This window comes from Pseudonaja textilis, chromosome 7 (genome assembly GCF_049901715.1).
Source record: "Pseudonaja textilis isolate UNSWEBS1 chromosome 7, rPseTex1.2, whole genome shotgun sequence".
Lineage (NCBI taxonomy): Eukaryota > Metazoa > Chordata > Lepidosauria > Squamata > Elapidae > Pseudonaja > Pseudonaja textilis.
Genome location: NC_141996.1, coordinates 44,287,754 through 44,431,932, shown reverse-complemented (window position 1 = coordinate 44,431,932; position 144,179 = coordinate 44,287,754). Strand labels below are relative to the sequence as shown.

At 36.1% G+C, this 144,179-nt stretch overlaps 1 protein-coding gene across 5 annotated transcripts; it reads left to right on the top strand.

The window, feature by feature from the left end:
• The first annotated feature begins 37,811 nt into the window (after positions 1-37,811).
• SAMSN1 (SAM domain, SH3 domain and nuclear localization signals 1) lies at positions 37,812-141,634 on the top strand. 5 transcript variants are annotated; one of them, XM_087937516.1, is made up of 14 exons: positions 37,812-37,949; positions 45,965-46,054; positions 58,013-58,053; positions 61,699-61,736; positions 69,153-69,229; positions 72,897-73,020; positions 74,057-74,436; positions 117,982-118,053; positions 119,027-119,179; positions 121,214-121,346; positions 130,394-130,545; positions 132,826-133,032; positions 133,824-133,974; positions 140,601-141,634. In XM_087937516.1, the coding sequence occupies exons 1-14, from the start codon at positions 37,926-37,928 to the stop codon at positions 140,798-140,800; spliced, it is 1,842 nt and encodes a 613-aa protein (XP_087793642.1). In that variant the 5' UTR covers positions 37,812-37,925; the 3' UTR covers positions 140,801-141,634. The 5 variants fall into 5 exon arrangements, with proteins under 5 accessions (XP_087793642.1, XP_087793641.1, XP_087793643.1 ...); XM_087937515.1 differs by having other exon boundaries at positions 45,965-46,072; XM_087937517.1 differs by lacking the exon at positions 45,965-46,054 and having other exon boundaries at positions 37,813-37,949.
• Positions 141,635-144,179: the final 2,545 nt, after the last annotated feature.

The following is a 144,179-nucleotide window of genomic DNA, read 5'->3' as shown; positions in this document are numbered from 1 at the left end:
CTTTATTTTGCTTGCTAATCATATTTGAACATTATAAACATTACATATATGTCAATAGATATATGTCAATACATTTGTAAATATTTATTTGAACTTTCATAATGAATGTTCAAATGTTAAAAATGAAGTGAATGACCCAAGTGTGAGAAAAATATGGAACATCTAATCATGACATGCATTTTTTTTTTTTTTAGTGTATGGCACGTGTTAGCCAGGGATCACCAAGGTGGCTGCCTGCCTCTGTGAAAGGAATTTTTTTACAGGCAGTGTTATTTTTACACACAGGATGCCTGAATACTGGTAGGTAATTGGGGGAGGCTCCTTTCTTGTCCCTACACAGTTATTCACTCAAGGGAATCAAGTCACTGACCTCAGCAGTGTGCATGCCCAGCGTCTTACCACTTGAGTCACCGCAGCCCACCATGACATGCAATTTCTTGTAAAGATACAATAGTGAGTTAATAGAAATAACCCTTTTTACCTAAATTTTAATGTCTAGAAATTAGGGAAATTTGAGTTCAATTTTTCTAGAAAACAATAGACGGAGAAAGAGGGCCTTGTTTGTTCAGTGCTAAAAGAGAACATTTGGAACCTTTATGTTCATTACTTTTTTATGTTAACTTGAAAATTAACTAAATTGACTTCTCAAGGGAGTATAACACTGATACTACTTCTTTTTGTATCCTGCAAAAATGACAGTGAGTCATAATTAGCATATTGTCCATTTCCTATCCTATATATTGCAGAGCTATACAAGATTCAGAGTGCAAGCAAAAATGCTTTTTGACAAATAATTTGGAATATGGAAACACAAAATGGAACAAATTAAATCCTTGAAATAGTGAAGGAGTTTATAACATATTGATGATGAATTACTAATTATTCAACAACATTTATAAACTAAAAATCTGTTAATCTGATCAACAAAATTTATGCCAAAAGAAATTTATTTTCTAAGGTGCAATTTACTATTATTTTGTTATAGAATGCCAAATACAATGCCTCCATATTTGTGCAGAGATTTTTAAATTCTACATTAAACTTCGTATAAATGTAATTTACCTCAGTTAGCAAAATTTGTTTGAAGGAGATATGATTATATTTTATAAATTCATGAAGGATGCTCAAGAGGAATAAAGTATTTAAGATATAGAATAACATAGGTGCAGTGCTAGACATAGTACTGGACTCTGAACAAATTTAACACAGAAATTAGCTAAATATACTGAATTTCTAGTAGAGTCACAGAAGCACAGCTGATAAAATAAAAATCTTGTGAGACTATTGAGATTATTCCTATTAATTTAATATCACAGGGGATTATGTTAATTAGGTAACAACTTTCTCCAACAATAATTCCATTTGGAACACTTCCTTTAGAAAAGAGTCTAATGTGATCCCAGGATTAGCTCCTAGAAAAATCTAAGTAGAGTAAGCAGAGTAATATTTTCATCACCAATACTTTCACCTGAATTATTTCCTCCTCCCTTCCCACAGTTGCAACTAACTCAGAGGCCCAGTGGTCATCAGGTACATTGAGCATAAACAAATGACAACAGCATGGAGAACAACTCAGCTGTCAGCCAAAGCTACATCCTGGGGTGAGAAGGGAAGCCATTTTTTCCACAGTATCTCTACGAAGCCTCAGCATCAACTCCTTGCCAAGCTGCCATGACTGATTCGGAATTATATATCCCAATTTTAAATCTTTCTTAAAATCTGTGCATTCTCAGTTCTCTCTCTCTCTCTCAACTTCTTTCCTTCACTCTTGAATTAACATTTTTTGTATTAACTTTTTAAAAAATGATTTGCATGAATCATGCAAAACTGGCTGTATAATACCCTTGCTAGGAATAGATTCAAGTAGTATTTGCTTTTCTTTGTTAAGAGTGGCAAGTATTTTTCTGCCTCTTTTCTTGGGGATAATTTTTTAGGTAAGGAGACATATTTTTGTGAATTCTCCTTTAACATTTGATTTTTAAAAAATGTATCCATAGTATTTCTCTAGACAACAGAGTATAATTTAATTTGCAGCCATGCAATTACTACAGTGCAGAACAGCCATGCCAAATTTCAGACACGTATGACCAGAGAAGTTTTGTGCAAAAGGAATGATGATATTCTTGCATGAATGCAACAGAGTTAATCATTGGTAATCAGGCAGTTTATAAGAAATTAACTTACTGGTCTCATCCATAAAATAAATGTTTCACTTGATCAAGTCAGGTAGCTAATGCAGTCTGTGAAAAATGAAAACAAAAATCCACACAGCCAGTGTCATTAGAATGACCAGTGAAGTCTGGATTTGCAATTATAACTGTGAAATTGGTGAACTCTAGTATTCTTTTTTCTCTTTCATGATCCTTGCAACATTATATTTTTCATAAACAATGAAAGCCTCCTCCTCTTCTTGTTTTTTCCAATATAGCCACAGAAACACTACTAGAAGCATCTCAAAATCTAGATTAGGGGTGTCAAACTCGATTTTATTGAGGACAGCATCAGGGGTTGTGACCTTGGGGGAGCAGGATGGGCATGGCCAGTGTGGGTGTGGACAGCTTGATATCACTCTGCCAGTGAAAATGGACTCCCAAGCTCCTTTTTCAGCTGCTATGGCCTCCTGCAACTTCTGCCAGTGAAAAGTGGAGCTCCATTTTCACTGGCAGAAGCACTGCAGGCCAGTCATTCGCTGTTTCCAGGGTAGCCCACGGGTCAGATCAAAGCACCCTATGGGCTAGATCCGGTTCCCAGAGAAATAAATTATGACCAGAGCTTTGTTGATTCTCAGAATTAAAATTTTATCAGATTATCATTTTCAGCTTGTAGAGATGAATAAGTATTATGTGATATGGTAATGATTGGCATGATTGCTCATTTGAACTGTCTTTCTTTTATCTTACCAGAGAATTCAAAAATTGTTTTTTTTAAATATTTGTTTTTGTGTATCTTATGATGAAAGCACAACAAAAATATGGAACCATTTATATTGAAAATAACTTTTTAAGAGGAATACAAGATTCTCAAATGAGATTCAAATTAAAATTATGATTTATTTACATTACTGTTCAGATTACAGAAGCTGGGAAATGTCAAAGAATCAAACTAAGGATATTCAATTACTAGCTATCCTACCATGATATGTAGTAGCTTGTTGTTATGTAGTTTAAAAATAAATACAAAATGCAGCTTCTTGAAATGGACTAAGACAGATACTTAGAACTTTAGATCTTTTGAGGACCTGGTTTTTAAACTTCAGAAAAAATGTTAGCAGAAGATCCTTCTGACTATGAAGATATAGAAAGATTATGTTTGCTGACATATAAAGTAATAAATATCCAATTTTTTAAAATCTAAAAGAAAGAAATATTTTAATAACTACAACTAGATCAATCTTATAATGTGATGGTATATACATTTTTTTAAAAAATGTAATTACAATGGTACTATTGGAAGGGCTATTTAGGTCATCAAATTCTCTGCTTATTGAAGTATCAGCTTGAACATATTTAATGAAATAGAGTCCATCGTCTTCCTGGTAATTTGTTCATTGTTGAATTGCTTTTGCTGTTAGGAAGTGTTTTGACTTTCCAAAACAAACATAGACCTTAAATCCATTATTCCATATTCCTCCTGTTGTAATGATGAGGCAGTCAAGTTGTTTGATCATGAACAACTGAATCATGATGATCTTTATTGGAGTCCAGTCTTGCATTTATACACATTTTTAGTTATCCTCCATCATTGGTTAACGTTCGTTACTGCTTAACTTTCGTTACTGCTTAGCACAGTAATTAATACAATTAATTATCTCTAGTTAAAGTCTAACATATGTTTACTTCCTCTCTCTGATCTTCTTTTAGATTAGTGACTTTGTTTACCTGAGTTGTATTTGCTTGGAAGCATTCTTTATCTGAGGTTTGCCATCTGAGATTGTAACATTCCTGCAATTACAACTCTACATATCCTCGTTTTTTATTTTAAATGGAGGATTCAAAGATTTATGAATGTATCGCAATTGTAGAGGATTAAGAGAGGGGGAAGCAGGATGAAACAATGCGAATAAATTTGGAATACATTGAATAAAATAACAGGTTGCAATTAGTACAATAATAATAATTATAGCATAAAAGAAAAACTGTCTGAGCCAAGACCAATCAGGGAGCCAATTGGTTAGCCACTCAAAAGGTGACTAATGAGCATGGATATTATTTTGAATGTATGATTGTAAATTGGCAAGCTCATCCTCAATAGTTTTATTCAGAGAATGAAAATGTACAGCATATCCACGGCGTCCAACTAATGTACAGAACCCTCCCTGATGGGCTAAAAGATAGTCTATGGCAAAATGCTGCTGTAAGACATCTTGACATCTTCTATTTCATGCTGCAAATCACGAATAATAGCAGCGGTAGCATTGATGGATTTTTCAAGTCTGCAGATGAGACCAAGAATAGATTGTCTGTTTTCTTGAGCAATTATGCCAGGATAAGAGCCTAGAGTAAGGACTCCTGTAACAGCCCCTGGTAATGCACGGCCAAATGTAGAACCAGAAGACAATTGTGTGTCAATAATGACTTCATTACATGTAGGCCCCAGAGAAGAACGCCGCTGTCGAGTTGATGGGAGCGTACCTATTTGAACAGGTAGAGTAAAATAACCTATAGTTGCACATTGATAATTCTGAGGATGAACATTAGTGGCATATTTATAAAAAAAGAACCACATATTAGGATCCTTAAGCTGCCAACCAGCACATATCGATCCTGTATTAGATTGATCAAAGGCATTAAAAATAGGAAAATTGTCAGGATACATATCAGGAGCTATATTAATTCCATGCAAAGAAGAATTAAAGGTACCTGACAACCAATAGTAGTCAGCACAATAACTATAATTCCCTAGCTTTTTTAATATGTGCTGAGCAGCATCATAATCAGACCAATTATGAAGCCAAGTGTGTTTAGTGTGACAACAGAAACACAGACCCCTTGTAAATTGACTAACTTTCAAGTAATGCCAATGGACAGAATTCAATTGCATAGGGGGTTTAGAAAATAGCCAGGAGTGTGAAATAGATTGTAGTTGTGAGACAATAAATGTAGAAGACATGATCAAGTTAGGGGTAAAAGAAATTTGACCAAATGCCATTGAGGGCTCATAGTATAAAGTAATATTTGTGCCATGGATCATAAACATGTATTGGGCATGACAAACCCACAAATTAGGGTTAAGACGAATCACAGAAGTGTCATTTTGAGCAGAAACACCATTAACCATAAACAAGAAAATACAAAGTAAAATGGTAACAGAGTTAGCAGTAATAATAGCAAAAACAGCAGCAACAAGATTTTCAGGAGTCTGAGGTAATGAGGCTTGTTGCAGTTATTGTTGAGCTTGATATGTAGTAAATTTAACCTGGCCCCAAGTGATGGGTTGCGGGTGCTTTGACCTTGGAAGACGCACTTCTGTGTTTAGATGAAGATTGAAATCCGGAATCGGGTTGTGAAGGCCCTGGTGCCATGCCATGATATGGACAAACACAGCGCGCTAGAACCCACACTGCGTGTGGAGTAGAAGGATCTTCCACGGCAGGGTAACCGCAACCCTAAGTGATCAGTGGTGTAGGGCCTTTCCAGGTTGGATCTGGAGCTTGGTGATACTTTACCAAAGGCCTTGCTAAAGATTCAGTAGTTTGAAAATGCAAATTAACAGGTGAGTCTGCAAGAGAATCTAAAAAGGTTAAATAATTCCAAGAATATAATGCTACAGCAATGAGATTTTGAATCTTTCGCAGATGGTAAGGGCCAGACTCAGTTTGTAATTGTTTCTGAAGCAATGCCTTAAAAGTACAATGAGCTCGCTCAACTATAGCTTGACCCTGAGAGTTGTAAGGAATTCCGTGCACTAAAGTAATATTCCATTTCTGACAAAAGGTTTGAAATTCCTTATTAATATAAGTGGGGCCATTGTCAGTTTTAAACTGAGATGGCCAACCCATTACAGCAAAAGAGGATAGGCAATGAGAAATAACATCTGAAGTACGTTCATGTTTTGAAGCAGTAACCCAAAGGAAGTGTGAATGAGTGTCAATAGACGTATGAAGATAACAGTATGGCTTAAAGGTTGAAAATTGAGTTACATCCATTTGCCAAATTTGATTAGCTTGGGTTCCTCATGGGTTGACACCTACTGGAAAGGGAACTGCCAGTTGCTGACAAACTGGACAAGCACGGACAATATCCCGGGCTTGATAGAATGAAATTTTAAATTGCTTTGCAAGCGATTTGGCATTTTGATGAAAATAAGAACGACTGGCAACAGGATCAGCAAACAAAGATGCAACATCCTTTAAGGATTCATCTGCCTTCCGATTTCCTTCAGTCAAGGCATTAGTAAAGGGAGTATGACTTCGAATGTGTTCTACATACAAAGAATACAAGCAAGTTTCCAAGCTATTCTTTAAAGATAAAAACAAGGACAACAAATTCTTATCCAAAGAGAGAGCACAATAAGAAAAGAGAAGAGATTGCATAGCTAAATACACATATTGAGTATCAACGATCAAGTTAATAGGTTGGTCATTGAACAGTCGTAAAGCCAAAATCACAGCAGCCAGCTCAACACGTTGAGCTGAAGTCTGCATGGCAGTAAATTTAGAATACCATTGTTGTTGAATCTGCCAGACAACCACACCCCTTGTAGGTGATCCATCAGTAAAGACTGTAAGAGCTTTAGAAATAGGATTTCGCACAAAAATGGAAGAAAAGGCTGGATTTAAAGTAGTAGTAACCACTATTCTAGGATCCTTGGGTAAAGAATACAAGAAGTTTCCCACATATTGAGAAAAGGCTATCTGATATGATTCTGAAATCATATAACAAAAACAGGAGTATTCCAAAGACTAGTAGAAGGTTCTATATGACCAGCAGCCAATTGTTCTTGAACCAATTTTTGTAAAGCAGTGAGTTTTTCCCTTGATAATGGCCATTGTTCCACCCAAACCAGTGTAGAACAGAGCCATTTAAGAGGAAGAGCCATCATCAAGGATCAAATGGGCATTAAGAAGAGAAAGAATGTATGGTTGTAGGAAAAAAGGACTTACCAGCAGATGTTGTAACATTAATTTCTTGAACACTCTGCCAGGCAGCTGTAGAACCTCCTATTCCCTACAATGAAGAAACTGTCGTTTTTGGACACTGTACTGGCCACTGTAAAGAGGAGATGACAGTAACATTGGCTCCAGTATCCAATAACCCTTGAAATGGTTGTTTATTAAGGAAGAGCGTTAACAAAGGACGAGAGGAGTTCAGCTGATGAAGTAAGCCTACAGATAAAGAAGTTGATCCAAATCCTGCATCCCCATGATTACCTATACCAGGAGATGGATTTTCATATGGAAGAAGAAGCAATTGAGCAACAGAAGAATTACAAGGAAGAACTTGAGGAAGATTTACCCAAATCTGAATCATGAGGATACCAGTGTAATCTGAATCTATTACCCCAGGCACAACAAAACAGCCCTTTTTGTGTGCAAAAGAATGAGGCAAAATTAAGCCAACTAATCCCGAAGGAAGAGGACCTTTAAATTGAGATGGAACTATTTTAACTTCTATGGAAATTTAAACTCAATTTCCTCTTGAGTGATTAAATCAATCCCAGCGCTACCAGCTGTGGCTGGGGAGGAGTGAGAGAGACTGCTGGAGGAGTCAGGTAATATTTGCTTCCAGTCTTCAGGGATCATTGTATAACCATTTTTTATTCCTTCTACAAGTCCTCTTGTAAAATTACCACTAATCCCATAGTCTGTAATTGCCTTTTTTAACTCTCTTAAGATCTGATAAGGCAGACCCTCCCATTCTGCTACTTGCAGTCCAAGCTGTGGCCCCTGACCAGGATGATATTGTACTGGACAAACAGACAGTAATTCTGCAAGTTCTGTTCCTGAGACAGAGGCATCCCTTTTACAAGTTTCAACCATTTTCTGAAAAGAAGACTGAACAATAGAGTCAGGAGGCTTTTGCCCTATATCTGCAGGAGCTGAGGGAATTGAAGACATATATTCAGGTGAAGAAGGGGGACAAATGACAGCATTAGTATAACGTGAAGGTGGAGGTGTTAAAAGAGAAAGTTCATTGTGACCAAATTTTTCAATTGCATGCCTACATAAATGCCACACCTGCAAAACTTCTATTTTTGCTCAAGGTTCAGTATGCAATGTTTTCCCTATACATTCCCAATCAGTTAATTTTAAAGACCCCCTTTCTGGGTACCATAGGCACTGAGCTGCAATCTCCTGGACCAGCCTTAAGAGATTTCTCTGTGGTACCTCAGTATTATTTTTCTTCAACAAATAGCCTAATTCATCTACATGCTTCCTTTGTTCCTCAGAAAGCGAAGACCCCATACTTATAGAAACCAAAAGGTTGAAGAAACCACAAAGGGTTGAAGGTGCACCAAATCCTTGCTGGACGAAGTAAGAGGGTCCCTGTTCATGCGCCACTTGTTGTAATGACGAGGCAGTCAAGGACACTTCCGGTTGCAAGGCTTCGGTGGCGGCAGGAATCCGCTTCTCTGCGGGTCCCTGCTGCGCTCGCCGTCGAGGTACCCCCAATCCAACTGGATTTGGGGGTTGTTGCTGCCCTGAAGGGGCAGCGGAAGACAGAGGAGATCCGGGCAGGGGTCTGGGGATATCGCACCCCCCCTTCCCCAGCTGGCTAGACTCCTTTTTCCTGAGACGGTGGAGTGTCTGTCAGTATGGCAGCCACAAAGAAATCTTCAACTGGATAAGATTGTGCAGGAGGAAGAGCCAGAAGGAGAAGTTTTCTTGGCTGAACCAGGACATTATGTTACTTTTAAAACACCCTGGAAACCTGACTTTGGATTGATACATTTGTTTCCAAAAGAATTTGTTACATCGGCGAAAGTGCTGAAGGAAAGCTCACTCCCCCTCCTTACGGAGAAAGCAAAGGAGCACAGAAAAACCTGCTTTTTAAAGGTAAAAATAAGCTCTTTGTTATAAGTGGGAAGGAGAGGACTAAAAAATTTTTTAAAAAAACTTTGTTGGAGGAGATGCCTTGAAGATTACAAGACCATTAATTAATGGTAATACGGCTTTTAAAATACATTTGGGATTTTGCCTCTGGAGGAAAAACTGTAAAGAGAAAAAGAGGAAAATTTTTTTGTTGTTTGGATTGTTTGATAACTCTGACACTTGGAAATTACTTTAAGATTGAAAGCATCTGGGTTGTTTTTAAAAAACCTATAATGGTACCATCTATTGATGAACTGAAAATGGAATATGAAAAATTAAAAGAAAGACAACAAAGTGGCAAGGATTCCTTGGGAGCTGCCTTCCATTTTTTAGAAATGGCGGTTTCTATGTACCAGCAAATACTGGAGGAAGGAGAAGGAGAAGAAGAAGAAGAAGAAAAGGAAGAAGCCATTTTTAATGGACTAAAAAGTTTGACTAAGAAAGAAAATGGGAAGAGAGGAAGGAAAAATGAGAATTTAAGATTTAATAAAACAACCAAGAAAAAGAAAAATAGGGTGAAAAGAAGGTACAATGTTAGAAAGCAATTGAAAAGAGAATTACAACAGAGAGGGAAACTTAAAAGGGGGGAGAGGAGGGGGGGGCAAAAAGACCAGATTGGAGAAGAAAGGGAGGGAAAAAGAAAAAAAAAGCCACAGGCTAGAACAAGATTTTAAAAAGAAAGTTTTTTTTAGAGACGAAGGATGATGGATAGTCTATAATTAAAGAAGATTCTGCAAGAGTGCATAAGATAGTATTGTAGTATTTGCATTTGAAACAGTTTATTGGAATATTTAATAAAATATTAATGTTTAATAATGATAGATGTTGATATTTAATAAAATATTAGGAGAATGTGTTAAATGATTAATGCTTAGTTAAAGTTTAATTTGTTACTGTTTTAATGTTATTATAACCTTAGTATTTTATTTTTTTATTCTAAAACAATGTACTTATCAGAATTAGAATTAGAATAGAAATTATACATTTAACTATACTATAAGTTTACTATTCTTTTATTTTAAGATTTAATATGTAGAATGTACTAAGCAGAATCAGGATGGAAATTATGTATTATTTTAAGCTTTATTTTAGGACTTCAAAAGTGATTACAGGGGAAATTTTTTGTTAAAGAGAAGAGATAAATAGATGTTTGGTAAAGAACGGACAAAAGATATAAGTATAATAACTTTGAAATAAGATGAAATAAATAAAATATAATTAAGAGAGTGAAAAGATGGGAGAAGTTATATAGAAAATACAAAATGGTTAATAAGATTATGAAGGGTATATAAGGTGGGCATAAATTTGATTTAGGTCTGTCAAAAAAGATGTAACCTGGGGCCAAGTCACTTTTCAAAAGAAGTTTTATGTTTTATGTTTAGTGTGTGGATTATTTATGTTTGATTGTAAATTAATAAAATCTTGGAGAAATGAAATCAAAGGGAGAGAAATTGGGAAAAGATATGTATAAAAGATAACTAAGGAGGTTTTTTTTTTCCAATGTTTTGCTTTAGGTTATGTATTTTGTGTGCTTATGACTGATTGAGAATTACTAAAACTTTGATAGAAAGAAATATAATTGAATAAAAATGAAGGGAGAAATAATGAGAAATTTGGAAAAGATATATATGTGTAAATGGAAATGTGATAATGTGGAACTATGTTTTAAAAAAATAATGCTTTATTTGCCTTGTTAAAATTTAAAAGTAATTCTTAGAAAGGAGGTTTTATACTTTTATGTGTTATGTTTTGTTTGTCTTCAAAAATCAATAAAACTTGTTCTTAAAAAAAAATGACAAGGCAGTCAAGTTGTTTGATCATGAACAACTGAATCATGATGATCTTTATTGGAGTCTAGTCTTGCATTTATACACATTTTTAGTTATCCTCCATCATTGGTTAACTTTGGTTATTGCTTAACTTTCGTTACTGTTTAGGACAGTAATTAATACAATTAATTATCTCTAGTTAAAGTCTAACATATGTTTACTTCCTCTCTCTAATCCTCTTTTAGATTAGTGACTTTGTTTACCTGAGTTGTATTTGCTTGGAAACATTCTTTATCTGAGGTTTGCCATCCGAGATTGGAACATTCCTGCACTTACAACTCTACATCCTCCCATAGAATCTCCTTGAGCATGACATCCCTTTAGGTGATAGAAGAACACTATTAAGAACAAAGATCTTTGTTATTTTTTCCTGTGGGCTAAACCTATTCTTTCTGTAATATTCAGTTTCTAGTCTTTCTAAAATTTGGTAATATTGATTCAGACTAAAAAAATGAAAAATCCTTCTATATTGGGACTCATAATATTCTAGTATTTCTATAGTTTGCCACCTGCCCTCCCTTGTGAACCCTATGCATATCTCCCCATCCTTTTTTTAAATTCCTATGCAGTCAAAACTACTGTTACCAACCCTACGGCTATGCTGGTATGTAACATTGAATTCTATTTAAAAATGGAAATCTACATTGTATATTGAGAAAGCATTATGGTTAACCAATTATCCAGTTATTATAAACAGATTATAATTTGTAGAATTCCTCCTATGAGGAAAAAGATCTGGTTTTTTTAAGGATTTCTGATACAGAAATATACTTAGTGATAAGGGAAGACATGTGCATTATAATATCACACAGAGCACCCTATTGTAAAGAAATCTCTGTCAACATTCCCATTATCTTCACATTCTTTCTTTATCCCATAGCATTCTGCCCTTTCACAGGTGAAGATTTCTTTCTATTTTTAAAGTAGACTCATTTCCTTCCTTCCTTCCTTCCTTCCTTCCTTCCTTCCTTCCTTCCTTCCTTCCTTCCTCTCCCCTCCCTCCCCTCCCCTCCCTCCCTCCCTCCCTTCCTTCCTTCCTTCCTTCCTTCCAATATAATATGTATATCAGTTCACTCAGAAGCTTTGTGACAATCTTAGTTGAAATTATGCCTGGATTCCAAAGTCAGACCAGCCTGATATGTCAAAGACAAGCTGTATCTGCTGATGGATTTTTTTTAAAAAAATAAAACTATTTGTGAACTAATGAAAAAGAACATTTCATGCTGTTCATAACACCCACACTTGAACAGATGGATTATGCAGTGTTTCATGTATTCAATATATTTAATTTGTTAATATTAATAATAAATATTGGAATGGTAGGATTATTATAACTTCTTGACATTCCAAATTGTTTTATTGGAAAAAAAATTCTCAAAGCACTAGTGTGCAAAATACATATTGATACTTCTTACATAGTTCAGATAATACCCTACGAATCCTTAAATTCTCAGAGGAATGACATGTAAGCATGCAACTATTATATGCAACCTTTGAATTCCACCTCTGAATAATATATTCTTAGATTTTCCATATCCTGAAATACATGTATAGTTGTTTTACTATAAGTAGTCCTATAGTTATTAAAATGTGGTAACTCAGATAGTCACTTGGATATTAGTATCACTTGACTAGATTTTAATTCATAAAACACATTTTTAAGAAGGCATTTAAAGTTAAGGAAATAACATTTGCAAAACTAAGAAACTAGACTTTGAGGAATTATATAATCACTTTTTTGCCTCCATTCTCCTCAAATTTTAGATGACAGGTTAGGTATTAGGGGATTGGCCATGTGTGTATATGTATTTAGAAATACATTTACATGTATTTCTAAAGTACTCCTGAATAACTGGATAGTTACAGTACATAACCTTTCATTAATGGCTGGGAGACATTAAGGGAACCCTGCATGTATGGGAGGGTTTCTCTAATGATGCTTTTTTGGCTCATTTCCAGACTCTCCAGCCATCCTGCAAGCCTCTACAAGATCAGGGGATACAGCTACTACATATTCAAGCAAATGTTCAGCTATCAATCAGTAGGCAAAATCAGCCTAGGAATGTAGGAATAGCAGCTTCATAAATATATGACATTTTATAATTTGTGTCTAGTGAATGATTAATTGGCTTTATGAAAAATGGTAATATGATACTTACAATGAGGGTGAATAGAAATCAATGCATCATCCTATCCATGCTCTCTTCAGATTACTGTTTATCCATATATGAACTTTTTTACTTTAATATCCCTTATAACTATTAAGCATTTTTCTCATTCCTTTTACCTTCTATAGAAACAGGACTAGTTGTACTTGACTCTGTTTGCAAGTAAAAGGTTAATCAATTTGTATAATATTTTGATGAAGGTCACTATCTATATCACTGAACTTGCCACGGAACAATCAGCCATAAAGCTTCCATAAACATTAAAGATAGGTTGCATTTCCAGCTATGTGACAGGTCACAGCTAAGCTGAATCAAGCCCACTTAGTATTTGGATGGAAAGTTTTCAGGAAATCTTATAAAATATTCCAGAAGAAGAAAAATATTGTTTATGTTTCTCCATCATGGAATCCTCAATACATTTCAGTAAAAAACTGAAATCAGGGCAAAGAATTTTAAATCATTTCCTTCTTTCACTGCAATTTATGTGTTCTGGAACAGGCTTCTAACAGAATAACAGTACCACAGAGTTGGAAGGGACCCTGGAGGTTATCTAGTCCAACCCCCTGCTCAAGCAGGAGACCTCATACCATTTCAGACAAGTGGATGTCTGCAGTTTCAACTTCTAAGTCCTATGAAAAATATTTTCTGGGGAATATAGGTAACTGCATAGAAAGAAGCATGAGTTTTTGCAAATAAACGTGGTTAATATTAAAACATTACGATGTAAGTTCCATTCATTTGTATTGTTACAAGCTAGCAAGTATATAAGGAATGGACTTACGGTATATCATCACAATGCATGTTGCATTACTTGTCCCTTGTCTAACCTTCCATCTATTAGAAGGGAAATAATTAAAATAGTTTCTTCTACTTTTGTTAGAGGAGAAGCTATATGAGATAAGAAATATTCCTATTCATGTGAATGAAAACATGATCCAGTTTCATATGCAAAGTCTATCTCATGTATATACAGTATATAAAACATGCATGCTTAAAAACAGGACCATGCTATACAATTTACTCTTTTTGCAAAATCTTTCAGTGTGTTATACAATGGAAAAAGACATATTTAGGAGTAAATCATAAAATCAGGATTACAACACTTATTTTCTTTTTGAAGAATATTGTTTTATTTTTAATTCCAGTTATAACTACACATAATACCATTTATAACTACACATCATTAAAAATAATGACATTTGTTTTACCAACAAACTTACACACTTTGTCAGCATAATACATTTTTTCTTCTATTTGTCTTCCAAGCACATATACCAAGTCACAGTGACCCAATGAAATATTTGTATGCACCATTTTTTAGGAATGTTTTCAATAACAATTTAGAAGTTGAGACTTTGTTTAATAATATAATTAAATAAAATACCAAAAGTTTTATTTATATATAGATTTAAAGGATTAAGATAATAGCTTTGTGGCATAAAACACTTTTTGAAATATAGTTTTTAAATGAAAGGAGGAAGGCACACATCTGAGATCAGTGATTATTTTAATTGTTCAGTCCTAATTTACTTGTGAAATTTGAACAATGGTCTTCCAACAATTACTGAATTTGAGATTTAAATATGATTGTTTAATGGTACTTATTTGGAGCACATAACCGATGTCAGTTTCAATGAATATTGTACTGAGATTTCAAGTTTCTCAAGACTTACCATTTTTGTATGTTAATCTAAAATTGCTCTATAATTTATACAGCAGCCCACTGTACACCTATGGAGTAGGCCACCATAAGAATGTTATCAAAATATTGTTCTTCAAAATCTTTGCCATCAAATCTCATGCCATAAAAAAGCACAGATAAAACTTTGGTGTATCACTGCTTTTAATCCCCATTGTTTGCATTCAATCCCCATAGAAATACAAAAAACTCATTCTAAAATTCTAAATTGATCTGAAATAACAGCACAATGTTCCCTATATTTACTATATTTACAGAATAATAATTATCCTTTTATGTTCAAATGGTATGCTCTCAATTATAGATTGACTTCTAACTACTTTTGAGGAATTGGAAAATGGTATTGGAAGTGGAAGTTCTCTAAATATCTATAAATGTGTGGTTCTGTGTATGTGGGTATGTTTTTGTCAAAAAAATAACACAACCATGATCATGCTGTCCATTTGGATGGCACATGTTCAGAAGTTAAAATATAGAAAAAGAATCTATACGGGCTCAGTTATAACCTAGAAAAAATATGAAAATGATTTAAAAGCAGTTAAAGAAGATGAAATTGAGTGGTAAAGGTAATTGTTTAAATGATTAAAAAAAAGATTTGACTCTCATTTCAACCAGACCTGATCAGTACACATTTTTCAGACATCTAGAGCTTACAGAGATAATAACCTAAGATATAATTATGTTCTGTAAATAATAAAAAATCAGAATAATAGAATTGTAAAAAACATTGGAAGTTTTTAAGAAATGTACAGAATAACCCTTGAGTAACAAGGATATGCTCATGGAAACAGATTCCTAACATTCTCCCTTTTGGGTAGGTCAATATATAATACATTACATCTTTAAACCATAATTCTCACAATACTCTTTATGCTTAATTGCACCTTGAGCTTTCGTGAAATGATCTGCAATATTATGTTCAGTTATGCAGTATTCTGAATTAATTTATTTTGAACACACTGTCTAATGTTCAAATATCTCAAATCAGTATGTTTAGACCTTGTTTTAACAAGCTAAATTAGTAGCCATACTAATTGCAGATTGATTGTCTTCATAAACAAATGGATCACAAACAGTAATTCCAATATCCTTCAACAATTGTTTATAATATATCAATTCTGTACACAATAATGATAAACATGAGAATTCCGCTTCCCTAATGGATAAACTAATATATTGTTGCCTAATAGACTTCCATCCTATTAAAGCATTACCCAACATTACCACTATACCTGATGTTGACTTAGGAGTCATTATATCAGCAGCAAAACTTGCATCAGCATTTGCAGTTAACACTAATTCATTACTTGGTTGTAAATATAATGAATAATGGATTGTGTGTTTTAAAACGTAATTATTTGTTTAGCTGCTTGCCAATGCCTTTCATTTGATTCAGCGTTATACCTAGCCAATTGGTTTACACTATAAGATATACCTGGTCTAGACCAATTACTCAGATATGATAGACTACCGATTAAGGATTGATATATTTCCTTATCAAACATAGGACTTTTGATATCACTATGTGTAAATTCCTTACTCATTGGTGTCTTAGCAGATTTACAATGCTCCATGTTATAGCATTTTAATAATTGGCTAATCTTCTTGGCTTGTGAAATTTTAAAACCTTTATTCGTTTTCACTATATCAAGACCCAAATAATGCTTAATCTCCCCTAAATTTCTAATCCTGAACTTATTCTGTATAAACAATATCATTTGCTTCTTGTTCACTTTTAGTTATAATTGCTATGTCATCCATAAAGAACAGTAATAGAGAAATTAAACCATCTTTTTTTCTTCGGAACAAACAAGGATCAGCTATACCAGCTTCAAAACCTATTGAAGCTAATTCCTTTACACTACATTTATTCCATTCATAACCGGATTGCTTTAGACCATAAATACTTTTCTTTAATTTCCAATAATCATTTTTTCCATTATCCTTTAAACCTAATGGCTTTTTCAAATAGATAGTATGTTGTAAATGTGCATGTAGATATGCAGTTTCAACATCTACATGGTTTATTTTACATTAATTCTTAGCTGCCCAAACTAATGCTGCTCTCAACATATTTGCTTTCAGATTAGGTGCAAATACTTCATCATAGTCCTTATCTGACTGAGCAAATCCTTGAGCAACTAATCTTGCTTTATGGGTAATAGTCCCATCCACACCAGTCTTTATCTTATACACCCATTTGCAACCTATTGTATGCTCACCTGGTGGTAACTTTACATCCTCATACATCTCTAAATCCTTTAACAATTTTAACTCCCTATTCATAGCTTCCTGCCAAGCTACCTGATCCTTTGTAGGATACAGTTTTATTTCACTGAAGTTAGAAGGTTCTGTATTAACCTGACATACAATACTTGCTTGAAATCTGTCAGGTGGATGTCTCTCCCTAGTTGACCTCCTAGGCAACTCAGTACATGCTGTTGGCATGTCCTCTTCCTTTACCTCCCCTATCAAATCCTCATCTTCTACAGTCATAGAGCATTCTTCTATTGAGGATTCCTCCATTGAGGATTCCTCCACTATCTTATCATCAATATTATTATCATTAGGATTATTGGTAAACAATGGAGTCTCAATAACACCACTATCCTGTACCTTATTATATTCTTGCTCAAGCTTTTTTCAGCCAACATGCTCCAGAAATTTAGCACTTGCACTGCAATATACATTAGTAATACCTGGCTCCCAAAATCTAAATGATCTATGATTAGGTTCATAGCCTACAAAATATAATTGTCTCACTCTATATTGTCCATTTTGCCTTACTTGCATGGGAATATGAACCCTTGCTGGGGTTCCAAATGTATGTAAATAACTGAGATCTGGCTTTTTTCCATTCCAATGAGAAAATGGTAATTCACCAGTCGTTGAATTCACTATGTTATTCAAGACATGGTTAGCACACATTATTGCTTCACCCCAAAGGTTCTCTAATAAACCAGAATCCGAAATCATAGCCTGTAATGTTTGTCCTCTACGTTCAATATATGAATTATGTTGTGGTCTATAAGAAGCAAAATGTTTATGTTCAATGCCAGCTTTCTGTAACATGGCTTCAAATTTTCTATTGGTAAATTCAGTACCATTATCTGTTACTAAGCTAATAACTTTCTGTTTCTTTTTCCTGTCAGCAAATTTTAGCCAGTTTACAAAATGGTGGTATGTTTCCATATCTGGAAAAATGATCAATTAATATGTAACAGGTTCCACCTAAACTGGGTTTCTTAGGTCCAATAATATCAGCAAAAACAACCTCTAATGGTTCACTGGTTTTGAATCCATTTACCCTATTTGCAAGAGTTACCTTGCTTTTTTCTTGATTGCAAACATTGCAATTTAAATACTTTGTACAAGGTTTTAATTTTATACCATCAGATAACTCAATAGTTTTCTTTAGTATTTTGAAATTTATATGTCCCATACACCTATGGAGCAGATGAATACATTCATCATGAGGCTTTTTGTTCTCATAAACTAAGCTAGCATTAATTAATGGATTATCATGTTTAATAAACAAACCATTATCCAATCTTGCAGTAACGCTTTTACCCTGTTTTTCAATTAAACATTTATCTCCCTGAAAAGTTACAACAAATCCTGCTTTTACCATTGTTCTTACAGGTAGCAAGTTAAATATCATTCTAGGTACATATAACATTGGTAAATGTTCATGAATACATGAACAATATGCAGTACCTTCTCCAGATGCTCTCAATTTCCATCCATTAGCTCATGATACATGTTGTTTACTCTTTGTCATGTTAACAAACTTCTTTACTTTTAGTTATACACTGTGATGCTCCACTGTCAACTACCCATATATCATAGTTTACAGTTGTAGTTGTACTTGATATGGCTAAACTACCAACTTTATAAGCTCTCTGTATATTAATAGCATTCTGTTTCTTACCCTTTTTACAGTATCTGGCTATATGACCTTTAGCCCCACAAGAAAAACATTTCCTAACAATATAGGCAGTTGAAGACAGTTTTTCTTCCTGTGCTTGTCTTTCTCTCAGTTGATTTCTATCTTGCCTTCTTCTTGACTCTTCTAACAGTCTTCCAGTTATGCCAGTCAATTTAAGTTCAACTCTGCTTAAAACTTCTAGTGAAGACACATAATCATCATAAGTTTCATCCAAAGAAGAAAGAATGATGTAAACAAGATGCAACTCTGAGAAAATCAGCTCCTGTTCTTGTAGCTCTTGTAAAGTCCTTTTCATAAACTCCAAATGAGCTAACATATTGCCACCTTTTATAAGACAGGCTGTTAGGGATACACCCTAGCAGGATCTGCAGGGCAGTCAGGCAGGCAGGCAAAATATGTGAGATAAACGTTTTTGTAGCTTACACTCAGTAAAACAGATACACAGTGCTAATTAAATAGTTTGTTCCAGTTAGAGTTATAGCATAGTCAAAACAGTCCATATATCATTCACTAGTTCAGTCCATCCAGGGATTATTAAGTTGCAAATTCCAGTGTCGAAAAAGAGAGGTCAGTAAACTTACAAATGTCAGTCCGGTGATATATCTCCTTGCAGTAGAGATATGAAGAACTCAAAAACTCCTCTCTTCCTTCAGCAACTCAGCAGTAGAGGGAAACACGCAGCTAACAAACCATGCAATCCAGTAATTGTCAGTAATTGCCAGCGACTCGTCAGCAATCAATCAGGTTCTCTTGCTCCCTCTTATGGTGGTTTCACACCACACCCAAAATTACATGCTTTGCAGTTTTAAAGTGACACACACTTAAACATACAATCATAGTTTATATATATTATTTTACCCAAACTACGTTAGGTAGCCTATGTTATTCCTAACACAGGCTCTAAACAGTTTACATGTAAGGTGTATGTGTGCACCCACACTATCTCGAACACAAATCTTCAAAATGTCCCAACACCTAGCAGCAGATTCTTCACCATGAATATGGACTAACTGCTGATCACTCAGTGTCTGTCCAATTAGAGCCTTTTCATTATCCCAATTAAAGTCAGATATTTTCTTTTTATCTTCATCATTCAATGGGTCCCAGGCTGTTACATCTGGTGGACTATTAACTACAGTCCATAATCTGTCTTTACGCAGAAGTAGGCTGCACTTCATAGACCAGGAAACATAGTTTGTTCCATCCAACTGGGTTGTCTGGGATATACCGGTTGACTGTTCTTGTGCCATTGGTAGTTTAACAATAAACCGCAATCAGCTGTCTGAATATGAAACTGTATATTCACACTGATTTTCAATATCTCTCTGGGTCCATAACCAATGTTAAGATATGTACAGAGTAACCCTTGAGTAACAAGGATATGCACATGGAAACATTTATGAGAATAGTTATGAATAATTATCCAGCCATACACAGCTACACTAAATTGAGTTAAAGTTTACTTTAAGAAATAGCACAGTCCAATAAATGGTCCAGGTCATATATGTTTAACAGTCCAAAGAATATCCAATTGCAAAGTCTTCTTACTGGTTGCCTTTGTCATTTACAGTAAACCAAGATATCAAAGTATAGGCATAGCATAAATACAACAGAGAACCTTAGATAGCAACAAAATGTCAGAGAGATAGAATGTCAGAGAGAGCAAGCTATGATCTCTAGCTCCCTCTCATGGTAATTTACAATATAATCAACCAATCAGAATATAGTATAAATCAATACAGTGATTTTGTCTTAAAGCTACAAACGTATATTGTTGGTTTATATATTGCCAACCCAACTAATTGGTGGACAGATTCCTAACAGAAGTCTTCTAGTCCAACCCCCTGCTCAGGCAGGAACCTTTTAGACAAATGGTTGTCCAATCTCTTCTTAAAAACTTCTAGAGTTGGAGCATTCATAATATCTGGAGGCAAGTTGTTCCATTGATCAATCCTTCTAACTGGCAAGATCATTTAGTAAGAAAAACAGCTTTTCATAAAAAAACAACTTCACATTCATAGTTAGGATATTCATATAATATAATTTCTAAGAAAATAATATCCACGTGAACAGCATTTATTGCAGCAAAAATACCAGAGTTCTATGATGCTAATGAAAGCAAAAGATTTATACCATGAAGTTTTACAGGCTGCATCTGTTTCATTGGATGCATGAGTTAGGAGAACATGCATACCATGTTGTTGTGGGTGGTCATTAAACAGTGAAGAAACAGAGAAGACTGTTTGTATATGTTACCCAATTAATGTGCATTTGTTTTTAAATCCTCCAGAAAATGTATAGGGGAGTCCCCCAGTTTTATCCCTAAGCAGGTTAAATCTGGGAAGAGTGTTTGGCTGAAAGTTTAAGTGAGCATCACTATTGAATGGGAATTTGAATATGGGTTTTCCTGTTCCTATTTTAATACCTTAACCACTATACTATATTGGTTCTCATAAGTTATTTACAAGAAAATATCTGACAGATTTTTGAGCTCATTTTATTAACACTGATATGATTATAAATAATCACCAATTTTCATTAATTTAGCCAGAAATAAATTCAAACAAGCCTTCAATCCATCAGGTTTTAAACCTTGATAATCAATCTTTGCCAATCAAATGCATGAAATTTCTCAAAAAGTTGCCTTTAGATTTTGTATTTTTTAGCACAACTCTGAACCATCATTCTTAGAATCACTAAAAATCTCAAGATTTGAAGAAAGAGCATGGGAGAATCTGGCTGTTATTTTCCCAAACTGTGCTGCCAATTTTAGGTAACTAATTGTTAAAAATGCTAGGCATAATTTCAAATCTACTCAAAGTGAATGCCTCAGAAAGGAATGGGACCAAACAGACCATTGCTCACATAATTGTAATACTTTTCTGAAGCTTAGACCACCATTTTACAAAAGAAATTTCTCATGTTGCTGCAAGCTATGATGATAAATGAGTATGTTGCATAAAATAGCGTTTACGTTATCTTTGTACATAATGTTAGATATTATTCATGATCTATACCAGGGATGTCAAATTAAGGGTGCTTAGATCCAGCCCACAGTGCTGGCCTGGGAATAGCAAAGGGACAGTCCCTGGTGCATGTACTAGAAAAAACAGGGTGCGGGGGGGGGCATTTTTGGCCTGGGTGGCCTCCTGCAGCTCCCTGCCAGACAAAATAGGATGCAAGGGGCCACAGGAAGCCCCCCGCAACCTGTTTTGGCCAACAGAATGCTGCAGTAAGTTGTCCATGCTAAAAATTGGCTGTGTGTGGGCCACCTGCAGCCCCCCCCCATGCCCATTTTGGCTGGCAGGTGCTGCAGAAGGGCATCCATTCCATCTCCTCCCCTCTAGCCAGCCTGCAGAAGACAACTACAATGCTGATCCAGCCCTCCAAGAAATCCAGTTTGATACCCCTAATCCTTTCTTTATTTTAATGTAATAGAATGATGCAGATTGCACTGCATAACTACTTAATTAAAAAAAAGATGTATGTCCAAATGGTTTATTTTTCCAATCTGCACTTTCTGCCACCATTGGGTAATATTGGATAAATATTCTATGTAGTAGTGCTTCCAAGAAATAGGTATTTCCAATATAAAATATATTTGTTAGAAGATTGATGGAATAGTAAGTCAAATCTAGTGACTTAGAAATTATTTTGAATGTACTTTAGACTGCAGGTGGCGATAAGCTACATTGTATTGTGTTGCTTTATTACATGTTACCTTGTTACAAATTCTTATGACTCATACAAAGCATGAACATGTGGGGGAAAAAATTAAAAATTCAGAAAAAAAAACCAAAATAGGTTTTAGATTCCCTGATGATGCTAATATAGATTACATCTGTTCTTTTCCTAGAAATGAAAATTCTATTCAATTATTCCTTTAGGTATGAAAATGTCATATGTCACTGCATTGAACAATTAAGAGTCAATAATCAGAATTATATTTTTTACTCTCTCTCGTTCTTCCTCTCTCCCACACACATATACACTGCCTTTTCTGAAAAGCTCCTAAAAGTCTAGTTCTTAATTAAAATATAATGGAAAAGCAAATGGCGATTCACTTTGTTGACTAGTAAATCCAACATTCCTCAAACCAATATTCTCTTATGTGCTGGACTGCAATTCTCATAATTCTCATTTAATTTTTCCTATATCTATACAAATTGTATATTAAGTTAGGTATATGTAATACACTTTTAAAGTGCCATTACTCATCTATCATACCTGGGTAGTAATTATTTATAATAAAAAGAAATAAGATAAATTACAAAACACTGAGTTACATAGAACTAGTTGTGCACAATAGAATAATCAAAACAGACAAATGAACAATTTGGTTCCTATTTTATTTCAAAATGTAAACATTCTTCTTGGGTATAACTTGGCATATCTTACTCTGTCTCTATTGGCAATATATAGACAAACAGAAGGCTTGGAAAATATATATAAAATATATACAGTACTATTACACAATTTGAGAAGGTCTTATTATCTATGCATTTCTTCCTTTTTTGTGAGTCATGTAACACATTGTATTGTCATTTAGAATGAAAAGAAAATGAATATAAATATATACCCACATTTATTATGTAGCCCATGAAATCATTAGTCTTTGCTTTTCCATAATATAGGCAGTCCACAATTTATCCCAGTTCATTTAGTGACTATTCAAAGTTAAAACAGTACTGAAAAAAGTGCTTTATGACCATTGTTGATACTTACAACCATAATGGCATTCCCAAGGTCAAGTGATCAAAATTCAGATATTTGACAACTGACTCATATATATGACAGTTCAAGTGTACTGGGGCCACGTGATCACGTTTTGCAACCTTTAGACAAATAAAGTCAATGGTAAAGCCAAATTCACTTAACAACCGTGTTACTAACTTCTTTGCAAGAAAGGTTGTAAAATGGGGGATGTCCCATTTAGCAACAGAATTATATTACCAAATGTCTCATTTAGCAACAGAAATTTTGGGTTGAGTTGTAGTTATAAACTGAGGACTATCTGCAGACATATCAATGTTGAGGCATATACACTTTGGGATATAACTATCAAAACTGAAAGGATAATGGTAATTCTAATCTAGATACCTCTTAATCTAGATTTATCAGTTTTCTGTTTTAAAAATATATAGCAACTGCTGTTTTCTGACAAATAATAGCCTAAGTGTTGAGGATTATTTTATTGTTTAAATAAAATTTATCGACTATATCAAGCTATAACAGAGTGTATTAGGTTGCAATTTTGGAATTTAGATGGTTACTCCTCTCCCTTCAAATGCAATCTTAAATCAAGCTCTTTGGAGTACACAATAGAAAATTGGCAATGTACAAATTTATTAAACTTTACAAGAATATTAGAACACACATTTTGAATTCTTCTGAATAAAATTAATGAGATACTTTTGAGACAATGGAAATAAATTCAGGATATATATATATATATATATTTTTCTGAGGTTCTCACGGGTATTTGTATGTGGATTTTTGGTTGTTCGGGTTTTCTCCCGCGTAAGATTCAAAGTATCTAGGCAACGTTTCGATGAAGTCTCATTCATCATCTTCAGGCTTCTTTCTTCAGCTCTGTGCTTCTCAGAGTGATGTGAGATTGCAGCTGCTTCTTCCTTTTAACTGCTAGTGGGGGTGTGACTTGATTGGGTGGGGGCTTGGCTGTGTTCTGATTGGGTGGGGGTGTGTTCTCATTGGTAGGGGGTTTGGCTGTGTTCTGATTGGTTGGGGGTTGGCCGTGTTCTGATTGGCTGGAGGCATGTTCTGTTCAGGTGGGGGCTTGGTTGTGCTCAGGTTAGTCTTAGTTGCTGGGGGATTTGAGCTGGTGAGCTGTGATCCTGCTGTTTGGCTTCGAGTTCGTGGTCGTGCTGCACATATGGCCTGAAGATGATGAATGAGACTTCATCGAAACGTTGCCTAGATACTTCCAATCTTACCCGGGAGAAAACCCAAATAACCAAAGATCCACAGACGAACACAATACAGAAGCCTGATGATGGCAGATGAGATTCTGCCAAAACGTTGCTACAACTTTAAAAGCACAACTATAATGACGTGGGAAAATACCCGAGCAAAGTTGAATACCACACATGTAAGTATCTGCGAAAACTTAAGAATATATATATATATATATATATATATATACATACATACATACATATACATATACATATACATATACATATACATATACATATACATATATTGTTTCCTTAAGTTTTCACTGGTATTTATATGATGATATTCAGCTTTGTTCGGAGTATTTTCCCGTCATTATAGTTGTGCTTTAAAGTTAAGCAACGTTCCAGAATCTCATCTGCCATCATTACAGAAGCCTGATGATGGCAGATGAGATTCTGCCGAAACGTTGCTACAACTTTAAAAGCACAACTACAATGACGTGGGAAAATACCTGAACAAAGCTGAATACTACATATATATAGTATTTTAGGCTATACAAATCTAGAATATTTAAGAATTAAAAATAACTAGCTTATAATGACATGTTTTGACAATTCTGTTTCTCCCAATTAAAGGAGGAAACAAATGAGACATACATTTCCCAACAGGGTAGGTGGGATATATAAGGAAATAAAAAATATGGTGAAGGTCAACTGGGCTGGTTGAGCCAGGACAGCAAGGGACCTAAATGACACAGATGGAGCGGAGCTAGGCGATGAGTAAAGGTGCAGCACCTGTGCAATTGTAAGTTCAGGTGAGCTGCCAAGCACATTTATTTTGATCATGTGACTGCAGAGGTACTGCAACAGCTGTAACTTCAGGTATGTATCATAAGTCTCTTTCTTCAGCACTGTTTAACTTTGCACTGTTTCTGAACAAATCATTGCAATTCTAGAATTACCTGCATTAGCTTTATTCTTTTGCCTTGCAATCACATATTGTAAATGACATATTTATTAATCTATACATCTTTGCCAGTTTAATTTGGGAAAGTTTTCAATATAGCTATATTTCTGTCCCCCTCCTATAAATATTCATTCATCCACCCTTCCCAGACATACACTGCTCAAAAAAATAAAGGGAACACTTAAACAACACAAGGTAACTCCAAGTCAATCACACTTCTATGAAATTAAACTGTCCACTTAGGTAGCAACACTGATTGACAATCAATTTCACACGCTGTTGTGCAAATGGAATAGACAACAGGTGAAAAGCATAGGCAATTAGCAAGACATCCCCAATAAAGGAGTGGTTCTGCAGGTGGTGACCATAGACCACTTCTCAGTTCCTATGCTTTCTGGCTGATAGTTTGGTCACTTTTGAATGCTGGTGGTGCTTTCACTCTAGTGGTAGCATGAGACGGAGTCTACAATCCACACAAGTGGCTCAGGTAGTGCAGCTCATCCAGGATGGCACATCAATGCGAGTTGTGGCAAGAAGGTTTGCTGTAAGAAGGTTTGCTGTGTCTGTCAGAGTAGTGTCCAGAGCATGGAGGCACTACCAGGAGACAGGCCAATACATCAGGAGACGTGGAGGAGGCCATAGGAGGGCAACAACCCAGCATCAGGACCGCTACCTCCACCTTTGTGCAAGGAGAGACAGGAGGAGCACGGCCAGAGCCCTGCAAAATGACCTCCAGCGGGCCACAAATGTGCATGTGGCTGGTCAAATGGTCAGAAACAGACTCCATGAGGGTGGTATGAGGGCCCAATGTCCACAGGTGAGGGTTGGGCTTACAGCCCAACACTGTGCAGGACGTTTGGCATTCACCAGAGAACACCAATATTGGCAAATTTTCCACTGGTGCCCTGTGCTCTTCACAGATGAAAGCAGGTTCACACTGAGCACATGTGACAGATGTGACAGGGTCTGGAGATGCCGTGGAGAACATTCTGCTGCCTGCAACATCCTCCAGCGTGACCGGTTTGGCAGTGGGTCAGTAATGGTGTGGGGTGGCATTTCTTTATGGGGCTGCACAGCCCTCCATGTGCTTGCCAGAGGTAGCCTGACTGCCCTTAGGTACCGAGATGAGATCCTCAGACTCCTTGTGAGACCATATATTGGTGCAGTTGGCCCTGGGTTCCTCCTAATGCACAACAATGCTAGACCTCATGTGGCTAGAGTGTGTCATCAGTTCCTGCAAGATGAAGGCATTGATGCTATGGACTGGCCCGCCCATTCCCCAGACCTGAATCCAATTGAGCCCATCTGGGACATCGTGTCTCGCTCCATCCACCAATGCCACATTACATCACAGACTGTCCAGGAGTTGGAGGGTGCTTTAGTCCAGGTGTGAGAGGAGATCCCTCTGGAGACCATCCGCTACCTCATCAGGAGCATGCCCAGACGTTGTAGAGAGGTCATAAAGGTATGTGGAGGCCACACACACTACTGAGCCTCATTTTGACTTGTTTTAAGGACATTACATCAAAGTTGGATCAGCCTGTAGTGTTTTTTTCCACTTTAATTTTGAGTGTAACTCCAAAATCCAGACCTCCATGGGTTGCTAAATTTGATTTCCATTGATAATTTTTGTGTGAGTTTGTTGTCAGCACTTTCAACTATGTAATGAACAAAGTATTTAATAAGAATATCTCATTCATTCAGATCTAGGATGTCTTATTTTTGTGTTCCCTTTATTTTTTTTGAACAGTGTATATAAGAAGCATATTTAGCCTGATATGTCATGATAGACAGTAAAATCTCCAATCTGGATTAATTCAGGCTGAATTAATTCATTGATTATTGATTCCCTGTAATTAGTGTTTATTTCACTATTATTTTTCCTTATGATAGTATATGGACATTTCAACAAGCTTATTGCACATATTCCATTGCAGAGAAATCAAATTGACTTTGGCTCAGAGATTTCTTCAATGTATGAAGGCATTTTTTAAATATTAACCAATTTACATGATAATATAAAAACAAATGATCTTTTGTCCTTAGAGGAAGAAATGGGAGGGAGTATCATTGTTCTATTTTTAAAAAGTTATGAAAGGTAGTCCTGTTATTATAAGAAGGCACTTGTAGCTATTAAACTGAAGAAAGATAGAATATATTAAACCTGTATATTTTTCACCAAAGGAATCAATTTATAGGCATTTTGTATAGCAGATTAACCGAGTGCAATTTTCAAGCTCCTGGATACATTATGGTAATTTTTCACTTCACTTATTTATTCATCTGAGCTAATTGAGTAGGCTCTCTGGATATCTTTGAAATGCAATAATTCTCCAATTCACACTTCTGAATTAAATTGCTCAACTGTTAGGAACAGAAGACATGCTGCCTTTATCCATTGAAGGAATAAGTGCAATGAATGTATCCTACTTATTTAGCCTGTAATAAATTTAGCTTTTAATAGACATATCTATTGATCATATGTTTACTTTACAGAGCTTCCTGCATATTTAAAACTGACATCTTGGAACACTTCACAGAACTACATTCTTTGATTCTTTCATTTAGTAGGTCAGGTCATTGTTATATATCACTGGGATGCTGCATTTTAATTCATTTAACATTTTAATCTTTCATCAGTTTTTCATTTAAGAGGATTTCAGTGCACATGCTGGAATTTGTGCAGTAAATTTATTCTTCTAGCAGTTTTATATATTCATCAGAAATTCATTTAAATAGATTCCACAATATATCATATCTACTTCCACTGTTACTTTAGGTCAGGTTGTGATTGATGCAAAAGCAATGAGGTATTAAAAGACATGGGAAATATCTGAAATTAGAAAAAGTTCAAAATGTGTGTCATTGTAAGGGCATGATACTCCTTAGATATGCAAAAGGAGGGGAATTACTAAACCATTCTCCCCAAATCTGTGAACAGTATATTATTTTCAGTTCTTGCACTAGAAGTCAGAATTTACATTGATTAATTTTTTCCTTTAAGGCAAAAAAACTAGCATTGACACAGTACTACAGCTTCTAAAAATATACCACAACATTTGCTTATCAAAATAAGAGTAAAGGCCATTTAAATTAAACACCTTAGTAGAAGCTAAAATGAAATAAAATCAAATCGAAGTTCAATACCTCAAAATCTATAAAGTCAAGCAAGCTACAGCATCCTATCTTTCCCTGTAAATCTTGTGGCATGAATGTTTTCAAGCATTTCTAGAAGGCCTAAGAAATTGGCACTGGTAACTGAAAGTAGCACCTATAAGCCTCCATCCCCTACTTTGAAGAAATGGCCATGCATTCATAGCAGTTTCTCCTAGAATGCATGAATTACTATGACTGAAAACAGAACCCATAGATACTTCTGTTGTGCATTTTGCTCCATAGATAATTGCTAGCACTTTGTGTATCATTAAAATTTTATCAGTGTATGAACTAGAACCCAGATATTCTCATCATAGCAAAGTCAACTGATAATCAATGATGCTGCATTCTTGATTAACTGAAGTTTTTCAGTGATTTTCAAGATAAATCTAGGTAATTGCATTCATATCAGCATATAGTGATGAGAACATGAATTATTGTTGCAAGAGCCTTATATTCTACACTGGTACATCAACTGAAGCTGAACGAAGCCTCCTCCCTCCCTCTGGCTATTGTTTCCACAAAGCATAAGCTGCAAGCTTGGGAAGACTTAATTCAAGTATTTGATTCTTCAAGAGCAACACTACCTCTTCAAGAAACTGGATAGATCAGCATATTTTGGTGAATAAAGAGTATTTTGTTATGCTGGGATTCAGCTTCTTTTTTTCCAGTTGCTCCCAATATTTGATAAAATTATGCTTAACCATAAAAACATATTGAAAAGTAGTAAAGTATTTTTCCAATATTTTCCTTTGTTTCCTTGTCTAATTAATCTCCTAGAATTAATTGGTAGAATCCCACACAGGTCTTAACCAGGGTAACCTTGTTTAATTCCCAGGCCCAGCCTGCTGTGACTCATAGCTTGTACTTGCTTTTCATGAGCTGTGAAACACAAAATGAAAAGAAAATTATTGATAATACTTGAATATATGTTGTTTACAAAATCAGTAATAAGATATGTATACATTATTTCAAATGGTCTCTTAACTTTGGAATCCAAATCTAAGAGATTTTGGATCCAGTGGTATTTGTAACTATTACAGTCAAGATAATGAATTAGAATTTTTTTGGTCAAGTGTGGTTGGACACAGAAGGAATTTGTCTTGGTGCAAATGCGCTCGGTATACATAAAAGAAAAGATACATTCGTCGAGAGTCAAGAAATGATAGTAATGACAATTCTGCATTGCTGCCTATGTTGCTTGTCTTCCATGCTGCCACTAGCTGAATCTTAAGCAAACTTCAGAATTTCAAGCCCAGATTTCAATGAATTGGCAGTGGGCTGGACTGGAATTTAGTCCAGACTAGGTCATCAGAATTTCTGATTGTCTATCCACCTGCATCTTGCCTTTCGATCCCTTGCAAGGAAGGCAAGCATTTCTAGCTGACTTCTGTATGGAATAGTCTGTCAGTTCTCCTTTTCCAGCTAGGGTTGTTCACTCATTGCTAGTTTCTGCACAGAGAGACTTTCCCAGAACATTTGTACACATGAATGTCTTTATAACTCTTTTCACATATTTACTTGGAATTAATGCAGATCTTTTCTCTCTCTCTTTTTCCTTATGGTACCTTCCTTACTTTGATCCTACAGTAATACAATACCAAACATTAGGTAGCAGGTTGTGTTTTAATTTCCACATTCCTTTACAGGTCCATTGAAATATTGTACCAAGGAAGAACTGATATAGCATAGAATCCATTTCACAGAAACAAAGTAATACTATTTCAACATTGCCACTTAAAAACATTTTAAGAACAAAAAAGGGAAGCTTTGCAGAACTGTGCAAAATAACGGAAGCATGTTTTACCATCCTTGGCAGAAATGTAAGGAATGTAAGAGTTAAATGGAGCATGAGCTTCCTGATATGAGGATAGTTCATTGACTTACCAGCCCTCAGTAGAACAATTATAATTGTTAGAAAGTGTTTCTTTCCAATAGTGAACCTAGCATCCCAGCAATAAATGTCTGCCTAAGGCAACAACAAGCTGCTAGAAGAAAGTTGTGTTGGTCAGAAACTGGAACCAATCAGAGCTGGGGCTATGATTAGAAGAAAACAAAGCACTGGAAGCCATCTACTCTGAAGTTCTTAAGAAGCCTTGTGCATGCATAAACGCACCAATGTGCCTACCGCCCCTGTCCTATTGTTTTTTTTTCTCTTATATGGTATCCATTTCATGTATTCATAATTATGTTTATACTTATACCCAGGGGTGGGATTCTACAGGTTCACATCTATTCGCTAGAACTGGTTGTTAACATTCTAAGCAGTTCAGAGAACCATTTGTTAGAAAAAATTACTGGCCTAATCCTGTAAGGAAGGCAGGAAGGAAACATTCTGGTGTTGCTTACAGAAACTGCCTCTCCGTTAACCGTTATTACATTCTTGGCAGGACTAGACTTCCTGTCTCTGGAACTTCTCTCGAGTTGTTTTTCCTCCTTTGCTGGTACTTTGTTTGTGTGGAGTGACCATTCAAAGGTACAATGGCACTGAAAAAAGTAACTTATGACCATTTTTCACACTTACTACTGTTGCAGCATCCCCACAGTCATGAAAAGCCAGGCGAGGAGATGCGGGCCACGATGTGAGTGATGTTGAGTTGGCCATGCCCAGCTAGTCACATGACCACCAAGCCATGCCCACCAACTAAGCCACACCCACAGAACTAGTTGTTTAAAAATTTGAATCCCACCCCTGCTTATACCTGTTATCTTATAATTGCTTGACAAAATAAAATAAATAATTTTTTAAAAAACCCAGCCAAGTCTTCAAACAAAACTGTTAGAATAGCTTGGTAAAAGAGAAGATGAAAGCTTTGGGCAACAACAAGAACATATAAAAATGTACATGTACAACTACTTCAAGCAAGAACTAGACTATATGTATTAATACAGAATATTTTAATGCAGAAAAATGTAACATAGAAAGGAACATTTTGGAGGGAAACTGTCACTGAAATCAAAGTGAATAATGAATCATTCAAGTCCCTTTCATTGAAAACCAAGGTGTAACTTAGCTTAGATTCAATCCATTCTGTGAAAATAAATCAACATGAATCAGAATGGTATTTGAATCCATATTGTTAAGTTTATGTATGCAGCCCAAACTAACAAGGGAACTCACTCTTCACAGGATAACCATACACTGCCAATGTGTATGCCCTTTAAAAAAAACACTACTGTATATTTATCATCATTTTTGAAGTCACTGTTGCTGATCTCAGCCACTCTAAATTTCATTTGCAGAAAAAAAATTAATAGCAAGCATAAGAATATCAGATGATGCTATAAAAGGACCTTGACACTCCCTGGGGGCAAAGATGCCCTTTTACAGATCTATGATGTAACAGAAAGTGTAGTACAGGATTCACAGTAGGCTGAGACTATATTTAAAACATTCTATCATGAAGTCTGTATTCATAATTTATATTACTTCAGAAGATCTAATCCAAAAATGTCCTACAGTTATAGTATTATCACCAATTGTATCACTGAAGAAGTTTAAAAGTAATGAATAGTTATCTCTGATCTTGCAACCTTAGTTTTCTGAAAAGGAAGCTATTAGTTTCTCCTAGCCCGAATTCCAATCAATGTTTATGATGCCCTGTGTGCTTGAAAGTCTTAATTTATCTCTCAACTGCAACAGTTTTAGTTGCTTAGGCTTCTGTAGGATTCTCATTTTTTGCTACTGTATATATTAAGCCTATACTGTGGACTTAAATTATCTAGATTTCTTTTTTCTTTTTTAGTTTGTTAATGTTAAATGCACAAAATAGCATGCACAAAATAGCATTGAAGAATGTAGTAATTCAAGACGTTGGCTGAAAGCACAGATGGGAATGTGTACATAGAGGACTAAGCTGCTTTCCATATCCTAAGTGTTTTTAAGGATAAGGGAGAAAACTATGTTACTCATTATTGCCTTGGGGATTGTCAAAAGTTAACAATTTATCTTGCTGATGCATTATAAGAGATGGAATGTGTGAAGATACTATTTTTATTAGCCATAATAGACTGAAACTAAAATGAAAGTAAATAGCTACATTGCCAGAAATCTGCTAATACAAATCAACCAAATATTACTAATTAATCTATTGCAAGGGAAAATGTGTACTAAAGACTTTGGAATTAAAAAAAGGCATTTTATGTTCAATTATATTTCAAACCCTTGATTTATTTAAATATTTTATGCCAGTTTCACAGCTCAAAAATAAAGAATCCATAATTTCTTATCAACTCTGACTTTCACAGGTGTTATGTTTGGTTAGATTCAAGTTTGTAGTAGTTCATATGATGCTAACACTGCAAAACTGCTTCAAAATACAGGGGAAAAGTCACATGTATTTCTTGTTCTCTTCAATTCGATTATAATGCAGTCACTTAAATACTTGCTCACTCCCATTCTGATCCACAATCCAGTGATGTCAAAGGATGTGTAAAGAAGCTGATATAAACTTACCTCTCAAGAGTGCAGATATATATGGGTTATGTACAGTAAATAATGGTTCTTTCTGCGGCAGTTATTATATCATCTATTATTTTGTAAGCAAACCAGGAGTTCTCTCTATCCTTAAATCTATCCACGAATGTCTCAGCAGCATCTCTTTTCTATATACATAGGTGCATTGTCTGCTATCCCAATCCCATTTCTAGCAGTCCTGCCATTCCTGTGTTGGAATTCTATTATAGTATCAGTAATGCCCCACTGGAATGGAGCAACTCACTCCAGATGAATCACCCCCACTGATTTGCTGTAGGATAACTTGCTGTTGGACAAATTACCATGGGATACTTGCTGCAGCACAATTCAAGGTGGGATAACTCAAAAGAAGGACAAGTAGAATTATAGCTCACCCCATTCTTGAGAACTTTTAACCTGAGAAGGTTCAAAGCAAGATAGGCCCCACTATAATTCTTGTCCCTGACTTGAGTTAGCTTTCATTGAATTGTCCCATGGTGAATTGTCCCATGGTGAGATGACTATGGTGAGCTATCCCATGGCAAGTTGGCCAGGGAAAGTCAACCAGCATGAAATGTCAGGGATGAGTTAGCTGCAGAGAGTCAGCTGTGGCAAGTTGACCTAGACCCATTTCCATAAGTTGTAGAACAGAATGTTTTAATAGCTATTTACTTGAAAGTAAAACCACAAATAATATAAAATCATCATCATTATTATATACCTAATCAGGCCCAGTCCTTCAGTCAGAATGCTCATCTACCACTGCAAGGAAGAAGCATCAAAATAAAAGTTAATATTAATATTCTATACATTTCCTGTGTTTACACTTCTGATAAAATATTGTTAACATGGAAAATGTATATAATATTACTGAGATTTATTACAGTTCTCATTAATAAAATAATAAGGGTCCAAGCAATAAAGGCTTTGAAATTAAATTAAATTTAAATTTAGTTAAATTAAATTATATTCTAAAAGGTGACCTTTCTATTCTTCTGGATGATTGCCTGAAATATAAACTTTCAATGTTCCTGTGGCTGCACATATGTATCACAAATAGCTAGTGCATTTTGACTAATTCTAAAGAGTTATAAACATTCACAAAGCAATGCAGAATTAAAAATAAATCTAAAAATGTTCACTCAAGGTGATCATTATAATGTTGAGCCAGTGGAGCCACAATCAGGGTAGTAATCCATGTACCAATCCTCAAAAATTTATCCTTTCATTTTAAGGAAGTGATGATGTGGAAATCAGCATCTATATTCCATCCTGGCATGTTCCAGCCAAATGTTAAACTGCATATGTTTATAATTCTGCTTGTTAAATTATAGCTAGATTAACAAATGTAAAATACTTACCTGCATCCCACAACAAACTCATAATAGATTACAGATGTTAAAAAAGCCAAAATAATTTGAGCTGCAATAATAGCATGCATAATTTTAAAATTCGAGCAAGCAATAATTCTATTGCATTCAATCTTGGGTGCTCCATCTAACTCTGGGCACCATGTGTTAAGAAAGATTTTTAAAAATGAGAAAATGCAAAGTCTGAAGGCACTCGGTAATTTAAGCTTGGGGAAAGATTATGGAGGATTTTAATGGCATTCATCAAACACCTTAAAGAATACCACATGGAAGGAGTAAGATTTATTCAGACGTTTGTCTTTTAGGAAAGCAAATTTTCCCAACATAAGAACTATGTTCAACAATGTAATCAATTACCTCCAGTAATGATGGTGGCCAGGTGAACCATGTCAGTCATCTATGTGGAATGTTGTAATATGAATATCTTGCAAAAACAGAGAGCTGGAATCAGTGCAGTAAATTGCCTCCTTCCAAGTCCATGATTCTATGATAGCAGTAAGTTGCTATCATTTTATGTAGATAACTAACTTCCATAATACATAAGGAATGGTACTGCTGAACATTAGAAATTTTGTTTTCAACCTTTACTATACGCACACACTTTAAATCTTTAACTTGATTAGGTACACAAATAAGTGATAAAGCTTCCTTACACAGCAGATTATATATTTCCATACTTGTTTCAATTTTCTATTTTTTAAAATCTTTCTCACAGTTCCTTATTTGGTCTAGTGCTGCATTAAAAATGCAAGTACTTGTTATCTAGGTTCACTTCTTTGTAGATGTACATCAGTGACAATAGTTTTATTTCACAAATTGCATACTAAAAGCAAATGTGTCAATAGAAGTAATTGAAAACTTGAAAACTTGAAGGAAACAAATGACTTTCAACTATCTTTGCAAATTCAGGTCATAGATCTGAAGTTTGGCTGCCCAATATGCCACAGAAACAACTAAACTATGTGATTAAGAATGTTAAGAAGAGAAATTGGTTCCATTTAGTGAGGAAACCTATATCCTTGAGGCTGTTTTTTAAAGTGTGACAATCTTTCTATAAATGATCAGAATAACAGCATTTCACCAGAAAATTTACATTACTAAGATTAGATATCTTGTTTTGAAGATGCTCCTGGAGGATAGTGGCTGCAATACCCACAATTCATTATAGACATCAGTTTTGTCAGGTCATATATAAATAAGCCCCAAAATAGAACCTAACAATTTCTATTCAGGTTAAAATCCTAACTTGTAATAGAGTTACCTCATCAGAGTGTTTGTTTATAAGTTATTTGGTACTCTATTACCACTTAATATAACCTGCATATATTAATGCCTCTTAGAGAAATATTCTTTTTTCTTGTTAAAGTTTTAAGGTATTTGGAAATGCTACAAAACCTTGAAATGTGAGTTGACTTACTGTGCTATTTTTAGAGAAACAAGACCACTGTCTAAAGGCCTTTTGCTTCCTATTCCATATGCAGGCATGAATGTTCATTTTGGACAGCCACACTTCAGTGCAACACTGCATTTGCCTATAAATTGGCAAATGAGTGAACAACCTACTGCTGAGAGTGGGTGAGGTGATTATTCCCTTTTACAGGAAATTATATTTCTGTGTAAACTACAATTCCTTAATTAGAAATGAATGTTTTATGAAAGATTAATTTTTCCATTATCACAATTTCCAGATATTGTGAGGGTATTCTCAAGATATCCTGCTATAAGAGCTTTAATAAATAAAACAAAAGGCAGGAACTTCACTATGTCATTCACATGCATTGCATTCCTTCCTAAATGGAATCTATTTATCAATCTGTCTATCAATTTATTTTCTACAGTTGCCTATGTCAACTAGTAAATTGGAGAAGGATACCTCATAGAAAAAACAGGTAAAACAATATAGAATAATTATGTACAGTTCTCTGAGTAAACTATTTCCATAGATGTCAATAGAGCCGATATAGTCATTACACACTCAGGGTCACAGTCTTGGGCACACAACTAGGTCTTCATGTCCTTACAAAAGGTCAGCAGGTCAGGGTTTTAATTTATTATGGCAAACGAAGCAATTTCCATATGCAGCAAATTTTGGAGGTTGAAATGGCAGCTTTCTCTAGAAAGACAATTGTATGTACATTTCTGTTTTTCTCAAGTACTACAACCTATTCCATTCAGAACTTTGGTGGAGGATACTATCATGAGCCTGTTTCCGACTATAAAGTTGCATGTAATTCCAGTCTGGTAGTTGCATTCTTCTAATTTAGAACAGATTAGAACTCCAAACCCATTGACCTTTTATTGTCATTACCAGCCGAATGGTTTACAGAAATTGGTGTTCATAAATGCAAGAGACACTATGACCAGGTTTAGCTCTTGTAGGCAAAAAATATCAGGTTTTCCCAGTTATATTAACACTAGCAAAATTGTCATGTCTTCAAAACCTGTTACTAAATATAAAGTTTGTATTTGTTAGTAATCTGCATTAGTACTTATTTTATTATTGAATAATTAAAAAATAGAATTATTATTTTACCTTGTTTAAATCCTATCCTAGAATCAATGGTACATGACAGGGCTGTCCACTTTCTCTTTTGCTATTCAATTTTATTCTTGAATCTTTGACCACTATGAAAAAGTGATAGAAACATGGTAAGGCAGTCTAACTAATTACTATTTTATCATCGGAGGCACTGAGCTAATAGAAACTCCCTAAAATTTATGATATAATATGCCTGTTCCACTGAATCTCAACAAATAACACAATCTATTCTAGGCAATATTTACATTCACTTTGCATTTCTGTGCCTTTTTTCTGAAAGGTACATGATAATTTAAATTGAAAAGATGCAAACTTCTCCATAGGAGTCTGCAACTGGATAAGCCATTAAATACATTACTTTGTAAAGTTTAGCCAGATGATATTATCCTGTATTGCAGTTCCAATTTAAAGGTTTCCAGCCGTCATCAGTCAAGTTGCCTAGGAATATTGGGAGTTATTTCAACTCTTTTGAAGAGTTTTAATAAAGGCATATTTGATAATGGATAAATGAAGTCATTTACTGTTTTTGACATAAAATCCATTTTAAGTCAATGAAAATTCAAGCTTCAGCATCATTTCCCCCTTTCTTTAATGTCCAGATTTGTTGATAAACACTGTTGATTAATTTAGGGAACTGCTTGGGCTGAGCCAGGCAAGCTTGCGTCTCATTTGATAATGGTCTGGAAATCCAGTGGATTATTGCAAGGATTTTATCCTGCTCTAATCTCTAGAGAGAAATGTTTAACAGCTGGGAAGGACAAGAAGCAGCAGCATTGTGTGGCAAGGATTATTTGAAATAGTATAACATTTCTAAATGTTGAATACCTTTGTCATTGTTCCAAAATGAATTTTTTCTGCTTTTCACTGGTAAGTCTTTCTTTTTCTTCCTGATTTGATTACTGAGTTTAAAAACATAAGGTTGAATCAGATGAGAGAGATTAAAAGTATTAAAAAGACAATGTGTAATTTCTGTAATAAAATAAGTCTTCAAAGCAGCAAAGAAAAAGACTAGTTTAAAAAGAAATCAATGGTATGATTTGCAGATATTTTGTGAGGTAATTTTGAAATTAACTTTCATTTGTTGATTATGGTGGAAATATTTTTTTTGCTCATAAATATAAATCAATTTATTCTGAAGCATGAATTAAAGTTGAAATTTCATTTCTTACAAAATATGTTGGAAAATTTTTGAAATACACAGTTTTATCATGCTTACTAGAGAACATTTCTAAAACTCACAGTCTCAGTGTCATAAACTTTTAAAATGTTGATTGGGTATTTATATTGTGAGTACTTCTGTAAAATGATATTATGTGTATAAAAACCAGTTGTGGTCTTTTTTATGCCTTAAAGATCAGATCAGATCTATATTTTGGTAGCAATACTTATTTTTTAAAAAAAGTTTTTCTTATTTCTTTATGACAAATTCTATTTATATCTTACATTCTGTATTTATTTATTAGAGATAAATACAGAACAGTTATGATATTTTCACTTAGTTCACTATATGAAAATATTCATTTCCATTATTCTTTTATAATAAAGTATTAAGAGGACAAATTATTTTACACAATAAAATATCTAAACTTAGTAATTTATAATTATGAGTGGTTGAAACAAACCAATAAAAATACCAAAAGCTAAATTAGAAAATACATCTAAGTACTAATAGACACCATTGTAGCTCTTAATGGTCCAAACTCTCAAAATGATGTTCAGTATCTAAAAACAAATATGGGGATATTTCCCACAAAGGAATATTACAAAAAATGCTAGAAGTAGTGTAGAAGTAGAGAATATAATTTTAGTACAGAAAAATCAAATATAATTGCAATATTAGAGATAGTCACCTGCAAGTATCTACATATTTTACATCAACCAGAAAGATATATAAGCAAGGCTCTTCTGGCTTTCTCTAATGCATTCTCCTTCTGATATAACTTCATAATATTTCAAAAAATATATGTCATATTTCATGAAATAAGGACATTTGGCTTGTTTAGAATTTAGCTTAATATTGTCTCAGATAAATTAACTACCAATTTTTAAACACTGTATATTTAATAAGGCACTGTTGTCCCAACTTGGATTATATTTTATCCTCTGTCATTGTCTATTGTAGAGCATGCCCAGCTGCAACTTAATATTTGCAAATTAATTCCACTTGCTCTGGTAATCCAAGACTGACAATTCATCATCAGAAATACTTGCTGCATATTTCTAGGATCATGTGCTGATTCACTGGCAGTTATACAGTACAGCAGGTTTCATTTGGAATGCATTTGTCATTTTTGCAAGCTGTCTTATAAAACATCATATTTCAGTAGGGACTCATAATTCTGTTGTTAAAATGGTATCATATGAAAATTGTATAAAACAATGAGTATCTGATCTTACACTGTTAGCCTTGCTTACTGACTCCTTAAGCTTATGTAGGAGTTTTAAGGTCATTGAAAATCACTGAAAATCAAGCAACTACCTAGTCTCCGTATCAACCAGTCTTATGCAGAATAGTTTTCATTTTGCAAGTCATAATAGATAACAGATAATCAGAGTTGGAAGAGACCTTATAGGTCAGTGGTGGCTAACATTTTTGGTTTCCTGTGCCAAAAATTGTGCATGTGCTGGCTCGCTTGCGCTTGCATGCCAATACCCAGAAAGCAATGTGTGCCTCCCCCATGCCCCCAACGCATGTGTGCACAATCCCCACCCTTCCAGCCCCGCCACCCCCTTACCTGCACTGTGCCTCCCACCTGAATTTCAGCCAGTTTGAGGCCTTTTTCGGCCTCCCAGTGGCTTGAGGAAGGCTTCTGCAGGTTTTGCAGGCCAAAAACTAGCCCTGTTTCATCACTTCCTGTATTCTCAGAAAAACAGGAAGTGAAAAAGCGGGCCTATTTTTTGGCCTGCAAATCCTGCAGAGGCTTTCCTCAAGCCTTTTGGAGGCTGAAAAAGGCCTCCAACTGGTCGAAAATCAGCTGGGAGGCACATGCACGCATAGTGAGGTAAGTTGCCTGCAGCTCACATGCCGGCATGAATGGCTCCGCGTTAGGGGTAGGATTCAAATTTTTAACAACGGGTTCTGTGGGCGTGGCTTAGTTGGTGGGCATGGCTTGGTGTTCATGTGACTGGCTGGGCCAACTCAACATCATTCACATTGAGGCACGCATCTCCTCGCCTGGCCTCTCATGACTGTGGGGATGCTGCAACAGTCATAAGTGTGAAGAATGGTCAAAAGTCATTTTTTTCAGTGCCACTGTAACTTTGAATGATCATCGATACAAGCGAAGTACCAGCAAAGGAGGAAAAAAAACTCCAGAGAAGTTCCAGAGACAGGAAGTCTAGTCCTGCCAAGAATATAATAAGGGTTAACAGAGAGGCAGATTCTGTAAGCAACACCAGAATGTTTCCTTCCTGCCTTCCTTACAGGATTAGGCCAGAAATTTCTTCTAACAACTGGTTCTCCAAACTGCTTAGAATGTTAACAACTGGTTCTAGAGAATAGGTGTGAATCTATAGAATCCCACCCCTCTGCATGCCACCTGTGGCATGCGTGCCATAGGTTCACCATCATGGTTATAAGTCATCTAGTGCAAACCCCCCAGCCAAGCAGGAGACCCTACACCATTTTTGACAAATGGCAGTCCAGTCTCTTCTTGAAAGTCTCAAGTGATGGAGCTCCCACAACTTCCAAGGACAAGCTGTTCCATTGGTTGATTGCTCTCACTGTCAGAAAGTTTCTCCTTATTTCCAGGTTAAATCTCTCCTTGTTCAGTTTCCATCCATTATTCTTTGTCTGGCCTACAGGTGCTTTTGAAAATAGCTTGACCCCTTCCTTTCTGTGGCAGCCCCGCAAATATTGGAAAACTGCTATCACGTCTCCCCTGGTCCTACTCTTCACTAGACTAGCCATGTCCAGTTCCTGTAACCGTTCTTCATATGTTTTAGTCTCCAGTCCCCTAATCCTGGTTTATCTTCTCTGTATTTTTCCTAGAGCCTCAACATCTTTTTTTAATGTAATGACCAAAACTGGATGCAATACTCTAGGCTTTATAGAGTGGTATTAGTACCTCACATGATCTCAATTGTATCCCTCTGTTAATGCAATTTAGGATTGCGTTAGCTTTTTTGGCTGCTGCTGCACATTGCTGGCTTATATTTAGCTGATTGTCCACTAAGACTCCAAGATCCCTCTCACAGTTACTGCTATTGAGCCTGGTTTCACCTAGTCTTTATGTGTACTTTTGGTTTTTCTTGCCTAAGTGTAGGACTTTATTTTTTCTACATTGAATTTCATTGTGTTAGATATGGCCCAATGTTCTAGTCTGTCAAGATCCATCTGGATTTTGAGCCTATCTTCTTGGGTATTTGCTATTCCTGCTATCTTAGTATCATCTGCAAATTTGGTAAGTTCCCCTTCTATTCCCTCATCTAAGTTGTTAATGAAGACATTGAAGAGTACTGGGCCTAAGACCTTGTGGCAACCCACTGTTTACTTCCCTCCATGTAGACTTAAACCCATTAAGGACTACTCATTGAGTACAGTTTGTCAGCCAGTTGCAAGTCCATTTAGTGGTGGTGCTATCTATTCCACTTTCTTCTAGCAGTAGGTTGTGATCTACTTTGTCAAATACCTTGCTGAAATCTAAATATATTATGTCCACAGTATTTCGCTGGTCTACTAATTTAGTCACTATGTTGAAGAATGAAATAAGATTGTTTTGGCATGATCTGTTTTTAACAAATCCATGCTGACTGCTAGTTATTACTTTACTTGTTTCTAGATGTTGGTAGATCTGTTTTTTTATTATTTTTTCCAGTATTGATGTTAGGCTGATTGGTCTATAGTTTCCTGGGTCTGGTTTTTTTTTTTCCCTTTTTTGAAGATGGGAACCACATCAGCTCTTTTCCAGTCCTCTGGTAGTTCCCCAGTGCTCCAGGATTTTTTAAAGATATGGTGCAGTGGTTCTGAGATGACCTCTGCCAGCTCCTTTAAAACTCTGGGGTATAATCTATCAGACCCCAGTGATTTGTGTTCATCAAGATCAAACAGGTATTCTCTTACTATTTTTTTTTTGCTTATTTTAACTTTTATTTCTGGTCTGTCTTTTACAGTTATGTTTTTGGTTGAGTTATAGTTTCTTTTTGCATGAAGACCAATGCAAAGAATGAGTTAAGCAGTTCTGTTTTTTCTCTGTTGTCTGTTACTTCCTTGCCATCTTCTCTCTTTTGTGAACCGACTGTTTCCTTGATTTTTTTCTTGTAATTTATATGTTGGAAGAACCTTTTTTTATTATTATTATCTTTGACTTTTGTTGCAAGTCTTTATTCGTTCTGAGCCTTTGCTTTCCTGACTTCATCTTTGCAGATTCCGACTATCTGCTGATATTCTGCCTTAGCTGTATGTCCCTCTTTCCATTTTTTTAGTGCTTGTCCTTTTTTTTTTTCAATTTGCCAGAGAGAACTTTGCGCAGCCATGCTGGTTTCTTATTGGATTTCTTGTTTTTCTTTCTCAGTAGTATTGTGCTGGTCTGGGCTTCTATGATCGTACTTTTCAGAGTTTTCCAAGATTCTTGAGTTGTTTTCCCCTTTAGGATTTTCATCCATGGAATCTTTCCCAAGTTCTCTCTGGGTTTATTGAAATCAGCTCTTTTAAAATCCAAGACTCTGGTGTCATTATGTTCTATTGCTTGTGTTTGTGTTACATTGAATTCTAGTATTACATGGTCACTCTCACCCAAGGTTCCTGCAGTTTCAACACCCTCTATCACTTCTCTGTAAGAATTAAGTCCAGTATGGCTGTCCCTCTAGTTCCATCCTCTACTTTTTGCACAACAAAGTTGTCGGCTAGGTTGGTTAGGAACTTTGATTTCTCACTTGATGCAGAATTAGTTTTCCAATTGATATCAGGATAATTGAAATCCCCCATTACTATTGTTGTGTATATGTTTGTTAATTGGTTGGCAAAAAGGACATTTTTTTCTGCTTGATTGGGTGGCCTATAATATACACTATGGCCATGTCATTCTTTTTTCTTTTATATTGACCCATATGCATTCTAGGAGGTTTTCATCTTTGGTTTCATGCATTTCTGTAGCAATATAGTGGTTCTTTACATACAGTGCAACTTCACCTCCTCTTTTATGGTGTCTGGTTTTTTTGAACAGTTTGTATCCTTCTACCAGTATGTTCCAATCATGGGTTTCATCCCACCAAGTTTCTGTTATTCCAACTATATAATATCTACCTTCATGTAATCGTAGTTCGAGTTCACCCTGTTTGTTCCCCAGGCTTTGTGCATTTGTATATAGGCACTTGAGATCTTTATGTCTGACGCTCTGTTTACTGTCAACATAACCTGTGTTGTGCCTGCCTGCCCCAACTTTCTTTCCACCTGTTTGATTAATGCACATGGTTTGGCACTCACTATTAAATGCTTAAAAGATCAACTCTCCACTTCTCAACTATTCCAACAATTTCAAGTTGTTCTTCTTCTGGGATGTTTTTTCTAATCTTAAACCTTTCACTCTCTTTCCCCCCTTTCCTTCCCCCCCACTTAAGATTATTTGATCGTTAAAGATGGCTTCATCTTTGTCCCAATCTTCTTGTTCTGCAAGCATTTCTTGTTGCTTCTCCTAGTTCCAGATCCCATTTCTAAGAATTGAAACACAAAGCCAAAAGAACTTCTCCCTTCTTGTGCATCTTCTTTCCATTTTTAAAGTTCCGTTTTCAGTTCTTCTAAGAGTGATACCATTTTAAAAACTTTTAAACAACCACCCAGTTAATTTTAGTCATCTAGATGCAAAAACCAAAAATCACCAAATAATCCAAATAATCCAAGGCTGTTTCTACTTGCTTCTTTTTTCCACTTTCTCTTCCTGGGGTTCTATTATTTTGTTACCAAGTTTCCATTAAAATGTATCTTTGAGGAATCTTGTTAAAATTTCACTGTAAGTTCCTTTTAATTACAGTTCCATTCCTTAATTCCAGGCAGTCTCCTCCATTTTTTCAGATCCTGCCCTTCTATTCTTTTTTTCTCTCCTTTCCAGCTTTTAAAACTTTTAAATGTCCAGAAATCTTTATTATCCCTTTGACTTTTATTTTCAGGTTAGATGCCTATCAATGTCAAAGTGGATTTTTTTTTCAGTTTCTTGCTTAAGTCTCTTAGCTGTCAGTATAAGAAAGGGAAGAAAAAAAACCCCAATCCTTTCCCTTCTCTCTCTCCTTCGCAGCTTCAAAATCTTCTTTGGGAACAATGTTGTTAAGTTTAAATTCCAGGATACCTTATTTGTTGCTTTTGCTGTTTGACCCGGTCAACCAAAACTTTCTCTTCTTATCTTCCTCCTGCACATTCTTTTCCGGTCGAGTTCTTCTTTGTGGTGGCCATTTCTGACTACCGCTACAACTGCCTTCGGGAAAGGCGGTAATGGCCAGCTGGGGAGGAGAGATGTGGCTCTCCTCAACCCTGCAGGCAGTCTCCCCCCTCTTCACCACCTCTATGGAGTGGCTTAGCCCCGAAACCAGCCGGCTCAGAGTGCTCCAGTGGTGAGCATAGATTGAAGCCTCGGAGAGACGAGGGTTTGGTCTGTCACCGAAGAAGCTCAAACTGAAAGATAAGTATAATATTAGAAAGCAACAGAAAAGGGGATTACAGATGAGAGAGTTAAAAGTAGAGAGACAAGGGGGTAAAAAGGGGAGGGAGAAGAAGAGGGGGAAGAAGGCAAGGAAAAGAAGTTGTAAAAGTTCAATCTAAGATTGAACTCTACATTCTGAATGGGAGGTGAGTGTCTTCACCTCTAGGCCACTGTGCTGCTCTTAATTTCCTTCAGGGTAGCATAAATACCAAAGTATTCCAAAGACGCTTACATATACCAAGAGGAAAACAACATGAAATAAGCAAAAGAGTTTCTTACAAAGCTAGAAAATGAAATATCTTCCTTCTTGGAAAAATCATAGTCAGCACTGACTTTCCTCATCCCACCAGTTTTCCTTATGACCATTATACTTATATTGTTGTTCACAATTATGTACTATAATCCTCCATATTGACTTGAAGATTTCTAATGTGATCACAGAAACAGCCATGCATTACATATTTTTTCATATGTTCTTGGCATGAGTCTTTTCACTGTCTTTTTTATTCCTTTTCATCTCTGACAATCATGACTATTCAATAACTCACCTCTAATATTGGTCCTATTCCTTGAATTTTTTTTCTCTGAATTTTTTTTAACTTTTCAAACAGTATGTTATATGTTGGCTTCTTTTTAACTGGAATCAGTTAAAAAGCTGCTTTGCTGCTTCTTACAAATTTCTATTCCACGACTCAGTTCCATTTTAGTCTGATTGGATTAAAGAAAAATGTCAGATATATTTTACCTGTATCATTTCCTAGTATTATGCTTAGTTTGGGGATGTGACAGCAATCCACAAATACATATTTTAATATTATTTAACAGACTTGCTATTAAATATGAAGGATTTTGATAGGTCTTTACAAAGGTAGTTAAAACTTTATTATTTTTCCACACCTTTGGGTGAAGTTAATTGGAGTATCAACTGGATAAGTTGACGTATATTTTAGTATGGCTGCCATTGTATTGAGTTTAGTTGGTTTTAATATATTTTATTGTTTTCCATTGATTGATTGCCACAGTGTTTGTGTTGGACAGCCAGATTAATTTTATCAATCAATCAACAGCACTTCAAGATCTTTAAATATTTTGGTACCATAGTTCTTATCTTGGAAATTTTACAAATAATTTGTAATATTATCATTATTTTTGTACCCTATTCTCATGAAATAGAAATTAGATGACATTAATGAATAAATTAGAAATAAAAATGGATACAAGTATGATACACATGATATATTTGCCTTTCAGGAGGGTTCTATGGACAGTTTGTATGAACCAGTTAAAGAAAATCAAGAAGTACAAGAAGATACTTGCATAAGCAGCAGAGCTAATACACCAGTAAGTGCTTGGGTCAAGGTAGATTGACAGAAAGATTTCATTCTTTCATAAGTGACTTATATAATGCAAAGATGAACATATTGAAACTAAAAAAGAAGAGAATATTGATATAAGAATATTATTGTGTTAGACTAATTTTGTTTACCCACTGTTAATTGTAATGGTGTGATATCACCAGATGAACTGGTGATATGACACCATTACAATTAACATTTCTTCATCCATTCATTTTATTTTAGCTGTTTTTATAGTATTTAATCATTTAATATTTGTTAATAGTTATTTTTTAAGGTTTTTTTCATCCAGAATTGCTTGTGAGATGCACAGCTATATATATATATATATATATATATATATACACACACACATACATACATACATACACACACATATTTTCTGAGGTTTTCGTGGATATTTGTATGTGGATCTTTGGTTATTCAGGTTTTCTCCCACGTAAAATTGGAAGTATCTTGGCAACGTTTCGTCGAATTTTACTGTGTTGTCATTTCTTGATTGGTTGATGGAGTTGATATTTGCAGATTGGCTGGCTTTTTCGTTAGAACATGTGTGGCTGAGGTATTGGCTGTGTGTCTATCAGCCTCCTGTGTTGCAACGACCTGGCTATGTGATGACCTTCTGAGTTCTATTGTTTCGACATCCTGGTCTTGTGCTGTGATCTCCTGGGTTGTAATGACTGTTCAACAACACATGACGCCACCACCAATCTCCCTCACCAGACTCAAACCCAAACCCACCTCATAGATGAAAGTCAACCACCATCCAGAAACCAGGCCATGGCTGCCTCACCAGCTGCCACACATCCCAACCCCCAAACCAAGCAAACTGACACATGCCATGAACACATAGCCAGGCTTCAAACTCAGAGCCAAACCAAAACCTGGAACATCACATAACAGACACCCACTCAGGATATCACATCACGGAACTCAGGAGCTTACACCAAAAAACCTCAGGATGTTACAACACAGCCAACGACCCAGGAGATTACAACACATGTCCCAGGATGTCACAACAATAGAACTCAGAAGGTCATCAAACAGCCCATGACCCAGGTCATTACAACCCAGGAAATTACAGCACAAGACCCAGGATGTCAAAACAATAGAACTCAGAAGGTCATCACACAGCCCATTACCCAGGTCATTACAACACAGGAGGCTGATAGACACACAGCCAATACCTCAGCCACACATGTTCTTACAAAAAAGCCAGCCAATCTGCAAACATCAACTCCATCAACTAATCAAGAAATGACAACACAGCCAACCTCCCCACCAGTATTTATAGAGAGACAGCAGCTCCAATCATGTCTTGCACAAGCATGAAGCCGAAAGCACCAGCCTGAAAATGGTGAGTGGGACCTCGTCAAAATGTCACCAAGATACTCTCAATCTTACATGGGAAAAGACCCGAACATGCCAAGACCTGCATACCTGTACCCATGAAAATCTACGAATATCTATATCTATCTATATCTATATCTATATATCTCTATCTCTATCTCTATCTCTATCTCTATCTCTATCTATCTATCTATCTATCTATCTATCTATCTATCTATCTATCTATCTATCTATCTATCTATCTCTATATATCTATATATCTATCTCTATCTCTATCTATCTATCTATTCCTCTTTCTTTTCAATAGACATGTAGGGGTGTGTGTGTGTGTGCATACCCTACATGTCTATTGAAGAGAAAGAAGAAAATCAGACACAAGATGGTAAGGATATGTTAAGATATATTGGGACTGGGAGACAAACTCCAGGCATTAAGGTTTGGCTATATTTATCATTATAATTGTTTCTCTGAATTCTGAATTCATGTTCAGTTGTTTCTCATTTATTTATTTGCAGCAATGTAAATGCCATTCATCAAATAGCTTACAGATACTTAAAAAAATGCATAAACAATAAAAATGGTAGCTCAAAAATTATAGCAGCAGTAACAGCAACATCTTTCCATTCATCTTTGAATGGAGAAATAATAGTAATGTCTTTTTGCATGATGGGGAATTAAACATGCTACCAGTCTATAAATGCTTTCTCAAAATAGCCAGATCTTGGCAGCTTTCCTAAATGCCATTGGGATTGGGGCTGTTTTGACCTCAAGTATTCCAAGGGAGGAGAAGGAACAGGGATGTCCTATACTTTCACCAAGGAATTCAAAAATTGTCCTTTTGAGCTATTTTGAATTATAGTGAATGGCATTACCTGAAAATAGAAGGTAGTCCCACAGATAAAGTGTTCTAATGCATAGCCCTTCTAACCTATCTAATTGCAATTGTCCAATCAAGATACAACCAAGGATGAATGGTTGTGAGCAGAATCATTCCTGATTCTTCTTGTCCCTATGGAAAAAAACTGGTCGGATATTCCAACGGCATCTGCTTCTCTAAGTTTTTGTAACCTCATGCTTGGGCTATCAGAGATAATAACAAGATAGGCTGCCCAGAATAGATTTAGCTTTGCCACAGATTTCTGAATGAACATTTCATATTTGCTTTGACAAGCAAAACAACTTAGAAAGAAGTATTAAAAGAAAGGATAAAACAGGGACAATTGTGCAAGAGAAGATTGTTGTGTTAATCAGTTTAATAAACCAAGATGAACAATATTTGATTCGATTTATGCTCAGATTCCCAAATTAGTCCAAAACAGAATCTTTATAAATCAACTCTTACTTCATGCTTTTTAAAATCTTTACATATAACAAAAAAAGATCAAAGGAATAATTGGTAGAGATTTCTACTATACCTCTGAAGATCATGATGGTAAATTTGGATATATATATTACATACACACACACATTTCATATGGTTAGCAGCAAAAGTTTAGACTGTGGAGACAGAACAAAACATCAGGACCTTCCTTTCACCTTGATGAGAGAAAAGCTATGTTTCTTTCTGCTCAACTATCAGCTACTAACAGCCATCAGGCCACCTGACATATTTTGACTGGCTAAAAGTGGAATATAAATACATTAAGTAAACAAATCTGTTATAGTTTTGTTTTGGGTGCCTATTATTCTTTCTCACTTGTACTATTCAAAATTATCTCCTCTATCTAACGTAAATACCTTGTTCTGGTGACAACACTTACATTCCAGTATTCTTCTATTATGATAAAGTAAGTACAGATTAGAAAATTAAATATATATTCCGAACAGCTCCTCTTCAGACTCTATAGCGCCTCAATTTCACACTAGCCACACCTATGCCCAGATTATAAAAGGGTGGAAAAGTCCCAGTATGTCACGTAATGCTGTGACCACATGAGTTTGACATTCCTGTTGTAGGGGGTTGTAATGAGAAGCAACAATATTAATCTAGGAATCTGGTTACAATATTATAATATATAATATATACTATAGATCTATAAGTAGAAAGTCAGTGGCAGAGTATCAAGCATTCTTAGATATTAAAACAAATAGGAACAATAAAGAAGTCACCAGAAAAAGATAAGGAGCTTTGTGGTACACAGTGTAGAATCCACTAATAAATCAAAAGTATGGAGCTTCCCCAAAAAGGGAGAAATTGTTCTGAAAAAGTAGAAACAAATATAGGGTTTGGGGAAAGTATAGCTGTGAATGTAAAGTATTTGATCAGGTCATGATATGCAGAAGGGGGGAAAAGGGGAGAAATTCATTTGGAAATAATAGGTTACCATAGCATATGGGGGAAAATGGTTTAAACAAGTCAAAATATCAGATATGACCATATATTCAGAACCTTGTTCCTTTTTTACATGCATTGCATATTTAAAAGATGAGGGTTTGGGTATGTATCTGCCACCTGATCAGACATGCCCACCCTTGGATGGCCTTGAAAGAGGAGTCAGAGTTTTAGAGAAAAAGTAGGAGTCCTGAATAAGAGGCAGCATAAGAAGGTAAATAAAGATAAGTCATGTCTTAAAGCAAGGGAGAGATTTCATAAGACGTGAAGGGCAAAGACCTTTAAAGATTGGCTAATGTGGAGATGAAGAGATGACTATTGTAGTTCACCTGTAAAAGAGTGCTCAGTACTTGCTAGCAGAGGAAGGATTAAGGACCACCAAAAAAGGAACATATGAAATTTGTAATGGCTAGCAAGGACAGATTTTGAAAAGGTTCAAATAACCAGAATAAAGAGTGTGACAGAATGCTCCATGATAAGTTTGCAAGACAACTGTGGTTTTAAAGGAAGAATGTGTGAATATCTATTGTGTCTTAAATTTATACTGATTTTTCAGCTGTTGAACATGTGAGAAAGAAAGATTGCTATCTCTAAGTCAGATTCTCAAGAATGAGGAATTTCTTTCCATTCATTCAGTATTTACTGTGGCTTGAAGATATCTGTGTAATGCTGTCCATTGATATGTGTAGATATTGGATCTGCAAGTAACAGTTATTACTGTTCCTAACCTAGAGCAATGGTAACAGGCTCACAGTCCAGATGCATCATGTGTAGGACATGCCCACCCCCAGTTTAGCGAAGTGGGAAAAAACTCATGATACATCACATGACAATAATGAGATGCTACGAGTTTGACACCCTGACCTAGTGTATTCTTTTTATTGGATGCCTCAGGAGAGAGGAAAATTTCTTACAGATACCCTTACTAAGAGAAGATATGTCTGGGAGAATCAAGATGAATTGATATAATAATAATAATAATAATAATAATAATAATAACAACAACAACAACAACAACAACAACAACAACAACAACAACAACAACAACATGCCCTTCATCCTCTCAACGACATTGATAGACTCTACCTACCAAGGCAAATAGGTGGGGGTGGAATGTTGCAAGTCCATTAAATAGTTGAAGAAAAAAAGGGGGGCTTTGGAAGAATATCAGAAGGACAATGAAAAAGATGCACTGAAGTTAATATGCCAGGAAGGCTTGCTGACTACCAGAGAGACCAAACTGGCCTACAAGAAAGATCAAATGAAGAACAGAACAGAGGCATAGGAAGACAAAGCACTACATGGCCAGTACATTAAAAAAAAAAATAGCAGGGAAAGCAGATAATAACAACATCTGGCAATGGTTAAGAGAGAAAAGTTAAAGAAAGGGACCTAGGGATTAATTCTGGCTGCATAAGACAAAGCTTTAAGGACAAATGTATACAAAGCTGGAATTGAGAAGATAGGAACAGACAACAAGTGTCTCCTATGCAAAGAAGCTGAAGAAACAGTGGACCACCTGGTAAACTGTTGCAAGAAGATTGCACAGACTACAAATTCAACTGTTCAGCAGCGACATCAAAATGAACTTTGGACTTGAAAAATGTGCTATATTATCCATGCAGCAAGGAATAATGGAAATAATAGAAGGAATAGAACTGGGAAAGGGAAGCTTAGTGAAAGCATTACCAAAGGATGAACCTTACAATTACCTGGGTATATTGGAAGCAGATAACATCTTGAATGGAAAAGTCAAAGAGTCAATGCAAAAGGAATACATCAGGAGGATTCGCAAAATATTAAAATGAAAGCTTAATACTAGAAACATAATTAAAGCCATTAATGTATGGGCAGTTCCAGTAATACACTACCCAGCTGGAATCATCAACTGAACTTTGGCTGAACTGGAAAACTTGGACCAGAAAATGTGCAAACTTTTGAATATGTACCACGCTTTACAGCCACAAAGTGACATCGACAGGTTGTACCTGCCAAGAAGAATAGGGGGCTATTGCAAATCCAACAGAGGGCTATTGCAAATCCATCAAACTGTAGAAGAAGAAAAATGAAGTTTGAATGACTATCTGAATCACAGTACAGAAAAATTGCTGTAGGCTGTGAAAACAGAGAATATTATAAAAACAATGGAAAAAAGGCAAAATATAAGGAAAAACAGCTGGATGACAGATTAAATGGATAAAAAAACCAAAGCTTTGCATGGGCAGCACCTGAAAAACATTGAGGAAAAATGTGATAACAACTTGATATGAGCATGGCTTAAGATGGGAACCATCAAGAAAGAAACTGAAGGTTTAATACTTGCTGCTCAAGAAGAAGCACTATAAACTAATGCCATGAAAGCAAAGATACAAAAAATCCACTGACAATCCAAACTGCCAACTTTGCAATGACAAAGTCAAAACTGTTTCACATTTAATATGGGAGTACAGCAAAATTGCGCAAACTGATTACAAAGCTAGACATGACCAAGTTGCTATATTAATCCACTTGTCATGATGTAAAAAATATGACTTACCTGTAGCTAAAAAGTCATGGGAACATAAAGTGGAAAAAGTTGTTGAAAATGAGAAGGTGAAGATCTTGTGGGACTTTTGAATACAGACAGATGGTCATTTGGAATACAACACGCCAGATATCACAGTTGTCGCAAACCAAAACGTACAATTCATTGATATCGCTGTACCAGGAGACGTCAGAGTAAAAGAAAAAGAACTGGAAAAAATAATGAAATATTGCAACCTGGCCATCGAAACTATGTGATTATGGATGAAACATGTAACAGTGATACCCATTGTCATCGAGGCACTTTGTACCATGTCCAAGAATTTTATAAAATACATCAAGAAATTTCAGCTTCCGACAATAACACCAGCAGAACTGCAAATAGTAGTGCTACTTGGAACATCGTACATCTTAAGAAAATACGTGGTTGATATCTAGGATGCTAGCAGCAACCCATATCAACTATTAGCGCCAGTCAATTATATTTGTGATACATTTTTAAACGTTCAGTTGACTGAGTTTCATGTTTAATGAATAAAAGATATAACAACAACAACAACAACAACAATAATAGTAGTAGTAGTAGTATTCTGGAAGTACAGTTACTACAGTATATAATCCTGTATTCTAATAAGAGTGTATCTTCTTAATATGCCAAGGTTGTTGAGAGTCAAAGTTTTCTATACTTGTTAATTACCATTATAACAATCACATCTAGCAGTCTTTATTTTTATGATAGGAGCACATATCTTCCATGTTTCTTACCTGTCCAATCAGAGGTGGTATTCAGCAGCTTCTGACCAGTTCTGGAGAACCTATAGTGGAGATTTTGAGTAGTTCAGAGAACTGGCAAATGTCACCTCTGACTGGCCCCGCCCCATCTATTCTCTGCCTCTCAAGTCCCAGCTGATTAGCTGGGTCTTCTTTTGTTGCCCTGCACAGGAGAACGGAGCTGGAAAGCAGATTAGTGAGGTGGGGAGGGAATTGAGATTTTACAGTATCCTTCCCCTGCCATGCCCACCAAACCACACCCACCCACCAAGCCACACCACAGAACCAGTAGTAAAAAAAATTGAATCCTACCACTGTTTTCCAAGGATGAAAAATGTGAAAGTTGGATTACAGCAAGGTCTGTATAATCCTATTTTGTTAATTCTGCTCTATATTGTACTTAAAGAATATGGTCCAGTTGTGCTGAGATATTCAGTGTAATGAAAGAATTGAAAAGAAAACATATAGTACCAATAGTTTTTTTTAAATGAAACCAGTGCTGACATTTATATTTTAAAATTGGTATTATTATATACTTTGATTTTTCAGTAAATATAAAAATCCACCTGTTAAACACCAGGAGGTATTTTCATCACCCTGTCCAATCACAAACTCATTTGACAAGTGCCAACAAGATGGTAATAAATAGGTGACACTGAGAACAAAATATGAATATGCTTAGGGGGGAAAAATCAAGTTGGTGGATATAAACAAAAATTCAGAAAATAAACCTCAAGGAAGAAAACACATTTTCATAAAACCTAGTAAATATTAAATGTGCTCAGTGCTGACAGAAAGTTGAAATAGGAACAAAAGTTGGTGGTGGGGGGAGAGAACAAAAGGACTGGTTTTTCATTTGTCAAAAAGTGAGGTACAGTATTGACTCATTTTTATATGCTTTTGTATTTTGTGCCCAAACATTTGCTTAAATGTATTCTTTATGAATAATTTTTGGGACAGAGCTGTGCCTGCTTTGAAAATATTTTGGAAAAAATATTTCAGAACTCATAGTGAGTACATTACCTCTACTATTTATTAAAACTGCCTCTCCCTCTCTTCCAATTTGCACAAAGCTGAAAAATATATATAAATATAAATGTTTTAATGGGCAAAGACATTAAATCAGCCATATAATATAATACTTAAAACATCTGCATCTTTTGATTCCAGCCTCCTGCAGAAGCCTGAAAAAAGAGGCAGCTCTTTTAATGAGAAGTTCTATACTTTCACACATGTGGTGAGCAGTGGTTGCCAAACAGGGGGCTGGGGACCAATGGTGGTCTGCAAGAAAATTTTGGTGGTCCGCAGATAAATTTCACCCCCAAAACACCCCTCCAAAAAAACAATTAATCCAGGCTGCACGGGAACACAAGGCTCTGCTGCCCACATGGCCCGTGGGAACACAAGGCTTATGTTGCTTGCATTGGGAACAACATGAGGTTGTGAGGAGAGTGGGGGAAAGGTGGAGGGAGGAGACTTGCCCCACACACCCCACACACCTCGCCTGGCTACTGGCCTGCTTCTTTCCACTTCTTTCTTCTTCTGCTTTTGTCTGCATGCAAGGAAAGCAGCAGAAGTCTTTTTTTTTCCTCTCTCCTAAACTCTGAGTGTTTTTGGGACCGTGCAATGCATCCTGCTCCAAGAGGCTGTGCCATTCTGGTGGAGTTGGGCAGAGAGAGAGAAAGACTTCTGCTGCTTCTGCTGCTTTTCTTGCATGAAGCCAAAAGTCTCTCTCTCTCTCTCCTTGAGAACAGAGCTGGAGACAGTATCCTGCAATCTCAAATAAAGAATGGGGTGGGGAATTTTCCTGCAGACTTTTTGGGGGATTTTCCCAGGGTTTCTGGTCCATGGGATTTAAAATTATAAGTTTGGTGGTCCCTGAAGTCCAAAAGATTGGTGACCCCTGTTCTAAAGCACTTCATAATATTGTTGGATTGTGTGTAGCTGTAATGAGTAATGGTTCTGAGACTTCCTTTTCTTCTTGTTTGATGGGATAAATCCAGCCTTCTCAATACCAGTTTTCTTTGTAAATCATTCTGTAGATGATTGGATTCAAGCTGTTGTTTCAATATCAGTGCCAAGAAGTAATTGTTCTATAATATATGTACTGCAATTTTGTCATTTGCATTTTTCTGGTTTTGAACAATGAATTTTTTGTTACAGGAATTCAAATATACATACAGTTCAAAATCAACCCTAAATGTTTATCTAAATATGATACAAAACTTGTGAGAGCAGCTTCAATCACAACAGCAAAGCATTACAGATTGATTTATGTATTATTGTATTATTTATGTATTAAATAATCTATGTATTATTTCCACATTTTGTGCCTGTAAAACAATCAGAATACTTTAGGAGTTCTTGCTTATAAGCAGAGAGCAACTCTACTATGTGAAGAATCCAGAAAAAGTGTTGAAGGGTTAAATCTAAATGAAAATGGATAATAAACATATTATCATAATATTTTGCATCCTTGCCACGGTCAATCGTGTTTTCACTTTATTAGAATAGAATAGAATTCTTTATTGGCCAATGTGATTGGACACACAATGAATTTATCTTGGTGCAAATGCTCTCAGTGTACATAAAAGAAAAGATACATTCATCAAGAGTCCAGAATCATAAGGTACAACACTTACTAGTCATAGGGTACAATAAGCAATCAAATCATACTAGGAAACAGTCAATATAAATCGTAAGGATACAAGCAACAAAGTTACAGTCATACAATCACAAGTGAGAGGGGATGGGTGATAAGGAGTGATGAGAAGATTAATAGTAATAGTAGTGCAGTCTTTGTAAATAGTTGGATAGTGTTGAGGGAATTGTTTAGCAGACTGATGGCATTCGAGAAAAAACTGTCCTTGTGTCTCGTTGTTCCGGTGTGCAGTGCTTTATAGCATCGTTGTGAGGGTAGGAGCTGAAACAGTTTTTGTCCGGGATGTAAGGGGTCTGTAAATATTTTCACAGCCCTCTTTTTGACTTGTGCAGTATACAGGTCCTCGAATGAAAGCAGGTTGGTTGTAACTGTTTTTTCTGCAGTCCTAATTACTCTCTGGAGTCTGTGTCTGTCTTGTTGGGTTACAGAACCAAACCAGACAGTTATAGAGGTGCAGATGAATTTCAATTTATTATGGGATAAGCTTTCATTGCTGCTTTTTCTTTAAAAGATTAATACTGCTCTCCCTCTCAACATTAGTTGATAAAGATATAGAAACAGATACTAATTTTTCAAAAGCCGATTTGTAATAATACCTTCAAGTAGTTATTGTGCTTCAAATATATTTTCTTATAGTAACTTGGAAAAATCAATGCTATGTGAATAAACAACTCACCAATTTCCAAGCTTGTATATAGTCTTACTGCAGAATAATAAATATATTTTAAAGAAGTATTGCGCTCCAATACTTTTCCTGCTCTGGTATTTTTTTTTTTTTTGCTTTGTTACATGTTCACCAGAGATGTGAAAAAGTTCCTTCTTTACATTTACATTTCCAACTTACATTTGAAATATCTTTTATATATTGGAGTAGGATTCACATCTAAATATGGAAGATTGTTAAAGTGAATATAAAGATAAAACCAGTGACTTTTCTTTTAGGTATAATGGATAAAGAACTTGGGGGGTGGAATTTTATTGTTAGATATACTCACAGCAGCAAAAATGCTCTATGCACAAAAAAGGAAAGATACTTTAATTTTTGCAATGGATGACTGGCTGGAAAAACTGATGGAATTAGCAGAGATGTTTTAACTGACTACCCTAATCAAAGAAAATAATACATCTTTATTTCTACTTAAAAACCACTTCTAGATTTTGTGCCTGAGTTGGGGAAAAAATGAAACTTTGACTTTGGGTTTTGCTGATTAGATAGATTTGTTGTTATAGAATTGACTAATATATATTACTAGCTTGATACCCATTCTTCACTACGAAACTATGTGGTTGGGCTTAGTTTTTGGGGAGGAAAATAAGTGGAGGAAATTATTCCTCTGCCTACCAGCATGCATCAGTATTCATCTGGCTAGCATCCTGTCTGTGTGTGAGAGTTGAGGGCTGTTTGGAAACTGAAACAGTATTTGCTGTGTGAGCAAGGAGAGGAGCCTGGGCATGGCTTAGCTCAACTGTTCTGTAATAAAGCTGCTTGGTGCTGTGAAACTAAAACTGAAACTAAAACTCCTGTCCTCTGCTTGTGTTTTGCATTTGGAACTGATTTCTTTTCAGGTGGGGAGGGGGAGTAGAAGTCCTTAGCATCAGAGCATGTTAATAATAATATACAAAATACGAATGCTCTGATAGTCATTTTGAAAAATCCTTTCTTGGTGAGCACCTAGAGGCCAAGAGGAACATATGTGCCATATTTAAACTTTGTAGGCGTTACGGTTCTGGAGATTTTGTGATGATGCATGAGCGGTATTTCACTTTTATATATATAATGTAAAAGTAAAAAGTTGCGACTGTATATTATTAGCTTTTTCTACTGGGCTAAAAAGATTTGGAAGTCAATGCTTTTTTTCCTTTGTACCCTTTTGCCGTAGACCTTTTCCTCTTCCCTATTTCCTCTCCTACCTTTGCAGTATTTTAATTTTTCTTTGTATTTTATATTTTGATAAACTAATTAAAATATTAGGAACAAAAATGGATTCTGTTAAAGAAGTGCTTTATAAACAAATTTTATTTATTGAGCTGTGTTGGTACTGTAGTTAGAATGCAGTACTGCAGGCTACTTCAGCTTCCTGCAATTTGGCAGTTCAAATCTCACCAGGCTCAAGGTTGACTTAGCCTTCCATCCATCTGAGGTTGGTAAGAGGAAGACCCAGATTGTTGGGGGCAATATGCTGACTTTGTAAACTGCTTAGAGATGGCTGTAAAGCACTGTGAAGGGGTATATAAGTCTAAGTACTATAAGTGCTATTCCTTCAAATAACTTGAAGGTAACCTTTTTTCTTCTCTTTTTCTCAAAGGAATGCACTAATGCTGAAAACACAGCAATAAAAGAAAAAAAGTAAGTGGAGATCGTTTGCACTGGATTGTTCCATTTGGTATCTTAAACTTATTCACTTACCTAGCCTCTGTTCTTTTTATGGAATGTGTAGACATCCTCTGGACAAGTGAATTTTGAAAACTAAAATAATTGCTCAGTTCATTGTCAGCTTTCTACCATTTTGTTTGCAATTATTTTGGCAGGATTACATATTGCAATGACTTGTATTTATTACAATTATTTTGTACACTTCAATGAAGGGGCTGAAATAGTGTTTCAAATAGTTAATATTAATCTGATTTTGGTTTACCCAAGTCCGGCTACCATGTCTAGTTTGCAAAACCTGGCTAAACGCTAGACGTAATAAGATGTAGACCTTTTTGTATCTTTATGCTACTGGTTGTTCACATTGTAGGGCCCGTTATTTTGTTCCAGAAGATTACATAATGATAATTTTTTTCTCAGAAAACTTCTACCACAATATCAATAAATTGATAATCTTCTGATAAATTTTCCCATCACTTTTCAACCAAACACAAATCAGTTTGCAAAATGAACTGAGATTAACTGTTAAGCCATTTTATTTTATTAAATAGTGACTTTGGACAAAGTGGTTGTTAAGTCTTAATAAATGGCCTTCTGAAAGTATTGAAGCTTGCAATGGTATTTTTCAAATAGGTGTCATCTATTCCCACTAAAATCTTATCTCCTACATGGTTACAAATAGATTCATTCTAAACAGCAGAAGGTGCTTCAGGCCTTCCATTGTGGGTGAAAAAAAGAAACTCTGGCTTGGGCATATATATCAGTTGGGGAGGGGGATCTTAATACATCTGTGGAATTATTCAGTTAGTGTAGAAGTTCCCATAAATTCCCAGCATGGAAGAGTTGTATCCATAGCTTTAGAGGAAAGTTTTATAGCATTGCATCTATTTTGTATGCTGTAGGTTGTATTACAAGACTTAATCTAATATAATGGTTAAAGACACTGGGCTAGAAACTGTGCATTCTAGGTCTGCCTTAAACACAAGGCAGGTCCCAGCAGTCAAGACTAACCTGAAGGCATGTTCCACTGTAGCCTTAGTAAGACCACTTCTAAAATACTATATCCAGTTTTGTCATCACACTATAAAAAGATATTGAGACTCTAGAAAAAGTGCAGAGAAGAGAAACCAGGATGATTAGGAGACTGGAGACTAAAACATATGAAGAACAGTTACAGGAACTGGGCATAGCTAGTCTAGTGAAGAGAAGGACCAGGGGAAACATGATAGCAGTGTTCCAATATCTGAGGGGCTGCCACAGAGAGAAAGGGTCAAGCTATTTTTCAAGGCACGCAAAGGCCAGACAAGGAATAATGGATGGAAACTGATCAAGGAGAGATTCAACCTAGAAATAAGGAGAAATTTTCTGACAATGAGAACAATCTACCAATGGAACAGCTTGCCTTCGGAAGTTGTGGAAGCTTCATCACTGGAGGCTTTCAAGAAGAGATTGGACTGCCATTTGTCAGAAATGGTATAGGGTCTCCTGCTTGGGCAGAAGGTTGGACTAGATGACTTACAAGGTCCCTTCCAACTCTGTTAATCTGTATCTGTGATTCTTCCAGCAAAAGTGAGGAAAATCATGTATCTAAAATCTTAGAATTATATTGAGTTAGAAAGAGAAAGGCTTAGAAAGGCTTGATTTAGATTAAAGCAGTCTCCTGTGTTATTTAACATTATAACTAAATGAAAACTCAAAAACACTGAAGTTAAATAGTAGAGGTAATTTGAATGTATAGCATTTTGAAAAATACATCTTCATAATGAGATGTTAAAATATTCTTTTCTGTTTATTACATATAAACAGATTATCTGCTCTTTTGTATCTAATTACTTTGTAGACAGCATAATCTGAGGTGAAACAATTGGTTTATCTGTCAGCTGTTTAGCAGTCAGAGAATGATCTGACCATGATTAGAGACAGATATTAATATCCATTGGTCTCAGAACATATCACTTCCAGTCTGAGACAAAAGTGAGGTGTAACATTTGGCCACCCACATGAGTCAGGGCTATGATGATTTGGAATAAACCAATGGTTGCCATGGTATCTATGAATACATGATATAATTTCTGAATTTCTGATTCAGTGTCAGAAGAAAAGCCTGGTACTTGTATTATCTGTAGTGTACTGCTTCTAGTCACATGCAAAGCCTCCAAAAAGAAGACAAAAGCCACTTCCTCTTCTTTCCTTTGGGCTCCTGTCTGATGCCAAATCTAAAACCCAGATGAGGAATCCCCTCCCCTTTTGTCCTCATGGGTCTTGACTGGTGCAAGCCAGAATTAAATTCTCACCCAGGATTTGATAACAGGCAGACTTGCCATTAAGTAATAGGAGTCATAGCACAAGGAAACAGATTCCTGATAAACTGCCTCTTTGAATGATAACAGCGAACTGAAAGCTCAGCATCTTGCCTTATTGGTCTCTGCACATCACTGTCTCAACCTACATTGTTTGTTCAAAACAGGATCCTTGGCAGTAACAATTCCAATTATCTACCCCCATCCTTTCCCCATCTCCTAAGGGGTTGCATTTACCAAAGCACAAGGCAACACATCTAAACACATACATTCCCAATAATCCAGCAATACAATCTATTCCATTCATCCCCAAGTTGGAGAGTTTCGGTTGGATCCTTACCACTGCAATAATCTCTCTTCTATCCTTCTCGTCTGCACTTCACTTCTACTTTTGCTCTCTGCTTCAACATAGTAAATAGGATAGCACCCTTCACCACACTTAGAACATCAAGAAATATAGACAGTGTATTTCCAAGTAACGTAGCATGCATAGTTCTGCAATTCAACAGAACTATGTGTGCTGCCCAACATGTACTGCCTCACTCTGTCTAATCATAGGATTGCCCTATCCTAGTCTGCTGCTGGAAGCTCACCGTGCTCTGCATGCTAAGTAAGAAATTGATCATAGGAAGTGGAGAATAGTCTCTACGGGGGTCCATAAGCATTAAAATGATTACTTGGATTGTTGGCAAATGGGAGAAGATAGATTTTGCTGCTGTAGGATTTTGAGGCCCTTGTATAAATATTCCAACCCAATTGCTGGTGACACAAATTTGTAGTCCTGGGAGGGAGGAAGCTTTAATACATATTAAGCTACTGAGCAGAAAACTATGACCAATCTGCTGCAAGTATCTAAAACTATGTAGTTAATTTATTTTTGTGTTACAGTCAATGAACTCTTCTCACAGCATACATTGCATATTATAAGTGAACTATATTTATGAAGGCTGAAGTGGGACTCAAATAAATTAGCTTCTTCCTAATTATTTGACAATTTTTTGTCAATTTATAATAGAGGAATAGAAAAATAATTTACTCATCCAAAGCTTTATAATAAATAATACAGTCCTTTCACAAATTTTCTAGGATATGCATTTTGTAGCTATGCATTTAATCCAAAAGGTCATGGTGTTTAAACTGTACAATGTAATATCAAGATAACATAGTGATTCTCTTCTTTAAATTTCAGAATAATTAAGTGAATGTTATTATAGCTGGTTGAACAGTTAGCCAGATGTTTAAATTGGATTTGGAAGTTTTAATCTACCTATCGAATTCTTCCAAAATATTATTATAATCATTTTATTTTCCATTCCTTTAGGTTCATCCAGGATCCCATGTCAGAAAATGAGGTATTTGGTCAGTAATTCATTTTTTGTTCCATTTTAGATGTTGTGTTGCTGGTGTTGTTTTTTTTGACATACCATTAAATAAGCATTCCAAACCCTTTGAAAAAGTGGATGCTAATTCAGAAGTTGATTGATTCAAAATTATATCACATTTAAGTTTTAATGACGTTATGCTTCCCAGAGACACAAGCCTGTATCTTGGGGATGGAGTGGGGACATCTTTGATTCATGGCTGTTGCTGAAAGAACAAGTAGGAGCTTTGGCCAGTTTAAATTAATACACCAGTTGTAGCCCTAAATGGAACAGGAGGTACTGAGTATAGTCATTCAAGCCTTTGGTAACCCACAAATGAATTATTGCAATTTGTTCCACATAAGGCCATGTAAGGCTGCTTTGAAAATCATCCAGAAAAAAACAAGTTACCTGTGAGTTACCAAATGCAATTAAGTTAGTAGTCACTACCAATAAAACCTTTTGTGGATTGTGGGCTCATAAAGAAAGCTTCTGCTTGCCAAATCTAGAGAACGACTTGCCTCAGAAATTGTGGTTTTTAAGAAGACATTGGACAACCATTTGTATGAAATGGTATAGGGCCATGATGGCAAACCTATGGCATGCATTCCACAGATGGCACACAGAGCCATTTGTGATGGCACAAATGACAAACTTACCTCACTGCACATGTGTGTGCCTCACAGCTGATTTTCAGCCAGTTGGAGACCTTTTTCGGCCTCCCAAAGGCTTGAAGAAGGCTTCTGCAGGCTTCAGCAAGCTTTGTAGACTGAAAACTAGCCCCATTTCATCACTTCTGATTTTTTCGCATTGCGCGCACATGCATACGAGACAGGGGTACGCATTGCCTTCTGGGTGCTGGCACACGAGTGCGAACATGCAAGCGTGCGCACAATTTTTGGCACAGGAGCCCAAAAAGGTTAGCCACCACAGGTATAGGGTTTCCTGCTTGAGCAGGAGGTTGAACTAGAAGACCTTCAAGATCCCTTCCAACTCTGTTATTTTGTTATTCAGAAGCAAATACTGTCTGCTGAAGATCTTATGTGTTATTTATTTACTTTGTATAATGACTCTGAGTAGCTAAAAATGAAAACAAGATAAAAGCAGAGTAAAAACACAACCAGCAATTAAAAACATAAATAACATAACACAGCATAAAATAGCAGCTAAGAACAAATGCAACACTTCACAATCGTTATAAGCAAATAGATTTTCTCAAAATATCAGGGCCCCAAATGTAACAGCAAAGACAGGGTTTTTAATGTCTTGAGAAAATGTAGCAAGTCTCATCTGGTGTGTGTGTGTGTGTGTGTGTATGAGAGAGAGAGAGACAGAGACAGAGACAGAGACAGAGAGGGCAAGGGGGAGGGGGTGTGTGTGGTGGCCGGACAGAAAAAACCTTCATTATGGATCTTGGTACTCTCACCAGATATAACGGAACAGTTTAAACACCATTGGAAAGTGACATTCCCATAAATAACCCAACCTTAAGACATGATGATCTTTGAAGGAACCAATAGCACCTTGAATTTTACCTGGAACAGTACTAGCAGCCACACAGCTTACAGTGCAGAGATGTCACATATGCCAAGCAATCAGCACCCATTACTTATCAAGCTACCACATTTTGCACCAACTGAAACTTCTAAATACTCTTCAAAGGCAGCCCTCAAAAGCATATTGTAGTAATCCAATTGGGAGATGATTAATGTGGATTGACAATAAACAGGGCTTCCTGGTTCAAGAATGAATGCAATTGACACACAATATGAAGATGGCTCAAAGACCTTTTCTTTGAGCAGGAGCCACAAATGCAGCTGAGTCCCCAAATTGAGCATAGGATCTGCCTGAGTAATTCAACCTCATTCAGAACAAGAGGTGGAAGGTCCTAAAGACTAAAGAGAGTCCTAAAACTCAAAGACACTTGGTCTTATAAGGGTTCCGTTGAAGCACGTTGTTCCCATAAAGAAATGTATATGCTACAGTGATCTAAGCTATGCCCCTATGGCATCACTCAGACAGTTTGGCATGGAGATATATAACTGGTTATCATCTGCATATTATTGATATCTTGTCCCAAACTGACAGATGACCTTACTCAGTTGCTTCGTATTGATATTAAGCAGGAGAAGAGAAAGCACTGAGTCCTGTGACACCTAAATAGCAGGGCTGCAGGTTTGAGCTCTTATCTCCTATCAACACCCACTGGCCCTGGAGGAAGGAAGAGAAACAGCACAATAAGTTCCACTCTCAACCCCTAAAGCCAATCCAGAACCATATCATGATCAATGGTATTGAAAACTGCTGAGAAGTAAAATAGAGCAAGGATAAATACAGCACTCAATTCCCATCTCACCAGACGGTATCCAGTAATATCTTAGTCTGACCTGGGCCTGAATCATTATAGTCCAGATAATTTAGAATCCTTTGAAACTACTGCACAACCACTTTCCCCATAACCTTTCGCCCCCAGGAAAAATATGGATCTAACATCAAGGTAGCTGAGCTACATCTGTCAAAACCCTATCCATCTCATCACATCCAATTAGCAACAAATTCTACCCAGATAACTAAGCCAGATAACTAACTCTTCCATGGGACCTGCTACCAAGCTAGAGTCTAACATATGTGATTCTGAGGAACTTTATCCATAAGATTCCTTGCAAATTCTTTGCTGCAATCCTATAGGTGAATCACTAAACCATGCACACCCACAAGGGTCTGAGTTACCCTAAACTAGACTGTCAGGCAGAAAAATATTGACATTCAGTACCGTTACCAGCATAACATATGCCTTAATAGCCATCATGGAATGGTGGGAGGGAGATCAGCAGTAGTCATCTTGTTTCACACAACTTGTCCCTAAGGCTAAGGCAACCATTTTCTCATGGTTTTTTTTAAAGGCAAATGAAGACTGGATAGTTTGGAAGGTCTTTGAAAGATGAATATGCACTATGCTCAGTACCATAATGGTTGACTGTATTATTTTAATATTACTACTAATAGTAATAGATTATCATGATGGGGATCATGACATGATGATTCCCCATTTTGTTGTGTTTAATCATGTACATTGGCTGGAAGGGGGCATGATGGTTCAGTGGTTAAAGTCGCTGAGTTTGTCCAAGATCTGAGTGCTACATGACAAGGTGAGCTCCCATTATTGCCCCAGCTCCTTGAAAGTGTGCAAATGCAAGTAGATAAATAGGTACCACCTCATTAGGAAGGTGCCAGTGTTCTATGTGCCTTGGTATGTATGTGTATAGTCATGTTGGACAGATGGAAGTTTCTTTGGATAACCTGGTCTCCTTCAGCCAAGAAATGGAGATCAGCACCATCCCCTAGAATCAGACAATACACTGTCCATATATTTTTGCTTGTCAGCCCAAACAACAAACATTAGTTTTGCACTTCTGGTGTAATTTCTGGAATTCTTGAGGAAGGACATTTAAATTATGATGTTCAAAAACATTTCATTTTTTGACAGCTTACTTTTACAAACTGATAATTTTCTACTCATTCCAAGCCATGTGGCTGAATTATTCATAAATTCTAAAATACAGGTTTTTGCTGAACACAGTTATATAATCCATAGCAATCCATCATGAAAAGCCTATTGAACGCTAGATTTTGCAGTTCAGCAGGATTTGCATTCTTTCAAATTCTCCTAAATAGGTGACAGTGAGTGGATAGTATTCACTCTAATGGTCCTTTCTAATAGTATAATTATACATTTTTGTACACAAAACTGGCATATTTCATGACAGCATTGTGGTAAAAACTATAAATATAGTTATCATATCACGCAAACATTTGGTTCCTTTATACTGCAACTAATTTGCCTGCTGGATAAACATCACCTTCCTTTTTTGCTAGGGAAGAATGTCATGGATATTGGAACTGTCCTAGCATAACCTAATTATGGGAAAGAACTCTCTGAAAAGCTACTGGGTCATGTTAAACTATCATTCTGCATTCACTACAAAATTTTCCTCTTATTTGCAAATTTGCAGAATTATTCATAACTAAGTTACATCTGAATGGCATCAAAATATTATAAAGTTTCTATTCTCAAAAGGCAAATGTATATTAACATAATAATAAAGGAACAGGTTACACTCAGTTAATTTACTTGTGGGAAAGTTTAGAGTTATACATATTAATGTAATACCTTACAATTTGGGTTTTAATTCCCCATTTTATGGGGTGGGGGGAAATAAATATATTGCATGACATCTATATATTTAATGACCAAAAAAACCACAATTCATGGAAAAAAGTCATGAATGTGACCAAACATGAGTATGAATATAGATTAAAGTCTAAATAATGGCTGTAAAGGTAGTGCAGTGGTAATAATTTTCTGTACTCCTTGGGTTTGCAGCGTGGTATGAAGTGGTCTTTTTAAACCCCTTTTTCCTTTGTTTCTCTATTTTTCTTGTCCCCTTTTTCCAAATTCAACTAATATAAGAATTAATGCTTGAACTCATTGGATGCTAGAATCTGATCAATAAAATCTTATAAACTCTAATATGGTTTATTCATAATAGATATAAAATAGTTCTATCATAACAGTTCTCTTATCCATGATTATAATAGCTGCTAAAGAAGTCTGACCTGCCAAGCACTCCAAAAGAACTCTGAAGGAAGCAGATTGTGTGGGCTTCAGGGTTGGTTATAATAATGAGATGGTTTTAATTACATTTGTAGGTGACCTCTTGTGGGATCATTTCATTCTGGCATTCTTTGATCTCTCAAAGGCAACCAATTATGGTATCAGTATGGTCTTTCTTTCTCTGAGGCCAATTCTGCTTGGCATTGATAATGGGAGAAAGATCTAGTCCTAAGCTTCAGCTTTTGAGGGTATGCAGGCCTCAAACTCTTTCCCTACCCTATTTAACTTCTACATGAAATCACGAGGTAGGATCATTTGTCAGCAGAAGATCACATATCATGTGATATCTAATGATATCTCTGGGCCCCAAGCATCCAAACGATGTTCCTCAGGTGCTATTCCAGTGTCTGGAAGCTGTGCAGATCTGGAAGAAGTTTCAGCTCAACCCTAATAAGACTGAGTAACTTTGGGTTTTATGACCCTTGGTATCCAGTAAACTTCTATCACTAATTCTGGGTTTGGTGACATTCCCCAGCAGAATTGGTATACCATCTAGAAATCCTTCTGGACTTACAGCTCCTGTTTAGACTAGAATAGAATGGAATGGAATGGAATGGAATGGATTGGAAGGGAAGGGAAGGGAAGGGAAGGGAAGGGAAGGGAAGAGAAGAGAAGAGAAGAGAAGAGAAGAGAAGAGAAGAGAAGAGAAGAGAAGAGAAGAGAAGAGAAGAGAAGAGAAGAGAAGAGAAGAGAAGAGAAGAGTTGAGTTGAGTTGGAAGGGACCTTGGAGATCTTCTGGTCCAACCCCTGCCTAGGCAGGAAACCCTACACCACTTCAGACAAATGGTTATTCAACATCTTTTTAAAAACTTCCAGTGTTGGGGCATTCACAACTTCTGGAGGCAAGTTGTTCCACTGATTAATTGTTCTAACTGTCAGGAAATATCTCCTTAGTTCTAAGTTGCTTCTCTCCTTGATTAGTTTCCACCCATCGCTTCTTGTCCTGCCATCAGGTGCTTTGGAGAATAGCTTGATTCCCTCTTCTTTGTGGCAGCCCCTGAGATTTTGGAATATTGGAATTGCTTGAGGAGCAATTGGCAGCTATGGCGAGAAAAGTCTCCGCATAAATATATCTTGTACACCAATTGTATCTCTTCCTAGATCAGGAGACACTGCTTATTATCATTCATACCCTAGTCACCTCTGATTGAGCTATTGCAAAACAGAACATTCAAAAACTTCAGATGATTCAGAATGCAGTGGCATGTGCAATATTGTGTACCCCATGGTACATTGATGTAAACACCACTGTTACATGAGCTGCACTGGTGCAATTCAAAGTGAGACTGATGAGATAACTGTAGTAACACACCTATTATTTTTGCTAACAATAGAACATGTTTAGATAGGTTTGACAATTGAGGGCTATGGGTGCAACTCTGCCTCCTAATCTTTGGATGTCTGCAGAAGACTGTGATAATGTCAGAAAAGTTGGGGAGAGGATTTCAATAGTTGAAAAAAGAATGTGAGGTGTTGCATGTGAGATGTCACATGAGGCAAAATACTTTCATTCCCATTTTGCAAAATCTCCACAAATGTAAAGAATGATCCAAATCATGATACTGATTTTCTGTCCAGAATAATATGTATGAAAGCAGCTTGTAAGGGTTTTTGAAGAGTTAAAAAAGAGAGAATGGAAGCAGTTTGCCTCCTAGTGGCTAGGTCTCAATTTCCTTTCTCCATCCTTAATTCTGAAATAATAAATATGTTTAAATCTGGACATGTTGTCATGAAATTTCAGTACAAAGATTTTTTGTGGATGCAAAAATGCTGGTGGCCCCATTGAGGACATGGATTGTGCAGCTTTGCAGGATTTAGATCAGAGCCAGTTCTATCACTGCTTAGTAAAGGCATTATTTTAAGAAAAAAAATCTGGATTACTTAAACCCCAACAGATAATAAACCAAGAATCTTACTTTAAAATATTATTAAAATCACACAGATGACAATCTCCAGAAATAGACTGAAGAATTTCTCATATTAAGAGTTTATTGTACTCAAGGAATGTACACTACTGAGCAGTAGAAATTAAAGGCCAAGGATAAAAGGAAATAAAATTAAATATGGTTTACCTCAATACCATTTACTATACCTTTGTATTTCTTTTTCTTTAATTTCATTAATTTATGATTGTTATATTTACTCCCCTTGTATTCCAAGTCACAATTTTTTCTATACTATGCTCATGATTTTAGTCAATTGCCACTTTCATATATTTTTAGTAAGAAGAAGGTGCAGATTAACTTACCAACTCATAGCAACACAACCTGCAGCATTCGCTACTAATGCTAAAGCACAATTCCAATCAGTTTTGATGCATTTTGGCCTGTAAAGACAAGTTTTACCAAAGCATTTGGCTAATCTATGCAGTTTTCAAATCCAAAACTACCTTACAAGTGAATGTTCTATTGCCCCATCTCATCCACAGAGCAGGTAGATGCAATAGATACACTTAGAATATATTATCATCACAGCATTTTAAGTGTGGACAACAAACCAAAATAAAATGAAGCTATGCTTGCAAAAATTGATCATATGAACATAATAATTCAAGAAGAAGCAGGAAAATAAGACTAAAGCTACTTAATAAAATCTTCTCCATTATCTTTTGTTTATTGTTTCAGTTTTTCTTTGTTAACAGTTTTATAAAATGAATATTTTAATAGAAAATATCAAATATTTCATAGATAATATATTTCCTCACAATAACCATTTGTAAATGTCATCCCTCATGGACAGAAAAAAATGAAGATTTTCTTATAGGAGAAAAGTCTTATCTGCTACAAGAACCAAGGAAAGAAGAAATCGCATGCCATGTAAGTCCTTTGTCTTAATTAGGTCCTTTCTCTTAAATCTTATCCTTAAGATTTAAGTAAGTCCTTTGTCTTAAATCTTATCCTTAAGATTTTTTTCTGTCTTTGAGAAAATTGGGACTTTCTGCAATGTATTAATTTTCTGCAATGTGGAACAATACTGTATTTAGTAATGGGGTTGTGTGACTGATGTGCAATCAAAGTTTGGATGTGAAATGAAACTCACAAATGTACAGCCTTTTTTAAATTACCTGCTCCAATTTTAAAAGAATACTTTCCTGGTTATATGCCTTGCAGTATTCAAAACAGGTAGACGTGATGAAAATGCAATTAGGGTGTTGGATCTGCCTATTGCTATTAGTTGCTTTAAACTGCTGTAGCCATGCCCCCTTTCTGTAATTCTTCAATATTGCTTCCTAGGGCCATTCTATGTTTGGCAGTAGAATTGTATGGTTCTTCCAAATAAGCTCTTCACTAGTTTACTTCATTAAATTAGCCCAACTTTTTTTTTTTTTTTTTTTTTTTTTGTAAGCCAGGGGGAAAAAATGTCACTGCTTTTAGGAATCCTTTTGTGTAAAGTAAGGCTTTATGAGCAGAAGGTTGCTGTGCAGATGTTATTTCTGAAGCACCTTTTCTTAATTATTTTGAAAAGCTACAGACCACTAGCCATAGATCAAGATACTGGCAGGTTTCTTGATTACATTGGGTGCATATGTTGGTTTTTAGTAAGATTGTAAATAAACTTAGAAATGAGTTTTTGGACAAAACAGTCATCTCTTTGCAGGCCACAAAGTAAGGAGGCAGGACAACAAATAAGGCAGAAAGCATTAGAATCAACCCTCTTATCACATTTGACTACTGTGCTGCTGCTGCTTTCCGAGCTGGAATCACAGGCTGTAAGGCAACATGCCAAGTGTAATTTGGAAGATGATCAGACTGGAAGTGGACATCAATTGAAGCAGGAAAGCAAATGGATTAGGTTGGGACAGCATTGGCTTGTGGGTGGTGATTGCCAAGGTGTGGCAAGCATTAATCTTATTTAGTGAGATCCTTTCTTTTTATGTGGATTTCTTGCATGCAGCCTTTTATATAAACCATGGTAGCATTAAATCAGTGTGCTGGAATTTCAATCTGGCAAGCTTGGAGTTGATATATATATGTCCAAAATGTTTTTCAACACTTATAAACAGTGTTGTTTATACGCTGTGTCTCTAGACACTCTACACTAATTAATCCATTGGTATGAGAAATTAAAGAACCCTGACCCTAGAGTCTCTGTATAATAATAAAGAAGTAATTAACAATTCATCAGTTTCAGAACATTAAGGAACAAAGTGGCACAAAACAAACAGGTATTGTTACTGATGACAGGACTATTAATAATTCAGAAATGTGGAGTATGAGGAAAAGATACTGGGGGTTCATTTCCTTACCATTTTTCTTCCTGACCTATTTGGTGAATTATTATTTAGATGTTTACAATAACAGAAGTAACAAAAATATAACTAGAGAAATCTGACATTGCCTGCTGTAGATTTGGGAGGTATCTGGACATATTCTCAGTAGGTTTTAATCTGCTATAGGCCTACTGTAACTTTACATTATTGTCATCACTAATTAATGGAAAAGTGAAATATAAGTAAAACTAATTAATACTGTTCACATGATTTCTGCAAAATTATACAACTTCAAATAACAGCTTTATATTATGATGATTATGGCACAGCAAAATGTTTAATGATTGGCTTAATTCATTGTAATAGCCTTTCTCAATGACAATTTCCTGAAATTGAAATAATTCCTTGTTTCCCAATAAGGAAAAAAAAATAGCATAACATTTCACAAATATCTTAATAGACCAAGAAGAAAACATTTCCAGAGAAATGGGAAATTACCACACATCTTTTAAGAAACATTAATTTATTATTCTGAAAGTGCTGTTTCAAAGAAAATTTTAAACATTGCTTTGATATGTAAAAGTAGAGTATATACGAATGTATATAATTTAGGGGCTTAGGTTACTACTGGATATCCTACAGTGAATTTAAATCTGTTGACAAATGGCTTCTGTTAAGATGCAATATTCTTGAGAGATATTAATATGAAAGTACTGCTTTTATTTGGAGCTAATTAATAGTAGTTCTTTTATTACAACAATATTTAAGTGGTACATAAGTTATTTTTTCTCCAAATGAGTGAGGCATATAAACTAGAGCAAGTAATAATACACTGTATTGGGTATTACTGGAGTAAGAAGCGGGTATAAGTAAATAAATAAGTGGATAGCAAGATGGGTGGCATATAAATTTAATTGATAAATAAATACAAATAAGCTATCCCTTTTTCTGGAAATTTAGTAACTAAATAAATAAAATTGTTAAATAATATACTTCAGGTATAAACTCCAGTCTTAGTTTCGTGTAATTTTGTTTTTAATTTCCATAATTCTTGCCTTGAATCCTGGATGGATCAACAAATTTTCCTTTGTTTTCTTTTCCTTTGCCTCTATTTTTACATGATGGCTGTTTCTAAAAGGAATATTCTTCATCCATTGGTATAATTTTGAGTTAAAATGCAAGCCCAAACTTCTGGACTACAAAATTCCAGATGACCAAGTATTTAGCAGCAAAATATATAGGATATTCTTGTAGTCTATTTGTCATCTCTATTTTTTCAGTTGGATTCAGTAGGTTTTAATTTTATTGATCATATTTGTGAAGCTGCCCATCTCACATAGTGATTCTCGGAAGCACACAGAATAAAGCAAAATGCATATAAGCAAAATACACAGAAAACCAATAAAATCACAATTTAAATTATAAACAAAAACAAGGTAAAAAATTAAAATGATGGCCATTATACAATGAGTGCATCAGTTAACAATCATCTAACCATCCAGCAGGCTTCATTCTACCATGGGATTACCAAGCTCATTGACAAAATCGTGTTTTGAAGCCCTTACAGAAGGCCACAGCATTGGGACTAACCGTAGGAGGAATGATGTTGGACAGGGTGAGGGCTATGGCAGAAAATGATTTCCTCTTAGAACTCACCAGATAAAACTTCCTGTGACAGGATTCACAATATGCATCTCCTGCCAGATCTGATGGGACAGGTAGAGGTCAGTGGGGAGAGGCTGCCCCTTAACCTGTTTCCATGCCGTGTGGGACTTTAAAGATCATAATCAGCACCTTAAATAACCAATTCAGCTCATGTAACAGAAGTTTAGTACGTGCCATTCTTGAAGCATGTGATGTTTTGGGAGCATACATTATTTACCTGTGCCGCTGTATTTTGCACCAGCTAAAGCTTCCAGATACTTTTCATGTGATCCCATGTAGCATGCATTACAGTAGTCCATCTGGGAGGTGATTAGGACCTGAGTGAATGGAAGTAGAGCTACCAATTTATGAATGCCTTTATTGGTCATTTCACAGCAGAACTTGCTCTGACATTTGGAAAATTATATTAATCCACATAGAAATAAAATTCATGGGACTCCATATGTTTTCTACAAAGGTGTTTTTAGATTGCCTTTTTGCAATTAGTTTCAGGCAATCCTGGGTTTAGCGCAGTAGTGAGCAAGCTGGATTAATTATATGTAGGAAATCTTTCTTTCTTAAAATCTTGGAAGAAAAAAAATCACTTAAATATGAATTTATTACTTTAGGTTACAGATTCGGATGAAAATCAAGCTGAAACAATGGGAACATTGAAACGGTTGCAGAAGTTAGTTCGAAATAAAAAGGACAGTATACACAGTTTAGATGACATCAAGCATATATTATCATCCAGTGAGTAAAATGATTTAATTTCAATCTATGTGAAATTAAATGTATTCATAAAATTCATTTCAATATTCAAATTTAGAATATAGCTTCCAACCTATGGACACAGCTCAAATAAAACATTAAGCAACCAATGAGATTTATACGTTTTAGAAAAATAAAAATAAAGAAAATGCATCCAACTCCCAACAACAAAATGCAAGCATTCTCATCACAGATTTACAAACTAAGTATACTATGCAAGTAAATTACTGTTTAGGAATAAATAAACATTATTTATTTTACAGGATTTATAGGTTGGTCCTGTCAAAAGTGATTCTGAGCTGAGTACCCTCTCAATAACTCTGATTAAAATACTGAATTTAATCAGCAAATCAAAACCATAGCATCAGAACATAAGATTTTGTGAGTAATTGAAATCAATCATCAACCACCAATTAAAACTTTAAAACACTGTGTTGAGTAGCACCAAGCAAACTCAAAATATTGTATATGCAGACAATACGTTTTTCAACAGAACAATAAGTGTGAGTTATTGTAGAAAATTTCTGCACTGATATTTTCAGTTTAGTTTTGTGGAACTGACATATCTTTTCACTTTCATGATCATCAGTCATCCATGTAAAGATTTTTATGTAATAGATATGCAAGCTGAAATAATTTAGTTAGTCTTCTGGTTGAACCCTTTCAACATTGTTTGTATCTCTAGTAATGATTTAATTATATTTTACTGTTTAACATGGTACAATGATATTTTAAAATATATAATTGATATTTATATTTTTATCCAAGTTTTTGTATATTACCTTGATAACACCTGAGAATAGACAAGATATAACTATTATCAATCAATTAATGATAATGTCTGAAATTACCAGGTTTTTATTATTTTATTCTTTATGTGTTTTTTTAGTTTATTATTTTTAAAATGTATCTGTTCTTGCAGAAGACAAGAGTATTAAATAAATTAGCTAAGTATGTGAAAATAAATAAATAAACCAAGCATTATTTCAATTTTTTTAAAAAAAATATTCTTTTCAAGATATATCATCACAAGATCCTGGATTTTCTGAAGGTGAAGATGAAGCTTCAATTTCATGTATGAAATTAACAAAATACCAGGAAAAAAAAATATTGAAAGAGAGCACAAGATTAAAGGCAGAAATTGAGCCTAAAACAGATCTTCTCTCAGCATTGCTGGATACAACTTACATTTCTGGAATTAACAACCTAGGAAATAATGATACTTGTTCTGAAATGGAATTTCAGCTCTGGAGTGACTGGAAACCTTTCCCAGATACTCAACTGGCTCCCTATGATTTCTTCACCACAAGGATAGAAGAGTGGGGGAAATGTACTTGTTGTTCACATCAGCCACAACTTACAAGCTCTGTCACAGATATAGATCTCCCAAATTCATGGGTAAGTTTTCTTACAAACATGTAGATCATTTCCTTTTTCACTGTTTATTAGCATAGATGTCCCTTAAATCAGAGAAATATTAGCATATATACATACATGTATACATACATACATGTTCTGTCTCACTTGTAGCCACAAGTGAGAGTCCAAATGTCCCAAAGAAATAAACACGAACAAATAATACCAGAAACCACAGAGTTAACTTTTCTCTGTAATCGTCGTTGGCAGCTTTCCCAGAAACTGTCTTCAAGCTGAGATAACGAGCCGCAGAGGGCTTCTTCAAAGCTACGCAGTAAATAACGAAGTTTGATCCAGACAAGGATCGTTAATTAACACGCCTCCTTATATTCCTTGAAGGGGCGTGTCAGTCTCTCTAATTAGTCTCTGACTTGACATTTCTTTTCAAATTGTGCTTGACGTCTCAACCTGTGTCTAGTCCTTGCATCAACCCAACATTCATCATCACTCAAGGACTCTGGTATGTTCTGTGGATCAGCTGCTGACACCTGAGGCATGATTGAAGTGGAAGGTTCTGGAGAGGATGGTGCCTCCGACACTCCCTCATCCTCCTGGCTCACATCTGCATCTCTCATTAGAGCAGGCTCCAATTCCAATGCCAAACCTTCCTCATCACTCAAACCTGTGTCTTCTGATACATCAGACTCAAAGCTCACAGCAGGCTCAAACCTTCCAGTCACAACACATACATATATATGTTTTCGTGGGTATTTATATGTATGGTATTTAGCTTTGTTCGGGTATTTTCCCACGTCATCATAGTTGTGCTTTTACAGCTGTCCTGCCCTACATAAGAGGTACTACAGACAAAATCAGTAAGATACTACACAGGCATCACATCAAGACTGCCTTCAAAACAGACAGAAAAATAGCAGCCATCCTAAGAAACCCCAAAGATAAAATTGACCTGGAAAACCAAGGCAAATATGAAGTTCCCTGTGCATCATGCCCTGCCACATACATTGGACAGACCAACAGAAGAATAAGTACCCGCCTAGATGAACACAAAAATGCAGTAAAAAAGCTGGAACACACTTCCTCACTAGTCCAACACATGAAAGCAACAGGTCATAGCACCAATGATACCAAAACCCTAGCCACTATAGAAAACCTCAGCTACAGAATTACCAGAGAAGCCATAGAGATTTAAAAAAAGACCTGAAAGCATGAATAGAAGAGATGACTCCACCAGACTGTCTATTATCTGGAAGCCTGGACTCTCAAACAAAACAATCTCCACACCACAAGCCAGCCAAACACCTGGGCACAAACAGATCCCCCTTGATACCTCCAGCTCAAACACACCCCAACCAGGCACCCAGATGAAACCTAGCTTCCTAACAAATGATAGCCGTCCATTTACTTGGAGCCAAGCCGCACTAAAATCCTCCAATACAGGAAACACAATGTTGCCAGCCAATCAAGACAAAAAAAGCTACAAAATAGACAGAAGATATTAGAAACACCAATCAAGCAGAACACAGCAAACTCCAAGACCAATAAACACAGACCAAGAATCCCAACCAATCAGGATGAAGAAAAAACCATTCTGGCACAGCAGTAGGCTAGCACCAAATTTAAAACTGAAATGGCTGTGAAAGCCTGACTCACAGACGAACACAATGCAGAGGCCTGATGATGGCAGATGAGATTCTGCCGAAACATTGCTACAACTTTAAAAGCTCAACTATGATGATGTGGGAAAATACCCAAACAAAACTGAATAACACACACACACACACACACACACACACACACACATAATGTTGCAATATGAATACAATTAATAACAGTAAGTATTACCGTTAAAATCTTCAGGCTTAGAAAATTGTTTGATATGCTTCCCATACATCACTAGGAACATTATCCCAATTACCTGCACTCTATGCTACTTGTATATAAAACCTGTTAGGACTTGCACTTAAATAGAAATGTCTATGGAGATTATCTGTCATCCAGGTCATGGTTATCCCAAAAATGCTTTTTCAAGAGGCAATTGGACTTTCTGATTCTTCTTTGAAGACGCTTCACTTCTCATCCAAAAAGCTACTTCAGCTCCATTCCCCAGCATCCAGTCAGAGCTGAAGAAGCATCTTGGATGAGAAGTGAAATGTCTTCAAAGAAAAACCAGAAAGTCCAGTTGCCTCTTGAAAAAGCACCTTTGGACACTTAAATAGAAAGCTCAAAATAAGCACCTTTTCTTCCATTTTCCCCAGCAACATGGGATAGTTTTGAATTTGGATCTTCACCATTTTAGCTTGAATATTTCAGTCACCACATTACATGCATATCAACCTGAGCAGACTTTTTAATATAACCATTCAAATGTTCATTATCAGATGGTATCCAGTGAAAATACTGGAGTTTTATGTGCCTTCAGCCTACATTGTAGCACTAAAAATTCAAATGTCTTTCTTTCTCAAGGAATATTTGTCAGATAAATATACCAAGGCTAAGAGCATATTTTTGAATTGAAATAGATACCAAGAACCACCATTGCCACATCAAAGGAATACCTATAGCTGGCTTTAGCAAGATAGAAGAAACAATTAAGAGAAGTAATAATAATAAATTGGGAGATAATATATATAAGTCTTATCTCTCATTCTCCAGTTTCACTGTTATTTTTCCCTTGTTTACTTATATTGTAGATCAAGTAAAAATAGCATGTTCTATTGTTCCTTCTATTTCCATCATGCAAACACATATCTGGGGATAATTCGTGCAGATTCTCAGTATGAAAAGAGAAGTTGTACTAGGCCAGTAAAGGAATAAGCTGGTCACAAACAGAGAACTCATAATCATAGTTTATATTATATAATATAAAACTGTATTAACTAAGCAATTAAATGTTTATTTTGAAAGAATGATTGCAAAGATTTCCACAATTTACTTCCAGCCTTAAAAATAATATGCTCTTGATGTGTCCTAAGCAGAGGTGGTATTCAGCAGGTTCTGACCAGTTCTGGAGAACCGGTAGTGGAAATTTTGAGTAGTTTGGAGAACTAGCAAATACCACCTCTGGCTGGAGATTTTACAGAATCCTTCCCCTGCCATGCCCACCAAACCACGCCCACCAAGCCACACCCACTGGTAGTAAAAAAAATTTGAATCCCACCCCTGAAGGTTGGCTTTTTTGTTTGCTTTTAAGTCTAGCAACAGAATATTCACAATATTAAAATAATTTCAAATTTAAACCATTATTAGACAATTACATCTGTTTTCCTAGTTATTTTGGCTTATTATATAGTCAGAAATTAACTGCATTGTTCCATCAGGAGGTAAACAAACAGTAAAAATTGTCAATGAACTGGTACCTAAAGGAACCTGTAGCTTTTCTTATTGTCATTAGTGAGATAGGAGGCAATGAAATGTAATAAATAAATAAAAGTAACAATATTTTAATGATTAAAATAGCCTTTTGAAAGTAATACAAACCTTTGAATTATTTATATATTTATATTAAATTTGTATGCTGCCTAGTTCCCAATAACTGTGGAAGGTTCAGAACAATCAAAATGAAGCAATAGCAATAAAGCCAATAACAAAGACAGAAAAAATGATAAAGCATGGTAAGAATGATGGATTGCATATAAATAAACCATAGTGTTTCAATCAACCCACGAAAGCCTAGGTGATGAGTCAGATCTTCATGGCCCTTCTAAGCAACAGTAGAGTGGATTTTACAATGGTAGAGTGGATCTGGATTTTGGAGAACTCTAATTCCAAAGGCATTTGTTAATTTCATTTAGTTGAAAACAATATTTTGATGTCACATCATACTTTTTTTGGTGTTCATAGAACAGATCTGATAGACAGGATCAAGATTTTGTTGAGAGCTAGTTATGAGAAATATTCCTTTGTCTGATGTTAAAATGTGTTAAGTCTACTTTATTCCATGATAATCTTATTTCTGGCAGCACTGGATTTCTTATGGGCCAGAAGTATTAGTTACAGAGCATTTGAGACAGCTGTGGAGGAAGGCAGAAGGAAGAACGAACAAACTTGTTTCATTACCACTAAAATATAATACTCTCATATGATTATATATACAGTATATATATGCATACCATTGTGAGAGAGATATCAACTGAAACTTAGTTTATCACAATGAAGTATTAATGTTATGACAATTGAGCACTTTGATATTCTGATATTAGAAAAAACTAATTCAGTTTGAACTGTTTACTATAGAAAATGGTTCCGGAAAAAAGGAAAAGATTGCTAACAACAGATCCAGTTTTTCTATTAAGCAGAATATGTATTCGTTCATCTCAATTCTAGACTGAGATGGGTAATGTCACATTCATGGCTCTAATTTCTCGACTATAACAAATTTATCATGTCTTACCCTATGAGTGCTTTACATAATTCATTTATAAAGTTGAAAATACTCCATTTTCTTGGCTCCTCTAGGGAAAACTTTTGTTTTCAACTTTATGAGGTTTTTTATTATCTTATGTATAATTATAAGTCATATAAACCATTTAATGTATTTTTAAAAGTCAGTAATAGAAAAAATCAGATTATGTTTATGAAATGATAAATCCATTGTAGATGTACAATGTATTTTGCTAAGACTTATTATATGACAGTGCTCTGATTTCCAAATGTACAATCAAATTTAGAATTGTGGGCAAGGTCTTCTCCAATATCTAAGAAGGACAAGAAGCACCTCCTTCAGGACAAGACAGTCCTGAAAAAAAATGTTCAACCAGCATCCTTAGTCCAATATTGTAAAAATCGGTAAGAAGCATGACAGTTCCTGACACTGTTATTATCTTTTTTATTTCCAGTATATCTGGGCTGACATCTGTTTTGGTCTGGGGCCCAGCAACAGGGAGGTAAAGCACATTACAGTGGTGAGAGTACTGTGCTGACTCAACAAGCATTTTATTTTACAAACTTGTTTAACAGTAAAGCTGAAAAATCATGAGAATTGGGTCCTTAAGTTGTTGAGTGATAGAAAACACATTTGTATAATGTTGCAGGAGGTCTAGGGTGTGTTTAATTTAGCTTTCTTTTTTTTAAGTATTTAGCAAAGATCCTTTTTGAAAGAGGGATAAGTATGAACTATGGATGTGCTTATTTACTTCCATACAGTTTTCATCAGTCACTGAAAATCCTGAAGCTGTGAAACACATCAACCAGTAGCTGCAAAATGTCACCAGTTGAACATTTTGGAGAATACACTTATTCATTTTTCATCATTTTCATCATTTTTGCTTATTATTAGCAAAAGGCAACATGGGTTTGTCAAAAACAGATCATGCCAGACTGATCTTGTTGCATTATTTGACAAAGTGACAAAATTAGTATACAAGGGGAATGCTGTCAACATAATTTACTCAAATAATTCTCTGCCCTAATGACCAGCTGGGTAGGCATGGCTGGGTGGTCATGTGACTGCATGGGCATGGCCACTCAACATCATTCACGTCGAAGGGTGCTTTGCCTCTTCCGGCCTCTCATGACCATGGGGATGCTGCAATGGTCATATGTGTGAAAAAAAGTCATAAGTCACTTTTTTCTGTGCCACTGTAACTTTGAATGGTCACTAAATGAACTGTTGTAAGTCAAGGATTACCTGTAGAAAAATACAAAAAGCTTCTTTGCTTGCAAAAAACTGCCCTAAATACCAATCATTAGATTAGAAATATCTGCAAACTGGAGTTACAAATCAGGTAGGGTGACAGAGCACCTTGAGGAATTAAAATAGTTAAAATGCAAGGATAACTATCAGCAGCCAACTCTTGCTCATAAAGTGAAACCTTTAGCAGAGATGTCATTTAAGCTCTCCAGAAAGAGCACGCCCAGGAGAAAAATCCTTAGATCCATTTGCACCACTTAAAGATACCAGCTGTTCCATTTGCACCACTTAAAGATACCAGCTGTTCTCACTCACCTCACAAGATATCCTAAGGAAATCATCCAGATTTAAGGAAAGATCACATGCCCCCAGAAAGGCAGCAAAAAAATCAGTGCCAAGCCTGCCTCCTGTCTCTTGGAAGTACACCCCAAAAGGACAGTGTCAGGAACCACTAAAGCAGTTAAAGGAAGACCCCTCCCCAGATGAAAAGAAACCATGAGGCAAGAAAAAATTCGAGCACAATACAAATAATTACATCACAACAGTTTAAATCCTTTTAAAACTAAAACACAAAGCTTGTCTGACTCATTGCCAGAACTCACACCCCAGGCAAGCTCAAGTGTAGACACTTGAGATAAGTTTAACTACAAAGAAAGCAATTAGTGGGAGAATATAGCAAAAGAGCAAACATGGTAGCCATTGCTTGTTAAACCAATTACCAGAACAAATAGTCTTATGAACGAGCCAGATTTCTGAATCCTGCTTCTTTTCAGAAACAGAGATTAACATTTTTTCCTTCCAAACAAAGCTGAATAGGGGAAATTATCCCATCAATAATTTTCAATAATCAAGCATAGAATTTAAAATTCACCAAAAACAGTTTCAGACCAAACTCAGAAATGGTATGTAAACTCATGTTTGAATGTCATTCTTTCTAGCTAGCCAAGAAGGCTTGTTGAATGTCACTCATCTTGGTTCCTTGTCATTTAAAAGCTCTGCTTCAATTATTTCTTCAAAGTGCTGATAGTTGCATCCCGGCTGAAAGAACTCAACAGGGCAGTATTTCCTCCCAAAAGCAGTGTAAAAAGCTTAAAACAACCCTTCCCCTTTAAGAAAGTCAAGCCCCAGCAAAGTACCAGCAAAGTAAAAAAAAACTCCAGAGCTCAGGCGACAGTAAGTACTGCCAAGTAGCTTTAGCTGTTATAAGGGTTAACTGAAAGGCAGTTTTGATAATAAGGACAATAAAGATTAGGCTAGAAACAACATGAAATTTGCAGACAACACCAAGCTAGTGGGAATAGCCAACACTCCAGAAGATAGGCTTAAGATACAGTAGGATCTTGACAGACTTGAATATTGGGTGCTATCTAACAAAATGAAATTCAATGGTTAAAAAAAGTAAGGTTCTACATTTAGGCAAGAAAAACAAAATGCACAGGTACAGTATATGTGGTATCTTGGTCAATAGTAATAACTGTGAGAGAGATCTTGGAGTCCTAGTGGACAATCATTTAAACATGAGCCAGCAGTGTTGTAGCTGCCAAAAAAGCCAACACAGTTCTAGGCTGCATAAACAGAGGGATAGAATCAAGATAATGTAAAATGTTAATACCACTTTATAATGCCTTGACAAGACCACACTTGGAATACTCCATCCAGTTTTGGTCACCACGATGTAAAAAAGATGTGAAGATCTACAAGAGTGCAGAAAAGAGCTCAAAGATGATCAGGGGACTGGGGGCTAAAACATACAAAGAACGGTTGCCAGAATTGGGTATGTCTAGTTTGATGAAAAGGACTGGGGTGACATGATAGCAGTGTTCCAATATCTCAGGGGCTGCCACCAAGAAGAGGGAGTCAAGCTATTCTCCAAAGTACCTGAGGGCAAGACAAAAGCAATGGATGGAAACTAATCAAGGAGAGAAGCAACCTAGAACTAAGGAGATATTTCCTAACAGTTAGAACAATTAATCAGTGAACAACTTGTCTCCAGAAGTTGTGAATGCTCCAACACTGGAAGTTTTTAAGAAAAGATTGGACAACCATTTGTCTGAAATGGTATAGTGTTTCCTGCCTGAGCAATGGGTTGGACTAGAAGACCTCCAACGTCCCTTCCAACTCTGTTATTCTATTCTATGATTCCTAAAAAAACAGTGCCAATTGCCAGTGTGTGATGCAAATAATTGTGGCATGTGGATAATTGAAAGCAATCCTGGCATCCAAAATACATTAAAAATTTAACTTGTCATGGGCTCAAAGGTAATAAGGAATCAGTGCTAGAGAGCCAGGAGAAGGAGGAGGAATATGAAAGGGCAAAGACTGGTGTTGGGACACCTTTTCAGGAATCTAAAGACTACATATGTTTGATTTTTTTAAAAAATTAACACTGCTGTTAAGCAATTCTAAGTTATTTATTTACACTAGCCGTAGATATTTAAAAACTACTGCTATCACATTTGGAGGTAGCTTATGAAGCTTATGATACGTTAGTCACTTATGAATAGCCAAAAACCTCTAGTGGCAGTTGTCTCTTATTCTAACTTTCAGTGCATCTACTTTAGTCAACTACAGAAAGTAGAAGGAAATTGTTTCAATTTGAGTAGCTACACTGAACTAAAAGTTTAATTTTTCTAACATCAGTCACTGTGTTTACCATTTGTATGTGATAGTATTCAGGGAAAAAAAATCCATGTAGCCTTATCAGAGGTGTCAATGCTATTTTCATTATAGAAGGTGTAAGGATTAAAAAATAAATAAAGCAGACAATTTTATACATATGCTATATGCATATGAATAGGATAAAGAATAAAAAACCAATCTATGTATGTAGCTGACATTCTCTGAATAAATCCATAATATTACTTAAACTTTCAGCTCTCCCACTCAACCTTTCAATCAATATTTTACATTCCTTTCTTCTTTTAAAAAACAATTTGAAAATTAAAAATATAGTTTCTGATCTATCAGAAGCAAATTATTTTCTAAATTATTAGAATTCATTCAGACTTCCTGTTTAAGCAAATTGTACTTGTGTTTTTGTCAGTATTAGTAATTTAACTCTGGAATTTTCTACAACTAGTGCAGAGGTTAATCTTTCAAGGACAAAGAGATAATCAGGTTAGCCTTCAAACTGCTATAATTTTTCTGATGCATGAAGAAATAGAATAGATATGGATGGGTACTATATCTCCTGAAATGGCCTCTTTCTTTCTATTTAACAATAAATAATCTGGTGGAAGGAGCTCATGTATAAGTCTACATACAAATGTCATTTTTGTTAATCATTCAGATATTAATGGTGCACAGAAAAAAAAGTAATCTTTGAATGATCAGAGATTCTTTCCTGTTTAAATCCTGGAACATGGAATGTACATTTAGATTTGGAGTTCTTAATGTCTTTAAACTCAGAATGTGTATTTTCAAATTGTACAATAAATGTGTACAAGTTGGATAGTCTTGTTTTTGAATTTATTCTGATTATTTTGTTGTTAGGTTTCTACACAGGCATTTCAGCTGACTATTCTTGTGTATGGGAATGAGTTATTTTGTTTTTTCTAAGAATTTCATTTGCGACTCATTTCAAAAATACAGGATATATTTTTTACCTCTGATTTAAATACAAGTGAAACCATTTAAAATCTTAGGAAAAGTTTGGTTAAAGAATGAAGCCTGAATGCACATTTCTGCTCATCCTAACTAATAATTATCATTGGTTTATAAATTTTGGGTAATAATTTCTGTCTAGTTGTACATATAACCTGTTTTAAGATTATGCAGAGGTGTTAATTAATAATTACGTGACATATTTTTGTATAGATTTTCAGATCTGTATAGGGAGAAAATGAGGTGGGAAAATTGTCTTTGATTTGACAATTGACTTAAGTTTTTTTTAATGTATATAAATCTATATACACTCAAAGTTTTGTGCATAAATTCTAATTGTGCATGATAGTACCTTAAAAAAATACATTTTATTTATTTACTAAATTTATATGTCATTTATCTCCCCAGTAAGGTGATTCTACAGCTATCCCAACAGTGAAGTTCAACTACACATTTTTTTAAAAAAAATATCTGAAGTCAGTATAGCCTGAAAATATATATTGTAAATATATATTCATTGTACCAATGAATTTCATGGGTGGAGACAAGAACAGTTCTTATTAGTGGGGCACTATAAACAAATAATAGTAAAATTTGACTGAAATGTAGAAGAAGGTATTCCAAAAAAAGTTTAACATCTTCTCATTATTTTTCATGGTTTGAAAAATATTTGCTTAAGAAAAATCTCCTCTCAGACAAAAATGAATATTTTTAGCTTTTTGCATGGTTTATTAATACATTTGCACATAGTTATGAATTTCTGTGCAGGACTTCAGTATGAAGATTTAAATAAATATAGGGGAAAAAAACCTGTACATTCTGAATACTCCATCATCCTATCTTTCACCATGTCAAATTAAGGAAGTCAAGTACAAAGCAAATTCTTGTTTCTTTTTAATAACCGAGACTAAAATATAAATAAAAATGGAATTTAAATAGATTAGTTATAATCTTGAAAATAAATTTGCAGATTGTAGATTGCTGATCTACATGAATGATAAAGTTGTTAAAATGGACCTCTGATTTCTCAACTAATCACTTTTTCATTAAAAGCTGCCTGTACAGATGCAGCCAACTGTTGTTAAAGTTATCCTAAAACAAATGTTGCAGTGCAAGTGTTGAAGTTGAAAGGTTAGTGTTGATAAAGTACCCTAAGCCGCTATTTCTTCACCCAATTCTTTTTTTACTTCTCCTTTTGTCTTCCTTTCTGTCTTAATATATCAACTGAAGATCTGACAGAGCTGAGCCACATCCTAAATAGAATAAGGAAGCTTTATTTAGCTGGTTGACCTATTTGTATATCATTTAGTAGTGTTTTGCGTGTGAGTAAAAACAAGCAGCACTTGCCTTGTAACATTTGAATAAGTCTGAATTTTAAGATGTTGAAGAGAAAACCTTCCAATGTTTCAGATAAGGAGAAATCACAAAAAACAAAGGTAAGAAATGTTGCATTTGAAGGCTGAATGTCAGATTGGAGATCAGTCCTAAGATATTTGAGATAGCATAGGCTATATAGTTTTACAATTACAGGCATCAAAAGCTTTGCACATTTTATTAATTCATGAAGACTGGATACTACAAATACTACAGATAGGTTCACTGTGTTGATTTTCATGGACTACTGCTCAGATTAAAATAGGTGACAAACATCATTGTGTGTTGATAATGTCCTTAAATGTATTACTTCATTCTCAAATCTCAAGAGAACAAAAATTGCTAGAAATTATTTTTAGTTTTTTCTGATAAAAGATCGATAAAGTCTAGAAAACATATTATTGTTTTAATTCAGAGAGATGTGTGTCTTTTGTTTACAAATACTAAACTATCATTCAAATGAATACCTTTCTCAAAACTAGTTTTGTGTGGTTGAGTATATATATGGTTTTCATACAGTCTCTGGAATTAGAAAATATTCATTCTTAGTCCAGCACAGAGATAAAAAGAAATCTTTACCAAAAGCAGTCTTAATACAAAATTTATTTGATTTAAAACTATTACATATGAAATAAATACAAATCAAAGCTCTCAATATATTACATATAATAAGCTGATTAATGCAAGAATCTTGGAGTCATACCAACAACTTTTTGTTGTTAGCCATAATCTATACTGTAGATACATATTCTATAGATAATAACTTCAACCTCCCCTTACTCTCACCCATGATCTATACACTTTTATAGGCTAATGTTCTGTGATGCAAATTATCTTATGCAGCAATTTAAGAGCATCAGATTTTCCCCCCTACCTTTTTAACTCTTACATAGGTAGTTCTTTGTTATTAAACATTACATTACATTACAAAAAGAATAATAAAACATTGATTTCCAGTCCTATTACTGAAAGGGAGCTTACTTTTCCTATTATTATCTGGTATGATGCATTCAACTCCATTACTCTATTGAAAAACTTAAATTTTCAGTCTTGCATTAAGTCACCAGGAAATAAATCACACTTTAGGGGGTGAATTAGAGGGACATTCTCTCTCTCTTTCTCTCTCTCTCCTTCTCTTTCTGTCTCTCTCTCTGTCTCTGTCTCTGTCCCCCTCTCTCTATGGAAGAAAGACGATGTAGATTTAGATATAGAGATAATATACATATAGATTTATAAGGTTGGCAACTATTCAGAAATTATTGTGTTACAAAATATTAGGCAAATTATTAGTGATATAAATGGAAATGCCATGAGCTCATTACTAAACCAGAGTTAGCTAATATATGCAAACCAGTATATTTATGTTTGTCTTATTTAGTTTAATGTTGCTTAACAAGAGAGAAGTAGAACTATTATAGTTAGCAAATGAAGTTATATGATGGTAAAATGATTTTGTTTTAAAATTTAAAATATGTGGATAATAACTGTCTTTAATTTACCACTGCAGTGATAATTTATTTTCTGGAACATTTTTAGTAACCTGACTCTGCCTTAAAGAAGTATCATTATTTTAATCATCATGAAATAAATTAACATAATTTAAGTTTGTTAATCTGAACAGTAGAATTATATATCTCCTTCAAATTAGTACATTTTAAATGTGATTATGGTATGCTTGTGCCTCCAACTTTGAGTATTACTTAAGGAAGAGAGGGAAGGTATGTTGTTGTTGTTGTTGTTGTTGTTGTTGTTGTTGTTAATCATCACACCATCGGCCAGATGTTCAGACTGGGTTTGGCATTTTTATCTACCTATCGAGTCTTTACCAAGAACATGGGATAAGCAAATCTGGATGTTTGATGGTGTTACAAATATTGTCGCAGGATGGAAGCCACTTTCTGATGGCAAATTTGTCAATGCCTATGATGTTCAAGAAGGGACGCGGTAACTTAGTGGCTAAGATGCTGAGTTTGTTGATCAGAAAGGTCAGCAGTTCGGCAGTTCAAATCCCTAGCACCGCGTAACAGAATGAGCTCCTGTTACTTGTTCCAGCTTCTTCTTGAAAGCATGTAAAAATGTTCTTTCTCTTCTATTCTGCTGTCTCCAGGCACTGCCACATTCACTATCCAAACTTTTTTTGTCTTTCTTATCAACAATTGTTAAGCCTGAGATGTTATCTGACAGGTGCCTGTCTGTTTGAATTCTAAAATCCCAGAGCAAATGTAGCTTCCTCGTTTTCTATGACTTTCTCTATTTTATGGTCCAACTGGTTCTTGCTTGCAGGCAAATGATATTTCTTGCAGATCTTCTAACGCACCATTTCTGCTACTTTGTCAGGCTGCTGCTTGTAATCAGTCTGTGCAATCTTCTTGCAGCAGCTTACCAGGTGGTCCACTGTTTCTTCAACTTCTTTGCATAGGCAGCACTTACTGCCTGTTGCTTTCTTCTCAGTTTTGACTTTGTATCAGGGGTGGGATGCTGCCAGTTTGGCCTGGTTCTATAGAACCTTTAGCTGTAAGAGCAGCTGACACTGAACTGTTTGGTGTTTGGCCCACCCGCCTGCCCAGGCTCTAGGCTATCCTTTATTACGCGGCACAGCGGAGGTTGAAAAAGAAGGAAACAAGAGGATTTTCAAATGCTGCGAACCCTTGTCAGCTGTCCAGGTGGCACAGCTGATGTGCAAACACTACACACACGATTGTCTGCAGTTCAGAGAACCGGCTAATCGCTCCACTGGCTGGCCCCTCCCCTCCCCATCCACTCACTCCTTACCTGGCATGCGAGCCATCTAACTTGCCTGGTTTGGTAAGTTGCTATTTTTCCTTTTATTCCCCCCCCCCCGACCATCAGCTGTTCTGCTCTGCCGGGAGATTTAGATTACCTAGAAAGCAGGAAATTTCTAGCTAATCTAAAAGCAGAGGCGAACCTTCCTTAGGACAGAAACTTTTCAGTGCAGACTCAGGTAGCTGATTGCAGATAGATAGATCTCTAAGTGAATCTGTGATACTGTGAGCAACTCAATCCTGCCTGCTTTGCCTGCTGTTGTGTAAAAGTTGCTATTTTTTATAAAAAAAATCAATATTTACATAAATATTTATAATATTTACATACTAGCCATGCCCACCCAATCACATGACCACAAGCCATGCCCAGTCAGCAAGCCATGCCAACCCAGTCACATGACCACCAAACCACACCCACAGAACTGGTTGTTAAGAAATTTGAATCCCACCCCTGCTTTGTATGCATTTGTCCTCAAGGCTTGGTCTTATGGAGTCAGAATTAGTCTCTTTCTTTAACTTTCCGGCTCTTAGCCATTGACAGGTCTTGTTGTTATCTGCTTTCCCTGCTATTTTTTAAATGTACTGGCCATGTAGTACTTTGTCTTACCATGCCTTCATTCTGTTCTTCATTTGGTCTTTCTTGTAGGCCAGTTTGGTCTCTCCAGTAGTCAGCAAGCCTTCCTGGATACTAATGTCAGAGCATCTTCTTCATTGTCCTTGAGATATTCTCCCAAAGCCCTTTTTTCTTTTTCAGCCATCTGATGTACTTGCAACATTCCATGCCCACCTATTTGTCAATGTCACTGTGAGGATGAAGGGCATGATTCATTGTCATTATTTTTTTTGGTCTTCCTATCCATTGCTTTCAGTTCTGCTTGAGTCCAGTCCACTATTCCTGCTGTGTATCTAATGACTGGAATTGCCCAGGTGTTGATTGCCTTGATAGTATATCCTCCATTTAGTTTCAAGATCTTCTTCACTCTCTTGATGTATTCACCTCTAATATTTTTTTCTTGACTTCAGTGGGCTTGATGTTGTCAGCTTGAAGGATACCCAGGTATTTATAATAATCATCTTCATCCAGACTCTTAATGTTATTTTCATGGGGCATCTTGATTCCTTTAGTTTTCACTATTTTTCTTTATTTGATAGTGAGTGAGGCACATTTGTCCAATCCAAACTCCACTGCAATAACTTGGCTCTATATTCAAACAGTGTTGAATAGCAATTCTATTTCAGGTGATGTTTTTCCGTACAGCTTTATATTGTCCATGTGGAGTAGTCTGGCAGACGTTTTTGATGTTTGATAGTTATGGCCTGAGTTATTCAGTATTGTTGACAGAGGAAACAGTGTAATGATAAATAGTAGTGGTGATAATGAATCTCCTTGAAATATTCCTCTCTTGATATTACGTTCTCTCAGTCTCTCACCATTGACCTGCAACTGTGTCTTCCATTGTGCCATTGATCTTTGCACAAAGCTTCTGATGTCTCTATTGACTCCTGTTATTTCTAGGTGTGTGATTATTCAGTCATGTAGCAGAGAATTGAATGCCTTTTTGTAGTCAATCCATCATCATCATCATCATCATTATTATTATTATTATTATTATTATTATTATTATTATTATTATTATTATTATTATCTTTTATTCATTAAACATGAAACTCAGTCAACTGAACATTTAAAAATGTTATTTCAATTTTTTAAAATAAAAATTATTATTATTATGTAGACTTTCCCTACCTTCTCATTTTCGACAACTTTTTCCACTTTATTTTCCCATGACTTTTCAGATATATTATTATTATCTCTTGTATTCATTAAACATAAAACTCAGTCAACTGAACATTTAAAAATGTGTCACAGATACCAGTGACTGGTGCTTATGGTTGATATGGGTTGCCCTAGGTATCTACCAAGTATCTTCTATGATGTTCCAAGTAGCACAGTTTTTTGCAGTCCCGCTGGTGCTATTGCAGGAAGCTGCAATTTCTTGATGTGTTTTGTAAAATTATTGGACATGGTACCAAGTGCCCCGATGACAATGGGTATAACAGTTACATGTTTTATCCATAACCATTTGGTTGTGATGGCCAGGTTGCAATATTTCATGATTTTTTTTCCAGTTCTTTTTCTTGACTGGTATTTCCTGGTATAGCGATATCAATAAATTGTACACTTTGGCCCTCAACAACCGTAATATCTGACATGTTGGGTTCCAAATGGTGATCCATCTAAATTCAAAAGTCCCACAAGATCTTCACCATCTCATTTTTGACAACCTTTTCCACTTTATGTTCCCATGATTTTTTGGATACAGGTAGGGTGTATTTTTTACATAATCACAAGTGAATTAATTTAGCAAATCGATCATGTCTAGCTTTGTAGTCAGTTTGTGCAATATTGTTGCACTCACATATTAAGTGTGAAACAGTTTCAACTTTGTCATTGCAAAGTTGGCAGTTTGGATTGTCAGTGGATTTTTGTATCTTTGCTTTCATGGCACTAGTTTGTAGTGCTTGTTCTTGAGCAGCAAGTATTAAACCTTCAATTTCTTTCTTGAGATTATTTCTTGATATTTTTCTATTATTATTATTATTATTATTATTATTATTATTATTATTATTATTATTATTATTATTATTATTATTATTATTATTATTATTTTCTGATTTGTCTTTACCACTTTTATGTCACTTTTTCCATTACTAAAAGAATAATTTTCTTTTAAAGATGATCTTGTCTGTTCTGAAATTGATCTTGTCTATTCTGAATAGTCCACTGATAGTGGACTATCAGTCACTATGACTGATAGGCCACTATTAAAACAGACCTTAAGTGTTGTCAGAAATAATTAATTTAATGGTGCAAAAAAGTTTAGACTTCAGATACTTTGTATTCACATAACAAATCATGGATCTGGATCACTTGATGCTTCAGTACAGGTGTTACATTTTATAAGGAAATATGTCCTTATCTCCAATACATCTGGATTATACTATGTGCCTTTTGCCATACATATTGCTGCTAGTCATCCTCTTCTTTTCTTTTACCTTTTTAAATAAAATTTAAAATAACATTTTATTGTTTTTTATATACAACATAGCATTCAATTTCAATTGTTCTTTTCTTTTACCTTTGTCAGACTAGTAGCCTTTTCTAGAGAGCTGGGTCTTTGCATAATGTTCCTAAATAGGATAATATGAGCCTCATCATTTGTGCCTCAAGAGAGAACTCTAGGTTGATTTGTTCAATGATCTGTTTGGTTTTTTTCCTTGACTCTCCACAATATTCTTGAGAGTCTCTCCAATACTAACATTTAAAGGTGTCAATACTCTTCATACCCTGCTTCTCTAAATGTAAAACTTCATTTCTGCAGAATGTCACATGACTTGCACAATCTTTGACATCCCTGTGCGTACTGTTTGTACAAATACATCACAACATTTGCATATCTTTTCCAAGGCCTTCATCTGCCACAGAGAGCTAGTCTGTTCTTTTACTATTGCTGGTTAATCCTAAAGGCAGAAGCTACTATATATTTGTTATCTAGTAGAGCAAATATATAGATAATACAAATCTTAAATCGTGCATAACATGTATCTTAGTTTCTTTAACTTATGGAAAGTTTTTAATCTTATATAAATAATAATGAAAAACAAGTTCAAATTCTAGACTGTGTAGAATTCAAAAGGGTTGCTTCTTAACATATGGGGATGCAAATAAAAGACTTTCCTTTGAATTAATGAAGAAGTAACTTTTGCAACTGTTGTGTGATTATTTTAATTATTTGAAACGTCTACATTTGTGCTAGTATATGTCACGAAGCATCTCTTTAAAATTCCTTCTCTTTAAAACTCTTTAGAATTCCATTTACCACAGCACATAATCTGATTTTGAATTAACATGTGACTATTAATTAGCCACCACAAGGTAAATATTACTTTAGTAAACACAAGGCTGGCTATCTACCAGTAGTATTTCTCTTCTCCATTTTCTTTGCAATATGTTAGTTTGTTTAAAATCCAAATAAAGAGAAAGATTTTATATACCCAATATATGTTTATTTCTTGTGTTATATTAAATATATGAAAACTTTTCAAACAAAATTAATGTTATAAAGTGATCTTCATTATATTACTAGTTTCTTATCATTTTGTGCTGATTTTCCTCACTGTATAAAACATACTCCAGTAAATGGAGTACTGACTGTTTGAGAGGAAAATTCCTCTATTTGTCAAATTGAATTTTGCAATTTTTCTTCTTCTGACAATATTATTACAAGCAAACCATAAAATTGGGAAATATTTAAGTACATGTCTATAGTCATAAAAAGAGTAGGAGAATTTCACAACATACTTCCTTTTGAATTTTCCCAGCTGGTCAGGGTTTGCAATGTAAATGTTTTGGTACAATCAGCAATTAATTTTTAAAAAAAAATTAAAATTTTTTTTGGAATATATGGTTACAATAACTGTTCTTTTATTATCCTTCTCTTGGTTTCTCTCCAATAAATATTGGTTGTTAACTTGCTTTCCTACTTAATACTTTGAATGTTTTCTCAAAAAGTCCCTCTTTGTTCAGTGAGATGTACTTCTAGTTTACTATGCATAGCATAGACACTTAGTGCTTTATTTTTGTGTGTTAATTTACTGCACACAAAATGACGAAACTTTAGATCAGAAAGTCAATTCAAAAGCTGATATTTTATACTACAACACAATAAATATAATACATAAGCATATGCACATTAGAGCAAACAAGTATGGGAATAGTTGTGAAACAGTTTTATGAAACATTCATGTTAAGTATGAGCAATGAGAGGCTGAACCAGAGCATGAGTGCAACAGTACTTTATTATAACAATAAAGGGCTGACCGTGCTTGCCACGCCTGGAACTGGCTTGCAGCAATCAGCGACTGGTTGGACCCCGCAGCCTGCTTTTATAGCTGGCTGCTGGGGAGAACCAGCCAATGAGGAAAGGGGAAGAACGCCCACTCAAAGTGAGTGGACCTGAGTGAGAACTCCTAGAGTCCTCAGGACATAACACCCCTTCCCCCAGATGCGAACATGCATAGTCCTTGAGGTAGACGGGGGGTTTGTGTTGGCGCCCGGAACGGCGCAGCTCGGGAGCATTGTCTGTCTGTTCAGAATCAGTCTGTGACGGTTGAGCCGGCAGTGTGTCGCCAACACGCTCACCGGATTGGGCATCCTCGGGACTCACAGGGTTGGATACTGGGGGCGAGTTCCCGTGGGCTGGATCAGGCTGGTCAACTCTCGGGGCGCTGTTGTCTGAGTTCGGGCTGACCGGAACGGCTGTTGGTGCGGACTGGACGTTGGGTGCGATGAGGCTGAGAGGCGGATGAGGCGGTTCCCCTTCGTCTGGTGATTCTGGATTTCTGCTGGCAAGGGTGCTGTGGCGCCTCCGCAGTTGGTCTATGTGCCTCCTCCAGACGCGACCATCCTCCAGCCTGACCCTATACGATCTTGGCCCGGTGATGGCGATGACCACGCCTGGCATCCATAGTGGGTCCCCGGCGAAATTCCTCGCGAATACAGGCTCCTGTAACATAAAATGTCTAACCCCCGAAGTGGAAGCAAGGGGAGAGTCAGGGCAGTAATGTGGGTGAAGTCTGTCCAATACAGTCCTCAGGCGCCGGCCCATCAGGAACTCCGCTGGGGACTTATTGGTGACTGAACAGGGGGTTGAGTGCTGGCTCATCAGGAACCGTGAGAGTTTGTGGTGCCAGCCATCCCTGCTGAACCTGGCGAGGGCTTCTTTGGTGGTCCTGGCGGCTCTTTCCGCCAACCCATTACTGGCAGGGTGAAATGGGGCTGTGAAAATGTGGCGGATGCCCAGGTTGGCAGCAAAACGGCTGAACTCTATAGATGCGAACTGTGGGCCATTATCGGAGACGATGGAGTCGGGTAGCCCGTGCGTAACAAACAGGCACGTTAACACGTTGGTGATTGCTAGTGTGGTGGTCGTGGATAGCTGTGCTACATCAATCCATTTGGAATAAGCATCCACGACCACTAGGAACATCTTCCCATGCAAGGGGCCGGCCAGATCGATATGGATTCTAGACCAAGGGCCGCTGGCGCTCTCCCATCTGGTAGGGGTGGCAATGGGGGGAGCAGGACGGGATTCCTGACAGATGTTGCAGGAACTTACCCAATTGACAATGTCCTCGTCTAGACCCGGCCACCACACGTAGCTGCGTGCTAATGCTTTCATTCTCACGATGCCAGGGTGTCCTTCGTGCAACGCCTCCAGGACTCGGGTACGCAGCGAGGTCGGAATGACCACTCGAGTGCCCCATAGTAGACAACCCTGCAAACTTGACAGCTCCTGCATGCGAGTCTTAAATGGAGTTAATTTGTTATCAACGATGCCACCTGGCCACCCCCTCCTCACCCAGTCGAGCACCTGGGCGAGCGTTTGGTCTGCCTTGGTTTTGGCGGCGATGTCAAGGGCGGTGATGGGCAGGTCCAACTGGGTGATCTCGAAAATGGCGTTGACAGGAGCGGGGTCTTCAGCCGGAGCGGGTAAGGGGCAGCAACTGAGAGCGTCGGCATGGGACAGTGTTTTGCCTGGGCGGTGAATAAGTTTGTAGGAGTAGGCCGCTAGGAAGAGTGTCCACCTTGTCATCCGAGGGGAGAGGACTTGAGGTGTCTGTTTGTCGCCGGCCAGTAGGCCCAGGAGGGGCTTATGGTCCGTAACCAGTTCGAAAGAATGGCCAAAAGGAATTCGTGAAACTTTTTCACGGCCGCAACAGCTGCTAGGGCTTCCTTGTCGATCTGGCTGTAATTGCGTTCCGTGGCCGAGAGCGTCCTTGAGAAAAAGGCGATGGGAGCCTCGGCGCCATTGGGAAGTCTGTGACTAAGGACCGCCCCAATTCCAAAAGGGGATGCGTCTGCTGCCAGTACTAAAGGAAGGTTAGGGTCGAATGGATAAGCACCGCCTCTGACGTGAGTAGTGATTTGACGGCGTTAAACGCCTGGTCTTCTTTGTGCCCCCAGTGCCATGGTGACTGTTTGTCCAATAATCTGTGAAGGGGTTCGGCTACTGAGGCTTTGTGGGGCAAGAAGGATGCGTAAAAGTTCAGCAGCCCCAAGAAGGCTTGCAGCTCCGTTTTGGAGGTTGGAGTGGGAGCCTCGTGGATTGCCCTGACCTTGGACTCCAGGGGGTGAATGCCAGAGGCGTCAATTTTATAACCCAGAAAGTCCACCTGTCTAGTGGCAATGGCGCATTTTCTTTTTTTAACTTGAGGCCATGCTGTCTGAACCTCTCTAACACTGCTCGCACTCTCTGGAAAAGTTGGGGTCTGTCCCTGGCGAGACCAAGATGTCGTCAAGTAGGGTACTACACCAGGGAGGCCCTGTAAAATCCGTTCCATGAGGGACTGAAAAATCCCTGGGGCAACACTTACGCCAAATTGGAGACGCTTGCATCGGAAGGCACCCCTGTGAGTGACGATGGTCTGGAGTTCCGCTGTTTGGTTATCAACAGGGAACTGCTGATACGCTTGAGACATGTCCAATTTAGCGAAAATACTGCCCGGCTCGAATGTGTGCAATAAGTGCTGAATGACGGGCACAGGGTAGGCGCTAACTTGTAAATATTTATTGATTGTTGTCTTGTAGTCCGAGCAAATTCTCAGGCTACCATCTTTTTTGAGGGGTGTGACGATGGGCGTCTCCCACTTGGCGAAATCTGTTGGCTCAATGACCCCTTGTTTTAATAGTTTATCTAATTCAGCGTCTAGTTTTGGTCGAATAGCAAATGGAACTCTACGCGGTTTTAGTCTGATTGGGACTGCCTGGGGATCAACTGTGAATGAGATGGGGGTTCCGTTATAACACCCCAGCTCTTCGCTGAACACATCTGCGAAATCAGCGAATAAGGAGTCAGTGTCTAAGGTTGAGACAGCATGGACTCCTGTTAGCCCTAGGCCGAGGTGGGGAAACCAATCGAGCCCCAATAAGGTGGGTAAATTGCCGTTAACTACCACTAGAGGTAGGTGACCTTTAAAAGTTCTAAAACTGACAAAAAACTTGCCTCTGCCGATCACAGGAATGGTCTTCCCCTGGTAGTCCTTCAGGCCGAACTCGCATCTTTGAAGCCGAGTGGTAGATAGGCTGGGGTGGAGTCTCTTGAGGGTGTTCCACGAAATTATTGAGAGCGCTGACCCTGTGTCAACCTCCATGTGGCACGGTTTACCTTCTAGGGAAACGGAGAGAGAAATTTTACTAACAGTGTGGCAAGTACGCTTGGCAAGGCGGTGCGTGCGACAGTTTAATACTTGCCTCTGAAGTCCCGAGTGCGAGGGAGGGAGTCTGTGTGCAGCGCTTTGGGGGGTTTGGCAGACTCTCGCGATGTGCCCCCTTTTATGGCAGTTGTTACAGGTGGCTCCTTTAAACTTGCAGGTGGCCCTTTGATGCGATCCCCCACAGGCTAGGCACAGTGTGATGTGCTTGGGTGGACCGGTGTTTTCTTGTTTGGCCCCTACCTGCGGCCGTTTGTCGTAGGCGAGGCGGTGGACATCGTTTTCGTCGTTGAGGTTTTTCTCTGCTACCACCTCCTCGGAATGGACTGGGAACGATGCCAGCTTGGCGCTTGGGCCCTGTATTTTGGTGGCTGAGTTCGTTGCCAGCTCGGCTGCCAGGGCCTCCTCGACCGCTTGTGCGAGGTTGAGGTCTTTTTTTGCTAGAAGGCGCCTCTGTAGGTTGAGGTCCTTGACCCCACAAACTAATTGATCGAGGACCATGTCCTCCAGGTATGTTCCAAACCCGCAGTGCAGAGCTGCTGTTCTGAGGGCGGCCATATATTGATTGATGGTCTCCTTACTCAATTGCTTCCTCATACGAAAAGTGAACCTCCTGGCGATCTGTGAAGGCCTGGGAGCGTAGTGGTTAGTGAGGATCTCAAGCAACTTGGACCACGGGACGTTTTCAACTCTCTAGGAGCTACGAGTGCTGCGGCAGTATCGTAAACGGTGGCTCCGCAGTAGATTAGGAAATAGGATTTTTCCGATGCTCTCCCGCATCTGCCAGGCCGACCGCATCGATGTAATGGTTGAAGCGGTTCTTATACGATTCCCACTTCTCTTCGTCTGGCTTGAACACCGGGAATACTGGGTTGGAACTCATGGTGCTGGGAGCGGCTGGGCTACCTGCGGGAAAAAATCTCTCTGGGGACAACGGGCGCTCGTGGGTTGCAAGTGAAATCAGCTCTGGAGAGGGTTTTTTTGCTATCCTCTCTTTCTCTCTGGGTTAACCACGTTGGCTGTTAGCCGTTGGAGGTGTCTAGATTCGCGCCAGCGTGGGCGTTAGTGACTTACTACAGCACTGTGCTGTGTCCCTCTTGGTTTGAAATTCAAATGACACCCGTTTGAATTTCGCGCCTAATACTGAGCGACTGCGGCTCACAGCGCTTCGCTTTACCCGTAGCTGGGCTAACAAGCGGCTACAGACGCTTCTAACTTTTGAACCAGACCGCTCTCTCTGGCTGCGGATCAACGTTCGCTCTTTTTGTCGGCTGGCAGCGTTTCTCTTGTAGTCGGCCGATCGCTCTCTCTGGGTTGCGGATCGGTGACTAGTGACTCAGCGGTTGCATGGTGCTTCTGGTAGCCATCCCATCCTCGTTGCCAGTGTTAAGTATGAGCAATGAGAGGCTGAACCAGAGCATGAGTGCAACAGTACTTTATTATAACAATAAAGGGCTGACCGTGCTTGCCATGCCTGGAACTGGCTCGCAGCAATCAGCGACTGGTTGGACCCCGCAGCCTGCTTTTATAGCTGGCTGCTGGGGGGAATCAACCAATGAGGAAAAGGGTAATAACGCCCACACAAAGTGAGTGGACCTGAGTGAGAACTCCTAGAGTCCTCAGGACATAACAATTCAGTACTTATGCAAAAGGAAAAAGGGAAATTTGTATTATTTAATGACATTTGAAAGACTATTTGCTTTAACATCAGTTGAAAAGAGAGGCACTTTTTGTTCTGCATATATCAGGAATACATATATGATAAATATATCAGAGAAGCATTTATTAGTGGCTAATCTTTAATTAAGGAGAATTAAAGAGAATTCAGGAGAAACTTCCAAACAATGAGAACACTTAACCAGTGGAACAGCTTGCCTTCAGAAGTTGTAGGTGCTTCATCCCTGGAGATCTAGAAGAAAAGACTGGACAGTCATCTTTCTGAAATGGTATAGGGTCTCCTGCTCAAGCAGGGAATGGACTAGAAGACTTCCAAGATCCCTTTCCAGGTCTATTTTGATTAACTGATTGATCTAGAGAACTCTACTGTGTTCAGGCTAGTCCCACTTTCAGCCACTAGGCAAATTTCTTCTCCATTTAGTTCTCAGCATTGGCTTTTGATCTGACTTTTGCTTCTTCCATATTCTTATTGCATAATACAATATTGCTTTTAGCTGTCTTCCCTATATTAATTCATGGCAGAGGTGTATTTTATTTATTATATTGTGCATCGATCATAGACTACAAGTTGAAGGAAAAATGAGAAATACTAATAATTAAAATAAATTAATTACGATTATCAAACATTGTATATCTTCTGTCTGTATTGTAGTTTTTTTTTGTCTTGATTTGTCTTGTCTTGATAGAATAAGACACCAAGTCACTAATATCCTATGCACAAGCAAACCACCCAAAAGCAACTTGTACAAAGAGGAACTAAAAGCACGGCAAGCCTTAAGGAATGACAGCAACATAATCATACTTCGAGCAGATAAAGGTAATGCCACAGTAGTAATGGATAGAAAAGACTACGATACAAAATTGACAGACCTACTCCAACACTCCACATACAAACCCTTAAACATGGACCCAACCACATATCTGGAAAAAATAACCAAGAAGAAAATTATAACCAGCCACATGAGCAAAGAGACCCAACAGATGATCATCCCAAGAGAAAAATCTTCCAGATGCCCCAAACTATACGGCCACTCAAAAATACACAAAGAAGGCATACCTCTCAGACCCATAGTCAGCTTCAGAGGAGCACCACTACAAAACCTAGCCAAATACCTAGCAAAGCAGCTACAGCCCCATGCTGAAGCAACAGCTTCACATGTACAAAACTCATACCAGCTCTTGGAAATGATCAAAGATCTACACGTGGAACAAAAAGATCTCCTTGTAAGTTTCGACGTGGTTTCACTATTCACTCAAGTCCTGATAAAAGAAACTCTCGAAATCATCAAAAATAAATACCAAACACCCAAACACCTCATGGAACTAACAGAACACTGCTTAACCAATGCATATTTCATATACAAAGGACAAAGATACAAGCAAATTGAAAGATCCCCTATGGGAACACCACTGTCACCTGTCATTGCAAACCTGTTCATGGAAGAATTCGAATCCAGAACCCTAGCCAATGCCACCCACAAACCCAAACTATGGCTAAGATACATTGATGACACATTTGTGATTTGGCCCCACGGAAAAGAAAACCTAAACAATTTCCTAACACACCTAAACAGCACATACCCCAAAATCAAATTCACCACGGAAACAGAAACAAACAAACAACTACCATTACTAGATGTACTAATCTACAAAAAAACAGATGGCACACTAGGGCACACCATATACCAGAAGAAAACACACACCAACCGCTACCTCAATGCCCAATCCCACCACCACACAGCACAGATAAGCTATCCTTAGAAACCCCAAAGATAAAATTGACCTGGAAAACCAGGGCATATATGAAGCCTCCTGTGCATCATGCCTAGCCACATACATTGGACAGACCAATAGAAGAATAAGTACCCACCTGGATGAACACAAAAATGCAGTAAAAAAGCTGGAACACGCTTCCTCACTAGTCCAACACATGAAAGCCACAGGTCATAGCATCAACTTCAATGGCACCAAAACCCTAGCCACTATAGAAAACCCCAGCTACAGAATTATCAGAGAAGCCATAGAGATTGAAAAAAGACCTGAAAGCATGAATGGAAGAGATGACTCCACCAGACTGTCAGTTATCTGGAAGCCTGCACTCACAAACAAAAAAATCTCCACACCACAAGCCAGGCAAACACCTGGGCACAAACAGACTCCCCCTGATACTTCCAGCTCAAACATACCCCAAGCAGGCACCCAGATGAAACCTAGCTTCCTAATAAATGATAGCTGTCCTTCTACCCGAAGCCAAGCTGCACTAAAAGCCTCCAATACAGGAAACACAATGTTGCCAGCCAATCAAGACAAAAAAAAGCTACAAAACAGACAGAAGATATTAGAAACACCAATCAAGCAGAACACAGCAAACTCCAAGACCAATAAACACAGACCAAGAATCCCAACCAATCAGGATGAAGAAAAAACCATTCTGGCACAGCAGTAGGCTAGCACCAAATTTAAAACAGAAACAGCTGTGAAAGTCTGACTCACAGACGAACGCTATACAGAAGCCTGATGATGGCAGATGAGATTCTGCCGAAACGTTGCTACAACTTTAAAGGCACAATTATAATGATGTGGGAAAATACCTGAACAAAGCTGAATACTGTGTGTGTGTGTGTGTGTGTAGGTTTATAAGAGCAGTAGTATTATTCAGGTAATTCTTCTCTTATGATCATAATGAAGCCTGCCTTTTACAGTAACATGTTGCATTGGCCATTAAGTGAAGCATCTCACTTAATTATACAATAAAGTACAATCATTAAATGAACATGCAAGTTGTTAGATGAAGCACAGGTGCCTCAGGGATGGAGGAAGCCCTTGGAGGCCTAGCACAGGCCCAGGCCCACCTGACCTGGGATTCACAAGGCCTCCCACCCTGAGGTATCCAGTGGTCCACTTCCTGTCTCTCAGGATGCCTCCAGACCTTAGCCTGCTCCCAAGTTGGTCATTCAGTCACACAAGGGAGCCTATAGGCCAAGACCTACTTCACATCTAGCCACCCAAGAGACTCTTAGGACTCAGCCTGCCCCTCACCCAGTCCCAGGGCTTTATTAGTGCTCAGCAGCACTCAACTTTTTGTTTTTTGGAGAGAAGCCGGGTCGATGTGATGCAATGCAAGGCTCAGGTTTCATGCATAGGCTGCCAATCTCATGGAAATTGTTCCATATTAAGCCGGCTTGAAGACCTGCATTCCTATTGATCCAGAAAAGCCGGACCGTCATTGGATGCTTAAAACACCCCTGATTGGCTCATATAGGGTTTGCCGTGATTGGCTACAACCAAGCACGGCAAACTCAAAGAACTGTCATTGGCTGCCTAGCCGCGGCCAGCGCTATAAAAAGAGCTGCCGTGGCTAGGGTTTTTGTCTCAGAATTCTTCCTGCTTAATAAAGAGCTGTTTGTTCACTACTCAAGCCTCATTCTTAAGGGACCCACCGACCATACTTAACAGAAATATCGTGCTATTCTCCTAGCAAACAGTACGATTTCAGGGGGCTCCATTTTTAAGATTTCAGGGGGCTCCATTTTTAAGGAGATTCCACAAACTCCACAAATGGAGCTTCCTAAAAGCTTTGTAAATCATTCAGAATAGGAATATGAGCTATGGCCACCTCTGTGTTTGAGCAGTAGGTGAACAACTGTAACCCCAAAAGTAGTTCAAGATCTTTAAAATATTATTCAAATGTGTGCATGTTAAGTTCTGTGGTGTTTAATTACATTTTTTCCACAGTAGATTTAATTTTGCAGTAAAATTAATAAAGGAAAGGATTACTTGAAAACAATTAATTCTTCTGCTGGAAATCTTAAACTTCTTGCTATTTCAGATATAAAATTCAGTTTTTCAATTTGTACGTTCACCTTGTTCCACCTCATCTTTTAAAAGGTGGATTCTCTTCCAAATATAGATCCCTTGCAATACAGTTATTAAACAATAGTAGCAAATATCTGTAGCCCAGGTGTGGGATGAGGGTGAAGGTTTATTCTCTGTGCTTGTTGGTTGGTTTCCAAATGTTTCATTACCAGGCTAGGTAATATCTTCAGCAGAGTTTAGGGGATGTCTGTGTCAGTGTTCTTCTGTTTATAAGGCATTTGTGTGATCAGTAGGTCTTTTGATGAGTCAGGTGCGAGTCATCAGTGGGAGTCCTATGATGGGAAGGTTACATCAGGTGAGGGTCATTGGGAAGTGAAGTGCTGGTTGGGGGGTGCTTGTATAGGTTGGTTGAGGGTCAGTGCTATCTCTGGTTAGCAGTGTGCAGTTGATTTAGGTTCTGAGGATTCGTAGGCTGGTTGTAGATCAAAATGTCTGTTGATGGAATGTTGAATACTTGAAGCCCTTATAAGCAGAAGACCACTTACACTGACATCCCGTAAAGTTTTCTGAGATGTTACCTAGATGTTATGAAGAGATGTTTGGAAACCAATCCACAAGCTCAGAGAACAAACCTTCACCCTTACAGTTATGAAGCCTTAGAAAAATGCAAACTTTAAAAGCAATAATAGATATTAAAAAGTTAAGGGAAAAGTAGAAGGGAAAAGTGTATTTAAAGAAAAATACAGGAAATTTAGTACCCTAGTATATTTCTGTATATGAACACTTTTAGAACACAAGAAAGTGTATTTCTTTGATTTGCAGGTTGTCTTACAATCAGTTTAAATCTCCATAGTTGTTTCAGGATAGATAGTACTGACCCATTCAGCACACTGGAAGATTAGTGCATGTTTAAGATTGCATGCAAGGTATCGGATACCAGTTGACTTATGTCATTTTCTACTCTTAGCAACCACATAGGTCAATTTTCTCCATGATGATCTATCCCTAACCAGATCCTTCAAATGTTTGAAAAGTCCGTTCATCACTACTTTATAGGTGGTTATAGGTTATAAGTAAAGAAATGCCTTAAAGGTTATATTAAGTTTTCTTATATTGCAAAAATATGTCAGAAACTTAATTTTAAAAGGAGGAAATAAAATCAGTCAGTTATTGTTTGTTTTTATATTTTTAAGAAATAATTATGTTTTTCTCACTTGCATTTTAGTCTAACTGTAATGAATGGTGAAGTGTTGATGATAAACTACTGTATATTTTTCCAGGTGTGAACTATGTATATTCAAATTTGGTGGTAAAGTTGACAAGAATATGTGTCATGAAAGATTTTTAATAAAATCTTCCAAAAAGCATCGTAACTTCTGCACAGCAATCTAAATCAGATAATATCTGATTATGTAGGCTTGTATGAGAAATATTTATAACCTGTGGAAACAAGCTTTCACATGCATGGTTATAAAAAGACTGTTTCCTGTACAACCAAAATGAAAACAAGCACTGAAAATGAAGAGAAAAGGGGGAGAAATAAAAATATCCTAAACATCAGCAACTTTTCATTTTTGGCTTCAAATCCAACATGTTATACAACTCATACAGGATCCTGAGTATAGGATTTTATCTGCAATGCATCCAAATATATGAAATACAAAATTGTGGGTTTTTTACTCGAATCTGGGTTTTTTTTTCCTTCTTCATTTTTTTTCCTGTTTCCTGTACATCATGTAAATTAAAGAACTAATCTTGTCTACACTCTATTAACAAAAAACACTGAAGGCATAAACCTTCCTCTATTTTCTTATCTTGGGCATAAATACTTAGGTACAACCAACTAGAAAGCACTCGATCCCCTCATTTATTTCAGTGAGTCTAGAAACAATAATGTCTACATTGGATACTAAGGCTTTTCTATTTTATTGATGAAAACATATTAAGCCTTTTAATATTTATATTTTTCTCATAATAAAATGCATGTTTCTCATGTATTTAAATGCTCATTTATTATACTGGTGGTCCTTTTGTTATGACACAGTAACACAAGCTTGTTATTCAGCAACAAGCTTGTGATGGTACTTAGTGAAGAGGACTGAATTAATAGTTATATCTAATATTTTGAAGTCACACCAGTTATATCCATTATTATGTAATTATTTTCATTGTGTTGTCTTCGAGTGTATAACAACAAATAATTAAATTACGATAGTAAGAGCAAAGATGCAGTAGTATCCCTGTTCATAATATATTCATAAAAGTCTTTCCTGGGTCAGCCTGTTAAAAAGGCTGTATATGCCACTTTCACAACTATTGAGCTTTTTCTTCAAAGTGACTCCAGTAGTTAGTAATGGTGGGGGAGGGGAAGAGTTGCCTCATTTGCACCATGTAATTCACACTGGCTTCTCCATTCTTCTTTCACAATCCTGATTGAGGAATGATATTTGTACCACAAGTCTCTAATGCTGCAGGACACTGCTTATGGTAATCTCTAAATTACACTAATGTACTATATTAATATATGTTGCTGAATATATTTCTTAGCACCACACTAGAAATCAGATAAGTTACAATAATTATATTTGGGATATGCAAGTAATGCAAAATTAGCAGCATATATTCACAACAGAAGTTTAACTAAATTAAGCAAAAATGGCTTCCATAGATTCCATATATATTATGTATCAAGACAAATATAAAAATTTAGAGACTATGTTTCATAACTAAAGGATTGACATCAGAAATGCAGTTTTTTTAATAAATTTGTACATTAGCCATAGTATAACAAAGGAGAATTAGAAATTAGAATTTATAATTTTTATATAATTTTTTTCTAATTATATTTAGATTTTACATAATAAATAGTGGAAAGTTTAACATTTAGCAGAGAGATTCAAATACTTATTAATATTGGTAAAATAATTAAATATATTTTATTTTTATGGTGAATATCTCATCAATAATAGTCTAAGCAATAATTGTACAATCTTGGTAATTCTATTTCTTTTTCATATTTTCTACCATTTGCCTGCTCATTTGTTCTTTTTTCTTTAAATTATTGATAAAATATTATTTTTTGAAAAGGAAGAAATATGGAAAAGTGTGACAAAAAGATTTTAATAATCAATGTCAAAGGTTCACATTAAAAAACAAAAAACAAATAACAAATGAAGTCTTCAAAAATTCCTATCCACTTCATGTTTAAGTTACAAAACAGAGTTCTACTTTCAGTCCATGATTCCTTATTATCATTCTCTCACATTTACATCTCACCTGTGACCAGGGGTGGGATTCAAATGTTTTAACAACCGGTTCTGTGGGCATGGCTTAGTTGGTGGGCGTGGCTTGGTGGTCATGTGATTGGCCGGGCATGGCCAACTCAACATCACTCACATCATGGCCCGCATCTCCTTGCCTGGCGTCTCATGACTGTGGGGATGCTGCAACAGTCGTAAGTGAGAAAAATGGTCATAAGTCCCTTTTTTCAGTGCCATTGTAACTTTGAATGGTCACTCCACATAAGCAAAGTACCAGCAAAGCAGGGAAAAAAACTCCAGAGAAGTTCCAGAGACAGGAAGTCTAGTCCTGCCAAGAATGTAATAACGGTTAACGGTTAACGGAGAGGCAGTTTCTGTAAGCAACACCAGAACATTTCCTTCCTGCCTTCCTTACAGGATTAGGCCAGTAATTTTTTCTAAGAAACGGTTCTCTGAACTGCTTAGAATGTTAACAACCGGTTCTAGCGAATAGGTGCGAACTGGTAGAATCCCACCCCTGCCTGTTACCCAAACCAAAGAAATAGCAGGATCAATAAGATTTGTTATAAATTTTTACCATAGGGATTTGTATAAATAACTCACAATCAATCCTGCTGTTTTATTTTGAAATTACTCTTTTGTTCATATTTTCATCTGATTTTAAGAAGAAAAGATTCCTTATATAATTAACCATAAATAGTCTGTAGGAATGGTCAGTCATACATTATCCATAGACAAGTGTAAAAGGATCCAGACATCCCTGGAAAATTTCATTCCTGAAAAGCCATCAGATATAGAAATCTAAGTCCATATGCTTCATCTGTGAAGCATATAGAAATCTCATATCTACTATCTGGAATTTGGATTGAGGAAATCAACCCAGCTCCCTTTTGGTTTTGATTGCTTATGTAATTAACAGTTGAAGAATGTTTCAATGATCCTAGGGCTCCATAAAATTAAATATAGAATAAAAAGAGAAGCAAGAAACTGAATTCAATATCTTTATTTAGTCTTCTGACAGTATATGAAAATAGGTCCTTATTTTCAAGTGTAACAATGGGGAATAAATAGGGGAATGTATTAACATGGCATATAGTAAGTTCTTAATTTAAGAAATTTTTACATAGTAATTTATTGTTCTTAGGTTATTTTTATCATCACTGATCTTCAGGTAATATATTAAAATATATTATTTTTAAAATTCTTGTAACATGCCCATAACTGCAGTTTTTACATCAGATATCATGTCAGTCAGCTAACTTTTTTATAATCCATTTTCAACAAGGAATTGATCTATATGACTCTGGGGTTTTTAGGTCATTCTTTTCTTTGTGACTGAGAGTCATATATACCTCTCCCAAGATGGCGGCATAACCTTTGTTTTTTTAATTTCATTCGTTATGTTTATTGGTGGTTCTAACACTTCTTCCCCAAGTTCTCTATAATATTTAACTATCAACCTATCTGGACCTGATGCTTTTCCATATCTAATTAGTTTTATTGCCTTTGCCATTCCTTGAACAGTTATGGGTATGCTTAATGTTTTTCCATGATGCTTATTAAATTCACTAATAATTAACTGTTAGTTATATATATTTATAGCAAAAATAATTCATATCAATAAAATAGATTATGTTCTTGAGGGAGCATTAAGGATAACAGTAGTTTATAATTAATATAAAAGAACACATCAACAAAAATAAGGTAGAATACTGCTCTAACTTTCCTGAATACAGAAAAGTCTTTGACAACTAGCAAATCTACTAATAAAATGAATAGCAATAACACTTGGACTTATATACCACTTTACAGTGCTTTACAGCCCTCTCTAAGTGGTTTTTACAGAGTTAGTATATTGCCCCCAACAATCTGGATCCTCATTTTACCCACCTCAGAAGGATGGAAGGCTGAGTCAACCTTGAGCCTGGTAAGATTCGAACTGCCAAACTGTTCGTCGCTGGTGATAAGCAGAAGAAATGTGCAATACTGCATTCTAACCAGTCTTGAAATGGATCCCACAGAAGAGTTCAAAGCTTGGGTTAAAAGTATAAATCAGCAGGAAACAGTGAAGATTGTGGCCAATGGAATAACAGATTTTCAAATAAATAAAGACACTTTGCAGTTGAAGGAGATACATACTTATGGCTGCAAGATTAAACGTTGCCTAACATTGAAAAAATTAATAATGATATCAGAATGGGAACTTAAGCTTGGGAAAGCTATAGTAATTGTAAAATCCACAACAGAAGTTAACCAATTTAAACAAGAATGGTTTTCATTACTTTCATTACTTCATTACAAGAATTTTCATTACTTAGAAATCATATTTAACATTAATCTAAACTTTTTCCTCACTTTGAAATTTAATTTATCTAAATTATTTGAGTATTAACCATTTCTATTGCATAAATACCACTGTGTCCAATTATCTATATTCTATAATGTGTTATTTGTATTTTATAATACAATAAAACAAATAACCAGGAATAAAATCAGATTTGCTGGTTTCCCAATAAAGCTAAGCAGGCCTTTTGAACTAGAAAATTAAGTCATGTGAGTTTTAAATGTCATTATTGATAATGTAATATTATATTAGAGCAGAAGTATGTAAGAAGAAAACTATGAAAATAAAACATTAATAAAACAGAATGGCTGTGCTTAGCTCAAAAGAGCTAGGATAAAGTCTTAGCTAAATTGAAAAATCTTTATTTTTAAACCATTAAATCACTTTAGAGAAAAAAAGTGTACATTTTTAAAAAGAAATATCACTAGTTATATGCTATGTACCTGAGGTTGCTTCCTCTACACATTGGGATATTCAAATTGGAGGTTATGCCATAGATTATGTGGCTTCAAAGATGTTTTTATATTTCACTTCTACATTGCATTCCAAGTTTAGGGGTGGGACTACGCAGCCAGGATCATCCTACCTTAGAATGTTATGGACAACAGCACAATCAATCAACATGCAATTGTCTGCAGATCTTAGTACTGTGAGCCTTTGCAATACCTTGATCAATGAAGTAACAAAAAAAGATAAAATACCTTTCTTTTAACAATCTTGGAATGATATCCTGTACAAAGAAATTAGCTTATACTTTATGGAATCATTCACACTCAAAATTCCTTCCTCCCCTTTGTTCCTAGTAGTCTCCTCCCCTACTTGCAACATGATTTTACTTATTAGTTTATCTTCCAAATATCCTAATTAAAATATCTTTATTCCTTTACTCATTCTTTGCTTATTGAAGATTTTATATATAACACATATTCACATAAAACTATAATGACTTTAAGGACAACAGAATGTCTAGATTCCACTAGTTTGGGGGCTGTGGGCTGCAGCTGTTATAAGCCCTGCTATATTCATGGCAGCACTCAACCTCAGGTGATATAAAGCATGCAAAAGAGATATTTCTGTCAGTTTTATTATTTCTAAAAAGGTTCCCCTTGAAGGAGAAGAGTGACCTTGTTCTGCTGAGCTGACATGTGCCACTGAATTAATGGCTAAGCTTTGCTTTAGGGAAGCTTGCAGAAACATTACAATGCTTGCGGCTGAGTTTACTGTGCACATTAATCAGGTAAACCAAAATGATGCATCAAACATTCATTTAAAAGTAGTAAAATTCCTCTCCCCTATCCACATACCTTAAAAAAAATCTTCCTAAGAATTAGTGAATTGTTGGCCATCACTTACAGTCAAGGGCATTGTTGCATGGATCCAGTAAAACAAAAGTCAGAGTTGAACTTTTCTTATTTCAAGGTATTAAAGATGTGAAGAAAGTTATTGAAGGGGCAGGTTGGATCTTTATCTAATGTAAACAATATCTCCTAGAACTTATTTCTTTAATTCCATGAACATAAAATTAACCGGCATTATGATTCATACTAATACATTATTAACAATCAAGTAATTCTAGCATCAGTTTAATGCAGAAAATACAATGGATTTAGGTTAAATTATCTGTTTCTTTTGTTAACAATATTTCTTTATCTACAGCAGGGGTGTCAAACTCATGGCTCGTGGGCCAGTTGCATCACGTGCTGGCCCTGCCCCTGCCCCACCAATTTAGCAAAGGGAGAAAAAATCCTGATAAGTCACCTGATGCTGCCATGACAACGTGAGTTTGACACCCCTGATCTACAATCTTTTAATAAACTGAGCTACATAAAATTTAGACATGCATAATATTTGATAATATTTTCCTGCCAGATCATTTTATGGCTCTCATTGTCAAAACATGGCATTCCTTATGTATGCATTTTATATTTCAGTTCTTCATTCTTTGTGGTAGCCTTTTTACATAAAACAATTGAAAATAGAATCTATACATACCGTGCTACAACAGGAAGAGTGAAAAGGAGAACTTTAAATATATTAATATCTATATATTATAGCTTCCTGAAAATAGATTTGAATCTGAAGTAGCTAATACAAAATTCATATTCATATACAAATAAAATAATAATCATTTTCTTTAAATAAACTTATTTCTAATAGAAATCAGCATCACAAGTACCTCCATAAATTATTAGGAGCTTCTGTTTTATAAAATATGGAATATAATAAAAGCAGCCTAAAATAAAGCATCAATATGCTAAAATGTGATTTCAAGTAACTAAAACGTAATTTGGAAAAGAAATGAAAAAAGAAAGCAAAATTTTTATGTTTGCAGTTTTCACAGGATAAGATAGAGGCATGTAGGTGTTTTTCACTCTAATTTACTGTGTTGAAAACCTGCAAACTTTGCCCAGAACTCACTTTAGAAAGAAAAAGTTTAAAGCAAAATGAAAATGTTTCTATCTCTCGTACAATAATAAACTCAAACTTACCACCCTGTCCTGCAGAAGATGTGCAGTAAATCATGTGCCATATGTTCATCAGTCAAAACATCCATTGCAATTGCTAACTATTTCACAAAATAATAATATAGGATTGTCTTTTGGAGAAAAATGTTTATTACGTCTTTCCCCCTTCTCCCACTTTCTGTTGGAAAGAAAGTATTTGTAAAATAGCTATTTTGAAAGGGTGAAATACGATATAATCAAATACAAAATATATATTTTATCCATCTTTTGCCATTTAGTATTCTGTATTCTTGGATGCTATATTGTCATGTGAAAGATGATTCTGAGAAGTATTTTGAGTTCTTAATCTGATGTCAGGTCTTCAGTCAAGCATATACAATCAGTGCTGTTTGCTGTCTTAAATACACAAAAGGATGGTCAGGTATTTTGCAATAAAAATGAATCCAGGCCATAAAATTGAAGCATAAATAAATCAATGTGGAAGGGCTGAAGTCTGAGGATACGATCTCAGTTTCAAAGGAACATGTTGATGAAAAAATTGGCTACAGGTAATTTTTGCTTGTTCAGTTATTGTTTGATGTTATGATGGTACTGAGAAAGGAGATTTATGAGCAATCTTCAAATTTGTGGCTGTTCAGGGCCACATGATCAGGATTAGGAGGCTTTGTAACCAGCAGATATTTATGATGGTTGCACTGTCACACAGTCACATGATCACGACTTTCACAACCGATTTCTGAGAAGCAAAGTCAATAAGTAAGCCTGCAGGAAGTTGCAAGTCACAGTCATGTGATGTCATGTTTAGCAATGTTATATGTTGGGTGCAGTCATGTGATGTTTCACTTTACAACTGTGTCGCTTAGCAATAGGATTGTGGTACCCAACTGCTGTTACCAGTACTATGGATTATCTGATGATCATATATATTTGTTTGTATTGTTAAATTACGATTGGTGCATATAAAACACAAAATATAAAATCTGTGGATAAATCTCACCCTATTCAAAGCTGAGCACAAACTATCTTTGCTTTTTGCTTTTAGGCACAATAAAATCATGGCCCACTCGGCAGCGAAACGTTTCTAAAATAAATACTGTATTTTCCAAAACTATGATACATTAAATACTTATCTTATTCATTACTTACCAATTTCAGTAGCAGTTTAGAAAAGACAGACTGAGCTTATTAAGACTATATCTTTCACAAAAAGTTAGTGAGCTACATAGAGAATTAAAAAACATAATTAGGTAAGTTTTTTTTAAAAAAAATAAAGTTTTATTGAGTTTTAACAAAACAAATAAAACATCTTATTTGAGTACAGCATAGTTCCGGGTTATCACATTTCCATACAGACACAATTTCATATGCATATTCATCTTATATATTCAACTTCATATCTTATTACTCTTTTTCCAACTTCTCACTATTTCTCCCTTTACTTCTCTTAATTTTCTTTTATGGTTATCTCATTTTCTTCTTATTCAACTGTATTTCTTTTACCTAAATTTCTATATCTTTTTATTCATTATATTTACACTTTTGTCTGTCTTATTTATAATTTCATATGTTCTCTTCCAACATTCTTAAAAAGCAAAATTCCCTCTATGATTGCCAATCGGAGTGCAACACCTTTAAGTCTGATTGTTATTATCATATGAAATCTCATTAAACATTAAATTTGTGCATTCAAAAATTATAACATTCAAATTTCTAGTATCTATTTTATATCATGTAAATCTCATCATTCAGACTCTGCTTGGTACTTCCCCTTGAAAATGTAAAAAGAAAAATTCTAAAAACATAACAAAAAACTATATATATATATTTGTTTTCTGAGGTTCTCGTGGGTATTTGTATGTGGATCTTTGGTTATTCGGGTCTTCTCCCGCGTAAGATTCGAAGTATCTAGGCAACATTTCTTTTTAGTGAACAGCATGGTTACAGGCTTCGCATATACATACAAATATGACCATAGTTACATATTCAGTTTTTATATCCAGTTTCTTATCTTAAATATGCTTTCATATATTTTCTATTTTATTGTGTTATTTCAAATATTTATCTCATTATTTAATTCACTTATGTTAACTTCATAATCATTATACTTTAGTACTTTTAATGTCACATTTGTATATTTCATCTTAAATTCTGGTTAAAAAACACTTCTTCTATAAATTGGTTTCCCCCCTAAAATATCAATATACGTGCACCACCTGAGTTACATATTCATTAATTTTCACCCCTTTTAAATCCCATTGAAAATTCAGTATCATTACACAAAACATTAAATGTAATAATCCCTTTAAAAATAATAATCCATTTACTTAGCATATATAAATCAGATTCTGCATGGTTTTGTCCCTTTTTAATTTCATTAAATTTTTCAAAAGAAAAGGACATATTAATCTACTCAATCAAACAGTGAAACAATCCTATACCCTAAGATTAATTCCATTTCAGCTCTCCTCCTATATCATTTCATTTATTTCAGTATATTTAATACACATATCCCATTAATTATTCCATTCATATTTAAACAAGGAAGAAAACCAACATTCCAATCCTAAAAATATTTATATTAATAAGCTTATTTCATTATTTGTTACAATTATCTCTATGCATAAAGAAGAAGAGCATTAAATCCCATTATCAAAAATAACAATTCTGTTTTCCATCTTATCAATCTATATGTCCCTATTTCCTAACTATAAATTTATTTGTATTACCCCCAATACCTTGCAGAATCCCCTTTCTAAATATTGTCACCCATTATCTCTATGTCCAGTTAAGCAATTTTTCCCCATTTGTTTATAATTCCCATATTTCTTTGTTCCCAAATCCTGTCTCTTGTTCCCTCTTTCCCCTTATCTTTTCTCATTTATTCTTTCACTCCAGTTTTTATCCCCCTTTCTATTTACAGCTTCCTTCTGCCCTTTGAATTTCTGCTGACCCTTTTCCCTTTTTTTAATTTTTCAGATATTCCCCTTTTTATTAAATTTCTTAAATCTCCTATATTTATTTCCAACTCGTTTCCTCTTTCTTTCCAGAGTTCTTTGTTCTCGAAGGTCACCAAAGATGGCTCCTTCAATAATTTGTTCTGCTTCCTCTTCTGCCTTTTGTTTTTGTTGTTCATATTCCGCAATCGCATTTTCAAAAAAATTTAAAGCAAAACCCAGTGATTCACCTCATTCTTGTAGTATGTCTTTCATTTTTCTAAGTTGTAAAACTTTCTAATTGAGCAATTTAATCCAAATAGTGTCTTTAAAGTTTATTTCCATCAGTCAACTTTTATTTTCTTCCTCTGAAGTTTTAAACCTCTGCTAATCCAATGCCAAGTCCATGTCAGAATCAACAATTAATCCAAGGACAGAATCCTCCTGTTTCTTTGTTACAATGTTTCAATTTTTCAAAGTTCTTGCTTTATTGTATCAATTTTCCATACAGTTTTAAGAAACAGAGTCTTTTAAAAGAAAAACAAGTTGAGTTTAACTTAGATGGTGCTTTTTATTATACTAAATCGTCATCCCCTCTTTTCTTTTTTCTTCTCTATTATTCAGAGCTTTTTAAATCAGAGTTTTCTAAAAGAAAAAAAGATCCAATCCAATTAATATTAAATTTCCTCTTTAACAATCTATAGTTCAGCTTTAATAGTGCCTATATAGAATCAAAATATACTTATCCAAATTGATTATATAATTTCTTCTCCAGCTTCTAGCTTTCATGATTCAAAGCCTGACTGTCAAAAACAATTCAGACTTTTTTTTTTCTCTTTCTCTTCACCACTTTAAATCCTTTAAAAGTTCTTTGAAATGTTAATCCTGGGGGTATCTTCCATTTAATTATATTGTCCCGTTCCTCCTGCTGTTCGCTTCCTTTTCTCTCTCCTGTGCAGTCTTATTCCAGTCAAATCTTCCCCTTCAGGGTGGCCATTTTAGACCACTTCAGGCATCTTCGGGAGGGACTAAATGCCAAGCCAGGGAGGGGATTTGCGACTCCCCTCTACCCAGCTGATGGTCTCCCCTTCCTCCACTGCCCCTACGAGGCAGCTTCTGCCTCAAATCCAAAGGATAGGGACTCTCTGATGCCAAAGCACGGACCAAAGCCGTGCATGATAGCGGTCAGCGGTCCGTCTTCAGGGAAGCTCAAAACTGGAAGCCATTGTAGGACCTTTTCAACTCACCAATCAGTGAGTTATATACAGTTTTGTATAATCAGTCCAATCCAATCCAATTGTTTCTACCTGTAGAAACTCTGAGTCCCATCCATCAAATCGTTTTCTTATGAGAAGTAAGATGCATGCCAACTTCGTTGTTGTGCTTGCTCTCTGAAATGGTATCTCCCACCCACTTTTTCATAAGCTTCGAAAAACTTGGTTGTTTTCACAAGCTGTGCGATAGGGTAGTGTGGAGCCCATTTTAGTTTAATTTTTTTCTATTTTAGGATTGTGGGTTTGTTTTTTTGGTTTGCCATGTTCTCTTTTTATATGTATTGTTTTTCTTCTATATGTAAGCTACTCAGAGTCATCAAGTCATGAGAAGGTCTCTAATTAGTTGTAATTAATTGATTATTAATAATAATAATCCATAGTATAAATTGCATAGCTGCTCTAATTTATTAGTGCTCTCACATATAACAGTTGATACAGGTATGTATGCTTTTTAGGTTAAGATTTGGGATAGCAAATGTCCATGTATTTATTCACACAATTCACAATTCACACCCACATGCATAGAAACACACTTACACTTAATTCTTTTCTTCTCACACAATCTACCCAAATATTCATTTCTGAATTCAAGGAGTAGACTCATCTGAGACATCCAGGTAATAAGTTGGCTGTGAAAAGAAATAGATGACTTGATTTCCTGCTATTAATAGTAGTAGGAAGCCATCTTCCAGACTGATCAGTTCACCAGTAGGAAAAAGTGATTTCTATGCATTGAATCACAGCTTCAAAGGGGAAAATGCAACTAAAACAAATGACTAACGCTTGCATTTTCCAGTGCATTTTTCAATCAAAAAGATCTGAGAGCTTGGAAAGAACATTTGGGCTTTCTGAGTTTTGCTGCTAATGAATGCAAACATGTCCCTCCTGTAGCAATTTATGTTTCAGGAGGTTAATTTGCTTAATGTAGCAATTATGCCAAAAAGAATCTCTTAATCTTCTGGAATCCTGAATGCCAGTGTCAAAACCAATGGGCCATTCTTGTTTCTAAGAGGCTGCACTTTCTTTAAAAATGTAGCTAATACTGGAAGGAAATAAAGCTTGCATGTTGCTATGTTAGCTTCCTGAAATTGAAATTTGCTGAAGCTAATATTGTGGGTCACGTGCAATGCAGAAGCAAGCAAAAATCATGTTTCATAGGCATATATAAACAGATACATATTTTATGGAGCCCCAATTCTTCTATGTTTCTTTTTACTAAAACAGTGGGTTAAGATGCATTTTAAAAAATGACAGCTGTATTGATTATTTAATGGAGAACAGAAAAACAAATAGGGGTCAGAATGCTGGAATAAGCCTGTTTAATGCTCTCCTGTGCTACAAACCCATTATCTATAATGATAAACCCCCCTCTGAAATCCTTATTAATGTTTAATAAGTGCAGAACAACACTAAGCTAAATTACATGTCAACATGGCCCAAGGCTTCTGTTTAGAAAGCATATGAGATTCTGAAGGGATACTTGATTTCCCCAAGCTCCAGTTGAATATGAGAAGAGCAGCAATAAGCATAATTTCCCATTTGCTCCTTGATGTCCCACTATTATACTGGCATTAAAAAAAACAGCAATTCATAGCAGGCATTCTGACTAAACAGAAAGTGCTGTATCATGACATGAACTTCTCCTTGTCTAGTTAATTAGGATGGTAGGTGATTTCCTCAGACCTTTTTTGACTTCTATTTTCCCATATCATGGAGCATGGTCAGCAGGAATGACAAATTTAGCAAATGGTATCAAATCAGCTTGATAGGCCTGTATTTTGGGGGCCTGTGTTTATAGCACTCTATTGAGCTGTTCTTTATCAGATGTCAAGACATTGGTCACTAGGGCCATATATAAATCTTAAAGTAAAATGTTACTCCAAGAGTTTCATCTGTACTCATGAAAATAGAAACAACTTTTCCAAAGAGATTGCAGGATTAAAAATGTTCATTGAGGCCACAATCTGGGGGAAAAGGATTCACAACACCAATCACTATCATGGATTTCATTTAAGTTTCCTTATTAAGTACTTGCATGTTTTTAATATCATCAGGTAACCTTCATATCAGGACATGGCAGCAAATTGCAGTTCTCCAGACACTTAATCCCTTACTTAGCAACTGGATTACTTGGCCAAAGACTGTCATGTACAACATGGCTAAATTAGATTCTACTTCAGGCAAGAATAAAACCATAGGGAGAAAAATTGTTTGCTTTCTGCAATGCAAAGAAGTTCAAGCTTTCAAATAGGTATATGCTCCAAACTTCACATTCTATGCATTTTCCTCTGAGCTAACAGACACATGGTTGTTCACTTGGTGGCCTTGAACTGAATCACTGAGGCATATTTCTGTAAAATTATCTCCAGCCTAGGAACTGCTAGTTGCTATCACATCAGATTTATGGCTAGCTTGGCTTTCAGTAAACCAGTCAAGTAAATGTAATTAAGAAAAAAAAATCCTGAATGCTAAATATATATCCTTGGCAGGAAATCTAACTGAATTTATTTTTACATAAATGTACTTCAAACTGCCTCTCACACTTAATATGAAGCTTTGTCTATATATGGACAAAGACTATATTATTTTATATTGCATTTCAGACACATAATTTGTAATTACATTCAGTGTTCTTGATGTTTGAGACTGCAATTGCAAAGGTGAAGTCCAAGCAATTTAGTGAAAAATCTGTATCTTAATTGATATTAACTCATCATGAAAGAATTAAATAACTGTAGGCAATTTGCTTTTATAATACTTGAATTAAAGTAATGCTCTCCATACAACTTATTTATGTGTTTTGGGTATGTTTGTGTGTTTGTACTTATGATAAATAATAGCATAGAAAATTTACAGTAAGTTTCTTTTCAAGAAGCATTATTTTACTTCAGCTAGTTGTGTAAAGATCATATAGGAAACACATCCCCATTTGCATAATTATTTTTTGGCTTCTGAAAATTAGAGATTAATGTAGTCTATGAACTAAAATAAAGATTCACACTAAAGCTGAAACTAGCAAGCATGGTCTATATATAATTGTGAGCTATATAATGTTGAAATTATAATTTTAAGCTGCTTATAAATTATTCTGCCAATGTTTTTAGTTTTAAAGAATGTAAAAGAAATTGGATTTAACAAATATAGCAAATGTGTGATATATGAGTAGGTTGAAACACCTTCTAAAGTAAAATTTCTGCAAGGACGCTACTTTGTAAAATGCACAATAAGCATCAATTGTATACTATTCTTTAGCTCAATACTACTGTTACATAAAGGCTGAAATACCCACAATCTCTCTAAGCCCATGCCATAAATCACTTTCAGCATCAACATGGAAGATATAAAAGAAGACAAAGAAATGATTGATAAATTCATTAAAGTATGCTGTGGTTTTCATTGTATAAGCAATAAATATATAATTCTTATTTCATCTTGGGAACCCCCCTTTTTTTAACTATTACCATCTGGCAGACAGTACAGAATAACAAAAATAAGGACAAATAGGCTGAAAAACAGCTTCTATCCCAGGGCAGTAGCTCTTTTGAATTCTGCTGTATGGTGCAGTGTTGGTGTGGTGTTGGGGGTTTTAGGTTCAATGTGTCGAGGGTGAAGGATGTGCGTTTGTGTTTATTTCATGGTCATGACGTGCACTGAAGATGGTGTTTGATTTCATTGTACCAGGTGCAGTGACAATAAACTACACTAAACTAAAATCACTATTATTTTAATTTTGTTTATTGACCTAAACAATGTTTGGCAATAAGGTAAATGTGTGATTTGTTTACTTATGAAATTAGTATAGCCACTCATTTTGCCAAAAACGAATCTGGATAGTACACAAGAATATTGTTGTTATTAGTTGCATCATTCATATGGTTAATATAGCCTCACAATACAATATCCTAGTTCATTTAGTGAATATGATTGAAATTACCTGTTCGGCAATTTGCATTCAAAATTAAAGTATTCGCAACTGATAATTTCTGTTCTGCAAAAGTCTGTTTACTTTATCTGAGATATTTTTTGCTAGTAATCCCCAAATATATGATAAATAATTTTTCCAGATTATAGTGAATCAGTTTTAAAGATAACAACAGCATCCAGTATATATAAGCATTGATTTCCTTTTTATAGAGGTCAAGCAGCTTTGGAAAATTTGACCATCACAGACATCACTCAACATCAAAACCAAATGATTCATCTGAGGTTTGTATACTGTGCAGTCTAGTTCATTTACATCACATCCCTTTGACTTTTCAAGATATAATGGAAGGCATATTTTGTACAATAACCAACTTAGCTCCATTTGATTAAAGTTTATGACCTCTAAAATAAGTGTTTAGTTGTAGATAAAAAGTAACCCCCCCACTCCACATTATCCATAATCAAAATGTGAATTGTTAAACCAGAGTGCATGAAGTTGAAAGGGTCTGTGGTATTATTAATTAATTATACTAGTGCTTGCTGTTTTGTAGATCTTGAGATGCTACAGTCATACCTGACCTAAGAGTTTTAACAAAACCAACATATCTTGGTTCATTTTTGATACTCTGCTAAATTTTACTCCTCTTCCAGTGGGAGAAGTCAAGAACTTCTGTTTTTAAAACATTTAAAGCCTCCAAAAGAAGTGAAAAGAAGGATTAGTGTAATAACAAATCTCTTGTACCAAATGCCATGCCTTGTATTTCTCTTGCAGGTTCTGGGGTTACTCTGGCATTATGAAGATTTTTATATTTCTTTCTTCTTTCACTGAAGCAAAACATTTATTTTTTAGTAGAAAAGTTGTGATTGCATTTGCAGATTCTTACTGATGGAACTCTTGCTATGATAGAAGTGGAGCTCTATTTCAGGTGATATGTTGCCATGTAGACTCCAGCAAATGATTTTCATTATGACATCACTGAATAAACATGTTATTCACAAATACAACATAGTTAATTGCAATGGAAAGCTTGAGATTACAGAATTCTGGTTCATGTGGAAACCTGCGTGTATATACCATTCCGACTGCAGACAAGTGCAATTATTTGTGGATGGTTGGCTGTGTCACAGCATAATTTAGAGAGGGGAAGTATGGTTCACTGAACTCTCAGGCAAATATATTACCTGAATAGAGCTGTGTGTGTGTGTGTGTGTGTGATTATTAAAAGTTTTTCTTTCTTGTCCTCTTTTTAAATAGCTAGATGAAGTATATGCCACATGTGATGGCACAGAATTGAGACAAAACAAACCCAACAATGGAGGAAGCATTGGAAAAAAGATGCGAGCCATTTCTCTGACTATGAAGAAAAAGATGGGTAAAAAGTACATTAGGGCACTTTCAGAGGAAATGGTAAACTTTTGTTTTAATTTACTGTTTTGCACCCTGAGACTCAGGCTCCATTTTTTTTTCTCTTTATGCAAGTTCTTGGCAAATTGTATATAATTTATAATTTTACCTTTCTGTAAAATGATCATTTAGCCAACTACAGCAACTCTGACTCTAATTATGCAAATCACATATATTTACAATTGCAATACAGCATCTACTCAGAAAGACTGAATCAAAAATGCACTAAAAAGACAAAGCAAGAAGACAGAAAACACACTTTATTTTAACCATTATTTTGTTGTAGCTTGCTTGCATACTTGCAGTGTTCCATATCTAAGTATAAGGTACATGAAAGAAATTTAAGGTTTAATATAAGGCGCCTGAATTTTAAGTTTTTTGCTGCTAAGTACTGAGTATGTCATGAGCTAAGATTAACCCTCGGATAAATACCTTCATTGGGCAAAATTTTTAAAAGCAAAAAAAAAAAAAAAAACTTCTGTGGATAACTCATTGACTAAATCTTAGATCCTTGTAGGCATGTTCCTCTAGTTACGTTTCATAGATACTCTCACACCACAGCCATGAAACAAAACAAAACAAAAAAACATTTCTGGCTTTTCATGAGAACCATGTTTGGTTCTTCCCATACATGAGGCTATAGCAAAAATTTGTTTTTTATGCAAACCATAACTTCCTCTCAGAGCATTCCTTTCTCCAAAGATAAAACAGAAAAACATAGCTTCTTCCTACTCAAGTTATCCAGAAAGACCAATTGCTGACTCCAATTTTCAAATATAAGTAACTTTTTTTCAGAAATCAGATAACTCATACTCACAGCTTTAATGAATATTCAGAAGGTTCTGGGTAAGGACATCATGTTGGAAAGGCATGCAGCAAAAAAACCTAGTGATATAATTCTAATAGATGGAAAAGCAGAAAGAGGCTCTTAAGACTTTCCTTGCCTCTGTTTCTTCTTCTCCAGAATCTCATACTTTTTTATATTGTGAAGCTAAAATTGAATTGGAATTCCTTTCATGGAAATATTTGTAAAAGCAGCCTTCTTACTTGTTATATTTGTAATGTATGAATTTAGAAAATTTTCTGAGGACACAAAAATGCATATGGGACATATTCAGAAGAATTTTATGTTGATTCACTTATTCCTTTTATGAGGTAATTATAGAATTGCCTAGTATATTTTATTCAGCAACATATGCATATAATATGAACATATCTTTGTTCAAATTAACATTTGAAACTGATATTAGGCATATACAATCAAATATGTTAGCTTTAAAATATGTTCAATGAAATGTTGTTCAACAAATGTTGTTCAACAAAATTAAAAAATATGTGGAAACAGTTCAGAGAAAGTTTGTAAAATGAAAGGGCAGGATTTGCTGAAAGTACTAAAGACGGCTGCGAGGAATTTTTTTAAATGAGTCTAGCAGAAGGTAGACAGAATAGACCAAATATTCAATAAAGCAAAGATATGTTTCACAAAGTATATAAACATAACCCACTTTTAAAAATGCATTGTGAAGGACTGAAGAAAGAAATTGTTTCTGGAAATGCCACAATGATGTCCTGAGAAAGAAAACAATGCTAGTGATCTTTATTCAAAGAACAGAAAATAATACACCCAAGTTCCCGCTATAAGTAAAATGCATGTTCACAACTCCTTCATGCAGCCTATTGTGGAAACAATAAAGTACAGCTATATTCAATGATTTCCAATAGAAAATCTTAAATATATCATGCATAGAAACAAATTTGTTTTAAGATTTAAGAAAAAGAAAAAATGGGTCAGTTTTATTTAGGAGTTAGTAACAGAGCTGTTAGTAATAGTAAATGACATTATATAAAGTATTTGTGAAGCTATTGTTACACAATTATTTATCAAATGGTATGTAATGACCATGTAAAGTCTTGCTATTGTAATGCTTGTCTGAAAGCAATTAATTAATTAAAATGCCATAAGTTACAAAGTGGATATCGTATAATGAAGAGCAACATCAAAAAAAAAATGTTCTCTCTCTCTCTTTATTTCTCAAGAATGAAGGGGGGAAAAGTTTTTCTACCTCAAATAGGGACAGTCACCCTGGAGGAGAAGCAATCACAGCTTCTATAAAGGCAAGTGACTCCATGGACAGCCTGTATAGTCTTAATAGCGGCCAAAGTTCTTCAAGTAAGTAAAAAATAGTTATATAAAAAGTATATGTGCATGTGTAACTGACTGAAAATATTAACCTTATTCAAATAATATCTTGAACATAACACAGCCCTTTTCTAGTCCAGGAATTGTAGATGATCAGCCTGGTAGAGAATTCTAGAAGTAAATATTCCAGACTTTTCCAAGTTATGTCCTCCAAGCAATCTATAAATAAAAAAGTTTGGATATTCTCTGCATAATAATAATAAAATATCAATGCATACTTGCAGATTCACAATAAAAAATAAATATGGCAAATGTAGGTCTTTGGAAATTCTTCAAAGTGATTCACTACTATTTTTTTTACAACAGTGTAAAGTATTAATAATATCACAAAAGGTGATTGATGTATTAGACATACAATTAGCCAGGGGAAGATAGTCCCAAAGGTGAGAAAATATATAATCTCTGAGTTTATTTTACAACCATATTTGCTATGATTATTAAGTGAATCATTACAGCTGTTAAGTGAATCATAAATTCATTAAGTGAATCCAGCACCATGGAATTTGTTCCTCGAATGGTAATCGTGATACAACCATCATAAATGCATGCCCATTGCCAAGAACCCAAATTTTCACCATGCTGCAACAAACATAATTGCAAGGATTAGCCATAAGTCACTTTTCAGTTTTGTTGGAACTTCAGTTACTAAATGAACAGCTATACTGGAAGTTGAGGATTACTTGTAAAATGTTTCCAGGTAGCTATTTCAATAGTAAGAAAACTGTTAAGAAATTGGGGTTATAGGAAACTTGGCAAGATTCAGAAGACCAAGAAAAAAAAATTGTGCAAAAATGACTAAATTGGCAATTCAGAACCCACAGATCTGCAAATGAGCTCCTTAAAATTTTAGCTGATGCTGGAGTTGTTGTTCAATCCTCTGCAATACAATATTGCTTATACAGCAATATTCTGCATGTAAGAGTTGTCAGAATATAATCTTTACTCGATTGCATTACAAAAATCATTGTCTAAAGTATGTCTGAATTAGTTTGAAATGTTTGGAAACAAAGTGCTTTTGATTGATGAAACACAAACATTTGGCCACAATGTAACAAGGCACATTTGGAGAAAACAAAATGAAGCATTTGAAGAACAGAATACCTTGCTGAATCTTCCTAGTTGCTTGGCCATGAAATATTATGTGGGTGGAAACATAAATTCAACTAAAATAGCTGAATACTTATAAATTTTATTGGAAGTGAGCTCTACTACTATGGGGGTGAGGTCTAGTCATGAGCATGGTATATAAAATTCCGTTTCTTTCATTATATCAGTATAAAGTACATGTTACGGCCTGCTCTATCTGATTGTCAATACACATAAAAATTACGAAAGACCTATTGTCTGGTGGGACTCAATGCAGAGGTTCTGACCAGTTCTGGAGAATTGGTAGTGGAAATTTTGAGTAGTCCGGACAATCAGCAAATACCACCTCTGACTGGAGGTTTTACAGTCTCCTTCTCCTGATATGCCCACCAAGCCACGCCCACGGAACTGGTAGTAAAAAAAATTGACTCCCACCACTGACTCAATGGTCAAAGAGCAAAAACTGATATTTTACTGAATAATTCTTATATAGCCCTTTATACTGTCGTTCTGTCCCATAGAGTTGCCTTTTTATGTTTGTTTGTTTTTTTAAATAGAAACCCAAATAATTCTTTATTCTCAAGCAGAATGGTTCACTGACATACCAGCTCAATTTTCATGCCTTAGGTCTAGACTCTAGGTCAATCATATTTTCAAATAAACGTAGTTTCTGCCAGTTGAAGTGCTCAAATACAGGATAATATTTTGCAGATGTTCATCTTTCTAATAATTTTAATAGAGAGCTCTAAGGGTTTGCATGAAACAGAAAATGTATTTTATTTCAGATGGAAAAAAATACACCCTTTGTATTTTGGAATTCTATTGCATTATAAAGATTGGCAGACCTGAAATCCAGACCATTCAGTTTCTTTTGCATTGTGGATAAAACAAAATATGGGATAAGTTGGACAAGGCAGATTCACTTTGTTCCTCCCTCTCTTCTGGGCCAACAATACCTTTTCCCAAAGGTGGGATTCTATAGGTTCGAACCGATTCGGTAGAACCAGTTGTTATGATTCTCCGTAGTTCGGAGAACTGGTAAATCAGGCCTCTGGCTGGTTTCCACCCCACTCTGTCTGCTTCTCTGCTCCCTGCCTAGTCAGTCCCTATCACGCATGCGCAACATCATGCACGTGCACGATATGCCTGCAACCTGCTGCCTCTGCCCACTTCCTTCCATTTTGCTGCCACTGCCACCACCATGCACAGACATACCATACTTTGGGAGGGATTGGGGAGGTCTCCACGGCCCTGCTACCACTGCATGCCTTCCCCGCTTCTTCATTTTCCCGCCACCCGCTGTTATCTGGAGCTCAGAGGATCATTCGGTTCATCCCAGACCAGGCGTGTGAGTGTGTTTATATGTGTGTGTGTGTGTGTGTGTGTGTGTGTGAGAGAGAGAGAGAGAGAGAGAGAGAGAGAGAGAGAGAGAGGAAAGAAAGAAAGAAAGAAAGAAAGAAAGAAAGAAAGAAAGAAAGAAAGAAAGAAAGAAGGGAGAGAAAGAGAGAGAGAGAAAAAGAAAGAGCAAGAAAGAAAGAGAACGGGAGAGAAAGAAAGAGAGAAAGAAAGAGGAAGGAAGAGAAAGAGAGAGAAAGAAAGAAAGAGAGAGAGAGAGAAAGAAGAGAGGGAGAGAGAAGAAAGTGAATGAGATAAATGGATGGATAGACAAATACATGGAAGGAGGGAGGGAGGGAGACAGAAAAAAAGGAGAGGAAGGAAGAACACAAACCCTGGCTTCAGAAGACTCTTTGAAGCAGCACAGCAATCTAGGGCTGGGCTGCAAGGGATCTTGGAAGTCATCTAGTCCAACCTCCTGCTCCAGAAGGAGATCCTTACAGAATCATAGAATATCAGGGTTAGCAAGGTGTTTGTGTGTGTGTGTGTGTGTGTGTGTTTCAGGTGGGTCTCCTAGCTTTAGAAGGAAAGAGAGAAGGAGGAAGGGAAGGGACAGAAAGAGAGAGGGGGAAAGAGAGAGGGGGAAAGAGAGAGCGGGGAGAGAGAGAGAGAAAGAGAGGAAGAGAGAGAGAGGGGGGGGAAACGTTTGTTACAAAATTTGAATCCTACCCCTGCCTTTTCCCTATCTTACTTTAGACTACTGATAATACTGTAGCTTTTAAGCATAGCATACCCATCTGTCTTACCCACCTCTTCAATCTTTCCAGTTCCTTTCTTTCTCTGTCTTTTAGCCATCATCGCTGTTGGTGTCCTGGGCTTCAAGTGTAGCCTATACAATCAGTCCGTCCATTTCCCAGCTGTTACCACCATGCCTCCTCCTGCCAGTACTCTTGTTGCTATTCCTTCCTTCCCCAAAAGCATTTGTTGTGCCTAGATTAAATGTCCTTCTATGTGTGCCTAGGCCAAACAATTAAACCAAAATCAACCATGGTTAATGCATGGAATGTTTTTCCATCTCTCTTTTTGCATTTCTAGTGAACTCATCACATTACTAAACATATCTTGAAATCAACCATGTGGATATCTCCAAAAAGATGAATTTTGGGGGCTTCTAAACATATTTTTCTCCTTAGTGGTTTTTCTGCAATTAATAAAAAAGTAAAGCAGTTCTAAGAAATCATTGAAAGCAGAGGTGGTATTCAGCAGGTTCTGACCAGTTCTGGAGAACCGGTAGTGGAAATTTTGAGTAGTTCGGAGAACTGGTGAATACCACCTCTGACTGGAGATTTTACATTATCCTTCCCCTGCCATACTCACCAAGCCACACCCACAGAACCAGTAGTAAAAGAATTTGAATCCCACCACTGATTGACAGGTTACAAATTAAAAGAGGGACTGCCTGAATTGTATTAATACTATGAAATGGGTTACTGAGGAACTAAACCATCATAAACCAGCAGAAACATTTGTATTTCATCTCATTATTAAACATTATGTGCTATCTTATAATTGTATATATATATATCTAATGTTAGTGCATGGAGACATTTGTCCAATATGTTTCTTAGATGAATTTAATTTCCCTATTTGGGTTTAATTCAGAACAAGGTTCACTGTAACCAGATGCATCTAATATCCATATGCTATTAAAACTCTCACGTCTGTTTGTCTATTGGTCACCTTCAATTGTGCAAAACCGTGCATCATAGGATAGCAATTGTTGAACCAAGATACCTAAAATTGGCTAATTTATAGAATGCATTCAAAATGAAGAACACATTACTCTTATTTAATTTTGGCAAAGTTGTAACCACTTTAGTGTTGTACTAAAACAGCTATACTACACTCCTCAGAAAGGTTGGTAGGTTGCACGGCATAAGAGAAGTTAGGAGGAACATATTCCCACCCTCTTTCTTACCTTCCTCTGATTCCTCATCTAATTGGGCAAGTGGCGATTGATTGTTTTGGAACTAAAGCCAAAACTTAAATATCTTAACAGCAGTGGGCAGCAAGGGAAGGAAAAGGGAACATCTCAGATGTCTGCTGGCAAGTTAGGATTGGCTGAGGGGCACCAGCAGTCAAAGGATGAATGCTCATCTCTTTGAAGGGTGGGGACCCTTGGAGATATGCCAGGATGGGCAAGCAAGGATGGGCCATTGATCCTTTTGTTCCTTCTACCCCAAGCAAACTAGTAGGCAGTTCAGAATGTCAACCAAGGAGGCAGCTTCAACAAGTGTCTCCTGAGAGTTGTGAGAAGAGGGGAAACAGCCTATATTATATATGGAAAGGAGGATGAGCCAATGGGTGATCTAGTTTCTTTTAAAATCCTGTTGTCACAAAAGAAGGCATAGGTTTATTTTATCATTGCCCTACTTCTGAATTTAATTCCTGTTGCCTAACTTCCTTGTAAAGTTTTCAGAAATATCATGATCTAACGAGTCTATTTAGACAGTTCCGAGATATATTTAAGAAAACTTATCAGGTATGATTATTTACTTGTTATGTATGCTGTTTTGGAGAAAATATATTCACAGTATCGTTGCTATCAAAAAAGCATTTGAGTGGAATACTACAGTGTTTAATTAAATGTGCTGAAGCAACACTCTTCAACTTTGACCAAAAATAGAACCTCTGAAAATAAAACTTTCATTCTGCAGTCCATGTGTCTGAAAATATATTCAGTAACATATACAGTAAAAATTGATTCCCATATGCCTGAATTTAGAAGAAATATTCAATGATTGCTTAAATAATATATGTTTTGTTAAGTTTTCGCAGGAACTTACATGTATGGTATTCAGCTTTGTTCGGATATTTTCCCACATCATTATAGTTGTGCTTTTAAAGTTGTAGCAACGTTTCGGCAGAATCTCATCTGCCATCATCAGGCTTCTATATAGCGTTTGTCTGCGAGTCAGACATTCACAGCCATTTCACTTTTAAATTTGGTGCTAGCCTATGCTGTGCCAGAATGGTTTTTTCTTCATCCTGATTGGTTGGAAGTCTTGGTCTGTGTTTATTGGTCTTGGAATTTGATGTGTTCTGCTTGATTGGTGTTTCTAATATCTTCTGTCTGTTTTGTAGCTTTTTTTGTCTTGATTGGCTGGCAACATTGTGTTTCCTGTATTGGAGGCTTTTAGTGCAGCTTGGCTTCGGGTAGAAGGACAGCTATCATTTATTAGGAAGCTAGGTTTCATCTGGGTGCCTGGTTGGGGTCTGTTTGAGCTGGAGGTATCAGGGGGAGGCTGTTTGTGCCCAGGTGTTTGGCTGGCTTGTGGTGTGGAGATTTTTTTGTTTGTGATGGCAGGCTTCCAGATAATTGACAGTCTGATGGAGTCATCTCTGCCATTCATGCTCTCAGGTCTTTTTTCAATCTCTATGGCTTCTCTGATAATTCTGTAGCTGGGGTTTTCTATAGTGGCTAGGGTTTTGGTGCCATTGAAGTTGATACTATGACCTGTGGCTTTCATGTGTTGGACTAGTGAGGAAGTGTGTTCCAGCTTTTTTACTGCATTTTTGTGTTCATCTAGGTGGGTACTTATTCTTCTATTGGTCTGTCCAATGTATGTGGCAGGGCATGATGCACAGGGGACTTTGTATATGCCTTGGTTTTCCAGGTCAATTTTATCTTTGGGGTTTCTAAGGATGGCTGCTATTTTTCTGTCTGTTTTGAAGGCAGTCTTGATGTGATGTCTGTGTAGTATCTTGCTGATTTTGTCTGTAGTACCTCTTATGTAGGGCAGGACAGCTGTTCCATAGGTCTGTTCATCTTCTAGGTCTCCATTATGTCTCAGTGTGTTTTTGTGGACCAAGCCAGTGATTTTGTTTTGTGGAAACCGTTGGTTGTCAGTACTTTAGTCAGGATGCATAGTTCAGTCTTTATGTGTGTCTTGTCTGCCAGGCATTTGGTTCTGGCAATTAGTGTTTTGGCCATGGAGTTTATTTGTGCTGGGGGGTGGTGGGATTGGGCATTGAGGTAGCGGTTGGTGTGTGTTTTCTTCTGGTATATGGTGTGTCCTAGTGTGCCATCTGTTTTTTTGTAGATTAGTACATCTAGGAATGGTAGTTATTTATTTGTTTCCGTTTCCATGGTGAATTTGATTTTGGGGTGTGTGCTGTTTAGGTGTGTTAGGAAATTGTTTAGGTTTTCTTTTCCATGGGGCCAAATCACAAATGTGTCATCGATGTATCTTAACCATAGTTTGGGTTTGTGGGTGGCATTGGCTAGGGCTCTGGATTCAAATTCTTCCATGAATAGGTTTGCAATGACAGGTGATAGTGGTGATCCCATAGGGGCTCCTTCAATTTGCTTGTATCTTTGTCCTTTGTATATGAAATATGTGTTGGTTAAGCAGTGTTCTGTTAGTTCCATGAGATGTTTGGGTGTTTGGTATTTATTTTTGATAATTTCGAGAGTTTCTTTTATCAGGACTTGAGTGAATAGTGAAACCACGTCAAAACTTACAAGCAGATCTTCTTGATCCACGTGTAGATCTTTGATCATTTCCAAGAGGTGGTATGAGTTCTGTACATGTGAAGCTGCTGCTTCAGCACGGGGCTGTAGCTGCTTTGCTAGGTATTTGGCTAGGTTTTGTAGTGGTGCTCCTCTGGAGCTGACTATGGGTCTGAGAGGTATGCCTTCTTTGTGTATTTTTGGGAGGCCATATAGTTTGGGGCATATGAAAGATTTTTCTCTTGGGATGATCATCTGTTGGATCTCTTTGCTCATGTGGCTGGTTATAATTTTCTTCTTGGTTATTTTTTCCAGATATGTGATTGGGTCCGTGTTTATGGGTTTGTATGTGGAGTCTTGGAGTAGGTCTGTCAATTTTGTTTTGTAGTCTTTTCTATCCATTACTACTGTGGCATTACCTTTATCTGCTGGAAGTATGATTATGCTGCTGTCGTTCCTTAAGGCTTGTAGGGCTTTTAGTTCCTCTTTGTGCAAGTTGCTTTTGGGTGGTTTGCTTGTGGATAGGATGTTAGTGACTTGGTGTCTTATTCTATCAGCTTCATCTGTATTTAATTTAGTTAGGCTGGATTCCACTCCACATATGATGGATTCTGTGGGGATTTTTTTGGGGTGCTATAGCATAATTGAATCCTTTGGTTAGGACATCTGTTTCTGTTTTGGTGAGTTCTCTGTTGGAAATGTTGTATAATAGTTGTTTCAGGTGTTGTTATGAGTTGTTGGGGGCTTTCTTGTCATGTTCTAATTTCTTTAGTTTCTTCAGGAGTTTGTCATTTTTGTAAATGGTTTCAGTTTCAGCTCTCCAAGTTGTAAGTTGTTTTATCTTGTCCCAAAGTAGAGGGTGGATTTTGTTGCTCAATTCCAGGTGTAGAATTAGGAAATCTTTTTTTAACTGATCAAGTTGGAATCTCTTTCTGTGGAGCTCATTCCTGAGTAGAGCCATTTCAGTTCTTTTCAGGATACGTTTAGTAGCTGCTGTGTTGTGAGGAAATGTTAATTTGAAGCAGGTTGGTGTTGCATTGTTGTCTCTGCAGCTGTGTAGGAATTTGAGATCACATAGTATTCCTGCTCTTTTAACTTCTAGCTTCTTGTAAGTTTTGGTCTGGCTGTTTGTTTCCTCCCTGTAGAAGTCTGATATTTGTTTTGTTAAGTTTTCGTGGGTATTTATATGTATGGTATTCAGTTTTGTTCAGGTATTTTCCCACGTCATTATAGTTGTGCTTTTAAAGTTGTAGCAATGTTTCGGCAGAATCTCATCTGCCATCATCAGGCTTCTGTATAGTGTTCATCTGTGAGTCAGACTTTCACATACTGCTTGCACTGGCACGAAGCTGAAAGCACCAGCCTGAGGATGGCGAGTGGGACCTCGCCAAAACGTCACCAAGATACTCTTAATCTTACATGGGAAAAGACCCAAACACACTAGACATACATACATACATACATACATACATACATACATATATTAGTTTTCAGCTTTGAAGAAGATCTATACTCTAGTCCGCACATCACTTTTTGCCAGTTCAGACTTTGACCATTTAATGACATTTGTGTTTTTGATTTGTAGACTTTGAGGTCCACATTGTTCATCTATTAAAACAGCCTCAAAAATAATTAGCCTGAAATATGTGTGAATAGATTATGGGAAATGATCTAGCCAAACTTAAATAGTACTAAGTCTCATAAATTCAATAGAACTATTCCAATGCTAATTTTAGTAAATTATACTCACTTTCTTGAAGCATTCAAATTATCTGAATTGGAAAAAAAAAACACAGAATCTCCTATTCATTGTAAAAAAAAAACCCTTACTGGCTTGACAGACAAATATTACACTGGTTATATCATAGTAAACAAGTGGCATATACAGGCAGGAATAGAACTTGCAGACTGTCTCTACAGTAGGCCACTCCCTCACCTTACATCAAAAATAGGCTGAGTCTATCTGTAGTAGATATATTTATGTATAATTCTATGTCTTTAAGATTTTCTATGGAGTAGCTTGATTTCATGTGGTACCCATCTTAGACATTACGCAAAAATTAATCATTTTTATTGCTTCCAGGTGGTGTAACTTGTTGTTCAGATGGAACAAGCAACAGAGACAGTCTAAAGTTTGATGAAGAAATCAGTTATGTTGGACCATTCTGTGGCAGAGCCAGAGTACACACAGACTTCACTCCCAGTCCTTACGATTCAGACTCTCTAAAAATCAAGGCAAGATTTCTTCATTCTATACATATATTAATGACTTTGTGCTTTAAGCATTTATAAATCTATTTCCTGTTGTAGTTTCTTTGCTAGTATCTTTTCACAGATGATTCCAAAGACACTGCTTACTTCACCTACATCTGTGAAAGCAGCAGAGGGTGTTTCACTTTTCCATACAGCGTTAACAAAAACAAGATGATGCTTGTGTTTTTTTTCCAAGTTTTTAGTTTTATTTTCCAATATATCCATATCAATGCATGAACAGCATGGCACCTGGATATCACACATTTTAGTGCAAATAAAAATAGTGCTATTAATCATATTTGTTACAGTACTCAAGCTTATGTAGTTCTAGTGTTGATACATTTGTATTAAATTATAGACTTTCATTACTTAATTATTCAATATTTCATTACCTTATTCCAATGCCAATCACAATATTGTTTAAACATACCTAATAATAGCATCATTCAATTTCTAATATTTCTTATTATTACTTTTATCTTATTGTATAAGAATGTGTATACTAATATTCCCCCTCTCTCTTATTTCTATCCCTATTCTAACTTTTAATCATGCCACCATTATATTTAAGAACAAATACTTTCTATCTGTCATCTCTTGTTCACTTTAAAGCTTTAATTGTTCATTTTTTAACTTGCCTCCCATATTCCTCTTTTGGATCTTTACCCTATCTGCATCTACATCCTGACTATTCATTTTAAACATTTCTCCCATCTCTGCCCTTTTCCATTGTCTAGCTTTCAAAGTATCTATGCATGCCCCATCTCCCTTTCAAACATGTCTTCCTGCATTTCCGGTTCCCTTTTTAATCTCTTAAAATGTTTTCCCCTTGGTTTATTTCATCAGTCATTATTGTTATTGTTATTGTTTCCTTCTTGTTATCTTGTTTCATTTGCTGGTTAATCTCTGAAGATGATGCTTATGTTTGTGTCACCAGCAAAGGTGATTAAGAGTTTCACTCCTGACTAGGAATAACAAAGTAATAATTTTAACCTGGGGAAAAGATACTTCTTCCTGAATTATTTCCCCCCCTAAACTTATCAGTGATATGAAACTGGCTGAAGGGAAAACTCCCAGGGACTCCAAAAGTGTAATATTTGATGCAAGTGTTTTCAAGTATGGGATAAACTACATGTCTTGGATCAAGTCAAAACCAATATATTGTGCTAACTCAACTACTTTGGATTACATTCAAAACCATTAATTGTACATGGAGATGGCAATTCTCTTTTTCTGCTTAGTTTTCCACCAATCTCTTTTCTCACCTATCTAGGGTTATACAAATTATTTTGACCTTGAAGCAGCCACTCAGATATTTCCACCTTGAATCAAAATGTGTATTTTTAAAGTTTTGCTTCTAAGTTGATCCAAAATTTTATAAATCTGAGTTTTTCCAGTGTTTCAACTATTTCAAACACTGGACTGGTGTTTCTGGGACGTCTTTTCCTCCCAAACTAATCTAACCCTGATAACAGCATTATATTTCTATTGGCTTGATATGAATGGATGATGAAGTAAAATGTTGATAGCAAAGGGGGTAGGAGAAGATTGATATTCATACTTCAATGACTGCCTGTGTAGTAAGTTACTGTTTAGATTGTTGTTGTTCATTTTTTTTGCACTAGGAAAGATAAAGTTGATGTGGGTGAGTATGTTGTATATTATGCACTTTATTTTGCAGGCAGTTAATTCAAACGTTGCACTACTGTGAGTTGTGCATTGTATTACTAATGTTGATGATGGAAAATGCAAAGCTTGTAATAGTGTGTTGGGTAGTTTTTTTTAACTGTGGTCTTTCCACTACATGAAAATTATAGAATCTTGTAGAAATTAAGCTTCCTGGTGCTTTTAAAATGCAGGGTCTATGTTCTTTTCAGTTAATTTATTAATTTCTATTGAATTATGAATTTTGTGATTATCCATGCTTTTGTGCTTTAATTATGTTGAATTTTCAGGATACCTCTTAACATGAAAACATCTATCATCTGTCTGTCTGTCTGTCTGTCTGTCTGTCTGTCTGTCTGTCTCTCTATCATCTATGTATCCATCTATCATCTATCTGTCCTATTTCTTAACTCCCCATCTCCTTGTTGGCTTGGTTGGTTGGTGGCAGATCTACTCAAAAATAGAAAATGTATATTAAGTATTGAGTTGCCTGTTCACTTTCTTTTAAAGCTTAGCCATATTAATCAACAATCATCTGTCATTTTTTTAACATTACTCTTAGTTTTATATTCTGTTTTTGTCTTGGTCTTCTTATAGAAAGGAGATATAATTGATATCATCTGTAAAACCCCAATGGGCATGTGGACTGGACTGTTAAACAACAAGGTCGGAAACTTCAAATTTATTTACGTGGATCTGATTACAGAAGAGGAATCTGCACCCAGAAAAATAAAACCACACAAGAAAAGTAAAATGGCCAAGCCTAATTCTCTTCAGGAATTCTTGGAGCAAATCCATCTCCAGGTTAGCTAAAACTGGAAATATGTGCACTTGAGCTATTCTTCACTTTTAATTTTGTTTTCCAGCTTTAAATTGCTGCTTAGGTCATGGATTGCTTTAGATCAGGGTGTCAAATCTTCCTCCCTCCCTCCCTCCCTTCCTTGTTCTCTTTTCTTCTTTTTCCTTCCCTCGTCATTCTTTCTTTCTTCTTCCTTGCCCTCTTTCCTTCTTTTTTCTTCCTTGCTTTCTTCCCATCTACCCATCTTTTTCTTTGTCTTTCCTGTTTTCCTTTCTCCTTTCCTGTCCCTTCTTGGATGTTCAGATGCAAAAAGAGAAACATTTCTTGATGCCTCCTTGCCTTGTGATCAAATGCCATTTTGCTAGTTGTTTGTTTTGCTAGCACTCTACTAGCAAAAAACAGAGTTCGGGGGGGGGGCTTGTGCAGGTACCCTGAGCTCCATGTTTGGCTGTGACGGCCTCCTGTAGCATTCTGCCAGTGAAAACGAAGCTTGGGAAACCCATATTCAAATTAGGATGTACTCTTTTAGCAACCATTTGTTCAGTGATTGAAATTATGAGGCACTGAATTAATGAGAATTATGACAAGTTCTCAAACTTATGGCCATTGCCGTACCCCTGTGGTAACATTACCAAAATTCATGTACTTGGCACCTGCATTTACGATTGCAGCATGTGTTTCAACTCCCCCCATGCACACCTGTCCCCCTCATTCCTCTCTGCCCTTTTGACCATTCTGTACTCTGTGAAAATTTACTTCTTTATTACAATTGAAATTTTAAATCTTTCCTGTCTAGGAATATTTATCAACCCTTTTGCTAAATGGCTATCAAACATTAGAAGATTTGAAAGATCTACATGAAAAGCATTTAGTTGAACTCAACATCAAAGATCCAGAAGACAGGATGAGGCTACTTTCAGCTATTGAGAATCTACAGGACTCTGAAAGTATGTGATACATTTCTGTAAAAAAATAATGGTGAAAGTTGAATGTACTATACAGTTGTGGATGTGCCTCAGAAAGCTTTAATGTCCTGGAGCTGAAATATTGATGGCGGTTATTTCATCAGAAGATCGTAGTCTTTAAGCCCCTAGGCAAAATCTTGCATCAGATATATGTATGCTCTTTTGCTGACATTGTACATGTAGCAGAAGACATGTATTCGGATTTAAAAGAATAAAGTCTATAGTGATAAAGTGCCCTTCCAGATTGCTATAGAATAGTAGTTCATCTACTTTATAAATTAGTAATGGAGTCTGCCATATTATAAATAAATGAACAAGGTAATGAAGATGTCTAGAAAAGAAAAGTATGTAAAGATGCATAATAGGTTGTTTACTGAATTAATTATAATGAAAGAAAGGCAAGCCAATGTATTCCTGGGGTTAACATTTAGCAGAATAACTAATTCTGCATGACCTTTGCAAAATCGCAGCACTGAAGTCAAATCAAGTGGAAAATTGAGTTGAAATCCTGGACATCTTTGGTGTAACTAAATATTGCATTTGAAATCAACTTGCCAAGGTCAATATTTATAATTCTACCTGCTAAAAATGATTGTTCTAATTAAAATTGATTATGTGTACTGCTAGGAATCAGAAGCCAAATTTTATAAGAGGACTAGTTATCAGTCAGAAAAAAATAGTGAAAAAAATAGTGAAATACTCAAAATTAAGCTTAGCCTTCCCCTCAATATATAAATGATTGTTTCTATAAAACTGGATAAGACAGTGTGATCAAAAATTTGGAGGCTTATGCTTGTTTTGCTTGAAAAAGAATTTGCAATGCTTGATTGACGTATGGTCTAATTATGACATGGATTTTCTCTATGTCCAAATGTTTAGACTCTTGGATTTCATTAATTTCACTGCAGAGATAATAAATTCATATAACCAATCATTATTATTATATCCAAAATAAATGACAAAACTAATATAAATATTTGTATTATTAAAAATACAAGTTCTTCCATAGGAAGTTATATTCATAGGCTTTTAAAACCAATACATTAACATAATTCTAAACTAATATATTATATCCACTATTGACCTCACCCCATTCCTAAGAGGTCTGTAAGGGGCGTGCATAAGTGCACAATTGTGCCTACCGTCCCTGTCCCATTGTCCCCATTTATTCGTACCTATTTCCTGTATTCTTATTCATGTTTGTATTTATACCTATTATCTTGTAAGCGATTGACAAATCAAATAAATAAATAAAATAAAAATTACAAAATTAGCATAAATGTGTATCCAGGCTTCAGCTGGAATTCATTTTAAAAGGTCTAACAGTGAACCCAATCAGGGAAGCATATTTTTGTGTTTCAGTCAAGCAGAGTTTCTGATAGCCATGACAATTGCATATGTCCTACTGAAATTCATGTCACTTCACTAATAAGGTTTATTAACTAATTCTGTGTAAAAATCTGTCAACTTTGTAGGAAAAATGGTTTATCTAGGACATTTCTGCATGCTTCATAAAATGCATACTGTCATCATTTTTATATAATTTATAATTGTAAGTTTGCATACTAAACAATGCCAAAATAAGTGAATTACCTTATAGTATATTGCATATATATACCGTGTTTCTCATAAAATAAGGCCGGGTCTTTTTTTTTTTTTTGAGTCCTGAAAAAACAGCTAGGACGTCTTTTGGGGGGGTGACTTAATTTCCTCCTCCATGCGGACCCCCACCTAGAGCGTCCCATGCGCACTCACCTCTCCACGAAGCAGTTTCTATCGGCTGATGGAAGCTCCCCAAAGGCAGTCACCAGCCGCTTCTATCGGCTGGTAGAAGTGGCCTCAGAGCGAGAGCTCACATGCACTCCGCTCACCATGAAGCATTTTCTATTGGCCAATTGAAGATCCCCAAAGGCAGAGTCACCAGCTGCTTCTATCGGTTGGTAGAAGCAGCCTCAGGGTGAGCGCTCACATACACTCCCCCCAGCACGAAGCAGTTTCTATCAGCCAATGGAAGCTCCCCAAAGGCTCTGCTCAATAGTCAGAGATGGGGGGGTCAGAACCGGTCCTTGGATTCCCAGAGTGCACCTGGGGGGCCTTGTCTAGGCTAGAAGCTAAGCAGGGTTGGAGCTGGGATGGGGTCCCCAGGAGAGGATTTCCAAGGCTGGAGAGAGAAGTTTAAAAGAGGGGGGACAGGAGAAGACAACAGCTTCTTTAGCAACCCTCCTGCGATCCAAGTGATTTCAGTGGGAAATCGGGGGCAGGGGGAAATAGGACTAACTGAGGGGACAAAGAAGAGCGGCTGGCTTGGAAAGCAGACATGCAGCGGGAATCTTGGGGATGTCTGATATTTACTCTGACAACAGCATATGTACGATTGATTGAGTTTGCAGTTGGGAACCTGAGGCATAGCCATACCTCTCCCCGAAGTGGCTGGTGACTCTGCATTTGTGGACCTTCTGCCTTTGAGGAGCTTCCATCGGCTGATAGAAACAACTTTGTGGTGAGGGCAGTGTGCGTGGGCGCGTGCCCCGAGGCTGCTTCTACTGGCCGATAGAAACAGCAGGTGACTCTGCCTTTGGGAAGCTTCCATCGGCCGATGTTCTATTGGTAGTAGATCGGGTTATTCTAGCCTAGGCTACCTGCAGAGTGCTCCTAAAGGCAGGTTTTCTTCCCCCTGCCCTTCCCCCCATTACTCTTCACCTCGTTTAGTTCTAACAAACGATGTGAGAAATGGCGGGGAAACGCATGGTTTAAATAGGCCTAAATTTGGGGGGCGGGGCTTAATTTCACCTCATCATGTCTAGAAATCATGCTGGGCCTTCCTACTGGTGAAGGCTGTATTGTTGGAGAAACACAGTATCACATCTGCAATCACAACAAGATTATATCATAGACCTATTTAGATAAAATAATCTGTAAGGGAGCCTGAGTTTCTAGAGCTTCATTGGAGTCAGGAAAGACTGCAACAATTATACTTACATATAATTATAAACTAGGAAATTATACATTTAAGGAAAAAAAAATAAGCATCAAGAGTAAACCAAGGGTAAAAAATGCATATCATGAATATTTATAATAAAGGTCTGTCAGAATGTATGTATCAGCTTTATATTTCTTCAATATCTCCATCCTAATCCTATAGACTAAAGTAGTATAGAATATACATGTCAAAATGATGCATATCATAGGCTCTGCTAGAGCTATCTTATACAACTCTGACCAAAAGCCATTTATCTTTTATGAAACTATTTTACTTTAAGGAAATTACATGACTTCTACAAGTTGATAAGACAGTATGTTCTGCTGATTCAGCAACAATTAGTAGTGATTTTTTTTTTTTTAAAGAAAGAAAACCGATTTCTGTATCCTGCGCCTTTAATATTTTACAGATTAAAACTGACATTTGTCATTTGTGGTAAAATGCTTTAAATCAAAGTACACATTCAGTTAGGAAACCATACAAAAAGATTAATGTGTCACCTCTTTGAGAAATGCAGTTTTGCAATAAAAAGGTCCACACTGTAGCCTGAGAGCACAATTGATTCACAGAGAATTGGATCATATTGGCCAACTGGTTGTTACCTCTCTCTTGACAGTGATTCCCAGTGACAGTGATAGTCACTTCTCTCAGCCCAATCCACCAACAAGCTCTGTCACAAGCAGCTAAAAAATAGAACTCTTTGTCACATCATACATTGATAGCTTTCTTATAAGAACAAAAGTAAGCATGTTAGGAAACAAGCAGATGGTATAACCACCATGCAGGACAAGCCTTGGAAACAATAATAGTCTCAGATCAGGGGTTCAAACTCACATCGTCACAGTGTTGTCACATGACATATCCTGACTTTTCCACCCCATTCGCTAAACAAGGCATGGCCAGTGCGTGACGCATCCAGCCCATGGGTTGTGAGTTTGCAGCCCTGCTCTAGATAGTACCATTATACTTTGCTCTGAATAATATTGCGTATCCCTAGCTTTTCTTTCTTTTGGGGGAGGGGGGGTTCCTCTATTTAGTAGAGAAATTCCTTTCACAAATGATAAAGATACTTTTGGAATAACTATTTAGGCATAAACTTGAATTGCATGCTATACTACTTTTTTATACTACTTTTTAAACATTTAGCTAAATTAAACTTTAAAATTATTGGTGAGCTTCACTTTCTAGGATTCTTGATCAGAGGTTCTCCCTGCAATGTTTCAAAATAACCAAGGTATATCTGATACATCGATCTTCAAATCAGTCTAAATCTTGCCCTTCAGGCTTTACCACAAGATGGTTCTTCCAAAGGGGTATATGCCAGCCTCCTACCTCTTCGCCATCATTGTTCTGATATCTTTTTGAGTCTTCACTCTAGTTGCCCACTGCTGTTCTACTACTACAAAATATGGGGACAGCCTGCAGAGGCCTTGAACCATCTGTTCCATCAATCAATCAATCAATCAATCAATCAATCAATTAATCAATCACTGTCCTGCCTTATTATTTTTACAAATAACTCAAGGCAGAGAACATATGCAACACAGCTTTCACCACAACACACCTATTTTCCCCACAACAACAAATCTATGAAGTTAGTTGGGCTGAGAAAGAGTGACTGCCAAAGGGTCATCCAGCTGGCTTTCATGGCTAAGATGAGACTTAAACTCAGTCTCCTGATTTCTAGCCTACAAGACCAAATTATTTCTCTACAAAGAATCCTACAGGTCTTGACCCATCTTATCCTGGAGAAATCCCTGGCAAAAACATCATCGCTTCTGTCTATCCGTTATTTAGGAATCCCAATATTGCACATATATTGATAGGTATGTACTTGGTTGTTTAGTTAATATGCCAAAGTTTCACTGGTTATTTCCCCCAAACTCTTGTTTATTACACATTGGAGAATTTTTTTTGCATCATAAGTTATATTAATATAAATAACCAAATAAAATCTTGGTTAAAAAATTGGCCAGTTGGTATCTACTTATGAATATGTAACCTATTATTTTTTGCTGATTCTTTTTTTAAAAAAAAACACCTTCATTTTTTAATTCATGAATTAAAAATGCAATACATTCATTATTTAGATAATTTTTAAATAATCATATTGCAAACTTATTTTAATATTTAAATTAAATTATTACTATTTAACTTTACTTTATTTATTAACCCTTGGGCCACATCAAAGTGCTGAGTTCCAGACACAAATTATTACTAAAATCTGATAAAAACAATTTCAAATGGAAATGGATAAAATACAATTTAAAATGAAATTGGAATAAAATATAATAGTATAAAATAGAGATAAATAAAATATGATAAAATTATATTTTGGTATCACCCCTACAATCTACTAAATAATTACTATTTAATAATGTAATAATGGCTGCATTAATATTTATAAAATAATACAAAATATGTACATTTAATAAATATGCTTCATAAATAATAATAAATTAAGAATATTTAAATATATATTTTTATTTATTATATATTTACAATAAATCCTTTGAGATCAAGATAGTTAAGATGGTTTGATCTGTATAATTAACAGATTTAAGATCTGTTTAAAGATTTTTTAATGCCTATATTTTACTGAGTTGTACAGTTTCCTGAATTGTTCATTCCAAGCCACAGAATTTACATATTATTGCTCTATGGCTATGGACCTCTAAAAAATTTTTCTTGTTACCAAGGCACCAAGAAAAGAAAGCCTTTCTTTCCTTGCATGTGTTTTTGCACAGTTAACTTTGGATGTTTCTGAATTTTTTCTTTTATTTAGAAATGATCAATACATTGTTTAAATATGCAACACTAAGGAATTGCTTGTGTACAACTGTTTTGGTTTTCCTCAATCTGGTATCCACTATTTGTTTTGATTGCAGTTTATGTCAGCTTCTATCAGTATCAACCAGTGGTGGGATTCAAATTTTTTTTACTACGGGTTCTGTGGGCGTGGCTTGATGGGCGTAATATCTCCAGTCAGAGGTGGTATTTGCTGGTTCTCTGAACTACTCAAAATTTCCGCTACTGGTTCTCCAGACCTGGTCAGAACCTACTGAATATCACCTCTGGTATCAACAATCATGATTAATGGTCAAAGATAACCCAAAGATTGGGTCAGCCTTGTGAAGTAGTCCCCAGAAACACACCCTATGACCTGCTTATTAATACATTAACAAAATCTTGTAAATCTGAAAGTACATCTCACTCCTATCCCCTTTACATCCAAAGAAACTAAAGAAGTTTGGTCTGCCCATGTATTTGCTTCAGGATAAGGTACTTCTTATCCAATGATTTCCCTGGCTGTGTCTCTTTTCCATTTCTAAAGATCATTCCCACATACCATTACAATTTGTAAAAGAAGACATTCTGTCAGCATATATGACTTTGAAAAAGTGCCCCTAAACCAAGCTTAATTTTAAACTGTGAATCAAGTTGGCTTGAAAAATCAATGTTATCAATATGTTTCATGGCTGACATCAGTTCCTCTCTATTCTAACTGTGATTCAATAAGAAACTTTCATTTCACTAGTGGAAGAACTTTGTATGCTACTTTGTGCTTTTCTCAGGTCTTGTTGAAATAATTTAATCTCTGGCTGACTGATTGTTTTTTATTTTTTAGATGAGCAAGACCAGGAAACAGAACCAATGCCACAGATGTTAAACCCTCACCTCAGCCCTAACAAACTACAATTAAATGACTGTCCAAGAGATTCTGGTTGCTTTATCTCACCCGAAATATCAGACAATAGTAAAGAAGATCTGGAGGCAGAAAATCTGTCTGACATCATCCAGAAAATTTCTATCTCTGAATCAGATTGAAACTTGTTTACATTTCCAGCAAATTATTGATATTTATTTGGGAGTTTCAAGAAATGCACTGAAATGACTTGTTTGTACAAGTATACAGTAATCATAGCATACATAAGTAATTTTGAGACTGTATTTCATTTTATCTTTCTATCAAATTTTGCAAACTAATAATATAAATGCCCTATATTATTATTTGCAACTTTCTTAAAATATACTAATTGGATTTTATACAGAATTCATATAAGAAATTATATCTCTACAATATGAGTAACATTATTTTATAATTCTGTTTACCTAAAAAAATTAATATTTAAATTTAAATATTGTAAAAATGTATATAATTACAAATTTGAAAAAACTATATAGCTATACTTTTAATCTAATGCTATATTTCTATACAGTACTTTTTCCTAATACAATTAAAGTATATCAAGCTAATTTTTTTATATAAATATTGTATGCCTATTTTAATTAATCCACTGTGAAGAATGATGTATAATCAGTTAAAACCGTTTAGATTGCTTTAAGGTAAATGAATATATATCTATATAAATTACATTATTTATGACATTTAATTCTGGATCCTGATATTTTGTCTATGTTTATTTTTTCCCATCTATTTCATTATTTTATTCACAGTGTAGAAGATTAATTATTAATAGAAAGTAATTTTCTTTTCTCAAAATCTTTTTCAATGTGTGTGATATACAAATAGACATTTAGGAATATATATTTATTACCAGGCATTTTTTTGTAAAAAAGTTTGTATTATTGTCTATTTCTCAGTAATGTCACATCAGCTTTATTTTATAATGATATATAAATATTATCTGGCAAAATAAATTGAGTAGGTGTCATGAAGTCAGTGTCAACACTTTAGTGACCATATAGTAACTTGTCTAAAATGATCTGAATGCATCCGTCTGTTCAACATTTCCCAACCTGCTGCTGCTGTAACTATGTCCATCTATCTGATACTGGACATCCTCTTTCCTTTAATCTTTCCCAGTGATATTGATTTCTGGACCATTGCATAATGTGTCTAAAGTATGACAAAGTGAGCCTAGCTATTTGTACTTTAATTGAGAACAGAATATTGCTTTGTTTGTTGTTCCATATGCTTTTTCTTGATAATGTGTGGTATTTTCAAGAGTCTTCACAACACCATAGTTCAGTTCAGAATAAAATAATGTCACTGAATTGTAATGTAAAGATTTTTCTGGAGAGGCTATAAAATAGCCTAGATTTTTCAGCTGAGAAGTCAATTTAAGTTCTGTAATCGTACAACTTTAAAAAGCAGGTCATCTAATTTGGTTAAGGCATTTGCATAAAGTTCTTTGAGTCTAATTTGCCTCAATTTTTTTCAGAAATGAATTATAGTAATACAGCTAAGGAGATCAAATCAAACAGAACTGATATGACTAATCCTATTGACTTGGTTGCATTCTTCAAATAAACATAAATTATAAGTAGCTCTGAAAATAATATATTGTGATATTTGTCCAGAAGGAAGGGTAGTACAGGATGATAAAGCATAGAAATAAGGCTCTAGCAATTTTAGAAAGCGGATTTCAAATTGGTTTTGAAATGAACAATAAAGCATACTTTTCAGCATTGTCAAATGGAAGTCAGGTGGGGAAGAAAGAAAGTTGTTTTTTGCTGCCTGTTCACTTTCTGACCTTATTTGTTGAAGTGGGTTTATCTGAAAGCATGTTCTGTTTAACTTCAGTTCTGTTAAAAATCCATGGTTTAGGTCATTCAGCAGGTTCTGACCAGTTCTGGAGAACTGGTAGTTGAAATTTTGAGTAGTTCAGAGAACCAGCAAATACCACCTCTGACTGGAGATTTTACAATATCCTTTCCCTGCCACGCATACCAAGCCACACCCACAGAACCGGTAGTAAAAATTTTTGAATCCCACCACTGGTTTAGGTGTAGGATGATCTCACTAACTTATGTCTTTATTTTAGTTTGCATAAATTGCTGCAGTATTTTGGAGAAAGGGGAGAGGCTATAAAGCTTCTGTTTAAAAGTTTAGGGAATGTGATTTGAAATAACATTTCTGCCTGAGAACTGTTACTAATCAACTTAAAAATATTGAGATGATAGACAAAGTGTGACCTATTGTTTTTAAAAGCAGAATAAAGGGAAGCTGTTCTTGTTTTCATAAGAAGTTTCTTGTTAACTGTATGTTTTCATTGTAAACCACCCAGACATAATTTAAGTGAGATTTTGGATGTCAAGAAATTAAATTTACTTATAATTTACTCTTACTACTGCACTCATGGTTAAAATACAACTATATAACTGTAACAAAAGAGTTCATTGGTGACTAAGTCAGTCAAATAGCAGTCTAATTAAGATTTATGTTCAATTTCTACAGCAGTTCAGTCATATCTCTTACCCTCATAGAATTAGGCATGCCACTATCTGTTCTCTCTCACCTGTTTCCACAGGTGAGAATCCAAAGTTCCAAAGTTCAAATGCTCAAACAGACAAACCCAGACACGGCAGAGTTAACTGCTTCTGTTTACACAGTCCTTGGCAGTCTTCCTGGAATCTGTCTGGCAAGTCCGAGCTAACCATAAATCAAGACGCTGCAGCCGAGAGAGTCAGACGCATTCTCCAAACCAAAAGACACTTTGCTTCGAACAAGGATTAAGAGCTAGCACGCTTCCCTATATCCCCTGAAGGGGCATGTCAGTTTCTCCAATCAATCTCTGGCCCGACGTTTCTTTTCATATTGTGATTGACGTTTCAATCTTCTTCTAGTCCTAACATCAAGCCAACATCCGTCAGTCTCGTCATCACTCGAAGCCTCTGGCACGTTTTGTGGATCAGCTGCTGACACCTGAGGTATGAATGAAGTGGAAGGTTCTGGAGATGATCATGTCTCCGACACTCTCTCATCCTCTTGGCTCACGTCTGCATCTCTCCTTAGAGCAGGCTCACACCTGTAAATAATACAAATTTAGAAATGATTTAGAAATAAGGCCCAAACAGACAGTCATTCTTATGCAAAGATCTCAAATTTGTAACTACATGCAACTTTTTGAATCATCATCATCATCTTTGTATGTAACAACACCCTAGGATAGGGGTGTCAAACTGGTGGCCCACGGGTCAGATGTGTCATGTGTAGGCCCCACCCATCCCACCTCCGCAAAGGGGTACATCACATGATGTACATCATTATCGTCACGATGATACATCACATGACGGCAATGTGATGCCACAAGTTTTACATCCGTGCCCTAGGAGATATGGTACAGAATTAGATAGACTTGGGAGAGGAAATATTTTGTCTTAGAATTGCATCCTTCTTCTTTTAACCTTGGTTGATCCAAAAGCACTGATTATTTTTGTGGAAGAACAGTCAAAAAAGATT

Bases quoted from the DNA above. Each gene is read 5' to 3' on its own strand.
- SAMSN1 (XM_087937515.1), top strand. From the start codon at position 37,926: ATGAATTTTTTCTGCTTTTCACTG. The intron at 46,073-58,012 runs GTAGATTGACAG...TTTTTCTCAAAG, and splicing joins CAGTAAGTGCTTGGGTCAAG to GAATGCACTAATGCTGAAAA. The intron at 58,054-61,698 runs GTAAGTGGAGAT...CCATTCCTTTAG, and splicing joins ACAGCAATAAAAGAAAAAAA to GTTCATCCAGGATCCCATGT.